This window comes from Juglans microcarpa x Juglans regia, chromosome 3S (genome assembly GCF_004785595.1).
Source record: "Juglans microcarpa x Juglans regia isolate MS1-56 chromosome 3S, Jm3101_v1.0, whole genome shotgun sequence".
Taxonomy (NCBI): Eukaryota; Viridiplantae; Streptophyta; class Magnoliopsida; order Fagales; family Juglandaceae; genus Juglans; species Juglans microcarpa x Juglans regia.
The window spans coordinates 17,455,301-17,599,479 of record NC_054599.1 but is presented as its reverse complement, the minus strand read 5'-3'; the positions used below and the strand labels follow the sequence as shown (position 1 = coordinate 17,599,479).

The window sequence follows — 144,179 nt, the reverse complement described above, 5'->3', positions numbered from 1 at the left end:
GTTGGTCGTTTAACAGCCCCAATCAAAACAAGCCACATATCAAGTTTTACACTAGACTCAATAAATCTGATCTAATCTGATAAAACAAACGGAAGTAAATTCTGAGAAGAGAAACAACGAATTTAATCTAATCTCATTCGAACTTCATCTCTTTTATTTTGGGAAGAACCAGATTGCTATCGCATTGAACCCAGACCGCCGCCGCACAAAATCAGATTAGTCGCCGCCACAGCTAGACAACGTCTTCGCACCCATCAAGTTCCGTCGCCCCCATGAAGCTATTTCTCCCCAGTTTGTTCCATTGCCCATCCATAACTTTTTTCAGACGAGATTACATTTTAAATCCTAAAATTTTAGACAAAAACTTCAATAGATCAATATGGAATATAATATAAGAATTACGTAGATCGGTCTGGCCCAATTCGCTGAATGACCAATATTAAGAAGTGAAAGTTAGCAATGCACAAATTAAGGATCTATTTTATAGCAGATTTTCTTCCTTCTTCCCTTCGGAGAGATCACAGTATTCTCTCAAAAAATTAATCGTAGTCTTTTGCTATCAGATTGTTTTTTTGGATTTCCTGGAATGAGTAAGATTTATGCTTCATGGCCCAATAGGAAACATTATTATCCTTCTACGAGTGAGAGCAATCCCAAGGAATAGGACCACTGCCATGAATCACAACACTCTCCATTTTTCTGCCATTTCAAGCTTTGATATCTTGCATGCGCTAGCTAGCTATGTTATTGATTTATAACTTCACTCCACAAACATTACCACAAAGCTAATGTTTGTAGCGATTCGTCAGTTCCAAATGACCAACTCATTTTCCCTCCTCATAACTGGTCGAGGAATTATAGCTGAGAGAGGGGAAGGGGATTTTTTCATGGGAGAGTAGAGCAAAGAAAAACAATGGAGCTTTTTTCACAACATTATCAACTGTAGGCAGGCATATGAGATGTAAAATAGAAGAGCTACGTGGCAAATACTCATTGGAGGGCTGCTATTAGAGGAATAGCAGACCGACCGGTTTGAAGATATTCTCTTTTGACAATTTGAACTAATCAAAACTAATCACCCGACAACTAAAAAGCGAAGGGGATATCAAACGAAGTTAGGCACAGGGACAATAATTGAGAATAACGATGTCCGTAAATAGTGTTGATCGAGAATCTTGGAGGAAAAAGCACCTACAACCACTCAAAAAAATTGCGGAAAAAATGAGCTAGTGATCAAGTGTAAAAATTAAGCTTGCGTTGGGATATTGGGATAATATATGTGAATAGTAGTATTTTATAAATTTTATTGAAATATATTTAAATATAAATAGGTTGAAATATATCTTTGAATGTATGAAATAAGTTAAAATAAATTTAACTTTTTTATATGAAGTTGAAAAAATAATTAGTTTCATCAATAATTAGTTTGTGACGAATTGAACCAACTCCAACAATCAAAGACAACCTATTTTGTAGTGCGTTCATTTTTGCACATGAATCACCACTATTATGGAATCTTGTAGGACCTAGATTTTAAAATTGTAAAAGAATATATTTTATTGCACACACATGTGTAATATATACAGAGCCATCAACTAAATTAGTGAAAATAATACAAAGAAACTGAGTATAAAAGGAAACACAGTAGATGTTGGTAGACAGCTAGCTTCTGGAAATGATACACAGCTTGATACAAGATTGGATTGTAGACTATTCATATGCACTTGATTCTTTTAGTGAGTTGTCATCAACTGTGGAGAGATTCTTGACTTTTGTCTTGGTAGATTTATCGGGTCCCTTAGCTGGAGCCTGAAGCACTGATAGATTTGAACATATATCTCTTCAAAATTCATTATAGAGTTTGAAAAAAGAACTATAAGAAATTATTAAAATTAATACACTATATAAAAAAAAATAGAACAATGCTAAATAGAATATTAGAATATGCAAGCATTTAACAAGTGTATTATTATGCCAATAATAATAATAATAATAATAATAATAATAATGTGAACGAATGATCGATTACATTTTTATAAGAGCTTTACATTTGCAGGAGATATATATTTACATAAGTAATGTTACAATGGAATAATATTAGAAAGAAACCGAGCCGACCCTAGTTTTTTAGAAAGAGACTCCTCATTCTCTCTAGAAACCACCTAGATCAGAAACGGTGCACCTCTCTCCTCCCTCCCTCATCTCTCCTTCCTCTCATCTCTAGTTTTATCCTTTTCTTTTTCATTTTTGGGTGTTTTTCAGGGCTAAGTATGGAGGAAGGCCGATCTGCTACTCTTCGGCGTCCGGCGTCCGGCGACCACCATGCGCCCTACTGCAGGCTTCCCAAGGCGCCGATCCTTCAAACGGGCGAAAATTTTTGCCAAACGGAGCGACGCGTGAGCCACACGCATAGCCCAAAAGGAGTGCATGTAGTCCACGCGCTACCACTCAAGGTTCCCTTCTGCCACCATGCACTGCTTCTCAAGGTTCAGGACCATCGGCTACTTCAAACTTGACCGTCCGCCATACCACTAGGTTGGCACTTGGCTTTCACGCGCCATCACAACCGTTGTTTGTGTTATTTTTTTCCTCCAATATTGAAGATGCGGATCTATATATTTCTAAAATGTAATTTGTTATTTTCCCATGTATTTTTAATTTATGTAATGTCTTTGATTTTTAGAAATATAAATAAAAAAACACATAGTCTCTAGGACTTTCGTCTGTAGAGCGTGTCCTCAACTCCATCTTAGATGAAGTGTGGGGTTTGGTTAACCTTACTCCGTCTTAGATGGAGTATGGGGTTTGGTCAACTCTGTCTTGGACATAGTAGTGCTGTTTCTCAGACTTTAGGTTTGTAGATGTTTGTAGCTTGGACTAGACCATGCGGGATCGCGACCTACATACTTGCCCTTTTCTTTTCTTTCATTTCTTTTTCTAGTAACATGCGATCAACATAAATATGACACATGTGTACTCTAAATTTCTAATTTAATAAATGAGACACCTGATAGACATTCTATTTGAACATTCATCCATAAAAGACTCTCAGAGTCCATGCGTTCATAAAAACATAACCTATCATCCATAAACATAACTGTTCTAGTTAGGGAAGATCCTAAGCTTCTGCCTCTTCCTCTGCAGTAATGCGTTGCTCCCCAACCTTTTCATCATTACCTGGACATTTAAAACATTTAAAACAAAAGTGAGTCAAATACTCAGTAAGTAGTACACCATGCAATGAACATACTAGGCATCTATTCTTTTCTTTTGAAAACATGCATACATAACATTTAGCTAATTCTTGACAATACTTTCATGCATAACAGTTTAAGGGATAAGCCGTACTTTCATGCATAAACATTTAAGAAATAGCTATGCTTTCATATAAGAAATAACCATAATTTCATGTTTTACTTTCTTTTGCCGCTACACACTATTACGCCCCGTGTGTTGGGGTTAGCAGTCTTCCTTTAGACCTGGATTCCACCCGTGGCCACAGGTTGGAAATTCCTTTCAGTCAGGGGGCAGCACTGGGTGCACTACCAGTATTACTTACCTAGCATTGCAATCTGCCCATTCCTTTGTTACCCTTTTCATTCATATGGCCGTTACGTAATTTCATACAATAAGACATTCATTCATTCAGTCATTTCTTTCATTCATTTCAGTCATTTTCATTTAATAGTTTATTCATAGAAAACGTCATTTTAAAGCATGAACTTAAACATAATCTTTTCATTTAACAGTGCATTCATGAAAAAACATCATTTTAAAAGCATGAGCTTAAACATAATTTTTCATGGCATCCATAAAGCGTCAGTTCATAGGGACAATTTAATATCAGTTCATAGGGATATCTTAAAACGTTTTTTTCGCATTATTTAAAGCATCAATTCATAGGGACATTTTAAAACACTTTCTTCGCGTCATTGAAAGAATCACTTAAAACATAAGGCATGAGACGTTCATTTCCTTTCCTTTGCAATCAAAACATTTTCATCATCTATCTTACTTCGATGCACATGCATCTTTATGAACAAGATATATTTTCATGCTATATTACACATAGGAATAATCAATAAGTTTATTGAGAGAGCATGTATGGAAATCTCATGACTTAGAACCTACGTACATGCATTACCTTATACTCATACACATAATTATAATCGATAGGGTGCTTAACAGGGGCTATCAAGAAAGGGCTTATACATACTATATACATTTACTCTTTTCTTTAGAAGAACATTTGTAATGAGAGAGAGAGAGGGACATTCTTTCATAAAGAGAACTTGGTGTAAAAAGCATGGTCATAGCTACTTACCTACGAGCTTTACTAGTGAGTTCCTTTGAACTTGAAAATAAACTCCTATTCAATGAAATGGAATAAACACATTAATATCCATCTTACTTTAAGCTTCACTAACCAACACCCTTACACGCTCACTTTAATTCCAATTTAGAATTAAAGTGTTTTCCTTAACCCATTCTCACCTAATGAGAATTATCTACAAGGTACAACCTTCCATTTAGCTACCCACCATACATGGCACTTAGGCCAAAACATTAAAATCCTCATTCCAAACATTTTAAAGAAACTTATGAAAGTAAATAACATGCTTGCTATCCCTTAAAGGCCATTGTTTTCTACATGAAGGATAGATGGAAATCATAGGTTAGGTATGCATAGATGGTAGGAATTTATTTAAAATGGGAAAGGAACAAAGAATTGCTACAAGTCTGAAATTTTCATCGAAGAGGGCATTTAATAACTTTGTAATATCGTATGGAAGGTAAATCCAACAAAAGGGCCAATGCTCACAAGAGGGTTGATTTTTGTCACTTGTTCTTCAAGGGTTTTTCATACTAAGATTTATCTTTGGTTAAACAAAATGGTGAAGTTGAACAAGGGATAAAAGTGGGCTGGTTTAGGCTTAAAAACAGAACATATTTCAGAATTCTGCAATACATGGGCAGCTAGTACATTCATGGTCTTAAACATCTCTCTCTTAACCAAATCTCAACTACATAATTAAGAAATATTAGAGTTTTAGAAAACTTAAGGAAAGCCTCATATATTTTCTGAAAACATAGCAAAAATAAAAGGAGTACAACACTTGGCAACTTAAAATTCCTAAAGTAAGCTTACTAGTTTAAATTTAAAATTCTTAGTGGCTTACTTAGGCCATAAACTTGAGGAAAGTATATCTAAAATTATAAACCTTAACTTCATTAATTTAACACATAAAGACATAATGAAAACATGGCTAGGACTCAAGAAAACACAAGAAAGGACTACAAAAATCTGCCTTGCAATCACACGGTTGGAACACACAAAACAGGGCATGACCCACGGCTTCTTCATATATATATACACAACAAATCAACCAATCATCACTTGTGGCTAACTAAGTTAAACAAGAAAATATATCATTTTCGAATGATAGGAGATACACGGCAAAGCAACTTCAACATACTCGGTTTGGCCAAAAACAGAGCTTTAATGTTTATTAATACATAAACAGCAACTAAAAATTAAGATCCAAACTAAAACAACTCAATGGGTCTCCCAAAATCAACTAAAACCGAATGGGTCAAGTTAGGGTTTTTACCTTTGGTAAAATCCTTCCCTAAGCACGAAAATGGGGAAGAAGAAGGTAGGTTCGGCTTAGGGAAACAGAGGGCACGCGAATCCCTTGGCTGGAAGTCCAAACCGAAGCATTAACATTCACAAAGAGGAAAAACCCACTTGATTAAGCCATGGCTAATATTTCGAAACACACAAGGGAGAAGATTGAGGGTATTCTTACCTTGTTATTTTCCTCTTGAGGAGAAGGAAAAATGAACGCTTGGCTTGAGATTGGAAGAGAAATGGAATGGGAGAATAGTGGGTTAGTCACACGGTGAGGGTTGGAAGAATTTTCTTCCTATCCTTGCTCTAGACGTCGGTGGGTGCAAGAGGAAAAGATGATTTGTTTTCTTCTCTTGTAAGCCGACGTATAAAGGAAGAAAGAGGGAATTTAATTGGCTTATTGAGGAAGCTACGGTTTCAAGGGGAAGAAAAGTCAAAAGATTTAACCAAACTTGTCCCATAAGTTAGAGAATGAATGGTGGAGATTAAATGTGGGGAGATATTTCTTTTACCCGCCAATCTAATGGTAAAAAGAGTTTGGGCCATTTCTTAAATAAATAAAATTAAAAGGCTTAAGAGAAAATATTTTAAAATCTTAAAAATAATACCCTTGATTTATTTTAATAAATCATACTTTAAAAAAATAAAGCATATTCATCTTAAAATAAAATAATTAAAAGTAATAAAAATCTTTATCTCAAAATATTTAACTTAAAGAATTAATAAAATGACGTAAGGACCTACGTAGTAGGACTAGGGTATTACAAGCTATTCATGTTGTAGTTGGCTTGTAATGTATGTTTCAGGTCAAGTTTGTAATGTCCGTTATTAATGAATGCAATATGCTTTTATAAAAAAAAAAGAAAAAAAAAGTAATGTTAGTATCTACAAGCCTGCGCATTCATTTTGAAAAGAAGTCAACTGCTTCGTGCAAGATAAATGAGCATCAATGTCCATTTTTAAGGAGAATTTTTCAACAAACAAACATGCCCATTTTCCATCACCAGAGTCCAAATTACCTGCCTCGCCATCTGATTCTCTGTTGTCTATAGCATGTTACCACATCAAAAGAAAATCAATTACAACACGAATATGAAATTCTTCTCCAAAAGAAAAATGAACATACGGAGAAATAATAGTCACATATGAGAGTTTACAACACTAATTCATGAGGACTGCATCAAACCATTACGTACAAGGTTGAACTATTTTTATTTTATTGGCATTCTTTCATGCACATATAGAAGCCACATATAATATAATAGACCAAGCAAGTACTATTAATCAAATATATATGCTTTATTCACTAACAACGGGAATATTGAAAGCTCCGGCCTTCCCGCCCAATTGACTTCAAAAGATCGAAAGAAACATGATTATTGGTTCCACAAACTCTACGTTGGAAAGCTACATGATTCCAGCTGTTGCATACTATGGCGATGATTTTCTTCTTCGTCAGAATTCTCAACCTTGCTTCAATGAAAACAACATTTATATAGATGATAAACGCATCAGACATTATTAATGTATCAGTACTAAGGATGGTAGCTAGCTTTTCATAAAAGAATTAAAGAAACAAAGGGTATTTGCATGCATATCTTTCTACACCACAAACTTATAACAATGAGAAGCTGGATTGAAAATTCTCTCTCTCTTGATTAAGATCAATGCCATATGCATATGATCTCTATACTAATAGTAGCTGCAATTGTTTACTAAGAGTTTCATTATCACCATTAATTTTGATTTGACAAAATCTGATCTTTATCTTGCAGCTTCAGCTTGCCCTTATCTTTAATTGTGCATCGCTTTCTATATGCTTTAACTGCGTTTATGAGCAAAGTTCAGAATACTAATATACTGATTATAAGCTGTTACATGGTGTGCATGATATAGTTGTGTGGAAAATTGTGAATACCCGTGCTTACCTTTTGCCTAAATAACAATCGAGTATCATAATCTGCCTCCCAAAGCCAATGTATGGTGGTATTAAGGTAATGCACCCAATGCAAATCATCTTCATCTTCTGTCACTTGACCTTTCAGTTTTGGTGTTCTTAAGACTCCGTGACAGAAAGTCTTCATCTCAGTGCAACGCCTTATAATTACTTTCTCCAAAGATGGAAACAATATAAAGGAATAACCTCTGGAGCAAAAGTTTGCCAGGTTTGGCAAGCTATCAAGTTCCAAGTATGTTAAGTTCACTACAACACAATTGCTTTTTAGTGACGGTTAGGAAATTGTGACAGTCCCTAGACCGTCACTAAAAGGCATTTTCTGTGACAGTTTCTGGAAACCGTCACTAAAGATAGAATGAGATTTTTTTACATTCCAACGTATGGGAAATATGCGTTCGAACGTTACATATACGTTCGAACATTATGTCTGTTTACGTTTGAACGTAAAATGTTTTGGCGCAACCGTTCGAATGTTATTAATTTTACGTTCGAACGTAAAATGTTTGCACCAATGTTCGAACGTTAAGTAATAACATTCGAACGTTCATTGTAAATTTAAATTAAATGACTTTAATTTAAAAATTATGTGGTTTTTATTGTGCATAATTTGTGAACAAGTCTAAAAAATTGAATTGTATATATTTATATATACACACTTTGTAATATATAAATATATATTATTGATTTATATATATTTGAAATGCAGTGATTTAGTATTAAAGTTGAAAAATATAACATCAAAGAAGATTAAAAATTGAAATTAAAAAACGATAGAAATATTCAATAATATTTTTCGTTACAAATATTAAAAATAAAATACAAAATTTGATATTAACAGTCAGATGATAACGTTATCCGCAAAAGTCGAACTCCGTACCTCCTCAGTCAAGGTATCAACCTTGTCGTTGAGGATAGTTACACGATGGGTGAGTTCGGCAACAGACGCCGATATAGCCTCGAGCGATCGATCGATCTTATGATCGATATGCGCAGTCAGCTGTGAGATGACCGCATCAACCCAAGCAGGCCGCACATCTCTTGCAGATGTACTCGGCGTATGCTGACTACTACTCCCGACATGACCTGGCTCAGGCTGCGTCGGAGGAACTAGATCCTCTACAGGGGTGGCTGATGTCCCCTCGCCTGTCCAATGCTACGTCGATGCGTGGTCATGTCGAGGGGGCTCATCAGATCTTTGACCCGCTCCTCTGGCTGGGTCGGCACTCCCCGTGCAAGTAATAGTCGGCTGATGAGGACACCATATGGGAGATTATCCGTGGAGACGATGCTCACCTCGTAACGGATCCTCTGAAAGATGTGCAATGGCAAATCTATAGGATCTCCACGTGCCACTCGTATAAAAAATTGTGCCCGAAGCCGACTAAATGTGGTTTTATGAGCCACAGGATCGACATTTGTTGCAACAATAAGGTGCAACATGCGGAAGAAATGCAGCAGATGGTTATAGTTGAAGGCGTTCTTCCGCTCGATCTGCATGCGATCCCTCCCGGTGAGGATGTAGAAATCCTCGTCTCGGTCATCATCCCGAGCCTCGACGCCAGTATCCTCAGCCTCTGACTGGCCTGCATCTCTGGTTGATGCTGGCTCACATCCCCGACCAGTAGATGATGTAGAAGTGCCTACATCCTCACGGGGTGTCGAGTGTGCAAATGTCTCCACTCCTTGACGAATCCCAAGGTGCTCGCCGATGACATCTGCTGATACCTCAATGGAAACACCGCGTACAGTCACGGTGTGAGAGGATGCATCCTGAGGCATGTCACACATCCCCATATAGAATTCTTGAACCATTGAGGGGTATACCTTCCCCCTCAATGTGCAGATATTTCCCCAGCCTCTACTGAGGAAAACATCTCTCAGGTTCGTCTGCTGCCAACAGAGTTTATCGAACTCATTAATTAAGACCTCTCGCTCTACCATAACAGTACGAGCTCCGATACGGGCAGTGTCCGACGTGGCTCCTTCCCTCTCTCGTTTCCTAGTATGCAGTGGAAGAGCCATATCCTGAAAATAGAAAAGGAAAAAAAAAATTATTTACAATAATGCATTTTTTTGTATTAATTTTAAGATGCTTTGCCGTAAAGTTCGAACGTTTTATATTTAACGTTCGAACGTTAAAGATAAAACGTTCGGATGTTTATTTATACGTTCGCACGTAAAATAATGTCAATATATTTACATTCGAACGTAAAACAAATACGTTCGAATGTAACAATGTACGTTCGAACATAAGCAGTAAATAAATATTGGCTGACGTACGTTCGGACGTTAAAATAAATACGTTCGAACGTATTTGTTTTACGTGTGAACATAAATATGAACGTCCGAACGTCGAAGCATGAATAATGTAGAAAATCATTACGTTCGGATGTTATAATTAAACGTTCGAACGTGGAAGCCGTAACGGCTGTGTAATTTAAATGTCGTACGTTCGAACGTCTTGGTGAAACGTTCGAACGTTTCGACGCAGAATGGCTGAGTCGAAAAATTTCTCTACAAGGTTCTAAATACCGAAATGTCACCGTGGAAATGAAGTATACACTTCAAGAAACATTTCTACGGTGACTATTCGGCCAATGACTAGCCGTGGTGGCCGGAAAATGAAGTTGAAAATCCGGCAACCACTTATCCGGTTTTAAACAAAATTCAATCCAAATCTCAATAAAATACATGTTACTTGAAAAAAAGATGAATGCCTACCTTTAGTGACGGTTGTGGCGGAGTTGACGGCTGCGGTGAAGGAGGCGTGGCGGCGTGCAACGGAGTAGACGATGATACGTATTGGAAATGTCGTTTCGACGTTCGGTTTTGGCCTTATATACACAGAACGTTCGAACGTACTTATTATTACGTTCGAACGTTTTTCAATTTAATATTATATTATAAATGTTTATGTTATATATTAGGATGTTATATAATATTATTGACAATTAGATTATTGGTTTTTTTGTGAGTGCTTGTCATATTTCTAAAGTTTAGCAATATGTTTATACATGTTGTTGTGATTTTATGCTTACTCTTGAAATAATTGTGATTATTGTTTGTGAATTTTGTGAATAGTTTATGAGCTTATGGTGTTTATTGATTATTTAATAAGTAGTATATAGATATAAATAGATATATAAAATGTAGTATATATATTATATTATAAGTTAGTATATAATAAAGAATTTAATAAGTAACAATTTAATATATATTATTGATTTATATATATGGCATAATTTATATATTATATATATTTATGTTCTCATTTAAAGTATTATGCTATCATACTATACAATGTAGTATATAGTTATAGATATATAAAATGTAGTATATATATTATAGTATAAGTTAGTATATAATAAAGAATTTAATAAGTAACAATTTAATATATATTATTGATTTATATATATGGTATAATTTATATATTATATACATTTATGTTCTCATTTAAAGTATTATGCTATCATACTATACAATGTAGTATATAGTTATAGATATATAAAATATAGTATACATATTATATTATAAGTTAGTATATAATAAAGAATTTAATAAGTAACAATTTAATATATATATTATTGATTTATATATATGGTATAATTTATATATTATATACATTTATGTTCTCATTTAAAGTATTATGCTATCATACTATACAATGTAGTATATAGTTATAGATATATAAAATGTAGTATATATATTATAGTATAAGTTAGTATATAATAAAGAATTTAATAAGTAACAATTTAATATATATTATTGATTTATATATATGGTATAATTTATATATTATATACATTTATGTTCTCATTTAAAGTATTATGCTATCATACTATACAATGTAGTATATAGTTATAGATATATAAAATGTAGTATATATATTATAGTATAAGTTAGTATATAATAAAGAATTTAATAAGTAACAATTTAATATATATTATTGATTTATATATATGGTATAATTTATATATTATATACATTTATGTTCTCATTTAAAATATTATGCTATCATACTATACAATGTAGTATATAGTTATAAATAGATATATAAAATGTAGTATATATATTATAGTATAAGTTAGTATATAATAAAGAATTTAATAAGTAACAATTTAATATATATTATTGATTTATATATATGGTATAATTTATATATTATATACATTTATGTTCTCATTTAAAATATTATGCTATCATACTATACAATGTAGTATATAGTGATAAATATATATATAAAATGTAGTATATATATTATATTATAAGTTAGTATAGTAGGAATCGTACGTTCGAACGTTTCAAGTTAACATTCGAACGTTAAAATAAGAGCGGGAAATTTCCCGCTCGATTAAGGTATCTGTGTGATTATTCAGACGTTCGGACGTTTAGACTATACGTTCGAACGTTATTTGATTAAAATCACCAGAAAATTATGTACATCCGAACACCAAATATGTTAACGTTCGAACATTAGTTAAATTAGTGCGGGAAATTTAACGCTCAAATATGGTAACACTTTGATGAAATGTACGTTCGAACGTTTAAGTTAAATGTTCGAACGTTTATCTGTAAATTTACGAACGTTCGAACGAAAAATTGTGATACATTCGAACATATATGAGGAAAGTGCGGGAACTTTCCCGCTAGATTTTATGTTATAAATAAGAAGGGTACGTTCGAACGTGTACTGTAAACGTCCGAACGTTATGAGCGGGGGAAATTTTAGCATATAACGTTCGGACGTACAACTTAAACATTCGAACGTTTAAACTAATAATTTGCGGTATTAATCAGTACGCGCACGGGAGGAAGCGGATCATTTCTTCTTCTCCCGTGCGCGCAACAGACAGAGAGAGAGAGAGAGAGGGTGTTAGTGTGAGAGAGAGTTGAGTTAGAGAGTTAGAGAGTTAGAGAGAGTTGAGTTTTGGTAAGAAAAAATTTTTATTTCTTGTTTTTATTTGAATTTTATGATATTTATACAATGTGTTTTTGTTATAGAATATTTCTAATAAGTTAGTGTTGTATTTTTTTGAAGGATTGCTTGTTTTGGGAAGTTGGAAGATTTTGATTTGTAAGAGGATATTGTGAGTGCTAGGTATATTTCTAAACTGTATCAATATATTGTTGTGATTTTATACTTACTCTTGAAATATTGTGATTATTATTTGTATAGTTTGTAAATAGTTTGTGAGTTTTTGTAAATATGTTGTGATATGAATTTGAAATATTGTGTTTCTTATTAGAAATATATTTTCATTAGGCTTTGTTAATACATGTTTATTACTTACTCAACTTTAAAAATATGTTAATACATGTGGCATGTTATTTTGTGAATATATTGTGAGTTATTATGAATATGTTGTGATATGGACTTTAAATATTTAAATTATTATTTGTGAATAACGTTTGAATATATTTACATTATTACAAATAAGCAATAAGTTAGTATAGTAGGAATCGTACGTTCGAACGTTTCAAGTTAACGTTCGAACGTTAAAATAAGAGCTGGAAATTTCCCGCTCGATTAAGGTATCTGTGTGATTATTCAGACGTTCGGACGTTTAGACTATACGTTCGAACGTTATTTGATTAAAATCACCAGAAAATTATGTACATCCGAACACCAAATATGTTAACGTTCGAACGTTAGTTAAATTAGTGCGGAAAATTTCCCGCTCAAATATGGTAACACTTTGATGAAATGTACGTTCGGACGTTTAAGTTAAATGTTTGAACGTTTATCTGTAAATTTACGAACGTTCGAACGAAAAATTGTGATACATTCGAACATATATGAGGAAAGTGCGGGAACTTTCCTGCTAGATTTTATGTTATAAATAAGAAGGGTACGTTCGAACGTGTACTGTAAACGTCCGAACGCTATGAGCGGGGGAAATTTTATCATATAACGTTCGGACGTACAACTTAAACGTTCGAACGTTTAAACAAATAATTTTAGCATATAACGTTCGGACGTACAACTTAAACGTTCGAACGTTTAAACTAATAATTTTAGAACTTAATCAGTACGCGCACGGGAGGTCCATTGAACATTTTTTCTTCTCCCGTGCGCGCAACACAGAGAGAGAGAGTTGAGTTAGAGAGTTAGAGAGAGTTGAGTTTGGTAAGAAAAAATTTTTATTTCTTGTCTTTATTTGAATTTTATGATATTTATACAATGTGTTTTTGTGATATGGATTTGAAAAATTGTGATAATAATATTTCAAATTAAGTAATAACAAATAAAAGTAACTCTTTAAGAATTATAATAATTAAAATTATTGTATAACCATTGAAATTTAAGAATGATAATTAAATATTTATAATAATATTTGAAATTAAGTAATAACAAATAAAACTAACTCTTTAAGAATTATAATATTTAAAATTATATTATACTTCTTTCACAATTTAAGTATAACAATTAAAATTATATTTTAAGAATGATAATAATTAAAATTATAATATAACCTTTAAAATACTCTTCAATAAAAAAATCTTGAAACTACTAAATAAGTAGAGTTTGAATATGTAAATATACTTATTTATTATAAACTAAAGAGAAAGGAAATAAGGATCAAATAGATTCTTATATAAAAATTATATACTTATTGTCTATATAAGTAAATAACTCACTAAATTAAGTATAACAATTAAGATTATAATTGTAGAATGATAATAATTAAAATTATATAATAACCTTTAAAATTATATATAACAATTATAATCTCTAAATTTTGGTCTAATTGCTTGACTGTCATAGTCTCTTCGGCCTTGAGAGGAGAGTCGAGGTCGGACAGTTTGTGACGGTTAAGTAATTAGACCAAAATTTAAACATTTCTTCAAGATCATTCTCACTCGTTGTGTACAAGACACGAAACAGGGGGTCACATAATCTTCCATCCCTCTTTAGTTTAACAATATGGAGATATTGTTGTATGATTATACTGCTAGATGCGTGTGACATTGCATAAATACCCTTAGACCCGTTTGGGAATCAGTGTACTTTATGTGTCCACTGATTCCTGAATTGTCCAGTGTGGACAGTTTGAGATTATATTATCTGTATTGCACATTTTTGTTACTCGCTACTTTCCACGTTTAATATGAAGTTTCGGTGTCTTCTTCTATTGTTCTTCGGGTATATTGTTCGTAGGGTCACAATCCCGATATTTGAACATGTATACTTGGAGAATTATGGGGAGGTGCTGTCGAAATTTCTACTAACGTAGAAATTAGTAGAGTGACGAGATTTGTGCAATATGGAGAATATAATCTCAAATGGGATAGGACCAACTACCTTATCAAAAAAGTAATGAGAATTAGAGCATGACATGCATGTGAATTTTCAATGTACGTGTTATTAATATATAGATGTTTTTAGAAATGGACAAAAATTGGATGCGTTTGGACGATAGACTTGGAAAGGATTACGTACCCTATGCATGTGGAGTAAGAACTTTCATTGATTTTGCACGGGCTTCTGCTGATAGTCGTGGTTACATTAAGTGTCCATGTCGAGGATGTAAAAATTTGTGTGTGATAGGATTGGATGAAGTAGAGCGTCATATATTTGTGAACGGTATGGATCTGGGGTATACGCAATGGGTACTGCATGGTGAGCCGTATGAAGGGTCAGCAGATGTATTGGTTGATCATCACAATTATTTGCGGCACATGGATGATGATTATGAGCATGATGAGATGGAGGAGATGTTGGGTGACATTGGAGCTGGGATGTTTATGGATGAGGTTAACGAAAATGCCTCAACTGGTGGATCAGGGACTGATTGTGAAAATTTCCCTTCACTGTGGGAAGATGCAAAGCGCGAGCTTTACCCAGGTTGTACAAAACATTCCAAAATGTCGTTTATTGTGCGGTTGCTTCACATTAAATCATTGTGTGGGATGTCGACGAAAGCAATAAACATGGTATTGGACTTATTTAACGAGGTGCTTCCCGAAGGGTCTGCATTGCCTAAGAACTTTTATGAAGCGAAGCAGTTGAGAAAGGGATTAGGATTTGAGTACAAGTCCATACATGCATGCAAGAATGATTGTGTATTGTTCTGGAAGGAGAACGAGGAGAAACAAGCATGTCCTGTATGTGGAGAGTCGAGGTGGAAAGGTAAGAAAAACGTCCCGGTTAAGGTGTTGCGGTATTTTCCCTTGAAACCTAGGTTACAAAGACTATATATGTGTAAGAAAACAGCTCATGATATGAGGTGGCACGAGGAGAAAAGAGTTAAGAATGACGGGTATATGAGGCATCCAGCTGATTCACTTGCGTGGCAGTCTTTCGATAATCAGTATCCAGAGTTCGGGTTAGAAGCTCGGAACGTGCGCCTGGGACTCACAACCGATGGATTCAACCCTTTTGGGAATATGAGTACAAGTTATAGCACTTGGCCCGTGGTATTGATTCCGTACAATCTTCCACCATGGAGGTGCATGAAGGCGCCAAACTTTTTGTTAACTTTACGCATCCCTGGCCCTAGATCACCTGGGAATGATATTGACGTATTCATGCAGTCGTTGATTGAAGAGCTGAAAGAGTTATGGGAAACAGGGGTTAGAACTTATGATGCATCTAAGTCGACATCTTTTCAGATGCATGCTGCGGTAATGTGGACCATAAATGATTTTCCGGCGTATGGGAATCTTTCCGGCTGGAGTACGAAAGGGAAGTTAGCGTGTCCGACGTGTAATAAAGAAACTGCTAGTGAGTGGCTAAAATTTTCTCAGAAGTTGTGTTTCATGGGTCATCGACGTTATTTACCAGCAAATCATGCATGGAGAAGAGAATGTGCCAAGTTTGATGGGAGAGTAGAGGATAGGATTGCACCAAAAGAGTTATCTGGAGAAGAGATAGTGGAACAACTGGAACATGTTAGAGCGAACAATTTTGGCAAAGGTCGGGGAAAGAACAAGAGAAAACGAGCCGTACCAGAATTGAATTGGACAAAGCGTAGTATTTTTTTTGACTTGCCGTATTGGTCGTCATGCAAGTTGCGACATAGTTTGGATGTAATGCACATAGAGAAGAATATTTGTGATAATATACTGGGTACATTGATGAGTATTAACAAAAAGACGAAAGACACGATCAAGACGAGGAAAGATCTTGAGAGAATGAGAATTAAACATAATCTGCATTTACGGGTGGAAGGCAACAGGGTGGTCATGCCGCATGCATGTTTTACGATGACGAGGGAGGAGAGGATGGATTTCTGCAAATGGTTGCAAGGTGTGAAGTTGCCAGATGGTTATGCTTCAAATATTGGTAGATGCGTGAGTCCTGATGATTGGAAAATCAATGGATTGAAAAGTCATGATTGGCACGTATTTTTGCAGAAGTTATTACCTGTGGGAATTCGTGGGAAGCTTACATCTAATGTACGTGTGGCCATATCTGAACTATGTATGTTTTTCAAGGATTTGTGCGCTCGGGTAGTAAATCGAGATGTGTTGTCGAAATTGGAAGAAGACATTGCTACTATACTATGTAAATTCGAGCAGATCTTTCCACCATCATTTTTTGATGTCATGGTCCATTTAGCAATACATTTACCACGAGAGGTACTTCTGGGTGGACCGGTGCAGTTCCGTTGGATGTATCCAGTTGAAAGATATTTGGGTCGATTAAAGCGCACTGTTGGGAATAAAGCCAAAGCTGAGGGTTCAATAGCAGATGCCTATATACATGATGAATGGTTAACATTTTGCTCTCTATATCTTCGTGGTGTTGAGACACGATTTAATCGTCAAGAGCGAAATGCTGATCTTGCTACTCCGCCTCCTCGTGAGCTATCAGTGTTTTCCCAGAATGTACGACCCTTGGGTGCACAAACAGGTTACGATTTAATTGATGGAGAGTTGGGTAAAGTTCGGTGGTATGTGCTAAATAACTGCCGAGAGATTGATGATTATCTTAGGTATGTCATTTCATTTCTTTGAATAATTATAGTTTTCTTTAAATTAATTAGAATTGTTGTGCTCAAAATATACTTCTTTTGCAACATGTTATAACAGTGACCACATGGACAAACTTAGGACGGAAGGCGTAGAAAATATAGAGGCAAGACACGAGGAAGAATTTCCCGGATGGTTTGAAGAACGTGTATGAACTAAAATTATATATATGTTATATTGTGAAATTTTTAACTCTGGATAATGAAATAATAAATATATACTATTTCAATTTATAGATTTTGGAACAACGTGCTCGTGATCCCGGATCAATTTCTTCTGAATTGTATGCATTGGCCCGTGGTCCCTCAAATAGAGCACTTCGATATACTGCATGCACGGTTCGAGGTTATAGATTCCATACTTTGGACCGTGAACGTAATAGAAAGACTCAAAATTGTGGTGTGTTGGTCGAGGGGAGTCATGGAACAGATGATATTGACTATTATGGTGTCATACGTGATATTATCGGATTGAAATATCTGGGTGGGTCTGTAACATATGTCTTTAAATGTGATTGGTGGGATCTAGGCGGTGGTCGGGTTTTGATACATAGGGATAATCACTTTACGAGTGTCAATACTGCATCTAAATGGTACGAAGATGATCCATTCGTATTGGCTTGTCAAGCTACCCAAGTCTATTACTTGATTGATCCAATGAAAAGTGCTGATGAAGATAGTGAGGAGATAACTTGGCGAGTCGTACAAAAATTTGTTCCTCGAAATATATATGAAGCAGGAACGGGTGCAGATTACGAGAATAGTAGAGATGAAGATGACACTCCGATTGTTGAGGCATACCAGGAAGATGGAGATGGTATTAACTTGTTTGTTGACCTCGGTGCACTCGAGTTGCTCCCCTTGTGTAGAGATGATGTCCCACCCGTACATCTCGACCCGTCTGTATTAAATGATCATTCAATTCAAGTCAGTGAGGAGGAAGAAGAAGAAGACGAGTCAGAAGATGAAGACGAATCAGAATCCGGGCAGGAGGTGGATAAAGATGATGAAGAAGAGGTGCATGATGATGATGAAGATGTTATTGATGGAGATTCTGAAACAAGCATGGAAAATTCATCTGAAGAATAAAAGTACTAAATATTTTATTCATATAGGTGACTATAAAATATCTTGAATTTTCATAATTTATTCTAATTAATTTTCTTTGATATAATTAATTATTTTCAAGAATGCCGCCAAAACGACAACGAAGAAATGTGCCTCCGCCAAGTCCAAGTCCTAAACCCATTGAGGACTTCCCACTCGAGGAATCCATTCCTGAAGATCAAGCTAACACAGAAGAGAACAACAGCCAGTCGACACCTACCAGTAAGGAAATATTGTCGTTGATAATTATATATATAGTTAATACTTTTTTCTCAATAACTATATAATTATAATTATAGTATATCTATTATCATGTAGTTGATGCATCTGCACGTCGCGGTCGTGGCTATACACGTGAAATCTCTCTTGAAAAAAATAGAAGGCATGGTAAACTGAAGATCACAATTCCTGATAATTCCACTGGAGGTGTGGATGATAGTGCAGCAGCGCTTTCCTCCTATATTGGCACAGTAGTTCGAGCTTATGCTCCATTTTATGTGCGCTCATGGCGAGATGTTCCGAATGAGATTAAGGAGCACATTCGAAGTCGTGTGCTGGTGAGTTTACTTTTCAGTACATTTTTTTCACCTAGATTAATATATTATATTTTTTACCTGATTCCCTTATTAGGATGAATTCGACCTCGACTTTGGCCGTAGCGAGGATTTGAGAACCGTGAATGAGTTGATGGCTACACTATTCCGACTTCACAAAGGACGATGTCATGACCACTTCAAGAAGTTTGAGATGTTGGAAGAGGCTACGCAGTCTCCTTTTCAGCAGATGAAGTTAGATGATTGGAGAAAGTATTGTGATCTTTTTGCATCTCCAGATTATCAGGTATTTTACATTTATATCTTTTAATTATTTACATTCATATTCGTTTTATATATTATATGTATACATATTACAATTAACATTTTTAATATATTTTGTAGCACTTGAGTTCTACAAATGCACAGAATAGATCCGTTCTGACTGTCCACCATCGTGCCGGTTCAAGGTCATTCCACCGTCTTGCTGAAAAAATGGTAATTAAAAAATTATAGAATTCATTTATTTTCCTGATATTATTTCTGATAAGTACTAATATTATCTTTTTAAAATTGCTAATATTCTCGCTTTGTTAGAAACGTGACGATCCTGAAAACTTTTCCCTCATTCATGTCTATGCTGCTGCTCACACTAATGAGCATAGTGAGTGGATGGATCCTGTCGCTGCAGATAATTATGTAAGCAGTGTTAATTTTGTTAAATAAATTATTTATATAATATTTTAATAGTTTATTTCTTATTTCTATTTCTTTTAATACGTTACTAATTATTTACGATCATTACCTTTTAAATTGCAGAGCAAAATGTTGGAGATGCAGTCAGCTTCTGAGGAATCATCTCCTAGTGACATAGACATATTCACGCAAGTGCTCGGGCCGCAGTCTAGTATGGCAAGAGGTTTGGGACGATCTATCAAGCATAAATGTTCATCCTCCTCAACCTCATCGGCTTCACAAATTAATAATCTTACGGCAGATTTAGAAGCTGCACGGCGTGAGAATGAGTATATGAGGTCGAGACAACAAGAGTTAGAGTCTCTCTTAGAACGACAGTCTCATTTAGAGACGCGTTTGCAGGACCAACAGAGAGACCAGGAGGAAAGAATACGCAATGAAGTGCAAGAGCAAGTGCAACGGGAGATGATGGTGCAAATGGAACGTGTTATGTCGTTGCAACAGAATCCCCGTGGGCGAGGGAAAAATAAGAAATAAATTTTATCAATATTTCTGACTAGTTTTAATATCTAATTTTGTACTTTTATAAGACATTGTTACTTGTTAATTGGGTATGTAAATGATACAATTAGTATTATGTTTTTAAATTTTATGAAATTAGTATTTCTGATCTGTACGTTCGAATGTAAATAAAAATCGTTCGAACGTTGGTTCACACTGTAACTAACGTTCGAACGTAAATACAATTGAATCGTTCGAACGTTAAACTATACGTTCGAACGTACTCACGCTAAAACGAACAAACCGTTCGAACGGTAAAGTGACTAACGTTCGAACAAAGAACTTGCATTCGGACGCTCCTTCGTTTACATTCGAACTAACGTACGAACATTAAACGCGCTACGTTTGAACATTTACGTTTACGTTCGAACAAATATTCGAACGTTTAATGTAATTAACGTTTGGGCGCATTAACATTCGAACGTAAATTTTCTACGTTCGAACACGATATCCAACGAACGTCAACTTCTCTCATTCGAACGCCAATTGGTCGGGTATAACGTCCGAACGTTTGATTTTACGTCCGAACGTGATTTTCTGTGACAGTTCATAACCGTCACAAAAAAAGGAACGTTCGAACGTTGTACCGAATGGAACACTTCCAACCGTCACTAAAAATATTTTTTGTGACGGTTGAACAGTAAACCGTCACCAAATGTTTTCTGTGACGCACTTTAGGTGACGGTCATGATGACGGTTTCAAACCGTCACCCAATATGTTTAGTGACGGTTTGCCATTTTTTTGTGACAGTTTTCTCTGTCACAAAACACACATTCTATTGTAGTGGTTGTTGATCAATCTGTGACAATTCGATATTTTCAGATTTGTCAGATTTTGAAGAGATACCGAATGTGGCATTAAACTTTTCAATTTGGAGCATTGTGACACTTTTCAATTCAATATTTCTTCCCATCCACTATAAGATACTTGAAGTTCCAACAGATTTTGTAATCTTGCAAGAAATGATGGTGCAAAACCTGAAAACTTTCTAGGCCATACGATACTTCGTTTGAAGTTCAATATCAAAACCTCCAAGTCTGGGAGTGTAACCTATAAAAGAATCAAAACATTAATAAACAAATTAAAGAGAAGATGAATAGTTAGTATTCCTAGGATTTATTGTTAAAATATGTATAAATAATTAAATATATATCTTTTTTATTAGCTTGAATTTTTTAGACAAGTCGTGGTTTCATATGCTATAAAAACTAAGGTCCTAAGTTCGAACGTCAACCACGTGTTGACATCATCTTTTCCTCACCATAACGGCATGAATAACATAGCCACTGTCCAACTGGTCGAACAATGTACTCTACGATTGTCGCTGCAATTGCACCAATGACCTCCATTCTCGTTTCATTTTTTATTTTTTTTGAAAAAGAGAAAAAAAACTTCAAAGAATTTTGCACGAGTAGACAAATTCAAAAACCAAGGAAGATAAAAGTTGACACTAGGATGACATGAATGCACATGGAAATACAAGGAAATAAATTCTTGCAGAAAGGAACATATACACTACAAGAGATTGGGTTTTTTGAAACAAATCATTTTGTCTAAAAAAACTCAATTTTTGTCCCTAATTGTTTTTGAAGATGAAAAAATTTTGTCTCTATTTTATTTTAAAAAGCATGTCTCAAAAGGATTATGGAGACTCAAAAAATGATTTTTAGGGATGAAATTGGGCGGAACCAATCGAACGGGTATTTTTTTTAAGATGAAAACTTTTCAGATCAAAAATTCATTCGAATAGAAAAATATCAAATCAAACTGACACGTACTGTTCGAACGTAAAAAATATTCATTCGAACAAATGACCATATTTGATTCTGTTCGAATGGACGGAGTGTTCAAACTGATTTTATGCATTCGAACCAATAAATTTATCAAATGACTTGTGTTCGAAGATAAATTATGTCCGTTTGAACATACTGTTTATTTTTTAAATTCTTTCCATTCGAACGGGGTTTTGGAAATTAATGTTGTTCAAACAAAAACGGGGTTTTGGAAATTAATATTGTTTGAACAAATATTTTATTGTTCGAATGGACGTGTAGATTGTATTTCACGGTTGTTGTTCGAATGCGTTATTTTGTGTTCGTATGGGTCTGTTTATGTTCGAATGGATTTATAAAAGATAATTGATCATTCGAACATGTTATTTATAGTTCGTGATCCAAGAACTTGAGAAATGATCTGAGCATTGTTGACAGATGATTCATCAGATGGATTCGCAGCAGTTTCCTTAAGAGATATCATCTTATCCTACAAAAACAAAAAATATTAAAATTAGTATAATTAACAAAAATATTTTTAGATAATGGAATTAAAGAAATTTAAACTTACATAATTTACCTCTACTTCGGGACTGGTCCAAACACCATCATGATTTTTATGTGTTTTAGCATACAATTGGGTCAGATCATAGTCAGCAAGACTTTCTTCTTTCTTCAAAAAGAAAATCTATATTAGAACTTAAATCAGAAAAGTGTATTATACGTTAATATTTAACGGGAACAATAATAACTTTCCATTTTTTTAGACAAATGATGAAAAGATCGAGAACCCGCATGATGGTGTATCGTTAAATTTGATCTATTTACTTTGTTCACACTACTCCGTTGCTAAAAAAAATATTATGTTTATATGTTTAATAAATCTATCATATACTATTAAAAAATGATAGCAGCGAATTATCTAATAAGCAGGATCTTCAAATATATCACAAACCTTCTCCCATTCGTTTGGTAGCATTGCTTGTAATGGATTTTGGCGCGCTTCTGTTGTAGTACTAAACTTCTAATAATGTGCATGACATCGACCTTTGTACCTCCGGAATGCATTCGACATAAGTTCCTTAACTTTTTTTCGATCCTCTCGTTGGCCAAAATTAAGTTCAAACTCGTCATTTTAAAAATTATAAACAATTAGTATAAATATACAATAACTTTGAATTAACATGTTATACTTAGTTTCTTGGGTTGTAGCTTAGTACTAGTCAAAGATTTTTGATGTGGTCTTTCACATCTTGAAGAACTTTAGCCCAAGAGGATTTAGTCATCGGTGCATATGTGCAAGTAAGCGTACCAATATAAGAAGCAGGCCACGCTGCAGAATCTCCGGAGCCACCGGTGTAATTATCAGGAATATCAAGTTTAATTTTACACACTCTACTTAGTTTCTCTATGTAGCCACCCCTCCTAGTGCCTCAACCTTGGCGTTGGCTTACAACAATTATATTTACAGTAATTAAATCATATATTTTTATTAAATTATTTTTAAGTTATAGATATATATTATTTAAATCGAGCATTAAATGAGGTATTTAATTTGAGAAAATACCTTGTTCTGGTTCTGGTGATATTTGCCCACTATTGATGACAGGGGAACCATATGGAGAGTTAGTAATAAATGGGGATGGCGCACGTGTTGCTTTGTGTTTGAGAGGCATATTTGTTTGAAATTGTAATAAATTATTATTCAAACAAACGTTATGGATATTTATAAGAATGATACTTACACAAATATCTATTTGAAATTCATTCACTGTCAGTTTTGCTAGACTAGTCGCCCTCATCCTCACTAGACACTTTAGTTGATTCATGTTCTTCCGACATTTCACCCTCAATTACTTCGGGTTGAACATCTTCTCTACCCAATGGGACCATGTCCTATTGGCTTAGATCAACAAATAGATTGATGCCTGATTCGTTTTCTTGATAGGCTTCTTCATTTGCTGGACTATCAACTTCTTCATGTGGTTCATCTGCATCTAGAAAGTAATCATATACATTTCTTGATGCAAACTTCTCTATTACCAACCATGGGTTCCCGTACTCCGAATAATCTAAATAAAAGACTTGATTCTCTTGGCAAGAGAGAACGAAAGGATCGTCCTCATACAATGCGTGAGATGTATTGACACTCACAAAATATTCATCATTACGCACTCCCAACCTAGGATTTGAGACATCCCATCCTATTACATTTAAACAACCAGACCATATATCCTCTCACGTACTTTAACGCTATGATATCTTCCACATTTCCGTAGAAGTCAATGTTATCATCCCCATGGCTTCTTATATCGTTCTCTGTTAGCTATGGTAAGAGGTGGTTGAGCAGCCAGGCTCTATTGGTGAAGGAGGAATAATTGCTTTTGTTGAGAGTTATAGGGGGAGCTCTATGGAGAGTTTACAGGTGTTATGGGGAAATCTAAAACTCAATGAAGAGGAGGAATCGGCAATATCTCTGGAAAATGGTGCAACTCTTAAAGTTCAACATAAAGGGGAAAGTATTCTAGTTGGAAAAATATGGACTGACAGATCCATAGGAAAATTTTTTGTTGAAGCAACAATGGCGAAGGTTTGGAGATTAACTAAGCCAGCCAAGTTCAGAGAGGTGGGAACCAATGTGTTTACTATTTCTTTTGCCACCCATGCTGATAAAGATCGAGTCTTAGAAGGAAGACCGTGGCTTTTTGATAATCATCTTTTTGTGATTAACTAGTTTGATGGTTTTACCCAACTAAATATGGTGAAGTTCGATAAGGCTTCACTATGGTTACAGTTTCATAATTTGTTATTGGTGGGGGATGACTCGGGAGTGTGGTGAAATGTTGGGGTGGTCATTAGGGGATGTTGAAAATGTAGCAGTTGAGGAAGGATGTGGGATGGGGTAACTTTTTGAGAGTAAGAGTACTCCTTGATCTTCGCATACCACTTGCCAGAGGAAGAAATATTACACTTAATAGCATGAAGCATTGGATCTCGATTACATATGAAAAGCTTCCACGTTTTTGCTTTACGTGTGGTAGAATTTTGCATGAGGCAGAAGCCTGTTCTGTGGCTAATCTAAGTAAGGATGAACCTCCTCAATTCGGTTCTTGGATGTGAGCAGTTATGGATGGCAGGCGGCACCGTGCCCAGGCAAGAGAAAGATCAAGTAAGTTGGAACAACAGGATGTAGAGGTGGCTAGGGATGGCAATGTGCCGAAAGATGGTGGCTCTCTGATGAGGGAGCCTCATTCTCAAGATGGCAGGGGTAAAGAGGTTGGCGAAAATTGTGGGGGGAATCAAGGTGAGGATTATGAAATGGAGACTGTTTTTTAAGGAAAGAAGCGGTTTGAGGATGGGGGGAAACCAACAATGAGGAGCAGGAATTAAGGGATATGGAGGACTTACAAGATAGAGGTGGAAAGGCTATTACGGAGGTCTTAGCTAGTGCTGAAATTTTAAATATGGAAATGGCTCCAAGCATGGAAGTATGGGGAAGGCTGTGAACCACAATGAGCTTTCTAATGGGCTTGACATTAGTGGCCCAGGCCCACCAATTAACTCCACGGCCCATCAACTTTCAATGAATGTGCAGATGCAACAGAAAACAAGATCTTGGAAGGGACGTGCATGTAATTCAAGTACTACATTGGAACCTATGGTTGATATAAGTTGTAAGAAAAGAACTCTAGGTGGCAAGGGTGATGGAAATATTTTCGAAAAATAGAAGAAAAGAGACAAAGAACATGAGGTACTGGGTGATAACAAAACTGAGGAACAACACTTACAAAAATTGGGATCGGTAGTGGCTATTAAGCAGCCCTGCCAGGATCAATGATTCTCCTTAGTTGGAATTCCCAGGGGCTTGGGAACTCACGTGGAATTCGTGTCCTTCGTGACTTGATCAAAAGGGAAGTTCCCAAAGTTTTGTTTCTTCAAGAAACAAGATTTATTGCTAGAATGATAGAGAGATTAAAGTTGAAATTGGGTTTTGAGAATTGTTTGGCTGTGAGTTGTGTAGGCAAGAGTGGAGGTATTGCATTACTTTGGCAAAAGGAAGTTGATCTCAGAATACTGAATTTCTCTATATCACAATGTCACATATCCATGCTCAAATCAAGGTTGATAATCCTGCTATTAGCCCATGGTTCCTTACTGGAGTCTATGGTCAGCTTGATGCTTCTAAAAGGCATGAGACATGGGCTCTTGTAAGGTCCCTCAAAGTGGTTCATGATCAAGCTTGGCTATTAATGGAGGATTTTAATGAGATTCTGAGAACTAATGAAAAAAGTGGGGGAAAGCAAAGACTAAAAGACAGATGTAGGCCTTTCGTGATGTGTTGGATGATTGTGAGCTTAAGGATCTTGGTTATTCTAGACATCAATTTACTTGGTGCAATAACAGGGAGCTAGATCATTGTATAAGTGAGAGACTTGACAGATTTCTTGCAAATTTGACGTGGTGTGCAAATTACCCAATGGCTCAAGTACAGCATGGGACAACAACATATTCAACTCATGTGCCTATAATTTTAAAGCAACAAGTTGATCATTACCAAAGGCAAAGAAATAAGTTATTCAGATTTGAGACTATGTGGGTGGAATCATCTGATTGTAAACAAGTTATTGAAAATGCATGGCAGGTGGAACCAGGTGCTAATGGTATGGACTCTATGATGAGGAAAATAGAGAGATGTGGAGAAATGTTGACAGTCCGGAATAAGGACAAATTTGGACATGTTAAACAAGGTATTGAAAAGGCTAGATCTAAACTAAAACTCCTTCAAAGCAGTGATCCACAAGGCAAAACAAGGGCTGAGCATAGAGCAACTAGAACTTAAATGCAGTAGTGGCTTGAGAGGGAGGAAATTTTGTGGAGGCAAAGGTCCAAAGCACTATGGTTGAAAGAAGGGGATACTAATGCTCCTTTTTTTCACAATAAAGCTTCACAAAGAAAAAAAAAAGAATTTTATCAAGGAGCTGAAGGATGAAAATGGTTTATGGAGACAGAATGAAAAGAGGGATAACTTGATACTCGAGTACTATGAATGAGAACCTATCAAGAGAGTTTGATACAGCTAAAGTATTTTCAGCCTTGAACCAGATGAATAAGGCAGTAGGGCCTGATGGGATGGCACCACTTTTTAATTAGAAGTATTGGAGTGTTGTTGGGAAAGAGGTGACAGATGTTGTTCTTAAGGCCCATAGTCAAGGTCAGTTTCCATAAGGGATAAATCACACCTTCATCACATTGATCCAAAAGAAGAAGCAGTCTGAGATGATTTCTGACTTTATTCCTATCAACTTATGCAATTTTATCTATAAGCTGGTATCAAAAGTCTTAGCAAATAGGCTTAAGGATGTGCTGCCAACCATTATTTCAAACTCACAGAGTGTTTTTGTAACTGGAAGGCTCATAACAGATAACATACTTGTGGCATATGAGCTAGTGGGTTTCCTCAGATAGAAAAAGGTTAGGCAGAAAAGTTTTATGTCTCTAAAGTTAGATATGAGTAAAGCATATGATAGGGTGGAATGAGGGTTTTTAGAAGTTGTTATGCAGAAAATGGGATTTGGTGACAAATGGACCAAGTTGATAATGCTTTGTGTGAAATCTGTCTCTTTTTCCATTTTGGTGAATGGGGTGCCTAAAGGTACTGTATTTCCATCTCGAGGCTTGAGGCAAGCGGATCCCATTTCCCCTTACCTATTTCTTTTGTGCACTGAGGGACTTATTTCTTTATTACAATAGGCTGAGAGATCAAAACAGATTGAAGGTATACATATTTGCACAGGTGCTCCTAAGCTTAATCATCTCTTGTTTGCAGATGATAGTGTGTTGTTTTGCAGGGCCACTTTGCAAACTTGTTTAAATATTCAGCACCTCCTTGATATCTATGAATTAGCATCGGGTCAAAGGGTGAATAAAGAGAAGACCTCAATGGTGTTCAGTAAAAATGTCCATAGCAATCGACAAGAGGATATTATGGCTTTCTGGGGGGTCCAACACTACCAACAGTATGAAAAATATATTGGGCTTCCTCCTATGGTGGGGAGAGGTAAGAGGCAAGCTTTTTCAGATTTGAAGTAGAAAGTTTGGCACAAGTTGAATGGTAGGAAGAAGAAGTTATTATCACAAGGAGGGAAAGAAATATTGATTAAGGCAGTAGCATTGGCAGTTCCAACTTACCCAATGAGCTGCTTTAGAATACCAAGTACCCTTTGCTGTGAATTAGACAACATGAGGGCAAATTTCTGGTGGGGTCAGAAGAAGGAAGAAAGAAAAACTAGATGGGTTAGTTGGAAGAAAATGTGTGAGCCTAAAACATAAGGAGGTATGGGCTTCAAAGATTTATAGATTTTCAATCAATCCCTTCTTGCAAAACAGGCTTGGAGGATTATGACTGAGGAGACAACTTTGCTGCGCAAGCTTTTTAAGGCCAAGTATTTTCCTGCTTCAAGTTTTAGTGATTCAAATTTGGGGTTTGCCCCTTCATATGTTTGGAGAGGAATATGGGAATCAAAGAAACTATTGCTAAAAGGGTGCAGATGGAGGGTTGGGGATGGTAAGTCTATTAATGTTTGGACTGATTATTGGCTGCTTGGGCATAAACTGATACAGAGCACTCCTCATGGAAATGATCATGAATCTCTAGTAGTAGCTGATCTCATTGATGAAGAAACAAAGTGGTGGAATGTGTAAAAAGTTAGAAGATTACTACCCCCTCGAGATGCAGAAGATATCTTCAAAGTGTTGATTCGTACAGAGAGTAGGCTTGATTGTATCATTTGGTAACATGAAAAGGCTGGAACTTTCAGTATAAAGAGTCAATATGATCTTTTTCAAAAGTATTTTAAGCAAGATGGTGAATGTTCAAATGCAGCAGATCAGAGGAAGCTTTGGAGGAAACTTTGGCAGATGAGGTGCGTAGTAGGATCAGAATTTTTGCATGGAGAGCTTGTAAAAATGGACTTCCAACTCGAAGGAATCTAAAGCTAGGCTCATATTGCAGTAAGCTCTTTGTGAATGGCGTACATATGAGGAGGAAGATGTGGGACATGCATTATGCTACTATCCCTTTGTAAGGCAGTTGTTGAAGCACTACTTTCCTGACTTAATAACAGATGATGTTAAGTTGGATATTATGCAGAATGCTTTGAAGGTGTTGAGTCAAGGTAAACATGAAGATCTTCATAAGTTCTTTCTTATTGCTTGGAGCATGTGGCATAGAAGAAACCAGAAGATTTTTGAAAATAAAATCTTAACAACAGATCAAGTAATTGAGCACGCTTTGATGTTGGCTAAGGATTACAAAGAAGCTAGAGTTCAAAATCAAACAAGAAAGTTTTCAAGTTGTTGTTGGCAAGCTCTTCTTCAAAATGCATTGAAGTTAAATGTAGATGGGGCTGTTTTTGAAACTCTAAATAGAGCAAGTGTGGGTGTTATTGTAAGAAATACTTCCTATGAAGTGATCATGGTTGCAAGTATGAAGGAAAATGGCGTGAATGACCCCATGGAAATTGAGCTTCTTGCTATATTGAAAGGGCTACAAATCTGTATTCCCATGGGTATTTATGAACTTATTATTAAAAGTGATTCACTACTTATAGTAAATGAATTGACTGAAGCAGGTGCATGAAGATCATTATGGGGTAATCTTATTTATGAGGTGAAGAATATGATGAAGATGTTCCCGAAATGTTGTATTCAACATAAGAGACGGATGGCTAATGAAGCAGCTCACACTTTGGCAAAGTATGCCATACATCTTGATGACTTAGTAATTTGGTGGGGTTCATTCCCAGAGTGTATTTCACAGATTATTTGGTCTGAAAGTTTGATGTGATTGTGGTTGTTCTTGAATAAAAGTTTTATCTTCCTATAAAAAAAATAATTATCTTTTAAGTATTAATAATTTTTTTGTTTATTATTTTTAAGTAATTATAAAGCTTATTTGTTAATTATACATTATAGTTTTTTTAATTAATTATGCTTTAAGTTTTATTTATAACTTAAGTATCAAAACTCAGGAGTATAACCGTTCGAACACTTAGATGTCTGTTCGAACAGGATAATTCGTTCGAACGGAACATTATAGTGTTCGGACCGTTTTAACCCAGAATCCAAACACGAGTCAGAGACAAACACAATCTCAGAAAATATCACAAACTCATATTCAAAAAACACTACAAACATACAACATATATACTTCGAATAGCAACTATATATACAAAACATGACAAACATACAACATATGTATTTCGAATAGTAAATCCAATAAACACCTACACAATATATATATATATATATATAAATATATAAAACTATAAAATTAATAAACACCTATATTTCGAATAGTAACTCCAACAAATACCTACACAATATATATATATATATATATATATATATATATAAACTATAAAATCAATAAACACCTATATTAACAGTAATAACTCCAATAAACACCTACACAATATATATATAAATAAAATCAATAATTTATTTGGAAATGAGTTAATGTACAAGGTAGATTAATAAAAACCATGCCTTTAATCAATACAAGTGTGCAAGCCTCTTTGTAAGATAATAGAATGAAGGATTGTGTGAATAAAATGGAGGATTTTGGAGAGAAAACGAAGAAGAGAGGAAAATGAGGACTGACGGCGGGCTAAAATGTTTTAACTTTTCATTTACAGGTCAAATGGAAATAATTGGCGGTCGAACATGAAAACATTTCAGCGGACAAGTTTTTCTGTTGCAAAATTTTTCGTTGAAGCGTTCGAACGGTAATAAAATACATTCGAACGTTAGTCCACAAGTCATTAATTGGCGGGATACTTTCCAACCACTTTTTGAGTGGCGCCAAAAACCCAATAAACAGTTCGAATGTTTTTTTCATACGTTTGAACGAAAATTTAGCCTTCGAACAGTGTGTGTACACAGTTCGAACAAATGTTCCTTAATGTTTAAATTTATTTATTTTTTACATTATACATATTAAATAATAGTTTACTATAAAGTATCATATATATTATACTATAGTAAAGTATAAAGGAAAATGTAAGATCATATATATTAGTAATCTATACTCTCATATATATATATATATATATATTCTAGTATAGTAAAGTAGGAAAGTAGGAATTTTCGGGGTCATGCTAGATGTTGCCAAGCATGCATGGGAGCCGATGGAATTGATCAACAGCACCACCCTGTCACGGAGTACGGGACACTCAAGACTTCGTTTTCGTGAACTTGTTCCTGACCGGGTTGAGATTCAGAGAGATGCACAGCCGGGAAATCCTGGAGTATCGGCTGGTGAGGCATCTGCACAGGCCGAGGCATCAAGCACATCTACTCGCGAGGAGATGGCCGACATACTGTGTGCTAAGATCGGCATACACACATCAGCGGTGATCGATGCAGTGCATACTGCCATATCTGAGTTGCGTACAGAGATTACTGCTAGCATCTCTGAGTTACATACAAAGATTAATGCTAGCATCTCTGAGTTACGTACAGAGATTCAAGCCAGTAATGCAACTCAAGTCACGCTCAGTACTTGACTGACACAGGTAGAGAGACGATTAGTTGTAGTCAAAGATGTATGCAGAGAGCTCGCATCATAGTAGTTTCTATCTTTTATTTATATTTTTTTTTTTTGTTTTTGTTATGGACAGTATCTGGTGTTTTGATAATTTGCTTTAGTTATGAATTAAAACTTTTTTGTCTTTTTTGGATTAATTATTGATTTATATTATGTAGTGTATGGATGATAATATTTATTTAACTAAAAATCTTATTTAACATAAAAGAAGTTACTAAAATATTTTTAAATTAATTACATAAAATTAATTTATGAATTCGTAAATATTTTAATTTACAGTAAATCATAATATATAATATATATACATTTTTTATATTTTGAACAAGGTACTCACCGTTCGCACATTTATGTTCCGTTCGAACAGGTTTAAAAACATTCCTGCCAATTTTAATTTAATTTCCCACCAAACTATACATTCGAATGCATAAATATGGTGTTCGAATTTGTTCAAACTAAATATGTGCCGTTCGAATGGTCTAGAAACCTTCCTGTCAGATTTTGACACCAAATCTATCCCATTCGAACAACACAATTGCGGTTCGAACGGTTTTGAACTTTCCCCAGCAAAATATATTACTTCCCTGCCAAGATTTGTCTGTTCAAACATATTTTTGTCTGTTCGAATAGTTTTAACTTTTTGAGACGATCTAATTTGTCACAGAAGATCTTGTTCGAACGGATATTTAGATGTTTGAATGGGTTTGTAAAGTCAACCATGTTTTGATTAAATTCATCTCCAATAATTACTTAGTTCGTCCCTAAAACTAAAATTTGTTGTAATGATATCAGAAATGATGATGTGGTCAACCATGGGTTACTCAATCGATCATTCAGTACTCAATACATAGCTTTCAATCTTCATCATTTTGTCACGCCTTGTGCTGAACATTCAAATGTTTAAACATGAGGTGGCAAGATAATATTGAGAAAGCAACATTCTTGTAATGCAATCGAACATGGTCTAAAGAGTTCACGTTGCTGATCTTAATGCTTAAGCCATAAGCTAATTCTGTCGATGCCTAGCCATGATTGAGACTTGATGAGATATTCAAACATGATGCTCTAAAATGTGAAGCTAGCCCCTTAAAGCTAATGATCTGGGTGCCTCTTCTTGAGATCGAACGAACATGGTCTAAAAAGTGCAGCCTCTTCTTGGGTAGTGATACAATTACTCTCTATATATGTTTATTTTTGTGAAAACAATTGCTATAAAGTAAATAAACAACGTTAGTACTCTTTATCGTAACTTTCTTATACTTAGTCATATATAATTTTAACTTTCCACTTTATAAAATGAAGTTGTAAAAAATTTATAAACGTGTTAAATCCATGAAAATGCACAATAGGCTAAAAATATATTTTCTCAAATTTTTAATTCATATTCTATAGATAAATTATTTTTAGTATGGATTATGTCTCGATGATAAGCGTTCTCATAATGCTTAATAAGAGTTCTCAAGTATTCAGTCCGAACTTATTCAAGAATTGAAAATGATATTTAAAGTATGCAAATTTCATATAATCATTTTTATAAAAGGTAGGACACATCCAGCCAATTAATCTAAATACAATCTTATGTACGGTGTGCAAACCCCACGTGGGACAGGTAAGTCACATATATGCTACTTATTTTTCAAATAGTCTGCACGAGACTTATATACTCTATAAATATATATAGCATTGCTCTTCAAATGATTAACTAGGCTTAATAAATAAGATCTAATTTGCCTCAAATTGCCTGTAGGCTCAAGCAGTGGCAGCACCCAAATCACATTTCCAAATCATTTTTTATTTTCATTAGTTTAAGGCCACTTTGTTAGTAGAGTTAGGGAAAACAAACTCACCTAAACTCAATGAAACCCATGGAACAAGTCAAAATTCAAAAAGCAAGTGCACGTACATATTCCAGGACTGACTAGGTGATCATATTGTAACGAATGGTTGAACTTCCCAAGCATATGAAAAAGCTTCATTCTAACAACATGCAATGAAACACAAGGCCTGTTAGGTTACCTCCAATTCGAGATTAGAAAAAGGGGGAATAAATAATATGTCCATCTTCGAAACAGAGGCAAAATAATTGTACAAAAGAATATTACAAAATAAATTGATACAGAATATTACAATAATATTTTTACTGTGGCAAGTTTTCGGAGGATTATGGATTAGAAATCGATTAATTAGGACTGGAAAAATGAAATGTGTTGAATAATAACACATGACTTGCCAATCTCCGAATAAACTGATGGCTATCAAAGTAGTTTCTCCTCCCAAAGCAAATGTATGGTGGTGTTCTGGCCATGCTTCCAATGGGCATGTGATTTATCTCTTCTTGTTGCTTGTACACTTTCTAGCTTTGGTGTGCTTAGGACTCATGACATAAAGTTTTCATCTCACAATTTTTCCTCCAAATATGGGAACATAATAAAATAACTTCCTGAGCAAAAGCATGTGAAGTTTGGTAAGAAATTAAATTTTAAGCAGGTCAATTTGTTGAATGCCATCACCACTTCAGCTTCATCATCCCCTTGCGACAACTTATGTTATTCCTTCGCAGGAGCTAACACTCATGCCATCACTACACTTATTTTACAGAAAAATTTAGAATTTAAAGTATTAGCTCGAGAAATGAAGTGGGTATCGATTAAATTGGGAAGTGATGATATTTTTGAATTACGAGAATTCTAGATTTTTTTAAGAAAAATTAGTTATTTTAGGCTTAAATATAAAAATACGTGTGCAATTGGAAACTTACAGAAGTTGTGTGACTATTTATAGGTGATGATTGATACTCACTTGGCACTGTTGTGAGAGAATTCAAAGAAATTAAAAAGTCCAGGTAAGCAAAGTTTCTATACTAGACTTTGCATAAAAAGAAAATGAACTGACATTGATTTGTGAAGAATGTGCATGATATGTTTTAAAAAGAAATGTGAAAACAACCTCAGTTATGTATTCCGCATTACTCATGAAATTTGTATAAAAGAGAAAATGATTTATGGCATAACTGGTGCAGACATGAGCAGTATTTTGACATGTTGTTTCTTAAATGTGTAAAAGAGCAAATATGAAATCTAGGAATTTTGTACATGTTATATGAAAATGTTCTGAATTCTTTTTTTATTATGTGAAAATGATATGAATATGTTCATCACTCTGTTTTGATATGATATGCATTTGAGAAACATTTGGCATGACTTTCTGATTCTGTTCTGATTTTAAGAGTATAAGTTGGGTGTGCATCGATTTGGGAGACATAAGTCTAATTGTTATCAAAGTGCACAACGGAAGCTTGGCTTTTATCTTTATTTTTATAATATGACGGTTTGAGAGTAGCTTAGTGAGGATTGGGAAATTAGTTGTGACTTGAGATCACTTAAGACTTAAATCTCATGACTATGGATTTAAATTTTGAGGATTATTAGGAACTGAGAGAGAATTTTTGTTGGGATTCGAGGTAAAAGATAATGGACAATAGAGGTGTTATAAATATGAGATTGATGAAGAAGAGGTGAATTTGTTAGAGTGCGCAAATGAAGCTTGGCATGATGGGTTGAAAGTAAACTTTGTCATGAAGGGTTGAAAATTTGTTAAGAAGAGATCATTTAGAAATTAAATCTAGTGGCCATGGATTTTAGATTTTTAAGGATTATGAGGAGCGATAAACTCTTAGGGACCATGAGTTGGATACCTTCATGAATAAAGTATGGGATCTGGAGCTCGGAGTTTGGAGAGTTTTATTTTGCTATTCGTATGAGGTTATATTGGTATGTGGAGAATTCTATTTGCTATTCTATATGAAGTTAAGCGAAGAATTTTGGATGAACTATTATTAGACTTCTAATCAATCCATCATTGAGGTTTACAACATGACTTGACCTGAAGAGTATGACGACCCGTCAACCAATACTATATGCACAAATGTGAATATCTAGGAGATTAAGAGGTATGTGAGGCATCGGGTGAAAATATTTGAAAGTTGGAAAGTTAGAATACTAGGTTAGATATAATGATTGAGGATTAAAATACGAATGGAATGAATGAGATGGATAAATATTTTTTTTTAGACTTTGCTTTAGATGGAACAAATTTTGAGGAAGAAATTTTTTTAATGGGAGGAATGTAACACCCAAGCTCGAGCCCGTGGAGAAGCCCATCTCACTCGAAGAAACCACGTCTATTTGAGGTAAAAACTTAAGCTTTCTTTTTCCTTCCCTCTCTATCTCTCCCTACAATCCCACTCACAACAGGCTTTTCTTTCACAAGCCACTCTGAACCAAGTCAACAACCAGCTGCATCCCACGTTCACATGCCAAGGCCAGGTCCCACGTCGGCCAACCCCTAGCCCCGGACGTCTCCATGTCCAACAACCACCCAACAAACATGGCAACACTCCACAACCCTACCCAGACCCATAGAAAACCCACTCAGTTGCTCAATTTTTCTTTCCCACGGCAGAACAACCTCCTCCAACAACCTCACCTTAGTCACCTCAAAATAGATGGAGCACCTCCTCTCTCGGAATACCGTGAACCAACCATCTCCCATATGAAGCCAGCAACCACGTCTCTTTCGACAACCACCACGTTGCTGTCGTTCCCTTCCCAAACTAACAGTCTCCTTTCGGTTCCAGGAGCATGAAGGCCACACAACAACCGTAAACCCCTCTTCCTATTACCAATCATCGTACACGTCTACCCACATGGCCGAAACCAACCGCTGCGTCCTCTTCCATAGCCGACAACACAACTCGCAAAAAACCAATCAAAGAAACCTCATTGTTGTTTTACTTATCAAAAAACAAAAAAGAAACCTCATTGTTGCCACCCTGCAAAACCCAGCCTCTGTTTTCATACACCCGAAATAGAGCACCCCAAGCCGTGCACAACCCTTCCACACAGACACTTCAGCCACTGCCACACGATGGAAGCCCTCTGGAAACATCCAAGAAACACTAAAGGGCGTCGAAAATCTAGGGTAGTCACAGAGCCTGCCGGCAGGTCATCCTTCCATCGAGCCCAGATCCATTCCGTCGTCCCCTAACCGAGCGGTGTGTTTCTGTTCCATCATGGTCTTCCAGTGGGTTCCAGCCGTAACGGGGTTTCTCTGCCCCTCTCGAGCTCATCCTGCATTGACCTTAACTCAGTTGGTCGCCATTGATCTTAGCCGAGCTTGGAAGCCCACATAAATTCAACCTCCGTCTCTGCTATTTTGTTGCTTTTTGTGAGATTCACGTAGTATAGATGTGTACCAATAGTTAGTGTTATTTCAAAAGTGGCACTATATGTGTCGTGTAGTTCACTAAAATCTAAAAACAGATGCAACATGTGTTTTAAATTTGGGCTCGGAAATTGCGCATGGAGCTTGTAGTTGAATCGGTTAAGCCTATTATATGTTGGGCTACACTTATATTGAGTCTATCTTATTATGGGTTTGGTTTTTAAATAAACATGTGTATGAGTTGGGATTATGTTAGGTGGGTATTAAGTTAGAGATGTATTTTACATGGGATTATGTCAGGTGGGTATGAGTTGGGATTATGGTAGGTGGGTATTAAGTAAATATGGTATCCCTACACTTATTTTACTGGAATGATTTAGAATTTAAAGTATTAGCTTGAGAAATTAAGTGGATATAGATTAAATTAGAAAGTGATGATATTTTTTGGGTTACGAGAATTCTAGATTTTTTTAGACAAAATAAGTTATTTTAACATTTTAGGCTTAAATATCAAAATACATGTGCAATTGGAAATTTACGGAAGTTGCGTTACTATTTTATAGGTGATGATTGATACTCCCTTAGCACTGTTGTGAGAAAAATCAGAGAAATGAAAAGGTCCATGTAAGCAGATTTCTTATGCTAGACTTTACGTAAAAAGAAAATAAACTGAGGTTGATTTGTGAAAAATGTGCATGATATGTTTTAAAAAGAAATGTGAAAACAACCTCAGTTATGTATTCTGCATTGCTCATGAAGTCTATATGAAAAAGAAAATACTTTCTAGCATGACTGGTATAGACATGAATAATATTTTGACACGTTGTTTCTGAAATGTGCAAAAGAGCGAATATGAAATCTTGTAATTTTGTACATGTTATATGAAAATGCTCTGAATCCGTTTTTGATTATGTGAAAATGATATGAATATGTCCAGCAGCCTTTTTGATATGATATGCATCTGAAAAACCTTTGGCATGACTTTCTGATTCTGTTCTGATTTTGATTCTAGTTCTAATATGATGATTCTAACACTACCTAGTTTGGCCACTGAGGATAGCACAACCCTACCTCGGGAGTTAAACATGGTATATGATATGATATGATGATATGATATGATACGATACGATATGATATAAAATGATATGATAAGGTGAAGAAGTTCAATCATGTTATGCTAAAGAGTCTTTGAATATGAATAGTTTGAAATGTCGCTCTGCTTTTCTGGTAACACAATTTTAGATTTGCATACTGAAAATGAAATGTTTTGTCTTTGCATTCTGAACTATTTGAAAAGGCTCATGTTTACATACTATTATATGTTTTTTACTTATTGAGTTGTTGATAATTCACCCCTTATCTCCACAATATTTTTAGATGTTTTGGATGTTTCAGTTGAGGATCAAGAGTAGAAAGCTTGTAGAAGGCTATGTGATCATAGTGGATTAAGTACAATTTTTGTAGCTATTCTTGAACCTTTTCTTGTTGCAAATAAATGTAGGCGGTGGGCAAGGTGGATGAACTTGCCAAATTTCTATAATAACGCGGAGGTTGGAGGTAAGATTTGGTTGTTTTGGGAGGAGGGTTTGTTGTTTAATTTGGTGTCTACTTCGATCAGGCATTAATTGGATGGTTTTTATCGGGACAACGCACAAGTTTTAGCTTCATTTGTAATGATATGAATGGGTGGGCCAAACATCCTCAAACTCTATTATTCTAGACTAATTCCTATAACTAATAAAATAAACCCTTTTAATAAATTAAACAAGGTCCAAACAATAACTCTACCTCATGTCTTCCATAACTTGTATCAAGTGGATCAAAACTAGAACTCCTTCTCTAAAGCCCATCTTGAGTGTTGGAGTATTGCTAGTTTCATCCCAAGTGGATTGCACCAATCATTGCATTGCCTCCTTGATCTTCTTGGCTCTTGACTTTGCAATTGGCCCATTTGGAACTTGCAAATGATCTTTAAGATTAGGTCCATATTGGTGCCCATCAGTTTGTGTATGCTAGCTGTTTCCAAAGAAATTGGGTTGAACTTTGGTCTTATTTGAGTGATCTAGATGCAAGAAGTTGGCCCTGGTTTTTTGGGGGCAATTCTAACATTATTTGGAGTGATGATGCGAAAGTGGGTGGCATTTTCAGGGCATCTCATGGTAAAGCAGATTTTAATTCGGCTATTCAAGAATGTGGTTTGATTGATTTGCCATGGGCTGGACAGTGGTTGTCATGATGTAATGGCAAGCTAGGAAGTCGTAGGATTTGGGGTAGGCTGAACAGAGTCTTGGTGAATGCATAGTTCATGAATTTATTTAAAGGTTGCCATGTTGAATAGCATCCGAGGACTACTTCAGATCATAGCCCGATGCTTGTATCATTGCTACATGAGAGGAGATATGGTGTTAGGCCTTTTCATTTTCAACGGATGTGGGGTTCACATGAGTCTTTTCTGCTGGTGCTGAAGGAATGTTGGAGCCAATCGGTTGAGGGTTGTCCTATGGTGCAGGTGAGTAAAAAGCTTAAGTTATTAAAAAAAGCTTAACAGAAATGGAATGTACAGGTTTTTGGTAGAGTTGAAGTGAGGATTAAGGAGTTCAGAAGCGTTTATTGGAACTTGAACAGGAGGTGAGTATAGATTACCCAGAGGAAAGGGAGGCATATATTTTGTTATGCAAGCAAGACCATTTGCAGGGGCTTCAAAGAGAGGAAATTATGGGTTGTCAAAAGTCGCGTATCAAGTGGCTTTCAAAGGCGACTCTAACATCGCTTTTTTCCGCACCACTTTGTGAGTTAAGAAGAAGAATAAGGTCGTTGATCGAATCAATATTCCCAATGGGCGAGCTTTGGAGCCAGCGTGTAATACCCGAGTCCTAATACGTAGGTCTTTACGTCATTTTATTAATTCTTTAAATTAAATATTTTGAGATAAATATTTTTATTATTTTTAATTATTTTATTTAAGATGAGTATGCTTTATTTTAAAATATGATTTATTAAAATAAATCAAGGGTATGATTTTTAAGACTTTGAAATATTTTCCCTTAAGCCCTCTAATTTTTATCTATTCAAGAAATGGCCCAAACTCTCTCCACCATAGGATGAGTAGGTGAGGAAAATTTCTCCCCACATTCAATCTCCACCGTTCATCTCCCTAACTTATGTGACAAGTTTTAACTAAAGCAATTGAGCCCTTTCTCCCTTGGACCCATAGACTTCCTAAGCAAGCTATTGAATTCATTTTTCCTCCCCTTGCACCCGTAGGCTTCTAAGGCAAGTCATTAAGTTCTTTTTCCTTGCACCCATAGGCTTCCTAAGCAAGCTATTGAGTTCATTTTCCTTCCCTTGCACCCGTCGATTCTAAGGCAAGCCAAGAGAGAAAATTTCTCAAGCCCTAAGTGAAGCCCTTTCATTCACACGAAAGACCCTCTCGGTTTCCTCTAGCCCACACAATTTCTCTCTTTTGTTCAAATCGATTTCTTCCCTTTCCTAAGCTTAAGATCTGACCGAAGTTTCTTCAAGGAAAATATTTTTTTGCCGCCGTGAATCTTCATATTTCCTCTTCCTCTCCTCGTTTGACGCTTGTTTCCGTAACTTGAGGTAGCCAAGTCAGGTGATGCTCTTATCCTTAAGATTTCTTGCAGATTGAAATCGTGCTAACCAAACTCGTGCCATGTGTATGGAGTATTTGGATTTTTGTGCTGGTTGAGTGTTGTGGTAGTTTCTAGACTGATTTCTCATTTGTTTCCTCTAATATTTGTTCTAATTGGGTGGTAACCGAGTAGAGGAATGATAGCTTCTATGTGTTATGCTTTGTTCTGTTTCCAGCCGTGTGTTTTGCAAGGCATTTTGTTGAAGTCCGTCTTTGTATTTTCTTGAGTTTAAGCCATGTTTTAATTATGTTAAGTCTTGTCTTTATGTGTTAAATTAATGAAGTTGAGGTTTATAATTTTAGACATGATTTCCTCAAGGTTTATGGCCTAAGAAAGCCATTAAGAATTTAATTAAACTAGTAAGCTTACTTTGGGAATTCTGAGTTGCCGAGTGTTGTATCCATTATTTATGCTATGTTTTCAGAAAAATGTGATGCTTTTCTCAAGTTTTCTATAACTCTAGTATTGTTTAATTATGTAGTTGAGATTTATTGGTGATTTGTTTTTAGAATGCTAAGAGGTTCAGTTCAAGGTTTTGCTTGGTTCTATAATTTTATATTTTTGCTTTTAAAGGATATTAAGTGGATAAAGCATGAACTTGAGTGTTTAAAAGTTTGCTTATGAGTAATTTTGCTATACTTTATACTACTCTAATTTTAATGGGATATGTCATCTAAACTAATTAAAATATTGCTTATGTGAATATGTTATAGCTTAGTTAGTTTAGATATAAGAGATTATTTGGGCATGATGTATTATGATATGTAAAGCTGTCCAATTATTCCTAAGTCCATGTCATGCCATGTCTTGATGTAAAAATAGTCCATTTATGTTGTCCGTCGTTTAGTTAAATTCTACCTAACCCAAGAGTCTAAAATATTGATAAGTTAACATTTTTATGATGAGGGACTACAAGTTGATTTAAAGGACATGGTTCCTAAGCTTGTTTAGCCTACTTGAGATGCCTAAATCTATTTTAAGGCCTATTGCTGAGAATTTCCAGATTTTATCTCCTAATGTCCATAACCCAAAGTGAGCTTGAACCAAAGAGGCCTTGCTTGAAGCCTATAAATTCTTAACTACTTTTCATGTAAGCTTTTACAATAGCATTTCTATGGACAACTAGCATATCTTAATATTTAAGTTATTTCTCTTGTAAGTTGAGGTGAGGAGTAGTCATTGGGATTAATGCTAAGCATAGAAGGGACGTTAGATTATAATATTATGGCTTTCTCTTTTATAGGGAGGGCTAAAGAGTATTGAATGAGTATTAACACGCTTATGCTATTTATTAGAATAAGACCTATTATGAAGTTGAAAATATCGAGGAGCATAGAGGTAAATAGCTATGACCATGCTTCTTACACTAAGTTCTCTTAATGAAAGAATGTCTCTCTCTCTTTCCAAATGTTCTTCTAAATAAAGAGTAAATGTATACATTATGTACAAGCCTTTCTTGATAGCCCCTGTTAAGCACCCTATCGATTATAATTGTGTGTATGTGTATAAAGTAATGCATGCACGAAGGTACTAAATCATGAGATTTTCATACATGCTCTCTCAAGAAACTTATTGATTATTTCTATATGTAGTATAGCATGAAAATATATCTTATTCATAAAAATACATGTGCATCGGATTAAAAAAGATGATGAAAATGTTTTAATTGCAAAGGAAATGAAAGGAACGTCTCATGCCCTATGCTTTAAGCGATGCTTTAAATGCTGTGAAGAAAGCGTTTTAAAATGTCCCTATGAACTCATGCTTTAAATGACGCGAAGAAAGTATTTTAAATTGTCCCTATGAACTGATGCTTTATGGATGCCATGAAAAATGATGTTTAAGCTCATGCTTTTAAATGTTGTTTTTTTCATGAAAGCACTGTTAAATGAAACGGACTGAAAAGAAAGGATCGAAAGGACTGAAATGAATGAATGAAAGAAAGGACTGAATGAATGATTGTCTTATTGTATGAAAATACGTAACGGCCATATAAATGAAAAGGGTACCAAAGGAATGTGCAGATTGTAATACTGGGTAAGTAGTACTGGTAGTGCACCCAGTGCTTTCCATCACCATTACACTGTCGTAAGCTTTTGTATCTTCCTCCCTTGTTCTCTCTTTCTCTCACCCTCTGTCTCTCTCACAATACTCTTGGGCTTCAAAGACAGGCAAGAAATATCTGAGAATCCAAGAATTGTGAAGTCCTAGATATGGTATAGCCGTTGCCTCTACCAACCCTGTCAAAACAAAACTGCCTGGGAGACAAAATTAATTTCATTCCTTGTCGAAAACCAAAGAAATGTCTCAAACAATACGCATATAGATAGTTTGTTTCACAATCTTTCAACACGCACACAAAGGGGAAAAATGAAACCTTAATCCGCAAGCAAGCAAAGTCAAGGAAATGGTTTGCCATTCCCAGGGCACATCCCATCACTTTAAAATGGGCCAGTCCAACCCAGTTTCTTTAACACAATTACCATAGGGTATTTGTAACTTGCTCTATTTTTTGTGCAGGAAACAGGGGCATTCCATGAGGTTGAGGGTGCTGTTTTCAGACGTGTAGGGTGCTGCACGGTGGGCTCGTCCGTTCCGGTTGAAGTCGACGGCAGCCTCGTAGTCTATGTAAGGAAGTGCATCCTTAATTGATGAGGATGATCGAACATCGGGGATTGACTCTGTTTCTGCAAACTTGTAAAAAATTTGTCTTTCAACTGGATTTTTGTTAGAAACAGCCTCGAATAATACACAGGAAAAAAAAACTTGCCTTGGTCCGTCTATGTACCAAAAATTTATGATTATGAAAGAAAGAAACGGCAGGCATAGCAAACCTTAACCTGAGATGACACGCAGACTTCTTATAAATAGCAAAAAAAACTTGCCTCAGTCAGTCTATGTACCAAACATTTATGATGATGAAAGAAATAAATGGCAGGCATAGTAAACCTAGTGATTCTTGGCCACTTCGCACCGTTGGTGGAGGAGACGTTTGGTCTTCCAACATGATGCAAATCATCGGTGAAGTCAAAGGGTTAATATATTTATGGTATATTCAACAGGCGTTCCAGTCTAGGCAACTCTTCGTACGTATAATAGAGGCATTCCATGTCTCACTTTGTTTGGTCAATATTTAATGGATAATCGACAAATACGGGATGAAAGACAACTCAGACATATTGAACACGACTTTTATATATTTAAAGAGATTATTTTCTAGTAAGCAATATGATATTAACTAGTAGCCTCTTTATAAATTGATTTGATTCCTCTACTGCACTCTTATAATGAGTCTGATTATCAAGATTTTCATTCCAGATGATTGGAATGATAACTCCTAATCATTTCCAAAACTAGCTACTATATGCAGCATAATATTTAATGGTTACTTGAAAGTGTTTGTGTGCTCCTGTAGGGTGATAGAAACTGGAATATTCAAGCATAATCTATGCAAACTGCCTATCTTTTTGGGTTTAAAAAAAAACATATACATATATGTATGTGTATACCTGATATTAATAGGTTGTTTTAGATTTAACTTTTTTACTTTTTCAACCAACGATGATTACCTGCAATGGTTGGTGATCACTTCATGAACATATAAATGCATCTCCCTTCACTTGACATGTGAAGAATGATCTTAATTCAGCATCGCGATCTAAATTGATGAATATTAATGATTGACTATGATGACTAATTCCAATGTGTAGATATGATTAGTCCCTTAATTGCATTATTGATTGAGTGACACTTCCCCTTAATTAGCTTCAAGATGCCTAAGTAGAGATATATGGATAAACCACTGTCTCAACTTCTTGGGTCTTCAGGTTTCCTTAATATTGGTTAATCGCTTAGAGCTTTGATTCCAAAAATATTCTTGGTGCACGCAGAGTATTAGGCAGCAGCAATATACTATATAGACAATGTTTTTAATTTTTTTTATAAATTACTATATAGACAATTAGAGACTAAATAACTAGAGTCATCATCGATTATATAGACATTATAACGAAAAATTATATTATAGCAATTTTTTACTAAAAACACTCACATAATGTCATAAACAAGGATCATTGATTTTTTACTTTTCAATTGCCTGATGCTCTTCATCTGGTTGATTTATGTCTACTCATCAAGTGTCCTCGAACCGAAGCATGACCCAATACCAGCTAGATACTTATTGAGGGCCGAACATAAATGCTATGCAATACAATAACTTTTATATACCGTTCTCAACTACAATTCTCTGAGGGAGTTACGTGTCCAACTGATCATGATTCATTTAATCACTCAATCAAGCGATTACCATCGAATTTGAGGTATCTTCATACTCTATGTCTACCGTACATCAATCCAACATCACTCATTCTACTAACTCAGAGTGGAATCTGTCAACTGCTTGTAACATACCCGCCAATGTTGTATGACCTGAACTTTCATATATACTTGCTAGTTCTATAAGTATGCTCCATGTACTTTATAGCAACAAATAACGTGTTGAGACCATTCATATAATCACATGAAACAAAATATTTATAGCCTTCATTTTTGCTCCACCATTCAATTACTTCGACCATATACGCTTATTCCTTTCACCTGTGTACTTTTGAATTGTGACTTGATCAACGTTCTGGAAATTGATTGTCTATGGTTATCTAATAAGTTTTCACGGCGTGTCTTTTTTTAGACGGATAAAAGCTGGATAAACGAGCCTGATGGACTTTTATCACCTGCATACGCCGAATGCGTTAACTATTTCCTCACACAAGCACAAAACCATGCACGTGGACGGTATCGCATTCGATGTCCATGCCGTATATGCTGTAATAATCTGTTCCTGCCAATATTTGAGGTGGAAACTCATTTGTTCATTAAAGGTTTCAATCCAAATTACACCTAGTGGATATTTCATGGAGAGGTGGAGACATTTAATGTCAGTGATGACAACGATATTGTGACGAGGTTATACTAGAATAAGAATACTTCGATGACATGCAGCATATGTTGGATGACATCAGAGCAGACACCTTTGTTGATGTACCCCAAGGTAGCACTCCTGCGCCAACTCGGCCACCAATACCTGACATTTCACTAGCGTCATCTTTTGACTAGCTACTGGAGGATGCCCGACGCTGCTTTTCGACGGGTGTACAAAATTTTCTAAACTATCATTCATTGTCAAGTTGTTACACATCAAAACAATCGGTGGTTGGTCAATTAAGTCTTTTGACATGCTCATCAAGACTGTCTTGTAGGAGCTGTTCTGCCTACCCCTCATGCCCAAGTGCATATTGTTATATCTGACTAGATATAATTTATAAAGATAGAGGAGCAGCACAGTTGACATATATAAAGATGAATGTGCAAATTTCCAGATCTGTCTACTAATATAATGTGTTCTCAATATTTAGCAGTTAATTAAGTTGTAGGTTCTTGAAACCGATTGGTCCACCCAGTGTATAGCCCATAACTACATTAATGTGAATATCAATTGAGTTTGGATGAATGAATGTCATTAATTTATTAAATTGGATGAAAATGGTGCTGGAAGATTTGAACATGGGAATCCTACATGTTCTCAGGGCATATATAATTAGGGGTGTAGTCGGTCTGGTCTGGTTTTAGACAAAATTTAGGACCGAACCAGTATGTACAAGTTTTGCATTTTCCAAAACCGATTACGCCTCGGTTACCCTCCAAAACCCGTACCTTTGGTTTTACCAGTTTTCGGTCTGGTTTTTCGATTTTTTTAAAATGTAAAAAACATATAATAAAGTGTTACTTCTTATGATAAAATGTTATTAATAATTTAATATATATATTTAATGTTTAAAGCTTATGATCAATTAAATTTTCATCTTTAAGATTAAACTTTTATTTTATAAATTATAAGAACATTATTTTATTTATAATTGTATTAATAACGTATGACAAAAAAAAATTACAAATGTTCATATTTAAGATTAACATTTTATGTTATAATTTATAAATTATAATATGAAATTATTTCATATATGATATATAATTATATACATTATATATAAAAGTTTCATATATAATTATATATTATATATAAAGCTTATATATATAATATTTTGTGTAATATATAAAATTAATTTATATATTTTTTTTTCCCAACCGGTCTGGTCCAGTCCGATCCGGTCCTGGAAACTATGAAATTGAGACCGGACCGGGTCCGACTGGTTTTCAAAATATAGGAACCAGTCCCAGACCGAACCGGTTCAAAATCATACCAACCAGTTCGGTTCGGTCTGGTCCAGTCCAGTTTTCCGATTTCTCAGTTTAAACTTACATGCCTATATATAATGAAAGTTCAATTTTTTTTCCGTTATGTTTCCTATTTCGAAGTACTTAATATCATAAGGCATGGGTACCTTTGGATAAACACTATAAGTGTTATATAGAAATGAAACAATATTATTTTACATGACAACTTTAAGTGTAGTTTATCTTATTAAAAGCAAATTTGTTTATTATTTCAGGTCATTCACTAAACAATATTACTATATACTGATGTCACATATTTACTGACTAACCTGAAATAAGATAAATTATATGTTAAATTAAGATATAATTATGTTCACATTATTCTATTAGATAAAGTGTGAAAATGAAGCCCAACCAACATCTATGGGTGAAGGAAAAAAAAAAAAAAATGAAGAACCAAACGACCTTTGTAGTGAAATTAAAACTCGCTGGAAATGATAATTAACAATATTTTGAGATAGTATTAGTGGTGATTCGTGATCGTCGAGAAAAAATTTAGTTGAATGTAGTGGTATTTGCAGCGATGTGGAAAATCAATGCAAATAACCTTATTTCGGCGATTTGTATGCGCTGCAAATATGCTTGACCTATGCAAATATCTATTCCGACAACTAAGAAAATCGTTGCTATTGATTTTTTGCAGCGGTAGGATCTCTTTTGCGGCTATTTTCTTGTCCGTTTCAAATTCCTTATATTGCGACGACATGTAAAATCGTTGGAAATGGTCACGGATATTTCCAGCAATTTGTCGTAGTGTCTATTTGCGGCTATAATTCACTGCTGGAAATAGTTAATCGCCATGATTAACGTTCGTCGCAAAAGGTCTTTATGGTTCCCATAAGCTTTTAGCATCAAAACACATTTGTTGTCACACATTATTTCCGACAAATTTTTTATTATTTGCGGCGATTATAATTCACTACAAATGAGTTTTCCCAACAATTTAATGGGCAAACCGAATGATCATTTGTGGTATTTTATTGGATATTTGTGGCGAAAAAGAATACATCGATGGAAAAAGTAAGTATTTGTGGCGATTTTTCATATTCGTTGGGTTAAAATATAAGTGAACAAAGAAATGCAATGGATGTGCAGAGATTTTTAAATTGCTGGGAATAGTCAAATGCAAAGATTTAAGCACTTATTGTGGCAAATTTGAAATTTCGGGAAAAACCGATTTCGTGTAGTGCATGTGCTATGGGTATAGGGGATGTTTTGGAAATGAATGAGAAAAAAATTTTATGAATAGTAGTAAGATAGTTTAAGTTGAGTATTTATTGGGTTTTAGGAAATGAAAGAGAAAAAGTTGAATAAAAAATATTATAAACTTAAAATATAATTTTTGTTTTGGAATTTGAAAATTTTGAATTATTTTTTATTTTTTTATTGAAAATTTAGAAAAGTTGTAATTAGTTCAGAATGCAGAACAACATATTTTCTTTCAGAATGCAGAATCAAAATAATGTTTTCAAAATGCAGCATCAGAAAATGTTATCAAAAATATCAGAGCGAAAGTTCGAAAATATTCATAATCAAAATTTCTTTGGCATAGCATAAACTGAAACATTACATTTTATCTTATCATGTCAGAACAAATACCATATTTAACCCCCGTGGTAGGGTTGTGCAAATCCTGGTAGCTAACTTAGCAGAAACAGAATGTGAATCTTTCCCTTATTCATTCTCAGAGCCCCGAGTGTGCACATAGGAAAGATCAAGTAGAAAACTACTATGTTTCCAAAGTGGGTGCACCAGAAACAGAAAAGTTGGTATCAACCCAAACAGAGGCCACAGTTTTACACCTGTGGTAAGGTCAGAACGAAACAGAAACAAAAATAGAATGTTATGCCAGAAGTTTTTTCAGAAATCACATCAAATCATATCAGAGTACAGAAAAATCTTCAGAACAAAACAAAATCATATCACAACATAATTTATGCACAAAATTTCATATTTGTTTTCTTTTTCAAAGTTTAGAAACAGGATGTAAAAAATAAGCTCATGTTTACACCAATCATGACAAAAATATTTTATTCTTAAACAAAATCTCAAGAGTAATGTAGAACAAATAACTGAGGTAATTCAATTTTATTTTCATAACCCAATATGTATATTTTACAAAAATCAACCTCAACTCATTTTATTTTAATGCAAAGTCTAGCATAGGAACTCCGCTTACCTGGACTTCTTAATTTTTTTAGAATTTTTCTCAAAATGTCGAACAATAATTAATCGTCACATATAAAATAATCACGTAATTATCATAAATTTCTAATTAATTAAGTATTTCGATATTTAATCATAAGCTTCTAAAATAACCTATTTAATTCTTCAAAACCTAAAATTACAAATCATCACTTTCTAAAATCATCAATGTTGATTTAATAACTTTGACTAAAACATTTATAAGTTTGACCTATTTATTATTGAAAACAACTGATAAAGTTTAATACGAGATAATATAATTATCCCAAAATATTTTAAAATAAACTATAACTATTTTCTTAGTAGACTAAAACATATCTAAAGTGTAAAAAAATATTACACCAATGTTGTTTACTTTTCAAATAAATTTTTACGTAATAACATGTTAAAATAATTTTTTGTAATCATAATTAAATAAGAGTTTATTAACACATAATAAAATTTTTAAAACACCTTAGCATAACCTGCAATTCAAAGGGTAAAAAAGTAATTAACAAAATTAGTGTAACATATAACTTAGAACCATGCAATACACTTACGTAAGGTTGTAAACCAAAATTCTTGGAATAACGCAGCAGCTTCGTACGCGATGGAAGTTCATCGTGAAGAGTGGAGTTGCAACGGCGTTGGGCAGAAGAGCTGGCAGTTGGGAGGATGAGTACAGAGGGGTAGAGCAACGAGAAAGGGACCCACTGATGAGAGGTAGAGAAACACGGTGCGAGCGAGAGAGAGATGGAGAGAGAGATAATGAGATCTCACCGTGAATGGAGGAGTTGTGTGAGGTGCGGAGATGAAGGTGGCTGTCCCGGTGGCGAAGCATTGAGAGAAAAAGTGACGAGTGAGAGAGAGGGGTACGAGAGCACCGAGAAGGAGGCGAAGGGCTCTTTACCGAGAGAGTTACGCGCAGCGACGACCTGGGTGGCTATAGACGGTAGCACGGCTAGGCGTGGCTGAGATGCTGGACTATGGGTTCCCTTTGCATCACGGAGTAGATGCTCGAAAGAGTTGGTAGTGCGAAACTACGGTGCTTGGAAGAGCAACCAAATGCTCTGTTTTTTAGACCCAAAACAGAGGATTTTCGGTTCACTATGCAGGTGGTTGTTCTCGGCACTTTGGTGGTGGTGTAGTGGTGTACGGCGGAGGAGCTGGAGCTGGAGCTCCAGTGATGGTCAAGTGGAGGTGACGCACGGCGTGGTGGAGTTGCTATCCGTGGAGATGTAGTGCATGCACGAGTTGAGTCTATTTTCGTATGGGGCAGTGAGAGTTTTGGGCGGTGCACGGTGGAGGCTATGGGCCCTGGGTGATGGTCGTTTACGGTGGAGGGATGGGCGTCGGACTAGGAGAGGCTGATTCGTGCGACAGGAGGCTGAGGAAAAAAAATGGTTGGCGGTAGCGAACGTAACAGAGGCAGTTTCTCTATGCATGGGCTAATATGTGTGTATATATATGTGATGCGAAAACTCTAGAGAGATGAGGGAGACGTGCGTGCGGATGGAAATAGAGTCGTGCATGTGAATGGAGTGGATAAAAATACACTAGAGACGTGTATGATCATGCATGCCGTGGACGAGAGGAAAACTTAGGGGTGAAAAATAGACGAAAAAAAAATAAAACATGCGGGGAAGTTGACGTGTGAAAAAAAATAAAAAAAATAAAAAATAAAAAATAAAAATAATTAAAAAAATAATTAAAATTTAGCTTGATTAGGTCCGGGTATTACATTAGTAGTTCAAACTTTGGTCGAGCTCAAATCAAATTCAAATACTTTTATTTGAACTTGACTTGTTTAGTATTAGTTACGGTTGAGCTTGACTTGAGCTCAAGTAAATCAAACAAACTAGTCAGACTCTATTCTAAGATATTTTCTTTTGAAATTGTTTTAATTGATGTGAAGAAATTGCAAGTGCTACAGTACATTTTATCAGTACTTTAACCATTCAAGTAGTTTTAATAAAGGTATTTCTCATGCAATACAAATTAATATTAATTTTTAAATTTAAAAAATAATATATTTACAATTATTAAAAAATTAAAACTCAAAACTCAAAGATCCATATTTTAAGCTCATCCTGTCCCCGTGGGGTTCATTTTATGACATCCAAGAATCGAGCTTCTCAATGGCATCATTGGCATGGAACTTATTATGATGCAAGTTGGGGTCTGAAAGTTTTTAGGCTACGGATCCATGGATCATCCCATACATGCTCTGATGGAATTTGAATATTGATTGTATATTGACAGAATTGATTACAATATTCGATACTTCTACAAATGAAATAAGTGCTAAATTTATACAAAGAACAGAAAGTCTATTCTAGGAAAGTTAACTAAAATCGTGGCTGTAAAGATGTAATTGTAGTGAAGCTTGATTCTTGTGATTAGTCCGACAGTCAGCTCCTTGATTCTTGGCTATTCTTGTGTGATTTGATTTGGTGCATAATTTGTGGGATCATCTCTTATACGCCCCCGCAAGATAGGGCTGCCATTAGTAAGGACAATCTTGGTCCTTAGTTGTTCCGTACGTTGCTTTGACAATGGCTTTGTAAGAAGGTCAGCAAGCTGATCTGGTGTGGTTACATGATGAACTTTTAACATTCCTTTTTGAACCATATCACGAACAAAATGCAGGTCGATCTGAATGTGCTTCATCTGAGAGTGTTGAACGGGATTAAAACTGTGTTGGGTAGCTCCTAAGTTGTCACAAAGTAATTTTGGTGGTGAGGAAATAGGGAAGCCAAGTTCCTGAAACAGTGTTAATAACCAAATGGTTTCAGATGTTGCATTTGCAAGGGCTTTATACTCGGCTTCGGTGGATGATCTTGCAATTGCCCTTTGTTTTTCGGAACTCCAAGAAATGGGATTTGAACCAAAAAAGCAGATATAGGCAGAAGTTGAGCTCCTATCATCATAGTTTCCAGCCCAATTAGCATTGGTGTAGGTGGTGATGGTTGAGCTTGAGCTTTTGTGAAGGTGAATGCCATGATAAATTGTCTGCTTCAAGTAGCGCATGAGTCTTTTTGCTGCTGTCTAGTGCGTAACAGTGGGCTTGTGCATAAATTGAGAGAGTTTGTTTACAGCAAATGAAATGTCTGGACGGGTAAGAGATAGGTACTGAAGTCCACCTATGACACGCCGAAATTCTGTACTGTCTACAAATGAAGTGCCATCAACAACTGTTAGAGCCGTTGTTGTAGACAAGGGAGTGGACACCTCTTTTGCACCAAGCATGTTTGTTTTGGAGAGGATATCATGAATATATTTGTGCTGAGACAAAAAGAGGCCAGTTGTAGTGGGAATGACTTCCATTCCGAGGAAAAAATGAAGTTGTCCCATTTCTTTTAGAGAAAAAGAGGCACCAAGTTTATGAATGATAGAGCTGACGAAATTAGTGTTGTTGCCTGTATGACTAAGTCATCTACATAGACCAGCAAGAAGCATAAAACAGAGGCAGATTTATAGATGAATAAGGAACTGTCAGCTTTTGAATTTGAAAAACCAAGTTCCAAAATTTTGTTTTTCAATGCAGAGTACCATTCCCTTGGAGCTTGTTTAAGACCATAAATGGTCTTTTGTAACCTGCAAACATGATTGGGTTTTGACAGATCTTTGAAGCCTGGAGGTTGAGTCATATACACTGTTTCATGCAATTTTCCATGCAAAAAAGCGTTATTTACGTCAAGTTGTCTCAAGGACCACCCTTGCATCACAGAAATTGCCAAAACAGTCCTAATTGTTGCTGGTTTTACAACCGGACTAAATATCTCTTTGTAATCCAACCCAGGTCGTTGATTAAAGCCTTTGGCAACAAGCCTTGCTTTGAACTTATCAACAGACCCGTCAGATTTTCTTTTGACTCTAAATACCCATTTGCAACCCACTGGTTTACAATGAAGAGGTGGGGAACCAATTCCCACGTGTTATGTCTCATTAGAGCTGTGAGCTCATCAGACATGGCACTTTTCCATTTCAGGTCATGAAGGGCGTGACTCACACAACTTGGTTCAATGGTTGGGGGATGGGGTGTTTGGTGACCAAGTGGATTTGCTTTGGCTTATAGATGTTGTTCATTGAACGGGTTGTCATGGAGTGGGTGCGAGGTGGGTCATCGGCTTGTGGACTGCCTACGGGCTGATTTAAAGAATCTGGTGGAATTGATTACAATATTCGATACTTCTACAAATGAAATGAGTGCTAAATTTATACAAAGAACAGAAAGTTAAAATCGTGGCTGTAAAGACGTAATTGTAGTGAAGCTTGATTCTTGTGATTAGTCCGACAGTCAGCTCCTTGATTCTTGGCTATTCTTGTGTTATTTGATTTGGTGCATGATTTGTGGGATCATCTCTTATAGCTCCTTCTGACCATCTCTCTTGTTATAACAGGGGCCTTTCCCAATCAGGTCACTTGATTTATTAGTACTCTAGATCTATACTGTTGTAGTAGTATTTCAGGTACTAGAGTTACTTTGGATAGACCATCTAAGCCTGGCAACATGAGCTTTATTGATGTCATTCAATTTTCTTAATCATAAGAATCCTCAAACCTCTTTGGGCAATTAGATAGTATCCAATGACTTGCGGTAAAATTCCTGCGTCTGTTAAAACCCCACTAAAAGTTTTTGAGCATTGTATGTAGAGATGAACATAGGGTTTTTGGGAATACGAAAGTAGTCGTGCTATAGAAGGGGAGTGCAGAAGCGATTGTCTTGATTTTCTCAATGATCTGTACTAAAGCTTCTCTCTTAAGTAGATGGTGAAGATCGGGAATCCAAGATATTGTTAGGACCCCTCCCAATTGATGAACAATCTGTGTGTTGCAATCGGGTAAAAGGCAAGGCAAACACACAATAGAAATGGAAATGCAGGAATGGTACAGAAGATGTTCGATAGAAATTCTGATAGAAACGTGAGTCACGCTGGCAAGTTCGAGGAAGCCCTTCCTTCAAATGAAAATCCAGAATTCAGTACAATGTTCAATGAAATTCCCTTGCTACATTTTTCCCCTTATACGCAACGCACTCCCTTCAGTAACAGATTGAACAAACTCTAACTTTTCTAAACTTACCAACACAGACTCTATAGTAAATAACAGCAATAAAACATACCGTTTAGAGTATTTCACCAAAACGCTGCGTATGACCAACTAGGACACAACGGTAATAGTCATTTAGGAGTGCCAATTGTTACTGGTAGGTTGATTAGTAGTCATTTTGAAGATATTATTAATAAGATAAGAAATCGTATAGATGGGTGGAAAGCCCAATTACTGTTGAATGGTGCTCGACTTCCGTTATTAAAACATGTGATTCAGAGCCTTCCTATTCACTATCTTTCGGTGATAAATTCTCCTAATTCTGTGTTTGAAAAAATTCAAAAAATTATGAGCACCTTCTTTTGGGGCATAAAGGATGAGAAACCAAAAAAGAAATGGAAGGCATGGAGTAGTATGTGTAGACCGATTTCTGAGGGAGGTTTGGGTCTCTGAAATCTACAAGAAGTGCATAGTTCTCTCTAGATGAAAATGGCCTGGAATCTGCTTCAAAAGTCATCGTTATGGGTGATGTTTTTTCGGCACATATATGTTTGGACAAAACACATCTCTTTGGTTTCTACGAATAAAGGGTCGAATTTTTGGAAAATGATTATGTTTTCTCTGTCAAAGGTTTTGGAAAATTCAAGATGGAAGGTGCAGGATGGAAATCTTTCTTTTTGGTGGGATAACTGGTCTGAAAATGGGCCAATCTATGCACAATATGAGATGAGTGAACTTCCGAAGTTATTATTGAAGGATTGTAAAACTGAGAGTGGATGGAATGTAGAGATGTTTTCACGCCTAGTGGGGATGGAAAAAGTAGAGGAATTGGTGGAACAACTGAGCTGTTTAAAATTCAGAAAGGATAAGTTGACATGGTTGACATGGTTGAAGAATCCAAATGGGGATTTCTCTACTGGCAACGCTTGGCAATGTATTCGGGCTATATCTCTAGAAATGCCTTGGGCGAAATGGGTATGGCATGGGGCGATTCCTAAGAAGATTTCAATCATTATGGGAAGGCTAACTATGAATGCTTGCCTGTTGATGATAGGATCCGCAAAGTGGGAATTCAAGTAGCTTCAAGATGCGATTGTTGTATTTATGGTGCTTATGAGGATATGAACCATGTTCTTGCAACATGGGAATTTGCAGAGATGATTTGGAGTTTGTGCTCTAATCGACTGGGCAGGAGAAATATGGCTGGGATAAATTGGAGAGGAAGAGTCGATTGTTGGCATAGGCATGCTAGAGGGTCAACACAAAGGGGCCAATTAATTGGTATTATTCCATCGATCATTACTTGGAGATTATGGTGGCGATGGCGAGGATGGAAGGGATTTTCAAAGCTGTAACATCAGTGTGGTGTTCTATATTGCATTGGGTCTCCTGGATTGCATTGAGGCTCAAGGTGTCCAAAGCTCTAACCAGGCGTGATGAAGAAATATTAAAGGACTTGCAGTTGCCAATTAAAACTTCAATGCCGATGGTTATGAAGCAGGTACGTTGGTCAAGGCCAAAAAATGGTTGGTTTAAATTAAATGTGGGTGGTAGTTCGTTTGGTAATCCCCTTCAGGTGTGGGTGGTGTAATTCGAAATGATCAAGGTGAGTTTGTGTGTGGTTTTGCAAGCTTTACAGGCCATAATTCTAATAATGCGGCGGAAGTGTTGGGTTTATTATATGGTCTACGTAATGTTCGTGATTTGGATATTCAGGAGGTGGAAATTCAAATGGATTCTATGTTAGTAATTAACTGGATGCAGGCAAAAAGATGTGGGTTGTGGTATTTGGAGGATTATTGGGACGAAATATTGCAACTACTTGACGGGATTAATTTTTCTATGAATCATTCTTATAAAGAGACCAATGCGGCGGCGAATGGATTGGCTCGTAATGGCGCAAAGGGTTGTAATGAAGTATGGTTTTCATTTTCAAATTTACCTTTGACTATTAAATGTATTATTAGATTGGAGAAGATAGGATGTCCTTATATGATGATTGTTCGTTCAAAAGTATAGTTTTTTCTCTTTCGATTGTTATTATTTTTTATTTTTAGGCTTGGGTTCGGAATGTTTATTTATTTGATTCACCAGGTGTAAAGTTGTTTCCACGGTATTCCTCCGCCATAAGTGAGGAGGGTCTTTCTTAATAAAATTGGGATAGGGACACTTGTGGACATATGGTCTTGTCTCTTATTGAAAAAAAAAGAAGACACAAAAGTAATAAAAATGACAATGTTTATTAAATGACACATCTGCAAGCTTTAATGAAATGCCTCATTTCACCTCAGTTCATAACAGATACTTTGCCTTGTTGGGCATCATCTTCTTATTAAGCATCGAGGATATAGCCTCAGATGCCCGCTGAGGCAAGTTCTTGCTAAAGTGAACACTAGATTTTGTGATATTGAAGATGTTCTTGCTAAATGAACACTGGATTTTGTGGGATTGATGTTCTGCTAAATCCAAGGCTAATTTGTTTGTAAGAATACACAAAAGAAGAGAAAAAAAGGTGCTAAGTTGCAGAGAGCATGATGCATGAAGGTTTGAAAAGTTTGTACTGTATTCACTCGATGGAATTGCACGATACAAGAAAAGTCATCATATACACACTCTACCCTAACAAACTAACAAAATCTTATACCAAAAATAGAAGCCAGCTAATTAAAGGAATATTTACTAAGAATGAAAAGAATAAAGTAAGATACGAGTAAAACTGAATAGATGAAATATCATCCTTTTCCAGAATGACTTGTAGTTGCGGTATATGGGAGACGACTTATAGCTTGTTCATGCTCAGTGTGTAATAGTCCCCCGCAAGATGGAGAATATAGATTCACTATTCCCATCTTAGATAAATGTGACTGAAGAAGAGAAGAATTATGCTTTTGTGAAAATATCTGCTGGTTCATGGTCTAAGATGGATCTGGTTCCTCCTATTTTGAGGGGCTTGATTTGGACAGATAAACTTGGCTTCCCTTATTTTAGAAATGCTTTATAATTGGCTGAGTTTTTTTACTTGGTATAGTTTTGTTTTTCCTGGTTGTTTGTTTTTCCTGTTAAAGTTGGGTTGTAGCTGGTTGCTCACATTGTATACCATGGTTTCTCAGCCATATGTGAGCTTCAATAAAACAGGAGGTGCAGTTCTCCAAGTTAAAAAATAAAAAATAAAAAATAATAAAAGAAAATAAAAAATTATGATGCACAAGCACATAACTTTCTTGTTGTTTGTGGTATTAGTGCGATCTGCTGTTTCAATTGGAGCTGATTTTGCATTAGTTTTACATTTTACGTCCATTTGTAGGTGTTTTATGTACATTATTTCATAATATTCCATTAAGGAATTCTTAAAATTGATTTTGCCTTTAGAGAGAGAGAGAGAGAGAGAGCTCATGAAGACATATTGAGTACTTGAGGTGTTGTCTTGTAGTTTGAATTTACTCGTCGAGCTTTATTCTTTGGCATCGAAGTCTCTTGACTTTAAACACTGATAAGCATACTCCGAATGCGATTTTGTGTAATATTTCATCAATATCAGTGAATAGCAGCAAATTTTACTTTTGTGTTTAATATCTACTTTTCTTAGTTTATTGTAAATTCTGAGTGCAAGTAGCGGTAATTAGGAGATGAACTTTTTATAATCTATTATTCTGATTAGTTATATTGCAAGAATGGGTGAGGACGATCCTATTCAGTGTCACCCTGAAAATCATAAAGATTGATTGTCTTGCTCAAAGTTATAACTGTTCGAAAAGAGAAGGCTTTTCTCAAAATTGCACAAGTATAAGGAATTGTACCGACGAGATAAAGTAACAAACTCCCATCTTCCATTGCTCAAAATCCCATCTTCCCTCAAATCTTAAAAATAACAAACTGGGTTTTCAATTGCAAGCCCAGGTGTGTGAAGGCTCCCTCTACAAAGAGGGCAAGTTGAATTAGGCGGTAATCATGAGTCTATACAATCAATATGAAAAGCATTACTACACATGGGAAGCAACCTCAACTTATCTTGTTATGAAAATTCACAAAGGCAAACTGCACAATCAAAATGGCTCTTTCAGACCCATTATCTCTTGAGTTTTGCTATGTACAAGCAAGTTTGCTTACCAATCTACGTACTAATGTTGTTGCATTCATATTCTAAATTCAAATTAGCACTGTTTTCAATAAAATCTATTTTCTGATCAATCATATTGAATGGGTGCGTGTATTAGTGCGCAGAATCTCTTACAATTAGATTTTTCCTTATCTCTTTATAAAGGAAGATAGGGAAGGCATCTATGAAAGCTTGATCTAGGCCAGAATCATGAAGATGAAAGAGTTGCTGCAACTGTATTTGAAAGGCATCAGACCCAGACATATCTGGGTATCTGTTGGATTCAATAATTGATGATGAAGATCTATGCTTTGTGAGAAATCTAACAAGCAAGTGAAGGAGACCAGATACGAAAAAGATAACGGCTACGATAACTATGATAAAAAGAATTCCTGGGCTTATTTTACTTCCAGATGATGGAGTTAATTGTTTCTGGTAATAGTTATTATGGGGCAAAGGAGGAGAAGAAACTAGCAGATGATAGAGAGGGCTAGTGAGAAAACCATCTCTTAGACTGACTTTAGACTGAATCCAAGACATCTTAGGATACATACATACTAAAGACCACCGGTTTCCTCAACTACCTTGGATCAAACACATTGTTCCCTATAGAAAACCTCAAGACAAAGTTTTGCTCGCTTCCTTCAAGATCAAACCCACTCATATATTGCGGTAAACTAGCAAAAGTCATATTATTTCTTGCACACAAGAAGCCCAATACAGTTTAGTCAATAATATGCACAAAAAGATATACACATTGGACTCGGATTTGCAGGGTGGGTAGAAGACACCGACGGTCCAAGCGGCACCGCCGGCATGGAGTTCACGGCAGCTCGCCGTGCACGTTGGTGGCTGGGGACCACATTTCACAAACCCTATGCGTGGTCGACCGCGCGCCGCTAGGTGGCTAGGGTGGTGGGATCTAAACACTTTCGAAATCTCAAGGTTGCAACTTGCCTACCTCAGCTCCTAGAAAATCAACCATTAATGCATCCATTTTTCATGCACTTGAGGAGTCTTGTCTTGGACAGGTTTTGTTGCAGTGTGAAACAAAAAACTGGAAAAAATAGGTCATATAACAACACAAAATCGGTAGCCATATTCCGAAGGAAAATACAATGTGTCATTTCCACTTAATTTTGTAGAATTGATGAAATCTGAGCAAGGGAAGTCAACATCTAAGACTATTAGTGGCCTAGCTAAAGTTGGGCCAAATTTTTACTAGAAAATTCACTTTTATAAATTTATCTAACCATTTTTCAACAACACCAAGTAACAAACTTTTCAAATCTATCACTATTCTATTAAAATATTTATTTTAGCATTTACATTTGTTTTAATTCTAATTCTAATTAGAATATTTATTCATTATTTCATTTTACATATAAAGACTTCTATATTATCACCAGCAACTGGAAACCAAAATATAGTACTATCTTGCTGAACCAAAATGACAAAAATCTAGAACTTGAAGTATTGGACCCAAAATCGACAAAGAATGGGAAAAGAAATAGAAGGTATTCTACAAAACTTGTAGTGGACCCAAAATCGACAAACAAATGGAAAAGAACTTGAAGTACTACAACCAAACAACAAAATGGAAAAGAAAAAAAAGAGTAATGTAGAGAAATCTGGGTCTTGATGCAAACGAATCGACAAAGACAAAAAAAAAAAAAAAATCTCGGCGACGATGGGCCTTACCAAAAGGCATTCGGCGGCAACGGTGGCAGAAGAAAGGATCCTGCTTGACTTCATGGAAAGTTGGTTTTGTGTTCAGTCTGTGACCTTGGGCGATGGTGTAGTGTTTTCATAGAGTAAGAAACCAATTTTGTGGAGGCTTCTTCATGCGGGACTAGGTGAATTCTAGCGGGAATAATATTTTATGGCCAAAAAATAATTTGGCCAGGGATTTGGGCTGGGTAGATTCGGCCAGCCAAAACCATGATGGCCAAAATTGCTGTACACTTGCCTAGTTTGATGTAGATGTTTTTTAAGTAAATTAGTTAAAATTTGGCCAAAATTTAACTATGCCTAGTTCACTTCTAGTGCTCTAAAGGTCTCAAATTACATCTTTAAAAGTAAGAAGAGCACTTGGATTTACACCTTCTAACCAACTTTATTTATTGTATGTGGAGACCAAAATTCACATTTCAAAAGACATAACTTTGTAAAAGAAATAGACTTGAAGAAACTAAATATCTTGTACAAACAAAAAAGGTGAAAACACAATATTATTATAAAACTCATAATCAAAAGGAGATCAAGTGGTCAAATTATAATCAAAACATTATAATTCAAGTTTATTTGTTGGCACCATCGTAGTCGCGGACTACAGTACATCATGAGGAGTGTATCAAATCAATACAATGTCAAACCTTTTTTTTTTTTTTTTTTGGCATTCTCTCATACATAGAGAGAGATCAAGAAAAAAAAGAAGACATGATAAAACAAGCAACCATAAATAAACCATGTTTTATTTCACTAACATTAATGGGAATGAAGGATCCCCTGCCCAACTGACTTCCAAAGATAGAAACTTCATCATCGGATTCACAAATTCTGCTTGAAAAACGACATTCTAGCTGCTGCTGCATGCATATTAAGGATGATCTTCATCTTCTTTAGAATTTTCAACCTTCCAGCTTGACAGAAAACAACATATTTATAAAGATAAAAGCTTTAAACTATTTAGAGTGTTAATTTGGAGAGTATATTGGTTACTTGCAGTAACGGATTATTGCATTCAAAGATAAAAATTCATGGTTTTAACTTTTGTAAGTTGAGAATAAACTTACCATTTCTCTAAGTAACCATTGAGTTACTGAGTATCATCGTCATTTGACTCCCAAAGCCGAAGTGTGGTGGTATTAAGGTCATGCTCCCAATGCGAATCATCGTCATCTTCTGTTGCCTGTACTCCTTTTAGCTTTGGTGTACTTAAGATTCCCTGACAGAAGGTCTTCATCTCGGGACAACATCTCACAATTACTTTCTCTAAAGATGGGAACCCAAAGGAATAAGCTCCAGAGCAAAAGTTTGTGAGGTTTGGTAAGCCATCAAGTTCTAAGTATGTTAATTTGTTGAAAGTAATCGCCACATTTGCTTCACCATCCTCCATTGCTACAATTTTTGTAATCTTCTTGCATTTGCTTATAGTCATTTTGTTGAGTTGCAGCAGAGTTCTGGCAGTTGAAGATGTTACTAGATTGATCAATCCATGACAGTTTGATACACTTAAATCTGTCAAATTTCGAAAAGATACCGTGGATGGCACTAAAATTCTCAATTTGTTGCATTTCAACACCTCAAGAATTTCCAAATTATAAAAAAGTGGGCATGGCTGGGTGTCTTCTTTCCACAAATGTGCAAGCATAGTTAGACTACAGAGCCATAGTCGTCTTAATCGTGGGACTGTCATAACTTGTACTTCAGGATCAAGAAGTTCATAAGGGAATATTTCCTCCCAGCCACTACCACATACATAAAATTCCAACAGATTAGGCATTCTTGTAAGAAAAGATGGAGGAAAATCTGGAAATTTGCCAGGCCATATGGTTGGAATTAAGTCCAATGACAAAGCCTCCAAGTTGGGGAACGGACACTGTAAAGGAAAAACATTGAACAAAAGAGATGATAAGAGTTAGTATTCAATTTATAGAATTTATTGTAAGGGCAACAAGATTGAGTGAAAGTTTGTTGCAAGGGATGAATTCTCGATACATGAATCTTAAATGTTGGGCTCGAAGAGTAGTTGATATATAGAGAAACTAATTAAAGAGCACATCTCCGAATAATAATATGGGAAAAGCTCCCAGCCGGGTTGGGTGTAAATTTAATTTTAACACCAGCCAATGCAAATCTGCCACGTAGGTCGTGTACCAACGTAAAAATAAAATGAATTAAATTGAAGCCGTTGGGTGGGAGGTAGGGTGTGCAAAATTCTGAAAATTCTGACTCCGTCAGACTTCCGCTCCGACTCTGACTCCGACTTCGTCGGAGTCATCGGAATTCGAAGTCGGAATTTGGAGTAGCTCCGAATATCTATTCGAAGTCGGAGTCGGAGTCGGAGCTCCAAGAAGCTCCGATTCTGACTCCGAAATTTTTTTTACTGTACACTTGCGCTCGAGCGAGGTGTCGAGCGCAAGTCGAGCACATGTTATATTGAACATTAGCTCGAGCGACATGTCGAGCGGAAGTCGAGCAAACCTCTCTGAAAGAGTTCCGCTCGAGCGCCACGTCAAGCGCACGTCGAGCTCCGATCTTATGTCAGAGCTCCTATAGGAGGTCGGAGCTCCGACCTCCGATCGGAGTCGGACTCCGACTCCAATTCGAAGTCGGAGTTGGAGCTCCAATTTGGCTCCGACTCTTGTCGGAGTCGGAGGTCAGAAACGAGCACTCCGACTCCGTCGGAGTCGGAGCCCAGCCCTAGTGGGAGGGAGGGAGGGAGGGAGGGGAAGAGATGAAAAATAAAATGAAAACATATGTATGTGGGTGTAAATTTTAGTGTGGTATGCATTCTACGTGGCATATTTGTATTGGCTGGTATTAAAGTTAGATTTCCACCCGATCGGCTGGGAACTTTTCCCTAATAATATATATATATATATATATATATATATATATAATATGTAGAGAGAAGAGTAGTTGATAGGATTGTTAACCTCCTTAACCACGACAATGGGTTGTTGAGTGCAACTGTTGGAAAAATTTGAAACCAAAATCCTGTTCATGAGTACTTGTTCACATTTCCACAGTACCAATTGTTCCAATGAAGGCCAGTTCAAAGTCTGCTCCCCTTCCAAAATCCACTTGAGTTTTGGCAATCCACTAAGTAAAAGTCGAGTAAGTGTTGGTAACAGTACAAAATGTCTGGCTGCTCCTCCGTCTTCAGTCGTCCCTGACTTTAGGGCTATTAAAGCTAGTTGTGATTCTTTACCATTTTGTCCCTCCTCCAACTTTTCAAATATACATTCTAACGAACTGCAGTCTTGTATATTTAGAGTATGTAGACGTTGCATGAATGTTGTTGTAAGTAGATTAGATTGAAAGACGTCGAGCAACTTTCGACAAGCCCAAATCAACAAAATTTGAATATTGGAAAAGGAACTGGCGGAGACTTGATCCTGCCATATAATTTCCAACATATCCATTCTCTCAATGGCCAGTTTCTCCAGGCTCGGGAATGAGAGCTGTAAAATTCATCGGAGCAGAGGTTAATACATACCCTGGCCCCCATATATGTTTGTTACATGAGTAGTGCTACATGTAATTATAATTTTATTTATAATTTGAGTATTCTTTAATAATAATTAATATTGTAATTAAATTTGTATTTAAAAAAGACTCATTAATTAAATTTATCAACTTAAAATAATTTTAAAATATTGGGATGTAAAATTCATTCCATTCATCTTCTAGTAGAAATCTCAAGACTGCTAATTAATTTAAAGTCTATTTACCTCATCCACCAAGAAAAGGGGTATTTTAAAGGACATCCCAGACTGCCACGCTTCAATTGTCTCTTGAAAGTACACAACTCCGGAAGCAATTATCTTAACTGTCTTGCATCCTAAGATCCACATCGTTTTCAGCATCGGCCATTTTGAAACATGCACTCCTTTGTAAAACCACTTGAGTCTATGTAAATTGTGAAGACACAATGTAGTTACTCGAGGGAACACCAACCTTGCTACTGCTTGATCTCTTCCTCCTTCATCTGCAACAATTTCCTCGATCCCACAATCTTCAATACGGAGTATTTTCAATTGTTCCAGATTGCTAATGACTGAGGTTGGAAAGAAACTTTTCAGACTCCATACGTGCTTTATCTTGGGTAGACTCATCATCATTAGTTTTTTCAAGCTAGGGAAGGCAACCTGTAGGATTATGTTCGTTGTATCAACTAAAGACGCCAAATATTTCTATATTTCGACGTTAAAAATATGAAATTATAAATTGGGGAAAGAGTATAAACTAGCACAAATTTGGAAACAATGCTCCCTTCAAAAATCAATGTAGTCCATCTGTCCATGCTATTAACACTCAACAAAAATATGCCAAACTCCATATTTATGGAGTGATCTTTTTTCCTTTTTATTTCAAAGCCAGCGTAGAAAAATCCCATCTTATTTTTTCAAATCTAACTTTTATGAACTAAGACTAAGGTGTGTCTTCAGCCACAACCTCATTAGAGGAATGCAATTATAATTTTGGGGCAAGCAATGCCAATTGGCCCACAGGCCACTGGCGTTGGGAATTTTTATGATTGATAGGGTATATATGCTTTGACACATTTATATAGACTCGTGTCCATGTGTTGAATGTTTTCTAGATAAAAACTGTTCGTCTGATGTACCTGATGATGTAGAAGTGGCATGTGAATATCTTGGTTGCCCTCCATAATGATTTCTCCGCAATCAGTCATGAATGAAGTTTTTGTGCTTAAGAAGCTCACGAGCTTTGGAAGATCCTTCAGATCCAAGGTATGCAGTTTATGGAATAATATCGTATCTCCATCTTCTTCTTCTTTCGCGACTATTGCACCCATGTTGTTGCAACTTCTTACCTCCAATTCTTCAAGTAATGGAAGGCCCTTGGCAATGGATGATGAGAAGACATATCTTAATTTATCACAGTTTATCACCTTTAAAACTATCAAGTTTTTAAAGGATGTCAGGCAAAGTTTGCCGTGACATATTTCTTCCAAACTAATCATATTTTCCAGAACGAACGTCTCCAAGGTAGGAAACGCAATAACTGGTGTCCTCAAGTTAAGGATATGCTTTATCTCACCATTATTTTGGATCTGGAGATGCATAAGTTGTTTAAAACCTTCTTCATCTATTTCAGGTATAACACTCTTAACACCATCCAACTCATCTAAATGAAGCCTTCTCGTTCTCTTTAATAGCATTTTGATCCAAAATTTCGATTGAAAGTTTGAATTAAGCTTGAGTTTTAGTGTTCTTGAGGACTGATCAGCACTATCAATCCACTGCCAGACGTCTCCTATGCATATTGTGTATCTCTCCAACTTTTCGAACATTATATCTTCCGGTAGATTGTTGGCATCTGGAATTTGTATCTCTAAAGACGTCAACTTTGACAAATGCTTGAGCTCAGCAAGGCTGGCATTTTTTCTTTCATCATTGGGACCTTCAGCCTCCCAGTGATCAAAACTGTTTCCCATATACAACTCTTCTAATTTGACCAACCTTGATATGACATTTGGGGGAATCATTTCGAGTTTGGAACAATTCCTCAAATCTAACAACCGCAAATGAACCAACGACCCTATTTCTCTTGGCAGTTTTGAAATGTCAGAATGAAGAAGACTAAGAATTAATAAGTTCTTGAGTTCTCCAATCCCAGATATGTCTCCCAACACACATTGATCCAAACATAATGTTTGTAGGTTTCTAAGATGAAGAAGAGACGAAGGAAGTGATGGAAGTTGCGTTTCCGCCAAATCTAAAACTTGGAGCCTTACCATTCTTTGGAAAAAAGTGTCCGGTATTTGTAAAGAACGATCTTCTAAATGGACATAAAAGAGTCTTAATTCGGGACATTCCATTTCATTGGGAAGTTGATCGATATCTCCACCAAGAATAGAGAACGCTTGACATGTTTTGAGTGAATCTACATCCGGCCATGCTTTTAGCCCACCACTGTCTCTCATGGCTAACATATTACGATCCTTTGATCCAATTACTGTAGCGACATAACGAACAACATCATGCATGTAAAATGCCCCAGAGGTATTCGAACTTTCAAGTAGCAAACAAGAGTCTTGTAGATTACTAACTAAACTATCTAGTCTGTGTCTTGCTTCTTTCAATGTAACAATGCCTTGGAATAAACCCCAACCGAAACCGTATCTCAACAAGTCCTGATAGTAGATGTAGAACTGGCCTAGTAGAGCGCAAAGCAAAAAGAGGGATTTGAGCTCTTTATCAGCAAGATGATTATAACTCAGCTCTATGCAAGAATATATGGGTGACACTATTTCTGGGACGTCTACAGGAGGGGGTCTCTTTAGTCGCAACTCTGCATCCTGCCATATACTCAAACTCTTACCTTTTAATGCCTTAGAAACTGTTGGAAGTGCAACCGGAAGACCAGCACACTCTTTAGCTACCTTAATAGCTACTTCTCGCACATCAGGATCCTTGAAGGAATCATCCGCCATCTTTTCAAATAAGTTCCACGCTTCTTCTTCTCCTAAACTCTTGAGTTTAAAATTCTTTTGGGTGTCCATCTCACGAACTAATACATCTCGATTTCTCGATGTCAATACTACTTTGCATTCTTTAGAAGGAATTCCTATGTCCTCCAATTCAATTGGCTTCCATATATCATCCAGGATAACGAGTAACTTCGCGTCTTTTGTTGAACTCTCTTGTTGTAGATTTGCTCTTCCGATTTCAGTTTGTTGACGATGACGCGCTTGATTTAGCTTGACCACAATTTCTCCTCGAATTCGACTCAGGTCTGGGATCTCTGTGACAGCTTCCAGAACAACGTCATGGAATAACATTTCTTCCTTGGCTCGCCTCTTAATTTCTTTCATCAGTGTACTCTTTCCAACTCCGGGCATCCCCCACACGCCAATCTTGTTGATATTAGCATCTCCCAATGCCTCCATAATTCCGTTCACAACTGATGTTCTCGACTCCAAGGTCACATAATTCTCGACTCCTGTAGTCCCCATATGATCTTGTGCAGCAGGAGGAAAGGAAACTGTGTTGAAGTTTCCATTTTCAAGATGTTTAACAATATTTCTCGCTATCTTATTTGCTTCTCGGCTTAATCGATGTCGTTGCTTCAAGTTCAGGCATGTCGCATGAGAGCTCCTCCCCTCTGCTTTTTCTTCACCTTCAAGAAGCATTCTAGTGGCCGATTCTGTAATTGCATAAACCTCTGTCAACCACTTGTTAACATCAGAATGAATTTTCTCCCCTTTTCTTAAAGCAGCATCAACGGACAGTTGGCACCTCTCTTTAGCATGTTGTAGCCTCTCTACCTGAGTCTTCAGATTCTCCTTGTTTTTGCTGTAATGACATGAATAGCATAGCCATTGTCCAACTGGTGCAACAATGTACTCTGCTATTTTCGCTGCAATTGAAATAGGGATACTTTCCATTCTTGTTCTAATGGATTTTTGCCTCTCTTTTTTTCGATTATTTTTCCAAGTAGACAAAACTAGAAACCAACAAAAAGAGAAGCAGAAACAGAAGGAGATCAAAGGATTTCCTTGGGAAGTGAATATACAGACACAGAGTTGGAGTCCACCAAGGAAACATAAAGAAAAGCAAAGATGGAGACAAGAGGAATGCAGCACTCTATACTTTCAGACTTTTGCAGTGAGAGTACCTCAGAGAGAGGCAAAATGACTCTCCATCAGGCCATCAGCCCAAGCAGGACGTGGCTTTCATTCCACAAGATCAGTGAAGTACCAAACTACCAATACCCCTCCTGGAAGAAAAGAGAACAAAGGAGAATGACTGACCAAGTTGACTTCGAGTCAGCAGTGGTTGGTCAAATCCTCTCCGATTAACCCTTTTTTTTTTTTTTTTTGAAAACGAGTCGAGTTTAAACTTTCCATTCAACTGCATTTTTTGTCCAGCTTGAATTTAAACTTGTTTCATTTTGTTAAAATACACTATTTATGTTATATTTTTTTGATTAATTCAAAAATCTGAACAAAAAAACTTTGGTTTTTGTTAAGAATAGTATTAAATGTATCCGTAATTTTAAATATAAGACTTATTTTATTAGTTTTTTTTTTTTAAATTTAAAATTTGAAATTTAAATTTTATAATTTTTAATATATAAATAGTTGACATGTAAGAAAGTAAGTATTTGTAAATTCTTTTTAAATATAATTAATATTTTTCTTACTAATATCTTTATAAAGTTTGTATATACATATATTAATGACTTAATTAATATGTATAGTATTAGAAACATACGTTCTTTTAATCTATATAAATATATAAATTATTCTTATTAAAAATATAGAGATAATACAACTAAGGTCGAATTTTATGTAGTTTAATAAACTAATTTAGCTTAATTCAAATTTAACTCAGCCGTCTAGAAAAAGGCAAAACACCAACGAAAAAAAGAAGCATGTACGACACACAAAACAAGTGGAACCAGCTGTCGACAATAAATAAAGAAAAAATAGATCTGAATATTTTGTAATTAATTTACAAATTTGAACAAACAAACTTTGGTTTTTGTTAAGAATAATGTTATACGTACTTACAAGTTTATTTACAATTTAAAGTACAAGACACATTTTATCAGTTTTTATTTTAATTTCAAGTTTTGAATTTTAGATTTTATAATTTTTAACATATCAATATATGTGAAAAAATAAATATTTTATAAATTTTTCTTAACTATAATTAGAACTTTTTTTTGCTCATATCTTTATAAAATTTGTATATACATATATTAATGATTTAATTAATATGTTTAGCATTAGAAACATAACTTCTTTAAATCAATAAAAATATATAAATTGTTTTTATTATAAATATAGAGATAATATTGTATTAATAATAAATATAAAATTATTATAATTTATAAGAGTGAAGTCCAATTTTATTCAGTTGTATGTTTTAATAAACTAATTTAGCTTAAAGATAAAACACTGCCAAAAAAAAAAAAAGCATATACGACAAAGAAGAAATGCTACGACGCACAAAACAAGTGGAGCCAGTTGTGCGACAATAGATAATGAGTTCAATATATTTAGGCGTGGTTTACTTTTACAAAATTTTTTTATCTCTTTTTCTATAATTTTAAAGAATCTGCACTTGTATCAACTTGTTTATTAAAGGTGTAAAAACGGTTATACATGTATCACAATTTTAAGAGTGACATCATTTCCGTTGTACGTATTTAATAAGGTTTGAAGAATATAGGAGTTAATGACGTGTGAGTAAGTATTAAATTAGTTTTGGAGTACATATATACATACTACTTTTAATATCTTACCACAAAGATGCGATTATAACATTAAAAAAAAAATATATATTATAGACATAAAGGGATCTTACAAAGAAATCTTACACACTGATGTCATAGTGTGCCACGTGTTTCTCTATTTTTTTTCCTTGTTTTTTTTTTTTTTTTTCTCTTTCCATGCAAGGCCCCTCCCCTCCTCTCCCTTTTCCCTCTCCGTCTCAGCCCGTCTCTACCGTTCGCATCGTCGCTATGGTGGTCGGGGACCACCTAAGGGCCAGCGGATTGGGCTCGCGCGCTGCGGTGAGTGGGAGACGCTGCCGCTTGGACAATCGGTGGCTTCTGCCGGCCCTGAGGTGGTCCCCGACCACCATGGCGGCGACGCGAACGATGGAGACAGGTCGAGACAGAGAGGGAAAGGGGATGGAGGGGAGGGGCTCGCGCGCTGCCGTGAGTGGGAGACGCTGCCGCTTGGACCGCCGGAGGCTTTTGCCAGCCCTGAGGTGGTCACCGATCACTATGGCAGCGACGCGAATAGTGGAGGCGGGCGGAGGGAGGAGGGGAGGGGAGATGCGGAAGGGAGGAAAAAAGAAAAAAAAATAGGGAGACGTGGCACATTGTGAGTATGCCACGTCAGTGTGTGGGATCCCTTTATATCAGTAGCAGCCCTCTTAAAAAAAATGTAATTTTATTTTAAGAGGTTTCAATATAACGTCATGTGATATAGAAAAAACGAGTAATAATATACACACAACACATTACATAACACAATGCACATAATATTATAAAATGAAGGTATTTTTATAAAATGATGTTACTTCTATAAAATTTTTCTCATTTAAAACATAGTTATATAAAGTATTATAAAAAATATTATGTGTAAATCATTTTTCTAAAAAAATATCACTTTATCGTCAATGTTTATGGACTTTTTTTTATTAAGTAATGAATGTTTAGAGATGAGGTATATTATATATATATATATATATATATATATATATATATATTTTAATTTCAATCTCGCCACACTGCCCATGTGACTTACTCATGAAATTATAAATCATTAGATTAATTATTATTTTTTAAAACAATAAACTCAATCAATCAATACAGTAGCGTATAAGTGAGAAAATAATACAGTATATAGTATTAATTTTTATTTAAAGATGATTTTAATAATTAGTAATGTTTTTGACAAAGAATTTCAACTAATCAATACACATTTCTACATGTCGTTTAGAATGTAAACTCTATAAATAAAGTGGACCGTAACATGGTGTTTATAGGTGTTCGAACTAGTTTATCTTTATGATCTATTAAATTGACAGTTATTTATACCAACCGATGCGATTGAAGGGGATGAAAATCTAAGAGGAAAAATAAGATTACTTAAAAAATTTGGGCAATGGAGCATCCGAAAAAGAAGAAGCATATACGACAGAGGAGCCAGCTATGCGACAATAAATAATGAGTTAAAAGGTACTGTTATGGGTAATGAGAAAATAGATTTGCATATATAATTAATAAGATTGGGTACGCATGCATTAGGTAGGTGGTCCTGAGAAAAAAAAACTAATCAACCGACAACTAAAAAGCGTAATATTACGTACCGGAACAGTAATTGACAATAACGATGTCAGTAAAGAGTGCGTTCATTTTCGCACATGGATCATCACGATTATGGAATCTTGTAAGATCTAGATTTTAAAAAGTAATATTATATATATTCGTAGAGTATATAAATATTGTGCAATTACTTTAAAAAAATAGTAAAATTTATTATTAAGAAAATATTTTTATTTTGTGTAAGTCTCATATATATTTATTTTTTTCAAAATGATTGCGTGACGCTTGCACACTCTGCAACTATTATTTTTCAATTTTAAAATTGTAAAAGAATATATTTTATTGCACACACATGTGATATATATCCTTTAATATATTCAGAATCATCAACTAAATTAGTGGAAATAATACAAGAAAATTGAATATAAAAAAAACATAGTAGACGTTGGTAGAAAATTAACTTCTGGAATTGATTCCCATCTTGATACAAGGCTGGATTGCAGGCTATTCATATGCATTGATTCTTTTAGTGAGCTGTCACCAACTGTGAAGAGATTCTTAACTTTTGTCTTGACAGGTTTGTCGGTCTCTTAGCGGGAGCACTGATAAATTTGAACAAATATCTCTTCAACATTCATTAGAATCTTGAATATGCAAATAATGTTGGAATTTACAAGCTTGGGCATTCATTTTGAAAAGAAGTCAATTGCATTATGCAAGATAAATGACCATCAATTTCTATTTTTAAGAAGAGTTTTTCAACCAACAAACATGCCCGTTTTCCATCACTAAGAGTCCAATTTACCTGCCTAGCTATCTGATTCTCTGTTGTCTATAGCATGTTACCACATCAAAAGAAAATCAATTACAAGAAGTTACCAATATACGAAATTCTAGTCCAAAAGCGAAATGAACATACGGAGAAATAATAATCATGCACATATGAGAGTTTACAACATTAATTGATGAGGACTGCATCAAACCATTACTTACAATGTTGAACTGTTTTTATTTTATTGGCATTCTTTCATGTGCATATAGAGAAGCCATATATATATATATATATATATATATATATATATATATGTTTTATTTCACTAACAACGAGAATATTGACTTCAAAGGGTCGAAAGAAACGTGATTATTGGTTCCACAAACTCTACGTTGGAAAGCGACATGATTCCAGCTGCTGCATACTATGGCCGATGATTTTCTTCTTCGTCAGAATTCTCAACCTTGTTTCAGAGAAAACAACATTTTATATAGATGATAAAAGCATCAGATATTATTAATGTATCAGTACTAAGAATGGTAGCTAGCTTTTTATAAAAGAATTAAAGAAACAAAGGGTATTTGCATGCATATCTTTCTACACTACAAACTTATAACAACGAGAAGCTGGATTGAAAATTCTTTTTCTCTCTTGATTAAGATCAAAGCCATATGCATATGATCTGTATACTAAGAGTAGCTGCAATTGTTTACTATAGATACAATAATAGTTTCATTATCACTATTAATTTTGATTTGGCAAAATCTTATCTTTATCTTGCAAATTCAGCTTGCCCTTATCTTTAATTTATCTGGGTGTGCATCGCTTTCTATGTACTTTAACAGTGTACTAGCAAAGTTCATAATACTAATATATAGATATAAGTTGTACATGGTGTGCATATCGTTTTACGTGTGGGAATTGTGATTATGCGCGCTTAGCTTTTGCCTAAATAACAATCAAGCGTTATAATAAACGTCTCCTACTTGCCTCATGACAAAAAGTGAGACAACTCCTAAGCTACGTGGTGACTCATCCCCTTGAAGGAGACCAAAGATGAGGTTTTAGCCTAAGGCACCCTAGTCTCTCTCCCTACGGAGTCTGGGCCCAATCCCTCTCCACCACTCAGCATTAATTCCCGAGGAGTCCCACCCCCAAGCCGACGACAAAAGATTGATATTGTATGATTGCGATAAAAGAATAAATTATGCTTACGATTGTTCATAATACAAGTGACATCGCCCCTACGCCCCTCACTCGATGCACTCCCCAAAGCACACGAATGTAAAACTAATAGCGAAGAAGAAAAAGAAGAACCCAAGATGAAAGAGAAATATGTATGAAGAATTCCATTAGTATTATTGCATAGTACAAACACAAACAAAGGTAAATGAAAATACATAGATACAAGAGGAAACTATTCAGTTGGTGGGGTTGTCGCTGACGGGATTGTCTGAGAGTGAGCTTAGGATCAGCTTCTTCCCTATCCAGGCACCTCACTTCAACGTCGTCGGGTCTGGAGAGAGGTCTTGCACTTTCAATGCCTCAAATTGCTCTGGGATTCAAGAGTACATGGTCCATCATTCTCTCCAAACCCTCTAAGTAGCCATAAGTCCAGGCTTCATCGCAGACCAAACGGATCTGTGACAACTCCTCGCGCAACCAGAGGACAATGGCTTCAGCATTATCAAGGGGAGAGTGTAGGTCCTAGATAGTGGCCTCGTGGGCGGCTAACACACGTTCTCCAAGCCTGCAGCCCGACTCTTCTCATTGGACTCCCCAGCACGAGCCAATGCATTCTCAACCTCCAAGTCCTTCACTCTTCAGGATTTGGCCTTTGGAGAGTCCCTCTTTTCCTGAAGAGACTTGGAGAGCTCGTCGAACTTCCCTTCCAACCATTTGTACAACCAAACATCAGAATCATGTTGTTTCCCGAACGTCGATATCTCAAATCACAGCTAGTCTAGCTCCTCTTGCTAACAATCAAAGGAGTCCTGAAGATTGTCTCTCACCTCCTTGTTGAGTGTCACTCTAAGGCGGCGAGAACTGGCTTCCTCTTTTGACCGCTAAGGTGGACTTGAGTTGGGCCTTGCATTGATGAAGCTGGAGTATCCTCTTCTTTCTTTGTTGTCGGTTGAACTTTAACTTGACAAGGGTTCTTGTAACTCCTCTTTTCTCTCCCTCTCTTTCTTGGCATGGTGCAAGGTTAATCATAACAAAGATCGGAGCATTTGGATCTCGCCTTCCAGCCCCTCCCAGTTATCCACAATGAAGGCCACCAACCGCTCTACACCATGCCATGAAAGTTTCAAATTAGTTTGATAGGAAAATGCACCAAGAAAACTTAAAAGAAAATGTAACAAGTTGATAGCTGACCTCAGAAAAGAACTCTCTAAGCCTTCTAGCCATTTCCTGGACAGAGTCAAGACTGGCCTCACCTACCGCCGGCCTTGGAGCAGCATCCCCTCTCTCTTCTGAAGGGTTCTCGATCATGATGCCATCACCTCCTAATGGCTCAGCACCCACCGTGAACTTTGCCGGGGATGCTCCTCCTTGGCCTTTGTCCTCACCTTTACCTCATGCAGCACGTTCAGGAATCTCTCTAATCCTTGGGCCCATGAAAACTATTGGAACCTCACCATCCACTGACGCATTTGTACCAAAACCAAGGAGGGCTCCCTCAGTCTCCCTCACAGCTTTCGTCATCACCTCGGCACCGGCCCCAGTCGACACCATGGACAAGATGGTATCAATGGAGGACAAAAAAGCACCAACATCCACCAAAGTGGCCGGGACCTCACCACCCTTGCCAACTCCAACCCCAGCTCCAGCTTTCGTCGAGGCCAAGGCCAGGATGGTGTTGGTGAAGAGCAATGGAGCCCTGGCGCCAGCAGCAGCAGCCAAAGCTTTGTTGACCTCCACTAACACCACCGTAACCTCAGTCTCAGATGCATCCGTCAAAACCCCCTCAGTCCATGACACGACCCTCACTATTTCCCTCTCGGACACAACATCATCACCTCTATCGCCCTACAAACTAGGCTTGGTCAAGACAATCTCGACTTCTGGAGAACAAGTGATGGGAGCCTAGGGATAGACACCCAGTCAAGAAAATCATCGCCCCCGGTAGGAGGCTCCTTAGATAAGGGCGAGGAAACCCTCTCGAGATCAATGTCAAGGACGGGGGCACTATCTGGAACTCCTGAATAGGACGGTCCAAAAGGACCCTGTAAAATCGCAAGGAGAGCAACTCTTCTCAAGGCGAGAGTTCCACAATCCCCATCTATGTAAGACTGAGCCCTTAGGAGAGTCCTCCCCTCCCCCCTGGCTGTGTGAGACTGGTCATCGGAGGATTGGCCCGAACTTGTTGAAGGGAATTGACACTGCCAGCCTCTCGTGGGGAAGGCGAAGATGGCACCTTATTAGGAGAAGATACGGTCTCATCTCCCTTCTGCAATGATGAATTTGGCTATTGAACGAGTATCGTAACAAAAGATTGCTCTGGAAGGGAGATAGGCGCAAAGTTAGAGCCGCTTTTGGCAAGAGGCTCCCTCATGGGCTTCTTCCCTTTGCCCTCCTCTAGAGGGCTAGGGGAACACCTATGGACCTGAGGAACGGTCGCCTGCATTGGCACGATCTCGTCAACAAAACGCATGTTGGTTGGAGGAAGCAAGTATTGTTGAAGGCTGCCCTTGTCCAACAGGAGCTCGAAAAAAAGAGTGTTCGGATGGGCTTTCACCCAAATAGGAACGATATAGATCCCAGCTCACTTCCTTAGGAGTCGCCGAGGATCTGAAATTGTTGTCATTGCCAACAACCCCACAGATGGCACGAATGGGGTAGTCGCGCTAGTTGATCTGCCCGACCGGAAACTCCCACCTTTTGGCAGACAAGAAGAAGAAGCGCTGACTCCACCCTTTTACCTTGTTATGTTGTGGCTCTAAATGAGCCAAATCCTAAATGAACTGAAAACTGCATGTGTTGCCACTCTACTTCAGAAGATTATGGGTAAGGAGGAAGTCGCGATCGGTGAGATCAGAGTACTCAGAACCCGCCTCCTCCAGCGCTTGTCGCCAGATGACGTAACATGACACTAGGATCCTCCATGCATTTGGGTGGAGTTAGGCAGGTATCACATGTAGGTAGTCTGGCACATTGCGAATTGGACGACAGAAAGGTAGCCTAAGACTACTGGAAAACATGCTAGGGTACACGGCCACCTTCGACGCTTACCCTTTGGAATCTACGGCACCTTCGTTGGGGACAACACCTCAAACTCAACGATGACAGGCACCTAGAAGTTCGACTTCAGTGACTCCAACTCACCAGGAGTCACCACCGACCGACGCGAGAATCTGTTGAATCTTTGTGACTCAGTACGGACCTTAGGAGGAATTAGGCTCCTAGGAGTCTGCAAGGAACCAGAAGGCTTGGCAAGCTTAGGGCTTTTAGGAGTAGGATGTGAAGGGTTATTTGGGGCTATGTGAATGCAAAGATGGAAGAAGGGAAGGCAAATACATGCAGAGAGAAATTTGAAGAGAAATGAAGGAAGCACGATGAACTCTGAGGAATGAGGAGGAACAAAGTGGGCTCCAACAACGATGGGGGATTTAAATAGACCCCAACGATGGTTAGCATCCCAAAGTCGTGGGAACGCATGTGCCCCTTGAAGCTAGCAAGACTTGCATGAATCCCGTGGCGTGTACTGTACAATGCGACATGGGGAGAAGGAGCCGCCTGACACCATCAATGCTAAAGGAATTAGAAGGACGCAATCAAGTGCAAAATCTAACCATCAGAAAATGTGCCAATAAAGTCAGCAGAGGAACCGTTGCCTGACATCGTTAAATAACCAAAAAAACCATACGGGCATAACCTAGAGCCCAGAACTTGACACGTAGCAGAGCCGAGGAGAGTAATAACCGTCCATTTGTAGGGAAGAGGATCTCAACGGTTGCGACTGCGGGAAAATAATAGCACGAAAATAAAGACAAAAATGAATTCTCGTTAAACTAGTCCGATAAGAATTGACGGGATAACTGTAAGGAAATTTTTCCCTCCTATTGGCCCGTATAGCAAGCCCATGAGGAATCTTTTGAAGAGTAAGTCAGAGAGTCCGAAGTCCAATGACCCTTCTCTAAAAGGAGTTAGTCGGCCTCTACAGAATACTCAGCCCATGAGCAAAATCCGCCGATGAAATAACCCATGTGTGGGAAAAGCAGACGATTAGGGCGGATGTGACTCGCCGCCTTGACACCTAACTCCCAGAGGCCAGGTATTGGTTGTCCTCACCTAGAAACCTAGTATAAAAGTCGACCCCAAAGAATAAAGAACTCTCTCTAATTCCTTTAAACTCACGTACAAACTATTAAAGAGATATATTAACTTAAACATCGGAGACTCTTCGTCCTCCACCAATGCCTCTTACTCTCTGTATTTTCTTAAGTGTGCAGATGAAAAGCCCAAGACCCGAATTGTTGGAATCTGGATCATAGGTGTTCGAAATATGACGGTAACAAATAATAAATATAAAATTATTCTAATTTATAAGAATTTATACTAGTGAAGTCGAATTTTATGCAGATGTATCGTTTAATATACTAATTTAGCTTTATTCAAAATTGACTATGCCGTCGAGAAAAAGATAAAACACCAGCCAAAAAAAAAAAAAATGCATATACGATAGAGGTGAAATAATATGACCGGCAAAATTAGTGGAGCCAGCTGTGCGACAATAAATAACGAGTTAAAAGGTACTTTTATGGGTAATGAGAAAATAGATTTGAATATAAATCCAAATAGTGAAGTTCAATGTATTTAGTATTGCCAAGTAGTTATATAATTAATAAGATTCGATACGCATGCATTTTGACAACTTGAACTAATCAAAACTAATCAACCGACAACCAAAAAGCCAAGGGGATTCGAGGTTTACGATAAAATTGTCGGTGGAAAAAATTATTAAACAAACGAAGTTAGGCAGAGGAACAGTAATTGACAATAACGGTGTCCGTAAATGGTGTGGATCGAGAATCTCGAAGGGAAAAGCACTTACGGCCACTCAAAAAAGTTGCGGAAAAAATGAGCTATTGATGAAGTGTATAAATTAACAATGCATTTGGATATTGAGATAATATTTGTGCGTAGTAATATTTTATATATTTTATTAAAATATATTTAAATATAAATAGATTAAGATATAATAAGTTAAAATGAATTTAATTTTTTAATATAAAGTTAAAAAAATAATTGATTTCATCGTTTGCGAGGAATTGAATCTATTCCAACAATCAAAGACAGTCTATTCCGTAGTGCTTTCAATTTTGCAATCTCCACTATTATGGAATCTTGTAGGACCTAGATTTTAAAATTGTAAAAGAATATATTTTATTGCACACACGTCATATATACATTTACTATAATATATACAAAATCATAAGTTAAATTAGTGGAAATAACACAAGGAAACTGATTATAAAAAGAAATACAGTAGATGTTGGTAGACAACTAGCTTCTAGAAATGATACACAGTTTGATACAAGATTGGATTGTAGGCTATTTATATGCACTTGATTCTTTTAGTGAGATGTCACCAACTGTGGAGAGATTCTTGACTTTTGTCTTAGCTGGAGCATTGATAGGTTTGAACATATATCTCTTCAAAATTCATTATAGAGTTTGAAAAAAGAACTATAAGAAATTACTAAAATTAATACACTATATAAAAATTTAGAACAATGCTAAATAGAATATTAGAATATGCAAGCCTTTAACAAGTGTATTATTGTGCCAATAATAATAATAATAATAATAATAATAATGATATGAACGAATGACCGATTACATTCTTATAAGAGCTTTACATTTGTGGGAGATATATATTTACAAAAGTAATGTTACGATGGAATAATACGAGAAAGAAACCGACTCGGCCCTAGTTTTTTAGATAGAGACTTCATTCTTTCTATAAACCACCCAGATCAGAAATTGTGTAGGGGGACTCCCTCCTTCCTCCCTTATCTCTCATCTCTAGTTTTCTCATTTTCTTTTTCATTTTTGGGTGTTTTTCAAGGCTAAGTATGGGGCAAGGCCGATCTGCTGTTCTTCGATGTCCGGCGACCACCAAGTGCCCTACCGTAGGCTTTCCAAGGTGCCGATCCTTCAAATGGGCAAAAAATTTCTCCAAATGGAGCGCATGTACTCCACGCGCCACTACTCTTTTGCCACCATGTGCGGCTTCTCAAGGTCCAAGACAGCTGGCTACTTTACACCTGACCGTCCGCCATTCCATCAGGGTGGTGTGTGGCTCTCATGTGCCATCACAACCACTGTCTGTGTTATTGTTTTCCTCAAAGGTTGAAAATGCGGGTCTATATCTTTCCAAGATGTAATCCGTTATTTTTTAATGTATTTTTAATTTTTGTAATGTCTTTTATTTTTAGAAAAATAAAAGAAAAAAAATACAGTCTCTAGGACTTTCGTTCGTAGAGGGTGTCCTCAACTCCGTCATAGACAGAGTGTAGGGTTTGGTTAACCACACTCTGTCTTAGACGGAGTAAAGGGTTTGGTTAATTCTGTCTTGGACATAGAGGTGTTGTCTCTCAGACTTTAGGTCTGTAGAGGTTTGCAGCTTGGACTAAACTATGTCAGTTACGAGTGGGTATTGGGGAGCTATAATGTTGTAGTTGGCTTGAAAGGTATGTTTGAGGTCAGGTTTGTAATGTGCGTTATCAATGACTGCAATATGCTTTTATTAAGAAAAAAAAGAAGCAATGTTAGTATGTACAAGCCTGTGCATTCATTTTGAAAAGAAGTCAACTACATCGTGCAAGAAAAATGAGCATGAATTTCAATTTTTAAGGAGAATTTTTCAACCAACAAACATGCCCATTTTCCATCACTAGAGTCCAAATTACCTGCGTCGCTATCTGATTCTCTGTTGTCTATAGCATGTTACCACATCAAAAGAAAATCAATTACAACAAGAATATGAAATTCTTGTCCAAAAGCGAAATGAACATACGGAGAAATAATAGTCACATATGAGAGTTTACAACACTAATTCATAAGGGCTGCATCAAACCATTACGACGTACAATGTTGAACTATTTTTGTTTTATTGGCATTCTTTCATGCGTATGTAGAAGCCACAAATAATATAATAGATCAAGCAATTACCATTAATCAAATATATATGTTTTATTTCACTAATAACGGGAATATTGAAAGCTCCAGCCTGCCCGCTCAATTGACTTCAAAGGATTGAAAGAAACGTGATTATTGGTTCAATTGTTGCATACTAATGCCGATGACTTTATCGTTAAGTTGTTAAGTTGTTGAAAGTAATCGATCGTCACATTTGCTTCACCATCCTCCATTGCTACTATTTATGTGATCCTTTTGCATTCGCTTATAGTCATTTCCATGAGTTGCACCAGAGTTTTGGCTGTTGAGGATGTTACTAAAATTGATCAATCCATGACAATTCGATATTTTCAGATTTTTCAAATTTTGAAGAGATACTGAATGTGGCATTAAACTTTTCAATTTGGCGCATTGTGACACTTTAGAATTTCTAGAGTACGAAAGATTGGGCATGGCTCATGGCCTCTCCTTTCCACAAATGTGTTAACATAGGTAGACAATGGAGCTCGAGTTTTCTTAGTCGTGGGACTAATTTCTCTCGATCATCTTCCCATCCACTATAATATACTTGCAGTTCCAACAGATTTTGTAATCTTGCAAGAAAGGATGGTGCAAAACCTGAAAACTTTCTAGGCCATACGGTACTAAGTCGAAGTTCAATATCAAAACGACCTCCGATTCTGGGAACGTAACCTATAAAAGAATCAGAACATTAATAAACAAATTAAAGAGAAGATGAGTAGTTAGTATTCCTAGGATTTATTGCTATAAATACTGAGGTCCTAAGTTGTCAACCACGTGTTGACATGATCATCTTCAATTTCCTCACCATTTCTTATTGCAGCATAAATGGAGTGTTGCACCTTATTTTTAGCATCTTGCAAACTCTACCTGATTCTTCAGATCAGATCCTCTATGTTGTTGTCATAGCGGCTTGAATAACATAGCCACTGTCCAACTAGTCCAACAGTGTACTCTACGATTGTTGCTACAATTGCACCAACGACCTCCATTCTTGTTTTAGTTCTTTTTTTTAAAAAAAAAAAAAAAAAGAAAAAAAAAAAACTTCAAAGAATTTTGCGTGAGTAGACAAACTCAAAAACCAAGGAAGATAGAAGTTGACACAAGGATGACAAGAAATTAAGCACATGGAAATACAAGGAAATAAATTTTTGCAGAAAGGAACATATCAGAAATGATGATGTGATCAATCACCAAGACAACAAATATTGGTTTTTTCCCGGACTGACAGTCGTGGGAAAAAGTATATCCTTGCTGTAAAAAATTTTTTGCCACCAATTTATTCCATGGGAGACTTGTGGCATATAATTGGTAAAGAAAGAGTATTTTTCTACCAAACCACAAATTCATGAGAAAAACCTTTTTTTTTTTTTTCAACATCCATGGCAGTTAAAACCTTTTATTTTTTTTTGTGATAAATAAGGTCTCATCTAGTATGATGCTTGCACAGAGGGTTACTCTATCGATCATTCAGTACTCAATACATAGCTTTCGATCTTCATCAGGCCCTCCAGTTACGCCCTGTGCTGAACATTCAAATGTGTAAACATGAGGTGGTAAGATAATTACTAGACTATGTTGTGAAAACCACATTGGAGATGGACACAAGAAGCGAGCGGCTACGTACCTCTATTTCAGCGACATCATGATCATGAGCTTTTCTGCAGTGAAACATTAATAGAGTGCGACGGAGATGGCAATATGACTGACTTTATGTGGTGTGAGTTAGAGTGAATGATGGAGGGAATTAAAAGTTAGAGCAATCAATTACAATGGAAAAAAAAAAAAAAAAAAAAAAAAAAGAGAGAGAAGCATATAGAGAAAGCTACATTCTTGTAATGCAATCGAGCATGATCTAAAAAGTTCAAGTTGCTGATCTTAATGCTTAAGCCATAAGATAATTCTGGATGCCTCTTCTTGAGATCGAACGAACAATATGGTCTAAAAGGTGCAACCTCTTCATGCTTAAGCTAGCACTAACCTAATTCTGCATGATGCATGACGTTACACTCGCAGTTGGAGTACATTTCCAACCCATTTTTTTTTTATTTTCATTAGTTTAAGGCCACTTTGTTACTAGTGTTAGGGAAGACAATCTCACCTAAACTCAATGAAACCCATCGAACAAGTCAAAATTCAAAAAACAAGTGAACTTCCCAATTGCATATGAAAAAGCTTCATTCTAACAACATGCAATGAAATACAAGGCCTAGTTGGGTTACCTCCAATTTGAGATTAAAAAAATGGGGAATAAATAATATGTCCATATTTGAAACAGAGGCAAAATAATTGCACAAAAGAATATTACAAAATAAATTGGTACAGAATATTACAATAATATTTTTACTAGGCAAGTTTTCGGAGGATTATGGATTAGAAATCGATTAATTAGTACTGAAAAAATGATATGTGTTGAATAATAATACATGACTTGCCTTTCTCCCAATAAGTTGTTGGCTATCAAACTAATTTGTCCTCCCAAAGCAAATGTATGGTGATATTCAGGTCATGCTTCCAATGGGCATGTGATTTATCTCCTCTTGTTGTTTGTACACTTTCTAGCTTTGGTGTGCTTGGGACTCATGACAGAAAGTTTTCATCTCACAATTCTTCCTCCAAATATGGGAACATAATAGAATAACTTTCCGAGCAAAAGCTTGTGAAGTTTGGTAAGCAATCAAATTTTAAGCCGGTCAATTTGTTGAATGCCATCACTACTTTCGCTTCATAATCCCCTTTGCGACAATTTCTGTTATTCCTTTGCATGAGCTTACACTGATTCTTTTTGAGTTGCACTAGACTTTTGGTTGTTGGGTATGTTATTAAATTGATCAATCTTAGACAATTCAATATCTCAAGTGTTAACGTAAAAATGATATGTTGGTATGTTCTTATGACAAAACTTAGTCCAATTGAGTTATAAATATGTTGAGTAGGGTCTAGATTGCAATTGGAACAAAAAGTACAAAGATTACAAATTTGCAAGATCAAATAAGATTGACTAGGCCGGAGTAAATCAGTCATAACTTTTAATTCCCATTTTAGATTGATGTGATATTTATGTATTTGAAAAGCTAACTCATTATCTACAAATTCATTTTTGCAAGGATCTTTCAAATTCCAACATTTATGGGGTCAAAAAATTGAACAGAATCATCTCTCGACAATTTGCTTGAGCGAAAATTCTGAGGCAAGTGATGGCGAAGGAATGCTATGTGCAAGAATTACGAGGCAAGGAGTGTCACGAGCCTAAGCTAGAGTAGCGAAGGGATGGAAAGAAAAGACTTACCCTTCTTGCCTAAAGCCATCCAAAGCTCAGCCAGAAAAAAAACCCGATGAACTAGTAGGCTAGGACGCTCTGGAACAGATGGAGGTTCCCCTTTCATTTTGTGTTCAATGAACAACCAGTGATGAGATTAGTAAGAACTAAAGCTTGCTTTTATGTGTATGTGTATATACAATTGAGTGATGAAACAATTCTCCTAGCCAACTAGTGCAATTGATTTTAGATATCGTAGAGTTCTTCAAGTTGATGTCTCGCACTAGCACCTCAGTGACCAATCTCCACCCAGTGCAGTTGATTTCAGATGATGATTGATTCTTTGGATCGGTGCTCCACACTCGAACCTCAATAGTCAAATGGGGGAACGCCTCTCCTAATTGTCCTATTCCCTCCTTGCCACCCGGCATGGTCAATTGCTGAACCTACTTCGTTCTTTAGGTCGATGCTCAGAGCTTGCACCTCAGCAACCAATCACCACCCAGTGTAGTTGATTACAAATCCCTTCTGGTTCTTTAGGTCGATGCTCCTCACTCAAACCTTGGTGTCAAAAAAGGGAACACCTTTTCCAAGTGTCCCAATTCCTCCTTGCTACCTGGCGTAATAGATTCCAAATCATGCCTAGTTCTTTATGTCACCTAGTGCGGTTGATTATGGATCCCACTTAGTTCTTTGGGTCGATGCTCTACGCTCACACCTCAGAGAGCAATCACCACCCAGTGCGTTCGATTTCAAATCTTGCTTGGTTTTTTAGGTTGACGTTTTACACTTGAACCTCGGCAATCAAAAGAGGAATACCTCTTCTACATTTCCCAATCCCTCCTCACCACCCAACGCAATCAATTCCATATCTTGTCTGGTTCTTTAGGTTGATGCTCAATGCTTACACCTCGGCAACCAATCGTAACCCAATACGGTTTATTTCAGATCTCGCCTTGTTCCTTAGGTCAATGTTCTGTGCTCGCACCTCAACAGCCAACTATCACCTAGCGTGGTCGATTCCAAATCCCGCCTGATTCTCTAGGTATGTGCTTCCCGCTCAAACCTTGGCATTCAAACGCCACCCAGTGGGGTCAAGTTCTGCCCCCACCTGGTTCCTTAGGCTAGTGTTTCGTAAGGCATGCGCACACAAGATGGATATGCAATTTCTCTTTTGATGATTTTCAAGTTAAGTAACTAAGCTGTGAGACCTTACTTGAGCATCAAAACAAAAGCATTCCCCTAGTATCTAGTCAATTTGCTTTGTTCACTAAAAAACAAGGCCTAACCAGTTTCAATGCTCTAACCAATAAACCTCCTTGTCAAATATGTGGAAGATCTAACTACCAAGCCTTAGATTGCAAACATCGGATGGACTTCACATATCAAGGTATGCATCCCCTTGCCCAACTTGCTGTAATTATGGCTCATACTCAACCTCTACAAGGTGATCAACCATGGCAGATATTGGAGCAAACAATCATATGATTTCTGACCTTGCATATCTCACTCTTTAGCAACCATTCTAGGACACTGAGATCAGGGCTGTTGGGAACTAAGCTGGCCTTCCTATCGTCAACACTGGTTCTACTCTTGTGCATGCACAATCATCCTTCCTTCACTTAAACAATATCTTACATTGTCCATCTACCTCTGCTAACTTACTTTCAATTCTACAATTTTACCAAGATAATGATTGCTATTTTCTTCTAAACCCTTCTTCTTACTGTGTGAAGGACAATCAAATGGGGAGGAGTCTCTTGCAAGGCCCCAATGAAGGGGGTTTATATCCTATCTACTTCAATATGGCATCCAATAAGAGGTGTCGCAATCTTACAACTTTCTTAGGAGTATGTTTCTCTCTCTCAACTTGGCATAGAAGATTGAGGCACCCCTCTCATTCAATATTTTAGCAGCTACTTAAGACGTCTAACCTTCTGGTCTCAACTCCTCTTGCCTCACCATGCTTGTGCAAACCATGCCAACTTGCCGAAAGCAAGCAATTACCTTTTTTACCTTCTATCAAAATTTTCAGTTCTCTGTTTGACTTGGTTCACTCAGATGTCTGGCAATCTCCTGTGTTATCGTTAGGTGGCTATCAATTTTTTGTCTGTTTGTTGATGACTTTTCTAGATTTACGTGTTTATTTCCATTAAAACAGAAATATGATTTATTTTTTTGTTTTCTAAAATTCAAATGTTTAGTTGAGAACTTGTTCTCTTGTAAAACAAAATAGTTCCAAATCGATGGAGGTGGAGAATTTTTATCTACTGCTTTTATACAATTTTTGGATTCCAATGGGATTTTTCATTGTCTTACATGTCCATACACGTCTACTGCAGTATACCTGATTAATAGACTTCCAACCCTTATGCTGCATAACTTGTCTCCCTTTGAGAAATTATTTAATCATCAACCTGATTATTCTAACTTACGGGTCTTTGGTTGCTTCTTACTTAGGCCATACAGCCCATATAAGTTCACCTTCCATAGCAAACGTTGTATATTCCTGGAATACAACTCAAATAAGAAAGGTATCGCTACCTTGATTCTCTTCTTAATCGAGTGTACATTTCCTTCCAAGCATGTTGTTTTTTATGAAACCATATTTCTAGTAAAGGATATAGACTAGCTTCACATGGCACATGCTCGACTGGCTCCTCAAATGTATCTTCCATAGGTATTCTTCTATCTTGCCGGAGTCTTTCCAGCTTGATCATAACTCTTTTCTTGAACCTACCCTTTCCCATACACCATCTCTAACTCAATGTCTTCTTTTGGTTTCTACCATACCAACTGAGTCAACACCACCACTGCACCCTCAGCCTCCTCCTTTTTGAATGGTTACTCGTTCTCAACCAGGAATCCACAAACCAAAACAGTTTCCTAGCTTCAGGTTTTTCTACAACACCAATCATCCTATTAAAGCCATTCATACCACTTCTTTACCCTTTGAACCAACTTGCTTCTCCCAAGCCTTGACCAATCCCAATTGGCGTGCTGTAATGGGTGAGGAGTTTGATGCTTTTATAGCTAATGACACCTATTTCCTATCTCCACGATCTTCTGCTCAGCATGTGGTTTGCAACAAGTGGGTATTTAAACTAAAACAAAGACCTGATGAAACGATAGATTGCTACAAGGCTAGATTAGTGGCAAAAGGGTTTGATCAACTCGATGGAATCGATATACTAAGGCTTTCAGCTTGTTATCAAGCCTAGTACCATTCCGCTAGTCCTCTCTTTAGCTATTACATTTAACTGGTCTCTTCATCACCTGGATGTGTCTAATGCATTCCTACATGGGCACTTTGAGGAAGAAGTTTTCATGGAACAATCGCAGGATTTTGTTGATCCCAGCAAACTGAATCATGTATGTCGCCTACACAAAGCCATTTACGGTCTCAAGCAAGCACCATTGGCTTGGTTTAAAAGGCTCTTTCAATCACTGTTAAAGCTAGGATTTACTGGCTCTAATGTTGACTAATCTTTATTTGTGCTCCATCAAAATAATATACATATGTTTGTACTAATATATGTTGATGACATTGTCGTTCCAAGCAATCAGTCCACTGCCATCTTTGAACTCATCAACAAGTTCAAGCTGCAGTTTGCAATGAAGGACTAGGTTTTCTCTCTTATAGTTTGGGCATTCATGCATTTCATAACGAGAACGGATTTCACCTCCAGCAATCTAAATATCTTAGACCTTCTTCATCATTCAAATATGGTTGGTGCCAAGCCCTACAACTCACCATTCGTCGCTGGCAATAAAATGTCCAAATTTGATGGGGTACCTTTCTAGACTTTACACCATATCGGCACATTTTTTGTGCTCTTCAATATTGCACCATCACGAAGGCATGACATTGCTTATAAGGTCAAACAACTTTGTCAATTTCTTCACTCACCAACATCAGTTTACTTCACTACTACCAAACGTGTATTCCACTATTTATAAGCCACAATTGATTATGGACTCTCATTTACCAAGGGTCAGCTACAATTAAATGGATATTGTAACTCTGACTGGGCTAGTTGCCTAGATGATCAGAGGTCTACAACTAGTTATGGTATTTTTATTGTCTTGAATCATCTCTTGGGCTGCTAAGAAACAATCCATTGTCTCCAAGTCAAGCATTGAGGCCGAGTATAGATCCATTACAGCAGCAACTATAGAGATTTATTGGTTACGGATGCTTTTCAAGGACTTACAAGTTCCACTTGCTTCCCCTCCAGTGTTATGGGTTGACAACATTAGTGCTTTGGCACTTGCCTCCAATCCAGTTTTCCATGCCAGATCCAAGCATATAGAGATAGACTACCATTTTGATCGTGAAAAGGTGGTCAACAAAGATCTCATTATCATGCAGATCTCCACTAAAGACTAGCTGGCTGATATGTTCCCTAAAGGCCTCTCCTTTACTAGATTCCAGCTTCTTCAGTCCAAGCTTAGAGTTCTTCCATCCCCCATGAGCTTGTAGGATGTATTACACAATATCCCAACAATCTAGAGGTTTCAGCTGACACAAGTTTTCAACAACATTTAAAATATTCAAACACTAACATATGACACTATCTGCAGTTCAAGTTTTATCATAATTTATTCAAATACATATTATGTTAGTCCTTATCTCTTAGATTTAAACATTAGTAATTCAAATTCCACGATATGTGGACTACTCCGTAAATGCACTATATATAGAACTCAATACACAAATTGGTTTGACATTCAAAACCATATTATTTTTCTCAATTGCAATCTTATTTATTACAAACACAAGTCTCACTTTTGCTTCTTTCTTGATCTCAACAATGACTTCAACCCTGCAATTAATTATCTCAAGAGATTCCAATCCCATGAGTCCTAGACTGAAGGGAAAAAATTGAAAAATTATGAATGCTAATATTTCAAAAGAAACAATGAACCCAAACTATCGGAGAAACAAGTGAATCTTACTTGCTTAACAGTGAGTTCTGTTTTGAATTTGTGTTTTTCATTATAATTTTCCTTGATTGCCCTTCTTAAAAACACCCTCAGGTAGTGGAAGACAATCTTTCTCAATAGTGAACCACACCTGACAATTGATAACTCATAAGTATCCAAAAGTCAAGCTCTAAGAAAATCTGACTTGAATAGGGAGGGAATGCCCCCACCGAGAGCTCTTGGCTCAAGTTTCATGCCACCAGAAGAAGCCGCCTTATAAATCCCATAAAAGAAGCTTCATATCAAAATCATAGAGAACAAGTTTAATCTCGGGTTTGATACCCATCACGACATCTTTTTTTACTTGCTGTAACACCCATTACACGATAGTGAAAACAATTTGGCTTGGTCTTTGCATTGCACATGAATATCAAACCACCAACTTTTTCTTTATTCTTCTCTTCACGTTGACTCTTCTTAGTGCCCAAGCCTTCCTTTGTTTCTCTCTTTTGGTTGTGCTTTCCAAGCTGCATGATCTTTTTTTGGTTATTCAGGAACTATTTTACTATTATTCTTTAATGCTCCATACCCGGATGGGCTGAAAAGTTACTTCCTGTCACTTAAACTCACATTCCAATAGTATATTTATAGAGTCCAAATTCTCAATGACATAACATTTTTGTTTCAAATTAACTACCTCAATATAATTCATCTAAGATACTACAAAATCTCAAAATAAACGTCAACCTCCAAAAATACCAAGTCATTAGAATACAACAAATTTCCTAAATAAATTCTCCAATAATCATAGCATCCTTTTGTACTTAACCCATTATTCTTAAATAATTTCGCACATGCTCCCTAATTTTGATCTACAGTTGAAATATTCAAATTATTTGAAAATATTGTGGAGATAAGGGATGAGTTATCAACAACTTAAAAAGCAAATTATATATACTAGTATGTAAATATGAGTATTTGCAGGGTTCAGAATGCAGAACAAAATATTTTTAATTTTAGAATGCAAAACCAAAACATGTTATCAAAATATCATAGCGACAGTTCAAAACATTCATATTGAAAAGCCCTTTAGCATAGTATAAATGAGCATCATCATCATATCATATCAGAACAAAAACTATGTTTAATACCCTTAGTAAGGTTGTTCATGTCTGCAGTTACCCAAGCAAAACTTCTCACTATGCATCACCAGGGGATGCACTCAGAATAGAGACTATTATTATATCCCGCAGTGGAACCAGAGGTCACTATTGTTATGTTCAGTGGCTGGGCCAGAAATTAGGGCAAAATAGAAATGTTGCTACCAACACAATAACGAAATCAGAATTATCGAATCAAAACCATAAATAAAATAGACACAGAATCCGAATGTCATGCCAAAGGTTTTTCAAATGCCACATTATATCATAGTAGAGTACTGAACAAATTCAGATAATTTTCACATATTCAAAATAGATTCAAAACATTTTCACATAACATGCACAAATTTTTAGATTTTATATTCGTTCTTTTTGCACAGTTAAGAAACAGAATACTAAAACTTTGCTCTTGCCTACAACAATCATGACAAAAATAGTTTTTTTCTTTTATACAAGTTTCATAAGAAATGTAAAATAAATAACTGAGCTTGTTTCAATTTTTTTTTTTAAAACAAAACATGCATATTTTTCATAAATCCTCAATCCATTTCTTTTTATGTAAAGTCTAGCATAGAAAGTTTGTTTACCTGGACTTTTTAACTTTTTTGAATTTTTCAAACCAACAAATCTCAATCTTCACATATAAAATAGACACATAACTTACTTAAATCTCTAATTAAATATGTATTTTGATATTTAAGCTAGAAATGTTAAAATAACCTATTTTTTCCTAAAAATCTAAAATTTCTGTAATCCTAAAATATTATTAATTTCCAAATTAATTGATATTCACTTACTATAATCCCAACTCAAACACAGATCTATTTAAAATCAAGCCCAACCCAACACTAGATATTATAGTGGTGTTTTGTAACAAATAAAACTAGAACCAACATCCGACCACGACCCATGCGAAATCAAATAAAACAATCCGCCATGACTTATAGATAAAGGGCAGAAATATAATTAACGTGAAAAAAAGTTTAAAGTGTGGATAGTGAGTTAAAATGAGATAAATTAAGATGAATTAAAAAAGTTAAATAAAATATTATTAGAATATTATTTTTTTAATATTATTATTATTTTAAAATTTTAAAAAAATAAATTATTTATTATATTTTATATAAAAATTTAAAAATATCATAACGACAAGATAAGATGCGATTAAAACACTTTATCAAAATCAACCATGGAATATTTTATTGGAAGCTACACGGCAAAAAGGCTGAATGGCAATTTTGTAAATATCCAAGTGTAAGAACACGTTTGACCGAAAGAGTTAAGGCAAGGAGTATTCTGGAGAAACATGGAAATATTGACCCAGTTTCCAGCTTTACAATAAGGGCACTAACTTAATTTACACACGTTTAAACACAAAAAGAGCATCTATGTAACTGGTTCCCACACAGGCAGGGTATTATTTTTCAGACCGTGAACCAGAAGGCTTACTGAGAGAGAGGGCACCGTGCGACAGCAAGTACAACGGAAAAGATGGCCAGAGTAACAACGATGGCAGAGAAAGCTTCGACGACGACTACGTGCGACGGTTAGGGCTGTGATCGATCAAGCCGAGTCAAGCTTTTAGATTAACATGTCGAGCTGGACTCAAATAACTCGAGTTCGAGTTCGAGTTGAGAGCTCTCCGAGCCGAGTCGAGTTCAAGCTAATCAAACACGAACTCGAGTCGAGTCGAGTTATTTATTAATTTTTGTTTGTATCGTTAATGTGTTTGAACCGAATCGAGCCGAGTCGAGTTATTACTCGAGTTTTGTTTGTACTCTTATATATATATATATTTTTAATGAAATTTAATAATTAAAAATAATGAATTACAAAAAAAATAAATAAATATTAAATCTACTGAAAAACTTTACAAATAATATATACTATAAAATTATAACATTTTTATGAATACATTTCTTATATGGCTATACATTGTAATATATAATGAAACTACCAAGTCTTATATACTAACTATTACACATTATAAAATATATACTATAACTAATCACTTAAGCACTTAATTAACTGACATATAATTATGAACTATATTCAATATATAGGTATAAATGACTAGGCATAAGTAATTGAGTTACATACTACATATTTAATTATAAAGGTAACTATGCTTATGTTATTAAATTTAATATGTATAGAAGCATATATATGTATGTTTATAACAATACTAATATATAGAAATAAATTATATATATTCAATGATGTATTTACGAGCTCTAATCGAGTCAAGCTAATAAACCAAGTTGGGCATGAACGAGTGAGCCTTAACGAGCCTTAACCGATTCAAGTCGAGTTTAATCGAGCATGTGTCATTTACCAATTGAGCAGTTTCTGCTTTCACGATTGACCTTTTTTTTTCACAAGTCGAGCTTGGTTCGAGTTTAGTCAAGCGAGTATCAGGCGAGCAATCGCACGGACTGTTTCATTTACATCTCTAGCGATGGTGAAAAGGTTGGCTGAGACTGCGTCGATTGATAGTGGATCGGTGATGGTGTGATCTCTACACGGTGGTGTTGCTCCAGTCTTGCATGAGTGAGGGCTCAGATCTGGACAGTGAGAGGGAGTGTGGTGGATTTGGGGTGGTTGATCCGAAAATCAATGGCTAGTGCTGGTGGTTATCGTTGTTATGATTACTTTGGTTGTTTTCGTCGATTTTGTGGTGATTTCTCGGTTGATTTGGTGGTTTCTTATGTGAAACAATGGCTTGGAAAGGCTGGTGGCTTGCTCGACGTGTGGTGGTGGTGAGGCTCATAGTGGCATTGTCGATATAAAGAAGTTGGCTCACGGAGGTTTCTATAAGTGACGCCTAGTACTCTGTTTTCATTAGTGCAAAATAGGGATTGTGAATGTTGCAATTGGGGGTGGTTCCTATGGTGTTTGGCATCAAGTGATGGCTGGGCTACAGTGGCGTAGGACGGAGGCTTGAGGTAATGGGCCTAGTAGCTTCCATCATGCTGGAACAGCTCAACAACGTTGGGCGGCGTTTTCTGTGGAGTTTGGATGGCTGAGGAGGCTCTATATTGAGTATTGAGATGAGATGAGAACTCAGCGAATGGTAGTGAAATTGTTTGAGTTTAGATACTTTATTGGGTTTTGGAAAAATTAGATACTTATTGGGTTTTGGAAAAAGAAAGAAAAAACTGAATAAAAATATTATAAATTAAAATATTTTATAATGAGTAATGATACAAATCTCAAATAGACAAGTCTCGTGTAGACCTTTCATAAAAAAGTGGGTCCCATTAAAAAAGAATTTTTTTAAAAATTTTTCAAGTTGAGCTCTACTTTTGTGCAAAGGCTTGTACGAGACTTGTCTATTTGAAGCTTGTACAAAAAATTTCTCTTTTAGAATATAATTTTATAATATTGTTTACATTTTGAAATTTGAAAAAGTATTGTTTTCGTTATTTTTATTTGTAAGTTTGGAAAAGTTATAATGATTAGGTAATGATTAGACGAAAATGTTAAGTATTTGAAATTGAAAAATGTTTTGTATTTAAGTGATATTTAGAAAGAAATTTGTGTTTGCTAAGTATCCAAACCAGCCAATCTATCTAAGTCAAGATCAAAACTCATTTTTTTATCCTTATTGTTCAACAAATCATGTCCAAAACTACTAATGCAAATATCCGATTCTAGGTTCTTTTGAAAAGTTATCTTACAAAGATTTAGATTTATTCGTAAAGAATACTACAAAATGCAACTATTTTATAATTATTTTACACAACCAATCAAATAAATACAGAATTAAAAAGGGTCTGGTTGGAGGGCCTTTTCTTTCTCCGAAGGGTGAGGTAGTTTTTTCTTAGCCTTAGCAAAGGTTTGTCTCTTGGGTGCAAGTCTGAAGAGTTTTAGTATGGATGAAGAGTTAGCAAAACTATGGGAAGGTTTCATCTCACCGATCAAGAGAAATTGGAATTAGTCCTACCAACCTCTACACTGAGTGAGTCCATATCAAAAGGGAAGTTTGTCTTCTTGCACTGAATGCTGTTGATAAAGTAGTGAATAAGGAAGCTTTCCGCACAACCACGGCAAAAGTCTGGAGACCAAATGGATGGATACAATTCAAAGAAGTTGGTGAAAATAGATTTATGTTCGAATTTCAAAATAGGCATGATAAAGAGAAGGTTATGCAGGGGAGGCCGTGGTCTTTCAACAGATTGATTGTCTGCCTCCAAGAATTTGAAGTTAACAACCCTACAAAACATATTTCCTTTTCCAAAGAGTATTTCTGGATGCAACTTCACAATATGCCACTGGCATGTATGACAAAGGAGATTGGACTTCAACTAGGATCTGTTCTTGGGAAAGTTTTGAGGGTGGAAGTTGATGGGAAAGGCTTTGAAAAGGGGAAATTCTTAAGAGTTAGAGTGGAGATTGACATCACAAAACCTTTGCTTCGAGGTAGATTTCTGAAGATTGATGACAAGCAAATGTGGATGCCTTTTACGTATGAACAACTCCAAATTTTCTATTTTCATTATGAAGTTATCAAACACATGAGGAAGAATTGTCCGAAGATTAATCAAGGTATGCACATGTCTGTTGGGGCACAAAGCCAGTATGGATCGTGGTTACGAGAATCTCTTACATAATACAATGTTAGTGATTCAAGAAAATTTGGTGGAAAGCCAACATCACAACCTAAGAAAGATCAAGAACACAGAACTTCCAGCGAAAATCTCAAGCAAGACAATGAAAAAGGCAATACTAGATCTTGGGCACAAACTCAGGTATTTCTGAAGAAGATCCCTGAAAAGTAGGAGAAGATTGCTCAAGCATAAAATTCAGGGATATTGGAGAGTATTTTAAATTAGAGGAGTAAGCGAGAAATGGCACTGAAAAGGCAAGTCCTCCCTTACTGACTACCAGTACCATAAAAAAGGAGGAATATATGGAAGGTGTGGAGGTTACGGGCATAAAGGTTGCATAGAAACCAACTTCAATCCAGCAATGAGTTGACTCCTTGGCTAATAAGTAAGCTCTCTAGCTCAGTTTATTTCTTACCAGACTCAAGTGTAAGCTTGAACAAAAAAACATGCCAATTGGAAGAGAGAAGAGCTAGGGATAAATTCTTCAATGATCAATCCTCTTCCCAAGATAATAAGTAGGCAGGAAGAAGGGTTCCAAGAAAAGGAATGGTGTTAGTTGTGAGGAGATGGACTCGAAAAACATGTTAATTAAAAAGGCCAAGCTCATGCTCTTCCCTGATGGGAGCTTAAACTAGAAAGAATTGGTGGAGGCTGTTAAGCAACCCCACCAACAGCTATGAGTTGCTTAAGTTGGATCTGTCGGGAGTTTGGGAACCTTCAGATAATTAGAGACTTTCATCAAATGGTGAAGACTAAAGACCTCAACCTTTATTTTTCTTATTGAAACTAATTGTAGCAGGAATAAAGTGGAGAAGGTGAGGAATGATATTGGTTTTTAGCACAATTTTGTTGTTGAAAGTAAGGGTCTGAGTGGAGGTTTTGCTTTTCTATGGAAAGATCATATAAATGTTGCTCTAGACTTTTATACTCAAAGTCATATATATTTAAGAGTCACCGATCTAGGGAGTGCAAAGAAATGACGTTTAACTAGTTTTTATGGGAATCATTTCACCACTAAAAGGATTTTCAGCTGGAAACTGATTCGAGCACTAAAACTAGATATGAGAGTGGCATGATTATGTGTGAGAGACTTCGATGGGATACTTCATCATTCTGAGAAATATGGGGTAGCAGTAAGACCATACAGACAATTGGAGGCATTTAAAGAAGTTGTTGAAGAAAGTGGACTCAGTGACTTGGCTTACATAGGCAATAAATACACATGGAGTAATAATAGAGAGGACAATAATTTTACCAAAGAAAGACTTGTCAGAGCTTTTGGCAACTCAGCTTGGCATGATATGTACTCAGCAACATCTATAAGAACCTTTATAGCACAAAGCTTAGATCATTGTCCCTTACTGATTACTATGCAAAATAGTTGATTTGGTGCTAGAAAAGAGAAAAAAATAATGCTTCGTTATGAAACTAGCTGGGCCCAAAGAGAGGAATGCCATTTAATTCTAAGGAAATGTGGAAAAAACCTGCAATTGTTAACAATAAACTGATGGCTACTACTGCTAGCTTACAAAGGGGTAAAGACAAGCTGACTATTTGGAGTAAAAAGACTTTTTCCAACCAAAGGGGCATCACTTCCTCCAAACTCAACCAAATTCAACATCTTCAAAAATTAAATCAAGATGACGTGACTAGCATTATCAAACAATTGCAGAAGGAAGTGAACTTATTGTTGGCAAAGGATAATCTCAAGTAAAAGCAAAGGTCTAAAGAGAAATGGTTAAAGGAAAGTGATAGAAACATTAAATTCTATCACTTGTGTGCAAATCAGAGAATGAAAACCAACACTATTTGCAAAATTACTGATGGGGCAGGTAATTTGGTTACAACACCTGGAAAGATCGGTTCCCAATTTCAAATGGATTTTGAGGAGCTTTTTCAATCTTCCCAGCCTAGAGGGATTGAAGAATGCCTGCAATTCATGGCTGCAAAAGTGAATGCTAAAATGAATGTCTCTCTCTAAAATATTACACTATCTAGGATATTAAGGAGGCAATATTCCAAATGAATGCTATTGGTTCTCTTGGCCTTGATGGCGTTCCAGTAGCATTTTACCAAAACCACTAGAGTACTGTTAGCAAAGAGGATTGTGATGCTGTTTTACATGTGCTTAATGCTAATGGGTGGATTGATTCTATTAATGAGACTTATATTTCTCTTATTCCTAAACTCAAGTCTCCTACAAAAGTCTCTAATTTTAGGCCTATCAACCTATGTAATGTTATTTATAAAATTGTTTCTAAGGTTGTGACTAATAGGTTGAAACTTGTCCTAAATGATATTATCTCTTCCACTCAATCTGCATTTGTGCTTGGAAGGTTGATATTAGATAATATAATTGTGGCATATGAGGCCATGCATACAATAAATAGCAGGTTGGCTGGGAAATAGGGATATATGACTTTAAAGCTGGACATGAGTAAAACTTGTGATCGAATAGAATGTTCCTTTCTAATAGTAGTTTTAAAAAAATTGGGTTTTGATCAGAGATGGATTTATTTTGTGATGAAGTGCATTGAATCTATTTCATATTCTATTCTTATTAATGGTATTCCTCAAGATTGTTTCGAACCAACCAGGAATCAGACACGTTGATCATTTATCACCTTACCTATTCATATTGTGTGTCGAAGCTTTAAGCAATCTTCTAAGCCATGATGAAATATCTGGTGTTCTCTCAGGCATCCTCTTAGCTTGAGGAAAGCTTCACATTAACCACTTTTTTTTTTTTTTTTGTGTGTGTGTGCAGACGATAGCTTCCTATTCTGCAAAGCTAATTCATTAGAGTGGAGCAGGCTTATCTACATTCCAGAATCCTATGAGAAGGCATTTGGCCAAAGACTGAATAAACAAAAAACTTCCATTCATTTTAGCAGGAACACACCCTGAGATACTCAAGACATCATACTTAGCATAGTAGGCATAAGATCTACCATGTCAGATGAAAATTATCTAGGACTGCTAGCACTCAGTAGAAGATCTCAAGCCAATTCTTTTAGAAGCATCCTAGATAGATTGAGACAAAGGATCAACAATTACAAAATGAAGTTTTTATCACAGGCAGATAAAGAAGTCCTTCTCAAATCAGTGGTTCAAGCACTCCCCACATATAGTATCAGAGTTTTCAAACTTCCTAACTCACTTCTCAGAAATATCAATCGATTTATGCAACAATACTGGTGGGGACAACAAGATAAGAAAAGAAAGATACAATGGGTTTCTTGGAATAGGATGGGAAAGGCTAAATCTGCTAGTGGGCTAGGATTTAGAGACTTGGAAAGCTTTAACCTTTTCATGCTTGCAAAGCAAACTAGAGGCCTTCCTAGAGCCCTAACTCTCTAGCTTCACAAGTTTTGAAGTTCAAATATTTTGCTGATGTCTATTTCTTTCAAGCTAAAGTTGGCAGTAAACCATTGTTTATTCGGAGAAGTATCCTAGCAGCAAGACATCTATTAAAAGGTATGAGAATTGGTAATGGTGAACATGTTCAAATATGGAAAGACCACTGGTTATCTCATCATATTTCATCCAGGGCCCAGAGTGCTATAAAGACCCTGAGTAAGATACAAAAGTGCAAGCATTAATAGACCCAAATACTAATCAATGAAGACATCCTTTGATTACAGGTATATTCTCAAGAGAAGAAGTTGAAACCAATGGGGTGGGCAGCGGGGCTCAAAATTCCCTACAAACTTGAATCTATTCAAAATGAAAGTTGTGGAAAACCCAAAATGCCCTATCTGTATAGAGGAGGAAGAGTCAGTGCATCATGCCTTGTGGGGATGCATTGCAGCTAGAGATGTCAGGAGTCAATGCACAAATCAAATACAAAAAAGCTGTTTTTCTAAGTTTTATTGAGTTAATGGAAAACATCTGTGAAACCTTTGAGAATGAACATATTGAGGAAATTGTTGTAGTTGTTAGAAGAATATGGTTGAGAATGAATGCTTTTATTTTTAATATAGTTTTAACCCATCCTAAGTGTTGTTTTCTAAACAAATTCTACAGGAGATGAAGACAATTCAGGTAGAGATGACAAGCACATTAGAAGCTATTAGAAATCAACCTCAAGACACCTCCTCCACAGAATTCCATTAAGCTCAATTGGGATACTGCAATTGACAAAGCTCTATGCAAGAATGAGAATTGGAGTTATAGCTAGAGATTGGCAAGGAAGAGTTATAGCCACTATGAGAATGAATATGAGTTTATTTCCTGAACAATTACTTGCAGAAACTTTCAGTGCTCTCTAAGCAAACTATTTTTGAATCTAAGTTGGGGCTAACAAACATCATACTCGAGAGTGATTCTCTTCAAGTCATCCAAGCCATTTCAAAAGATAGGGAGTCTTGGACTAGTAATAGGATACTTGTTTGTGACATTAGAAGTAAACTCCAAAGCTTTACATATTGGTCAGTCCATCACGTTAAAAGAGAAGCAAATGTTATAGCACATGTCCTGGCCAAAAATGCTTTGCATATTTTTTATGTAATTGTATATACAGAGATCAATCCTCCGTGTATCCAGTCTTTGTTGCAGTGATGTTGATTAATAAAACAATCTTGATTTAAATATAATAATAAAAAGAAAAAAAAAAGAAAAAGAAAAAGAAAGAACGGTCTGGTTGTATTACATAAAGATTTGAAAGCTTCACATATTTTGAAGATCCAAGTGATCCTATCTGGACCATATTTGGCTAGTGGGGCATTAATGTTATCTAAAGGATTTTGGAAAATCCAGAGTTGCGTTGGCATTTGGTTACAAGAGATGCCCACTCTTGTGGATTGAAGCGCTAACAAACACTCTCGTTAAAGCTCCCGAACAAGTTTTTGGTCATTTGTTTTTAAAACTCTTCTTTTAACTCATTTTATCTCATATCTCATCTAATTATTATAATTTTTTTAAAATTTACATATAAATTAAAATAAATAATTTAATTTTTTCAAATTTTAAAATAAAAATAATAGTAAAAAAATATATTTTAATAATATTAGTTCAACTTTTAATTTTAATTTAAATTCATCTCATCTCATTTACAAAAACAAATGAGGCTGAAGCGAGCAAAGAGGGATTTATCAAAATCCCATACTGTACGAGGGAATAAAGGATGAAGCTCCCTTTATCAAAATGGGTTCTTCCATCTTGAGACAGAAATTTAGCCTTTTAGAAGTCGATATTTGTTACTTTAATTTAAATACATGGAAATAGGAGGTTTAAATTAGAAATTTAAATTATTTTTGATATTTTTTCTATGGAATCTAGAATAAGAGAAAGATGCCGAGCATTATTGGGATTTAATACTTTCCAAAAAAAATTAATTGAATAAATACAAATATTTGTGTGACTCATTTCATATATTTATTTTTCTTCATTTTAGAAAATCTTGAATTAATATCCCCATTTTTCATATGAGAAATGGTGCCTTTTAAGCGTGAGACTTTGGCATCCATTTTTAAAAAAACCATATTTTTGGGAAAAAAATTTCAACTCCAATCTAAACATCATTTACACAATCAAATTATTTTTTTATCTTTTAAAAATATTTTCCATATAATCATTTGTAGTGTCTTTCATAACTTAAAAATATATAAAAATCTGAAGAACTTTTATAAAAGTAAAAAGAATCTCGAATTAAAGATAATTTCAATCGACCCCATGCTTTTTCAAATTTTAATAAAAATCTAACAAACTTTTCTCAGTCGAATACATTTGCTATGACCAACAAAGACTTATTTTTAAAAATCCTCTATAATTAATTATTAAGAATAATTTAAATTAAAAAATGCAATAAAATAAAATTTATAAATCATATAATACATTAGATATAAATCATATAAAAATTTATAAATAAAATATTATTAATTTTCAAAAAATGTGTAATTCAGTTGTGCAACTCTTTTTTCGATAGAACGTAACTATTTGGAAAATCCGACCACAACCAGTATGGTCTAAAACCTCTCCGCATCCCTCTTGGTAACGGAAGGAGCAGACTAACGGACTCGCATTGGCTTTATGCCATGCGCATGCGCTAGACTCATCAGGTGTGCCCTCTCGTAACGGGTCCGCCGCTCTTCCTCCTCCTTCTCAGCCGCATTTCCCGCGTAAATTCTCTGTCCTCCGCCATTTCTCTTCCACGCCTTCGCCACTTGCTTCTATGGCCGCCAATCGCCCCAAAGACGAAGCGTACCTTAGTAAAGTCATCCCTAAACGCATCCAGCTCTTCGAGTCCATCGAAGCCCAGCAACTCACTCACCGTCAGTCCTTCCCCGCCGATCCCGTCAAGTAAGAAATATATGACCCAAACCCGTCTATCCTTCACTAACAATTCATTCGTTGATTTCGTTGTTTTTTTTCTTTTTCAAGGATTACGTTGCCGGATGGGACAGTGAAGGAAGGAAAGAAGTGGGTGACGTCGCCGTTGGATGTGGCGAGAGAGATTTCGAAGAGCTTGGCTTCGAACGCGTTGATTTCGCAGGTGAATGGGATTCTCTGGGACATGGCGAGGCCCTTGGAGGGCGACTGTGAGCTCAAGCTGTTCACTATCGATAGCGACGAAGGCCGTGACACCTTCTGGCATTCCAGTGCGCACATTCTCGGCCAGGTACTGGCATTTCCACATTTTCTCGTGCATTTAAGTTACTTCTATCTTATTTGGAAACGACATTAAGTTTTTAATGTTTGACTCAATTGGGATGGTAAATTTGTTGTTATGGTGGCGCAGGCGCTCGAGCAGGAGTATGGTTGCAAGTTGTGCATTGGACCCTGTACAACGAGGGGAGAGGTAAATTTCCATGTGTGATGTAACTTAACATGATTTCTTTGGCAATTTGGTCATTGGTAATTGCTAGCATAGTTCTAACATAAGTTCTTTTATCACCCAAATTGTTGTTTGTTGTTATATAGTTTTTATTATATTGCTAAATTTGAGATCTTAGTGTCTAAAACAGTTGTAACGATTTTTTCGATGTAACTATCTTACAAATATAGAGTGCGGATTACGCCTTTTCCTTATGAAATGATGCAAATGATATTACAGGGTTTCTATTATGATGCATTTTATGGTGATTTGGGCTTTGAATGATGAATACTTCAAGCAAATTGAATCAGGGGCAATGAAGGCTGTTACGGTATTTTTTAACTTCTCATCCAAAATATGATTTCACTTCAATGTTTCTGGTTCTGTTTTCGATGTTAATAGAAACTGTTGCTCCTAGGGTTGTAAATAAACGAAGACTATTAGTCTATTAGACAACTCGCTCGGGATCAGCTCAACCAAAATCGAACATTGTCTGGTTCATTTATTAAATCAACCGTTTGCAGACACAAATTATGATAAATTATTAAACGATATAACTTGTATAAACATGGTTTTGACTCGTATAAGCTCATATACCTTTGTATTTATTACTTCTCATAGTAAAAATAAGTTTACAATGAGATTATCAAAATTATGTAAAAAGATAATATGAAGTTATGTTTCGAATACGATAGATGTTTAACTTCTTATGTATATAATTATTGACATAAAAATACATATTTAAACCATATAGAGATATTTATTAAAACTCAAAGTTGGTTTGTCAAAATTTTGATAAGAAATTTATTTTATTAAAACTAAATAACTTGCAAACTAGCTCGAACTTGTTCAGTAAATAGATGAACATGTTCATGAATGTAAAATATAATTTGGTAATAAGCTCGTACTTGGCTTGTGTTTAAATAAAAATTGAATGAATAGAGCTTGACCACTGAAAACTCGTTTGAACTTGACTCGCTGTTGCTCTCGATGGACAAAATTACTTTTTACTATCCTGTTCCTGATGTACCTACCTGTAGAACTGAAGAAAGTCCGTAACATTGAAGGGAAGAAAATTATCACATAGTGGACAGGAGGCAAGGGATTGATTTTGAGTGGCCAAAAAATCGACACATTTACCTTCCTGCATATGAATAGCTGAGAGTTTTGGTCTACCGATGTCAATGCTTTTAATATGTGTTCATATTGAGTTTTTAGTACGTGTTTTTGTTACCTACAGAAAAAAATAACTATGTTTGAAATGCTTGAAAAATCTCAAAGGCCATCATCAGATTGTGTTTTGTTTAATTAAATTAAGGCAACCTATCTACATTACTTTAGGTGGGTTGCCTCTAGGGCTGTTCATACTTTTTCCATCTCTGATAAGTAGTAGAAATGTCACCTGTCACCAGTACCCTTTCAGAAATTCTAGGACCTTTTTCTCTCTCTCTCTCTGTGTCCCTCTCCCCCCTCCACATTAAGATGGATGCTCATTGATGATGGTAAAGCATATTGTCTTTTAAACTTTTCAGGATAAACAACCTTTCGAGCGCATTGAAGTATCAAAGGATTAGGCACTTCAGATGTTTTCTGATAATAATTTCAAGGTGAATAATTCTTTCTAATTTTCCTCATAAAAACCATATAATTCTTCTATTTTCATTTTGTAGTTATTCATTTCTGACATGTAATGCTTTTCAAACTATTTTAATCAGATCGAAATCATTAATGATTTGCCTGTAGACAAGACAATCACGGTGTACAGATGTGGTCCCTTAGTTGATTTGTGTCGTGGACCCCACATACCAAACACATCCTTTGTCAAAGCATTTGCTTGTTTGAAGGTGATGTTTCATGATGTGTCAGTGCCTTGCCTAATGATATATGCTTGCATTATTTTTCAAACATATATGTTTTTAATTCCAGGCTTCATCAGCTTACTGGAGGGGGAATAAGGATCGTGAAAGTTTACAAAGAGTTTATGGAATATTGTACCCTGATAAAAAACGTCTTCAGGTGCATTTTTATCTTCAGCCCCTCAATAAATATTTTTTACTTATAAAAGAATTGTTGTTTACTTTTTTCACATTTGCTTGTGATTCATAAAAGCTGCTTAACCACTTTGGGTTGGCTCAAGTACTAAGGGCCTTGGTTTGGTCTTGGTGGTATGGTCCCTCTAGGTTTAGGGTTCAAACCCTTGGGTGCAAACAATTTATAGGGGCCATCAAATTGGAGGAATTCTCCCTTGAATTAGCTAAGGTGCACTTGCGGAAACTCCTTGCTGAGAGCTGTGCACCCCTGGGATTAGTTAGGACTTTCCTCCTAGATGCCTGTTGCCAATCAGAAAAATATAAGCTGCTTAGACTAGGCCTTTGAGTCTGATTTTATATTTTCCCTTTTGTTCAATTGGAAATTGTACAGTATTTTTTTTTATTGGTTTACACATCTAAGACGTCACAACTGGTGGCCCCCATAGTGTATTCAGATAAGCAGATATACCTTGTATGAATGCTCTATCTGTATGTCGTTTTGTGTGATAGTATCGTCATCACAACTGGTGGCCCACCCGTTGTTTATTCAGATATGCTAATGGTCTAAAACTGCCGTGTAGACATGGCTTTGTTAGCTCATTAAATCCTTCAAATTGTTGACATGTTTGAAAATTTAGTTGATCAATTATTGTGATTAGATAGGAATGTATTTGTTACACCATGTTTTATATAAGAAAAGTGAAATACTTTAATTTAAATTGTCAAGGATTTACATGCTTGGGGAAAAACCTGTTTCTTTGAACTGAGATGCTGAATCTTTTATGCCAACACTAATTCTTTTGTCCATATTTTTCACCATTATTGGTTTATGTGGCTCAATATATCAACTGAAAAGATACTTATAAAAAATATCTTAATTGAAAGTGTCTTCTTTGCAAGTCTCCTCTCCCCTGAAAAGGTACTCAATTTCTTAAAGAGAAAAACAAAATACGTTCTTTTTTGAAAAGCCATAGCAGTATTTATCTCTTGAAAATTTGAACTAGATGAATTGTTAGCAAGCTTGTCAGAAGTTCATGGGATGTATAATTGAGCTCTGTGGATTGAGACCTGATGTAACTAAACAAATTCCAATGGCGTCGGTCAATACACCTGCTTGGCATAGCATGGTGTAAAAAATTATTGTGAAGCATGGAAATTCCCATATCTTTCATAAAATAGTAGCTATCCCATTTTTAAATTAAATGTATTTTCGATGCTGTTGTTATGGAGAATAACTCAGAAGCTTTAGTTGGGGAGTTAGCATATGGAGGAAATTTTTGTGTTTCAAGATGTGAGAAGTGGCATTAATGCGATATGGATGTGCTCATTGTGCTGAATGATGTAACTCTCTTTTCTCAGCATTAGTCTTTTGCGCAGGAATATATCAAACAACTGGAAGAAGCAAAGAAATATGACCATAGATTAGTGGGTACAAAACAAGAGCTTTTCTTTTGTCATCCACTCAGGTAGAGTATGGCTTAATATGTTTGATTTTGATTATTATAGTCATGGTTGCTCATGATAATGTTTTTGTGAATATCAGCCCAGGAAGTTGGTTCTTCCTTCCTCATGGGGCTCGGGTATACAACAAATTAATGGAGTTCATACGTGGTCAATATAGGGAAAGAGGATACCAAGAGGTTGGTTGTCAATGATTAAAGTGTTGTACTGCAGTAATTTTTAGGAACTGTAAACATGCACCTAACTTCTTGGTTTTGGCAGGTCCTGTCACCAAATATGTACAATATGCAACTTTGGGAAACATCTGGTCATGCTGCAAATTACAAGGATAATATGTTTGTATTTGAGGTGTGGCTTATATTTATTGCAGAGCATTGATTTCTGATAGTTAACAACCCTTCATATCTCTGTTCATTATGGAGGAAACTAAGCATCAAGAATAGGGAAGCAAAATTAATGGGTAAACAAGAAAAAATGATTATTTAGGGCTTCTATTATATTTTCATTCTTGTGTGTACGTTTGTTCATGGGGCATTGGTCAATAGCAGTTTTTAATTATAAACGTAGATGTTCGCCAAAAAGTAGTCTGTCAACCTAAAGTTATCTTAACCAGACAGTTTTTGAGAAGTATTTGGCTATAGCCATTTACATATGTTCTGTTAGGCAGTATTATTTTTGGAAGTCAGTTTATCTGACCACAGTGGAAGGGTGTACTCTTAAAGTGACAATGAAAATATAACACAATATCTGAAATCTTAGAGAAAGACTGGATTTATTGTCTCATGTTTTCTTTTTGTGAAAAAAATCCAATCGAAAGGGAGGAGATTGTGTTCTGTAGGACACAGAAAGTATCCCCAAAATTTTTTCATTTTCTGCACATGCTAATATGTTTCTTTGTAGATAAAAGATATTATTACATTCTCTGGTTCTTTGGTATGATGATATTTTGTTCTTTCACGGATAGAAAAACAAGAGTTTGGACTGAAACCAATAAATTGCCCCGGGCACTGTTTAATGTTTCAACATAGAGTTCGCTCATACAGAGGTAAGTTCATTTGCACTAATATTACTCTCTAGCGTAGGGGACAGATATTATTATCTAGAACAGCATCTTATATTTTGTGTTCACTTGGACACTTTGTCTGAGAACAATGTTATCATCTCTCTATTTATTTATAATGTGAGACTTTTGATGTGCTTCATGATTGAAACAGTCATGGGTTATGATAGTTTATTTAGTCATTTTGAGTTGTAGAAAGATTAAGACTACATCACTAAGTGGATATCATTGATCACTTTCATATTGTACATATGACACATTCTACAAGAACATTCCCATGGAAGAACATATGGAAGACTAAAGCCCCCTAAAAGCTTCTTTCTTTGTATGGACAGCTTCACTAGGGAAGATTCTTACCTTAGATAATCTAAGAAAATGCCGATTGATGGTACTGGATTGGTGCTATATGTGTAAGAAAAGTGGGGAGTCTATGGATCACCTATTATTGCATTGTGATGTAGCCATGAGCTTATGGAATGATATCTTTGCTAGAGCGGGACTTGTTTGGGTAATGCCAAGAAGGGTTGTTGACTTTTTGGCCAGCTGGCAAGGCATTCGAGGTAATTCTCAAATCGCAGCGATGTGGAAGATGATACTAATTTGCCTATGGTGGTGCATATGGATGGAGAGGAATGATTGGAGTTTTGAGGATCGTGACAGGACAATGGACGAGATTAGAACTTCTTTCCTTCATACATTATTCCATTGGTCGATTGTAATTAGGGGTGCAAATGGTCCGGTCTGGCGATGGACTGAATATTTTTGGTCCATCATTTTTCCAGACTAGACCGGACCAAACACCCATAGGTCCCGATATCGGTCCGGTCCGGTCCGGCTTGGCTTAATTTTTTTTCTTTTTTTAAATAATTAATAAAAAAATTTTATTTAAAATACTAAATTAAATTAAGTGACTTATTAATGTGGATTATGTAACAAACTCAATAAAAAAATATTTTATATGGTCAATGATAATAAATTAGATGAAAATTATATAATTAATTTATATAATTACTATATAATTAATTAATTGAAATTATATATTAGTTAATTCATAAAATATTAACAAGTGTTAATAACATATTTAAAATTTTATATTGTTAATAGTGATAGGTTAGATGAAGATATATATAAAATATTATAAATTACAGAATATTAACAAGTATTAATAACATATTTAAAATTTTATATTGTTAATTGTACAATTATTATATAAATAATATATATAAAAAATATATATTTTTTTCATTCGGTCCGGTCCGGTCCGGAAAAACCCTACGTGGATCGGACCAAAACTTTTCGGTCCTCTAAAATGTGGACCGAGACCGACCGGTCTTAGTCTCGGTCCGGTCCGGTCCGGACCAAAACAGTCGGTCCGTTCAACCGGACCGTTTATCACCTCAAATTGTAATAGATTTTAATGGCATGAACATACATGATTTTCTTGTATATGTCCCATATACTTGGCTTCGCCTATATTTAATAAAATTCCTATTTACTGATAAAAAAAAAGTTTTAAATGATATTCTAAGCGTCCATGATTCTCTTGTAAACTTCCTGTGTACATGGCTATGCCTATCATCCTCATCAATAAAATAAAGATTTAAATGAAAAAATTTTGTTATAGGAAGGTTTTTTATGCATGACGAGTTTAGTTATGAAGGGCCCATTTAGACCCAGGTTGTCTTAAAGTAACCCTTAATGCTACTAGAAGTATGAACCCATCTCTCATGTTTTTGTGACATGATACCATGTGTAAGTGGGAGTTTGGTAGTGTATCTGTTTGGTACATTCTAAAGTTGCTGGTATATGGTTGGATTATATAGGTTGATTGGTAACAAGATTTGTGAACCATGACTGCTGAGTCATGAAATTAGTCTTTAATAAAATCATTGTTCAACTTCAACTCTTTGACAATATAAATTAAAAAACCAAGGCGTTTCAATTGTAATGTTGACTAGTCCTTTTAGAATATGGGCTCAGATGTGGCTTAGAGTCTTCCATGAGTTGTTGTAACTGCAGAGACAATACTGTAGGGGAGGTCGGTTTAGTTCATGCTTATTGTGTTACAGCTGCCCCATGCCCCTTCCATTTCTTATTTTTATAGGTACATTTCATATAACACGTTGTAGTTATAAGGGTTCCCCGCATGAGGCAGAAGCAGTACAATTTATAGGACTTCTTTTTATTGTTGTTTACCTTATACATAGCCTTCACCAGAAAGCTTATGTACATTGTTTTGCAGAACTTCCTCTTCGACTGGCTGATTTTGGGGTTTTGCACCGCAATGAGGCCAGTGGCGCACTAACTGGACTAACTCGTGTCAGGAGATTTCAGCAGGTGCCATTTTAAATGTGGCTCTTAATGAACATTATAGTTTTTTGGTGATAAAATGCATCAGGCCTAGGCAGGTTTTTTCTAATTTATTTTATTTTATTTTTATTTTTAAAATTAGGGTCTCACTCTAATCATAGAATTTGAGTTTTTTTATTTCAATGGGCTTGAAGGTCCATTGAAGCAGACGCAGTCAATCATTGTGGTGGACCCCGTTTTATATTAGTAGCTTTGAAAAAAAAATTTGTTGCCTGAGGTGACTGGGAATAGTTACCTGACTAATTTTAGTTCAAATCTTGGTACAGGATGATGCTCACATCTTCTGCCGGGAGTACCAGGTGAGTTGAATTTAATTGACTTCTGATGTAACTTTTTTTTTTTTTTTGGCTTCCTATGCCCATTGTTCTAAACATGCTCCATCTAACAGATAAAAGATGAAGTTCGTGGTGTCTTAGACTTCATCAAACATGTCTATGATATATTTGGATTCACTTTTGACTTGAAGCTCTCCACGGTATGCTATTTGCTCCTTATTTGTGCTAAACATATTGTACCTGTTGATTGGATGTTTCTAAATTGAGTTTAATATGCTGCTTATAATTTCTCCTTCTTGAGTATTACTGCCATTTGAATTACAGTACGGACATTCTATACCGTAACCTTTTGAAGTCACAAGATTTCATGGTAATTTTTCAAAGGTTTCAATACACAAGTTGGAGTTGCTTGTTAATGAATATTTTGTCAATAACTATGTGCCTAGTGGGCACAATGGCAGAAATGACAATATTAACAATGTTTTTCTCAATTCTAAAGGCAACAATTTAAGCCAAAAACAACAATTTCATAATCAAAACTACTTTACGACAATAACAATATTTGGTTATTGTTATGAATAAAACTTCTTGATTACCTATCATTAAAAAAAACAATATTTGGTGTGTGATGGTGCAAGGGAAATATTAATATTGATTTAGAAGGGCTTGGGGGAAATTTGTAAGATTCATCAAATGTGATGGGTGTTGGATCAAGCGATCTGGTGCTATTTTTGGTGTGGGCGGCTCTGAGGATTTATTTTTTAAAACCGTTTATGACCGGATGTGTGATCATTTTAGTTTTTCGTTTTCATGCTTCAGGACTTTTCTTTACTTTGTTATCTTTTTCTACGGTGGCGTTTCTCAATTCTCATGTTACGCCCTGTATGCTTTTTTTTTTTATCGGTAAAGATAAACATAACCAAGCGTATACGCCCTGTATACTTGGACAATGACTTTTGATCATTAATATAGTTTAAGGTATTAATAATATAAAATGCAAATCCTTTATTTCCAAGTTGAATATGCACATGTCATTGTGTGTGGAATGCACCCTTTGTTTTTAGATTGGTATGATGCCTTATCTGTTAGGTGTGGGCAGCCATCTTTTTACAGATATGTTGTCTCCTTCAACACTCTTTTCCTTTCAGTGTGCATGTGTTTAATGGAAATGACATTTTACTATATGTTACCGAATATCTCTATTGGTATGAATATTTTAGAGGCCTGAGAAGTACTTAGGAGACTTGGCTACATGGGAGAGAGCCGAGGCTGCTCTTACAGAAGCATTGGATGAGTTTGAGAAGCCCTGGCAGGTAAAATTCTCCTTCTTACACTTCAACTGTAGATGAGCACCTACCCAGTCCTTATCAATACTTTCAATATGCTACATGACTATGTTGCAATGACAAATATATACTATCATCATTATGCTTGATCTAGAATTCATCTTCTTGTTCAATGTACATTGAGCTTGGCTGAAACTGGATTTGAAACTTTGATCATGCTAAAGTCACCTTTAAGTCAAACAAAATGTAGCTTGAGAATACCAATCCATTTTATGTTTCTTAGCATACATTCCAGCAATTTGAACGAAATCAATGATATGATACTGTAGTTATCAGAAATATAATGACTAAATGGTGATTTTAGAGGGTTTTCTATCAATTGGATGGCTTGAACCTATAGATTTGATCCATTTGAGGGAAAGGGGCTAAATGCTTATGGTTAATTTATTTTCCAGTTACACATTTCCTTTCCTCTGCTTTAAGTACAGTGTAGCAGAGCTTCTATGATTTGTAGAAAAATAATTTGCTGATGGATGGATGTTGATTATTATATGCTGATGTTTGTTTTGAGCAGTATTCTATATAGTCTCCCCATTCTCTCAATGCTTATGTTTGCAGACAAATGAAGGGGATGGTGCATTTTATGGACCAAAGATAGATATCAGCGTATCTGATGCATTGAATAGGAAATTCCAATGTGCAACGTTACAGGTTCATGGTGTTCACTTTATTTGTATTATGTCTTTCAATGAGATTTGGTATTGCGGAACTACCACTTTAAAGATCAATGCCTGTGGTTGCAGCTGGATTTCCAGCTCCCTGCTCGTTTTGAATTGTATTACTCAGCAGAAGATGAAGCCAAGAGGGAGAGTCCTGTTATGATACACAGAGCTGTTCTAGGATCTGTTGAGCGTATGTTTGCTATACTGTTGGAGCACTACAAAGGGAAATGGCCCTTCTGGCTTAGTCCACGCCAAGCAATTGTTTGCCCAGTGTCAGAGAAATCTCAGCCATATGCACTAAAGGTAGTTTTTGAATGCACTTTTCAGCAGTCATTATATTGGTTAATTTTTCATGTTTTTTGTAAATATATGATTGCACGAAGTTGTTCTCAGTAGTTGGTAGCTTGAGCTCAAGTTTCAATCTTAGACTTATTTTGTGGATCTTAATGAGTTTATCTCATGCCAAACTCGAGGTACTCAAAACTTTAAGGTAAAAGGTCTGGTTGAGTCAAGCGATATGTTGGTTGAGATTAGCTCCTGTATGATATAAACAAGCATTAGGCTGCCAGAGTAAACCCAGTGACAATCTCTTGAGCTGTTTTTCCCAATTTTTTAATGATTAAGCCTTTGTTACGAGTTTCTCAAGTCTTTTCGCAGTAGCTATAATGATATAATTATCTATTGCTTACTAGCATATTGAGAGGCATCTGTATATTGAAGGGATTCATAACTGTTAGAAGCACTTGTTACTTCAATAGCATTGATAATTTATAGTCATGAAATGTTTGCATGCTTGCGTAAGATATGCTCTTATGTATAAGTTCTTTGAGGTTTATTTGAAGTTCTTTTCTATACTCTTAATGCTTTCTTGTAGGTGCAAGATCAGATATTTAAGGCTGGTTATTATGTTGATGTTGATACTACTGATAGAAAGATCCAGAAAAAGGTGCATTTATAATTCCTACCTTGCATGTTTTGTTTGTCTATTACACAACCAAGAACTCCCTTTCTTGTGAATTGTAGAGAGAAGTACGATATGCCCCTAGAAAACTCAATATTCTGCCTCGTAGTGTTATGGAAAAGAGAGATACATTATTCACTCCGTCTCTCTCTTTCCCTTATATACTTCTCTAATGTGGTATAAGTAAGAGATTCTTTTCATTTACTGATAGCTTTAGGTTCCTGCAGGTTAGGGAAGCTCAGTTGGCACAGTACAACTTTATATTGGTTGTTGGGGAGGAGGAAGCCAACACTGGACAGGTTCTACCCCTATACATTACTAGTTTAGAATTCTTATTTGCTGGAATGTCCCCTATAGACAGTTTAATATAGAAGGTTTTGCCATTAAATTTAGGTCCATGAACGAATGCATTTGCTGCTCTCTTATATGAATTGTGGGTGAACTGTTTTGTTCTCTGCTTGGGTTTTAAGATTCATTAACCATGGATTTAGGTCCATGTACCAATGCAATTGCTCTCTCTCTCTCTCTCTCTCTCTCCCCCCCCCCCCCCCCCCCCCCCCCCCCCCCATCTGTGCGTGTAAATAAAAACATTAGGCTTAGCATCGATTTCGGGCAGAAATTTACCGTTCTTATTGTTACAGGTGAGTGTACGAGTCAGAGACAAGGCAGATCATTCGGTAATGAGCATTGAGAACCTACTGAAACACTTCGGGGAAGAAATTGCAGCATTCCATTAAATTTTTGTTCCATATGATATTAACATATGCATTTCACTTCATTCAAACCAGAATATTAAAATGCCCTTTTACTTGGGGTTTAAATCTTGCTGATTAGTATCAATTCTTGTTTTGGGCTTGTATCTTCTGTGTGGGAATGAATTTTTGTTTAGTTTATTTTCCCTCTATTTTTGTTGCTTGAAAGAAACAGGAAAAGAAAAGGCGTATTTGCACTTTCTTGTCACTGGCTCTTATAATTCTCCTCAAGATAGTTTGATAACAGCTATCAAAAGTACCAGAACCTTTATATATCTTCTAATTTGAGGCATTATAAACCTCCCACATCGACATGGGCATTAGCAATCACGTTGTCCACGCCGATTTCTTCTGTTACGTTTTTCTTCCAGACATTAACTGTAATATAACCGCAGTTCTTGTGGGGCAAGGCCGCGCCACCACGACAAGCTAAACCTGTCTGTCTTGAAAGCTCTAGCCTCGTACGGACCATATCTAACGCTACGAGCACAAGGGAATGAGTAAACACAGGGTATAGTTTGCAAATATGAATCTATTTTTTCGTTATTTTAAAGAAATCACTCTAAATTCACAGGAAGAAAAGAACAATCTCTCAATAGAGGTTTGAGATTGAATAAGTCCATAAAACAATAACCAGTTTGTCAAAAGCAAATCCTAAGTTATTAAGTATAATAAGAATCAAACAGGAAGTCTAAACTACTAAAATTGTACTTTTGGATAAATCAAATGGGAGTGGAGACGTTCCCGCTTCAAGCAGACTCAAATAGTAACTCCCGTTGGACCAAGTGAATTCTTTGTCTGATTCTTCTCCGATTGAACTTTTAGCATGTGTTTCCTTTCTTATTGTTCTTCCTCCCCAAACCCTTTCTTGGCACTTTTAAGTTGTTAAAGGCTTGACTGTTGGTCTAAAAGTTTCAAAACTACTAGACTTTAATTTGATTAAGGCTTTAACTTTTAAAGTCATAACATTCCACCATGCTTTTGAATTTAATGTCCACGACATTCTATTCTATCGAAACTAACCTAATAGTGGTCATTTATCTTTTGGCAAATGGCCTCTACTCATCTATTAGTATTCAATGGTTTGACTTTGACACCGTGCTTATATATAGTATCAAGACTTTATAATCTTGCCTTAGGCTGCTTTTCTGTGACTCGAATTTGTGACATGGTTCCATACTTTGAGACTAATTGTTAGGCTTTTACTGATATTGTGCATGAATATGATCAATGATAACCCACGTAGAACTCTTTAGAAGCTCCACGCCACTTAGTTAAAAGCTCAATTAATATATAGTTTTGGAATTGAATCATTTGGTGTTGAAGTACGTGTTTAGGTTCATTACAAAAGGCCCCATGAGGATCAATAGAAGACAGAGACTGTGGGTGTAACTGAATGACCCAAATGCTTCTTTTAAGGCACGACACATGTAAAACCGAGTGGACATAGGAAACTGTTAGGAATTTGAGTCAATATTCTGCAAAACCTTGATGGGACCATAGTATCTAGCTAGGTGAAAGTAGGTTGTCTAAGTGATCTCAATTCAACTTATTTCAACATATTATTCACAATTCAACTCAACTCATTTCAACATTAATGTAGCTTAAACACATATCTCAACATATTTACATTCAAACACATTTCAATGGAACCTACAAAATATCATTATTCATAGATAAACTCATATCATCTGAGATCATCTCAACATCTAAATGCAGTCTAAAACTTTGATAGTTTAGCTACACTCTTATCTACTTTTGCAACTTGAGATATACCAAATCACCTACCTCAAATTCTGTTTTGGTATCAGACTCTGATGCTTCATGGCTGATTGTGCAAACAAAAGTTTCAACTTTAGGCTCCATTTGGATACAAGAAGTGTTTCATTTCATCTAATCATTACAATTTTTTCAAATTCCTACACAGTATAATAAACAACTCAACTTTTTTAAATCTCAAAATAACAATAATATTAAAAAATAATATTCTAGTAATATTTTATTTAATTTTTAATTTTTATATCAATTCATCTAATCTCAACTCACTGTATAAACCACGCCTTAATGAACAAAATTTCGTCTCAAGACCTTAATTCTAAATTGTTCATGAAACATATGCACAAGATTGTAGTTGATGACGTAATGTTTGTTCTGTTAATTTAGGCTTGTTGGGACTGAAGCTTGCCAGGTCTTAAAAAACTAGTGTTGGGCCTACACGAGGTCCAATAAGTCTTAAAAATTGAACCGGACCGAGTATAAAATTTAGGATGCAAAGAAACCATTCTTATTTGTTGGCATCCGAAGAGACCAATGTAAATACGAACAAAGTGCAGGTTTAATCCTAAAGTAGGGTAGACATTTATTGTCTCAATATCCACGTGTAACATGTGTATGGGCGTACAATTACGGGGCCAACCACTAGATGCAGTAGAAAGGGCCACTTGGAATTAAAGATCTTTAAGATCCACAGAAAGATACAAAGTTCACCTCGAGAAAAGAGGATCTCAAGAACATGGTTTTTTTTTTAACTTTACAGATAAAAAGATATGAGTTAAAATTTAAATTAAAAATTAAATAAAATATTATTAAAATATATTTTTTAATATTATTTTTATTTTAAAATTTAAAAAAATTAAATTTTTTATTTTATTTTATGTAAAATTTTAAAAACATGTGTAATAATGAGATGAGTTGAAAAATAACGACAAATATTAACATATTAAGGTATCTCATTTGAATATAGAAATAATTTTATCTAATTTAATCTCATTATTAAAATTTTCTCAAATTTTTATAAAATATAATAAAAAATTTAACTTTTTAAATTTTAAAATAATAATAATATTTTATTCAACTCATTTAAAATATCTCATTTCATTTTATGTCATCTCACTATTAAAACAAATCCTAAATATATTATTGATGTAGCAGTTTATCACATCAATTTATATATAAAAAAAATATTAACACTTTTTAACTCTTTTGATAAATATAATAGCTCCTATAATAAATAGTTCATCACACATCTGATTTTGGAATAGAAAAACATAACTCTTGAGACGGTTTTTAAACTCAAACAGGAAATCACCCGCCAGACAACATCACTCGGAGCAACAACATCTAGGATAAAACCTGAAAACATCTAAAATCAAATTGGTTCATAATTAACAAGTATTTTACAAATTATTCAAATAAAAGAAACTAAGGAAAAGTACTGCATGGGGTATAATTATGTATATAATTAAGACTACAATCCCACTTATTTTATCTTGCTTTAGCTTTTTGCCAAATCTTTGCATTTTTTTTAGAATTGGTATAAAGAGATTATACAAAATAAATTTATAAATTGATGTGATTTCATAAAATCCGTTAGATCTATTTTATAATAAAAATAATTTTTACAGTCTGACGTATTATATCAAATCACATCAGTTTATGAATTTATTTTTGTGTAATCCCTTTGTGACTAAAGTAATTTTTTTTTTTTAATTGGTGCCATCCGCTTTTATGAATTTATCTTAGTTTACCCTTTTTAACCATTTTCTATTTTAGGTAAATTCACTTTCATGGGTAAAATGTTTTTTTTTTTTTTTTTGCAAATACTTTTGAGTAACTTTTTATTTATTTATTTATCAAATTGTAATGATCAGTCCAATACCAAGACTGATCAAATAAAGAATTTATTGGGCCTTAATATTTTTAATTTGGAAATTTCTTGGTTTCTCCAATAAGAGGCCCTTCATTTTTAAGTTTTTAATTTTAATTTATTTAACTTTTATTTTTGCTTGAGGGCTGCAAGCCTGCATCGATACGGGGCCTAGCTTGGATTGAAGCCTTTTCTGCAAATCCCTTTAATTCGTTCCCTTCTGCCTCTCTCCCGCACACAGACGCACGCGAATGCATGCATGCGCGCGCGCGCGCTCTCACAAACATATTATTGTTAATTAATAATACTCGTTCACGAAAACTGGGAAGATTCAAACTTGCGTAAAGCTAAAGCTTAACCCAGTAGATAAGGAACCCCCAATGTTAGACATGCATCAAGCGCTCAATTCTCATACAATCTAATAAAAACCCAGTTGCCGTACCGATAGTTAGTCCTAAAATCCATTATTGTTGTTGGGTCCGGCACCGTTTTTCACATTCTAATCTTGGCTCTGATGGAAATGCTTTTGACGACGTTTGGCGGCCATGGAACTGCTGCTCTCACCCACTTCGAGTTCAGGCCTATATATCTCTTCATCAATCTCCTTCTTCGCTACTTTTTCCATTTCAATAAATTCTAATGTCTTCTGAGATGATGATATAAACTCATGTGACTGTGGCGCTGTGGTTGGCGGCACAACTGAGGGAAGCTTGGAGAGAAGGGCTTCAAGGCTGCTCATGGAAGGTGTTATTTTCAAAGGCTGGTTGTATTGGTGATCATAGAATTCAGTTGGGGATGCAAGAGCAGTGGCTTGGAACTGCCATGCTTCTGGGGTGCCGTATCCATCCACGTTGAAGGGGAATGCGAAGGAGGATGGATGGGGTAAAAGCACGCCTGGGATGCTTTCAATGTAGCTGAATTTCTTTCTTAGTGAAACAACGTAGCTCAGGTCTTCAATTACCTTGAATATTATACCAAGAACATAAAAAAAGAAAAAAAAAAAACAACAGAAGGAAGGAGTTTGAAGGACATTGTTGGATTGACTTGTTAAAAACTGAAAACCAAGTGTGTGTGTGTGTGTGTGTGAGAGAGAGAGAGAGAGAGAGAGAGAGAGAGAGAGACCTTGTGAATGGCTCCTAACTGAACAACACCTTCTCTAACTGCAATCAGAGCTATGGTCTGAAAGATATTAATTAATTGATCAATTAAACCAAGATTAAAAGTAGGTCTAGCTAAAAATTTTGGAGGTTATCAGTTTTAAATGGAATACCTTTATACCAGACTTGAACTGTGCTTCCCATGTCCGAGGTTTCTGCAAAACAAAAACATTGAGTTAGAAAAAAATACATTTTACTTGAAGAAACATGGCACTGAAACACAGGCTCATTCATTTAAGTTGACAATTTTTTTCTGCAAGCAAGTACTATAAATTACTTGTTTAAGCACAAACATGAAGAAATCAGAAACTTGTCTAAGCACTGATCATCTGGATAAATGATGCTTACTGACTCCGCCGAGTTGTGCCATGCTGTCAAGAAATTGATTTCTTGGTCATTTGGTTCTTTGTATATCCACTTATGACCATGATCTGCAGCCACTTTTCCTATCAAACTGCTCCATTTGGAAGCAAAGCACATCATGTTGCTTTCTTTCTAAGTGATGTATGTATAGGGCTAAAGATATACTAGTTGAGATCAGTATATGGATTTATATATAAAATCTATAACTGTCACTTACCCTTCTCCGTAGTTGTAGATCTCATGAGACATCTTGAAAAAGAGCTCTGGTTGCAGCCCTTGGTAGTTTTGAAACTCACAATTACCATAAGTTGATGAGCCAGGACAATCCCCCGAATTTATTTCACCTACTGATGAGGCAGCAAAATTGCAGAAACCATCTTCCCAGACTAATATCCTGACATAAATGTAAATATATATAATGATATCAAAGACCCAATTTATATGCATTAATGCTAATTATACACCAGATTTACTTGGAAACTAAAGGAAATACCAGTTTCTCCTGTTTCCTTTTGACCTATCGTATGCTCCTTGACCATCCCATCTGTAGTAAAAACAACATAGCATGAAATTTAAACACATATGGTGAATCTGTAATTTGGGAATAAAGATGCATCATTAGTCTATGCGTGTGGTGGATTAACATGGGAGTATGAATGCTTGTAAATATCTTGTTTTTCTTGTTGAAATATCATCTGTTTCTTCTCACTTGGGTGGGGGGTAATTTCTGGGTAGGATTCTCCAGAAGACTGCATAAACCCACTGGGAATTTTGATGAATGCACAGACTTCGTAGGGTGTGTTGAAGGAGATGAGTCACAGCTAATGAACTGAGATGTTCTTCCATATCGACTCCTCACACTATACTCACTTTCCCCTATTCCTCTCCTTTGCATATCTATCTTCAAGAAAAGAGAGACGCAAACATTCTACCCTCTTTTTATAAGCGGCCTCTACCAACTATTATGATTTCTTTTCCTGGGCAAACTATATCGATCTAGGAAATTACTCAGACATTATCTCTCTCTCTCTCTAATCCAGCAAATATTTCATTAAAGGAAATCAATACACATGAGCAGTGGCAGAATTACCAACAAACGCCCCGTTACAACAAACGAAGTGCAAAAGTAAAAAATAGATTGCCCCATTGAAATGCATCCAATGGCGCGCTACACTTGTCGTATCAATAATTTCACCACCCCAAGATCTTTTAGATCTAAGTCACCCCCATCTCACCATCATTGGCGTATAGACTCCAATCGATATGGTCATTCCACTGTGTTTATGTTTTCCCTGATCGAAGATGGCAGGAGATATCGTTCTCTTCTGTGAACATCTCAAGATAATAAATTACAGTGCACTACCAATAATTTCCATCGCTTTCAACCATAGCATTAACACAGTTTGCACAGCTCATTTTATCATCTCATCTAATCATTACAACTTAATTTTAAGTTTATTGTAGTTAATTGCAATATATATGGACTTTAATTTTTTCCCTTCCCGATTCCCGAGTATAGTCTCTTTTTCAACCTCCATTGAAGCATACCCTCCCACGTCACAACCTTTTTCTCGCCAACTCTCACCCCAATTATGAATTATCAGAGGAGGACCGAACCTTATTATTCTCAGACTACATCATGAACATTGAGCAGTTCCATTTATGTGAAGATCCGTCTCCCTCAGACACAGTATTTTTTTTTTTTTTTGTTTTGCCATTTCTTTATAAGTAGGTACGTAATATTAAAGCTGGGCTAATATGTAATTTTAAACTAACTAGAATTTCACTTATTGTAAAGTTGTTCGAGCATGTGGACCAGGCATGTCCCACTTCTATCGATCGCATGCATTCTCACTCAAGCAAGCGTACGTTGGCAAAGCAGGATTAATCAAGCTAATTCTCTACATCACGTTGACTCGAGCTGTCGATCGAGCGAATTTTCTTTTGTCGTAATTTGACATAATTTATATAAATTTGACTCACCTGGCCCACACTTAACAACACTTAAATAGTTAAATTAATTACTACACAAATATTGATTCATGGCTTGATTAATACTAGGATTTGTCAACACAAATGTTTACATTAACAATATTAATTTTTGTTGATGCCGGTTGAGTGAGATTAATTAACTTGTTTATTCAGAAGACTATTAGCTAGATCTGGTCATAATTTGCCTTAGAGCACCTATTCTTCAATAGAGGTGACAAATCGTGTTCGCGAGTCATGTCTGCATATTAAAAATGGTACGTGAGAGCGTTTTTGCCAGGGTCCATGGCCATTTTTTTAGTCTTAATTTTCTCTTTCTTCCGGGGGTTCATCATGTGTCCAAAAACTATCGAGATGTATTATGTTTACGCACAAATCTTACACGAGATAATTAATTATACATTGATGTGATTTACTATAATATGTCATATCTATTTTATAATAAAATTAATTTTACAATAATGTAATGAATCATATTATATCACACCGATATGTAAACCTTATTGTACGTATTATGTATTGATCAAATATGTCTCGAACTATCATGTTCCAATAAGTCCAATTATATTAATTTAGTTAATTAGTCATTCAGCAAAAGTTAATATATACTTGATTAAGATCAGGTGGCTTAATTATGGGGTGGCGTAGAGACGTACGTAATTACATATCTGGGAATCAAGAGACTTTCAATTTATCATATAAATTTGAAAAGTCTTAAATGAGAAAATAGATATATGATCAAGATTTATATATAGTACTCATGCATGATTTATAATTTGTTATTTATTTAATGCTACCCGAAATATTTATACGGTCAACATTAATTTATATGGATCTTACTTTTTAAGTAGTGTCTTATATGTTTTTCTCGCTTAAGACCCCACAATTATGAACAAGAATTAATTCAGACCATCTTTTTCACGTTTCACGCCCAGCTTTGACGCTTCTAGATCACTACGTACCCATCATGTGGTACTGTGGCTGATCTCTGCACAGTTTTATTTTATATTTAAAAAAAGCTGTTCGAAGCTTTTATTAAATTCAAAGTTCAAAAGTATGTGCATGCACAGTGTAAAGGCCAAAAGGGCAAAAAAAAAAAAAAAAAAGAAAGTAAAAATCTGTTTTAATACAAAAGTCAAAAGAGTACTTTCTCTGGATACCTTTCTCCAAGTGTAAATCCAACTGTAATGCATTTTGCTCTAAAGTAGTAGAGCTTATAAATGTTATGGGCAGAGGATGATCTGGTGCACTATCACATATACCATATCATGATCACTGACTATATTTTGTATATTATCAAAATGCATGCCAACTAGCATTTGCCTGGACTTCTTCTCTCATGCATGCATGCGTGGAATTCATTTCTTTTCCACTAGATGTATGTTGATCAGTCTCCATTCTGCAGTTCTATTAAAAAAGAATTACTTTGTGATCTATACAGACGAGAGTTAGCATCAGTATCAGTACTCTTATGATCAGCAGGGAGCCAAGGACCCCACCATTAATTAGGCCAGAGAGAGCTAAAGCACAAGAATCACGTATACATACATGATTCTTTAACAGTTCTGATATGAAAAGATCAGCATATTAATCTCAAGTCATGTCATAAGAAGGTAGAGTACTTAATAATTAAGCTGTATCATCACAGCACTGTTTTAACGATAAACTTTATTAATTATTATATATATATATATATATAATACATACACACACACACAACATGAAGCTTTTGGGTTATATTTTAACGTTTTAAGGCTCTCTATGTGCTTGAGTAGTTCAATGATGACGAAATGGAAATTTTAGTGCTTTTCATTTCCCCACCCTGACATCAACAAGTTCTGAGTACAGAATATCATTACTACTCTCTCTCTGTTTGGCCGTCTGGTAAGAAAAAGACTGTCCTTTGAATATAGATCATATCAAATGCATATAATAAATGAATTAACCTTTATTAATGTACATGAGTACTACGTACTGGCATTTGCCATGCACCTTTAATATTATTTGATATTGTCAGGAATTGCCATTCATTATTTTCTTTTTGGCTTCTAATAATTCCGGCCTTGACTTGAGGTCTAGCTATCAAATAAAGGATATCATAAATGGATGGTTTCTGTTAATTAATTACATTTAAATGTTAACTATGGAGCATTAAGCAAGTGGCCGAGTACTAAACTGTGAAATTATAAAAAAAGTTGTTAAGGGGACAGATTCTGATGGTGGTAGTGATGTAAGCAGAATGAGAGGTGTTTGGATCAGCTACGAAGGGATGAGGTTTGGATTTTATTGATGGAGGTAATGGCAGCAGTAGTGGAATTATAATGTTTTGGTTTTTTGTTCCTTTTTAATAACTCTTGCAGGGTTTTCTTTTTATATTTGTGCTTGAAAAGGGAGAGGATGGATGGTATGGGAGGAAAGGAATGGCACAAGAGTCTTTGTCAAGATAACAGGTGTTGACTGATGCCCCATCCTTTTTCTGCACTAGGGAACTGGAATGGCTGATCTCTGTGCCAGTTTCCCATTGATATTCTAAATTATCCAGCCCAACAAAGAACCCACTTTAAGAATTGGCTCGGAAAGTATGTGATTTGTAAGAGATATATAATATATATATATATTATATATATCTATATCTGTGTGCGCGCGCGCGCCTTTGAACTTAAGATAGAATAATCATGCAATAATAAAACACAGCATGTATGATCATCATGTATTGGAGGTAGGGCAAGTCTGCGCGCGTCTCATCAACTCCAGAAATTTAAAAGAATATTTTATGAAAATGGCTGTCATGGGGGAGCAAAGAATTCATGTATAGCTCAACTCTAGTTTATTTCATATTTTTTGGGGATTCATGTTTGGAATTGTATGTACTATATTCACATGAGATTATTGAGAGGTAGGGTTAGGTTGCCATTTTTGTCTCAAAGAAAAATTGAAGGAAACTAAAGCTCAGTTGCTTGTTTGTTATATATTTATATAAGTGGTCGTTGTTGATTAGTTATGTATGGATGCATGGTGGTGTTATATATATATATATATATATATATATATATATATATGCAAATGAAAAAATCTTCTCATCAACTACTATTCACTATCCCACATCCCATACCCCACATCATATAAAAAACACTCTCGATCCATATTCTATGAAAAAAATTTAAATATAGGGTATGAGAATAAAGAGTGATCGATGCAGAGTATTCCTCGTATGGGAAGATCTAAATAAATGCAATGTTTCTTGGGGGGATGAAATATCAAACCCACCTATAATCAATAAACTTTATTTGTTTGAACATTGATGCATGGGAGCCACATGATTTCCCAAATGGAGACATATGCTCTTATATTTACGATAGGAAGTTGAGAGTCGTAGAAAAAAGGTACTGTGCCAAATTTCTGAAAACAGTACTGATTGGAATTCTATTTGGACAAACAAAAACTACAGAACATCAAATAAAGGAATTGCTGGTCACAATCTTTGGCCCAAAAGAGTTTGTGGACCCATCCAGAAACCCGGCCGAAGTAAAGCTGAAAATGTAGGGACTAGCTGCACGTAAAATTGGAAAAGTAAGAAGTCGAAAATATTTTAGAGAAAATAAATGATTTTTATTAATATTTCTATTTTTGAAAAATTATATATAGTTACAAAAAGATTATAAAAAAATAAATTTACAAATTGATATGACTTAATATGATACGTTAAATTTATTTTATGATAAAAATAGTTTTATAATATAACATATCACATCAAGTAACGTCAGTTTATAGATTTATTTTGGTAGAATATTTTTGTGGATAAAACATTTATTTTTTCATTATAACAGTGTAGAGACTAAAAAAATGTTTCGAAAATACTTAATTTGTGACAATCGATTGATATGGAAATTAATAATATTACATATAGACGACCATGCCACCACCCAAAAGAATTTTGCCACCCATTTTCTATTATATATGCAACGTCCACCACAAATTTGTTGGAAGCCTGCATCCCAATTCTGCAATTCTGACGGCCAATACCAAATCTCCGTGGAGGTAGAAATGTTTTTTTTTTTTTTTAATGAGATTTCAATTGACTGAATTATTGGAAATGAATCGAGACTGAGTGAGTTGGACGTCCCCTGATGATGCATTTGGGGTCATAGAAGTGGAAAGGGAAAGAGGAGGAAGATCAATTAGAGTCGGAGTCAAATCCCATATCAACTTGATCATTTGATGATCACAAGTGATAATTATATATATATTATTTGATAATTAGGACTCAAGTGAGATAAGCTGCAGCACTTAATTGGTTTAGCCAACAGAACATTGAAAGGGACTCAAAATCATAGAGAGATGGAGGGAAAATCATGATAGAGAGAATCTTTTTAGAACCCTTTTTATAACTAGGTTTCAAATGAAAGATGTTTAATTTGTAAAATTATTTAGAAGTTATTATAACAAATTCCCTCATCAGTATAAAACAGAGTTATAAAAAAAGTTTCTGTCTTTCAGTCCTCCACATATAATAGGCATTTATTAATGATATGTGCTTGATGGCATTAGCATAAGTATTAGAATATGCACGATATTATAAAAAGTAATGTTATTCATCATTTTTTTTTTATCATCCTCTCATTATTTCATGATATGACATCGGATGATTTGAAACTATTTATTATATTTCACTTGTGAACTTATCATTTAATATTACATTATGAGATGATGAGAAAAATAATGATGAATAAATTTGTTCTATTACAAATGAAAAGAACAGCTCGAGTTCACTAATTCGTATATATTCGGTTCATTGAGTAAATGAGATATTTGTAAATAATATATTCAAAGAGTAGTGCTAGGTTGTCTCCCAGCATTGACTGCTAGACATACTATTTAGCACAAATTTATCTTTTTATTTTTTAAAATTTTTTATTTATATTATTTATTATTTTCAAATATTTTTAAAAAATATAAAAAAAATCAATATATTAATAATTATTTACTTAATTATTAAGTAAAATAATTTTTAAAAAATAAAATATAAAAGATACCAAAATGAAATGTCAAAATAGCATTTTTGATATCCAAAATGAAGTAAAAGACGCACGTCAAATGATTTTTGTTTACTAGAAAATATTGTGAACTGGAGAAATGTTGAAGGGAAAGTAGGACCATCCAGTATTGGAGGTGACGCGTATGTACTGGTCCATAGACGTTGAAGATTGGGGTGGCTAGCATATACAAGTGATGGTGATTTGACAATGTAGATGATGGATTTGGGATGCGTGTTGCCGAATGAGGGTTGAGATGACGGAGATCAATGTTAATTCACAGAATTAGAATCAGTAGATCAGGAAAATGGAGTAAAAACCCTAGAGAAATACGAAACTTATTATAAGCCGAGCATGGTAAACGGAAAGAGCACTCTTATAGATAAAAAGAGACTGCAAAAAAAATAAATATATAAATTGATGTAATTTTATAAGATTTATTAAATTTATTTTATAATAAAAATAATTTGACAATTTAATTTATTTTATCAATTCACGTCAGTTTATATATTTATTTTTATATAATTTTCTTATAACAAAAATATTTCTTAAACGTAGAAATTTTGTAATATATAAAGATGATGGACATCTTCGAACAAAGGAGAAGAGGCGCCCGGAAGGCCTCCTCTCCCTACCTTTTGGAAGAAGGTTGCTGCTACCCAATTTCATGAGTTTGCTTCCTCAAATTTACACTAATGTAAATTATATTTTTTATTCTTTTCATTTTAAACATTTTATAAAAATAAAAAAATATATAATTTCATTAATAATCATTTTCTTAATTATTAAAAAATAAAATAATAAAATAAAATATCCAAAGAATAACTTAATTTAAAGGAGCAAACTCATGAGACTAAATATCATTTTCCTTTTAAATTAAAAGTGATATTGAGGACTCTTAGAGTGAATAGTGTTTGGGTAAATGAAGTACCATTAATACTTGGAGTAAGCTGTAGAAACTTTACGTTAATGTATTAGTCATAGATAGATTGTAGGATATATAGGTTATAAAATGAAATACTGGCATAATGATTACGTGGAGCAGTTATAAAATAATTGTAAGATAGTTATATAAATATAATTATTTAAAAAATAAAAAGAAATTATTAGACGCGCACGGAAGCAGGGTAAAGATCAAAGGAAAAAGCTTTTACAGCATCGTATATATCATATATAATCCTTATAATCATCATTGATCACTACAAGAAAAACGGATTTTTATGATTAATTTATTGTAACTAAAAGATTATTCGCAATTAATTTTAATTATAAATAGTCATTTCGTTAGAATTAACTGGTCATAAAAATTCATTTTTCTTGTAATGGATGGATTATTGCACAAGTAATATTTATAATGTTTTGCTTAAGGTGGTTTAGACCTATGAGTCTTTTATCATATCCTCTCCATTAATGATGGATTGAACGCAAATTTTCGATACAAAGTATAATGGAGAAAAATATGATTTCACAAAAGAAGGGTCGAATTTTTTAAATTCAATAATTTACACACACATGCATGCATGAGTACTCTTGAGGAAAATCTTCAAAATTATAGCTCGAGTATTTTAATTTTTTTAGTTAAAAAAATGACTATTAGTGAAGCGGTATATTTTTAAAAAATATTTAAAAATATTTTAAAAATGTTTGAAAAAATATATATAATTACACTAATAATAAATTTGATGGGATAAAATTATTGAACTGCCATAACTGAATAGTAGCACCTTTTCAAGAGGGAAAAATTCTATTTATCATTCCCATACACTATATTTTTTTTTTTCAAATGCGTGATATATGATGATGAGTAGAAGAATTCAATTAGTTTAAAAAGAATAAAACTAGCATTTAATAAAATAAAAAAAAATGTGGTATGTGATGTATGAAAATGATGAACAGTAAAACTCTTTCAAGAGGTACTTTCAAGAAAAATGATGATATTTATCTCACACCACAAACTTAACCTATTTTAAAATGAGTAATACTAGGGATCGGCCTATTGTAGCATTACACTCTCCACACACCTTATGTGATGTCTTTTTTTTTATTTTTAAACGTCAGATGCTTCTCTCTTATATCTCTCTCGTCTACGTCTCTCTCCTCAAGCACTCTCTCTCATCAAGCTTTCTCTCTCTTCGAACTCTCTCACTCCTCAAGCTCTCTCTCTCATCAACTCTTTCTCATCAATTCTCTCTCATCAAACTCCTCTCATCAGTTCTCTTCAAGTGTTCTCTCTCATATCAAACTATCGATTGTAACAAGAGAAAAAAAAATCAAACGGTAAAACCGATTGACATGTGAGGTGTATTTTAGTTGATGCCAAATAGTGACTGATGCCAGTACTTTTTTCTTTTTAAATTTCTTAAGCCTCCTATTCACAAAAGAAAGGAGAAGAGAAGAAGATAGAAAAAAAAAAAAAAAAAAAAGTTGTTAACCACCGTGTCACGGTATTCACCCACCAATCACCATCATCAGTACTATCAGGCCAGTACCAAACATCGCAGTGTTTTGGTGGGTAATAGCGTACGATTTCTCATCCAAATATCCGAACCATGCACAACTTGTTCATACGGTACTACTTTGTGATAGCAAGTTATTTTGTACGAGCAGCTTGCTTTTAATTTTCCAAATTAAACGAATATATATATATATATATATAGGTTGTTTATGCAGCATGGATGTACTATTTGAATCGAATTAATGAAAATTAGTATTAATTTGCTTATATATTTCCCGTCCTTGCGATAATGTTACTTCTTAGATAATGGCTTCTTCGTTGTGGATGTCTATCTTCAAGACTAACAAAGTGGGTTCCTCAAAGTACAACTAATATATATATATATATATATATGAAATGTGTTAATAATTTGCACAATAGGCCAGAGCGGATGAAAGAATTATCTTCAACTCACGAGGGTGAGGGTGATTCTTGCGTCGATACGGTCATGTTCTTCACGCTCATCCATGACAATAAATAATAAATAAGCGTATAAAAATAAATAGGGATAGACACATAGATTTATATGATTTGGCATAAAAGGCTACGTCCTCATGTATCTCTCAATGGAACGGAAGAATTTAGAATTTTGGAGTTCATAATTTGGGATCTCTGGCTAATTTCTTGGCTCTATCTATGAGCTAGATTCAGTTATAAGTTAGGCAAACGCCACACACTCATTGATAAAGAGCAGAATTCACTGTTAAAAAATTAATTTTTTCATGTGAATTCCATATTTGCTGATTTCTTTTTAAACGAATGTGCAACGCTTTTGCACTCTACGATTACAAATATAATTTCATTTCAATAAAATCAAGTCTTTATTTTTTTAAAAAAATTATATATATATATATGTTTATATATGTTTGTAACGCAAATTGGATGATATGATCAGTACTCAACAAGAGCATAGTACATCTGCTTTGAGAATTATTTTCATTTAATATCTTACGCATTGTACAAATCATATGCACCTAATATATAGTTATATATGCATGGTTTTCAAATGGAAAATGATAGTATGACTCTCAAATAATGTACTCACACGTATATTTTAATTTTTTTTAGTAGTTAAGAAAGTGACTACTATTAGTAAACTTGAATTTTTTTTTATTTTTTTTAATGGTAAAAGATGTTTAAAAAATATTTAAAAAAAAAGAAAAAAAATCTATTTGGACTGGTGTGCATATTTAGGGTGCATATTTAATATGCAGTACCTTAGCATTGTCCTTTTCAATTTGCATCCATCTCTTCAAGGAAAGAAATAAAAATGAAAAAAAGAACAAAGAGACGAAGGCCCCGCCACTGTTGTCATCTACTCGATCATGATATATATAGAAAGCAACCATTGTTACAATATTCTGCATCATTGCATGCCAAGAGTACATTCGGAAACGCTTTAGTTTATTATATGATCTTCTTGTGTTAATAAGAACTGTCAATTAATTAACACAAAAAAGCTAGGGTACTACTCCAAAACCAGTAGAACTACTAGATACTAGCTAGCTGACCAAATAGTAAGGCTTTTTCTACCTAGCTTCCTCTACTTTCTTTAATCTGTAATTGCATTTTTTAAATGAAATTATTGGCATTACAACATAAATAACTTTTTGCAACAATTTTTTTTTTTGCTACTAATTATAGTCTTTTTGCAACTATCAAACCAGTCTCTTTGCAAATAACTACAATTGTGACAAAATATTTTCTTTACAAAATTATCGTTACAATTAATATAGGACGATCCAAGATGAACTTAGTTACCAACGATTTTGAGTATAATAACGACAAATATATTCGTTGCAAAAAGAAAATATATTAGCAACGACGAATCATTTTTTCGTTGCAATAAATAATTCCTGCTGGCAGTGATAATTTTTCGTTGTAAATAACAAATACATGTACTTACCAACTAAAAATTTATAATGTTGGGTGCAAATATATAGTACTTTAGACAGATGACTGACGACGAGAACTGTATTATTGCCAAGGAGCCGCATGCATGATTTCTTCGTACTTAATTAATGGTACTAGCTAGCTAGCTAGCAGCCAATATTGCATGGGTTGGACTGATGAGAAGTCCTTCTCCCCGTCCTTCATGTGCTTCCAAACTTAAGAATTAGGAGCTACGGACCGGGGGTGGGGGCATGGGGAAGGGGACAAGGCTGAACAAGCCATGACGACTGTTTTCTCCTTCGATCCATATGCAGCCCCTACCATTATGGCATGCATGACTTCCATGTGTTTGATCAGAGCGATACTTACATGTGTAATGACACCGTTGATTGGGCGCGCGGGCTGCGCGAGCAGCTGCATGCATCGACAGTACTCATCTTTGTGTACGAACGTTTGGCAAATTATTGATCCTTGCATGGGCGGGGTATTACCGATTAAAAGGTTTTAAGTACTAATTACTGACTTCTTATCTATCATCTAATCCCCTTTAATTATCAGCTCTACTCATTTTGATTTGTAATCATCATAAAACGTAAATGTAAGAATTTCTCTGTCAAAGCAATATAAGATTACATTCAACACTTTTCGTATTTAATCCATGCTATTACAAGTTTGTAGGGCATTTTTCTTGTTCAAAATAAATCTGAGGGGTCAATACAGCTCAGTTTGGATAGTGAGATGAGATGAGATAAGATAAGATGATTTTAGATAAAAATTAAAAGTTGAATAAAATATTGTTAAAATATTATTTTTTAATATTATTATTATTTTAAGATTTGAAAAAGTTGAATTGTTTATTATATTTTGTGTGAAAATTTGAAAAAGTTATAATGATGAGATGAGATGAGATAAACCGTTTCTATATCCAAACGAGACCAATTATAAACTAATTTAATATTTAATTTTTGTAAGATTTATTTATAGATCCAACACTTATCGTACATATATATTACGTTAACGTAGAAGCGATAATCACCATTTTGTTGCACTAACATTTCCTTCATGTTGGTGGAAGATTAATTAACTTATATAGATATTCAATAAATATTTCTACCCAACGTATATCTGGCGAAAGTCTGGTTTCTGCAAGTTGGCTACATTCGAATAAACTTTATTGAATCTAAAAGATGTGCATCGATCCTCTTACCAAGTTTGCCATTATTTGAAACATTTTACCCTCATATTGCTTGGTTTTTTCTACTCTCACCAAGTATCCTGTCTGTTCACTTTTCCATTCTACCAGCAGACAACATCAACGACAAGGAATTAAAGTTCTGTTGGCTATCTAATTTCAGGCCAATCTCATCGAAAAGCAGCAGCACAAGCTGGACGAGCCTAATGGATGGCAGACAGAAGGACCTGGCCTGAGCTTAAGGATGTACATATTGGGGGACTGCAACCACGTCGGTTTCTACTTTTAAAGTGAAATGGGTCCATAAATCATGTGGCTCTCATGCTCTCTGAAGCAGTAACTTTGCCTGACCTCAAATAATTTTACATGAATACATTAATAATAATATTGATATCATCGATCGAATTATATTGCTGGACATACATCCAAGGAGTGCCTTCCAGAAGATGATCAAAGAGTGGAAAACAAACATATTTGTCAGGGTTCTAGCTAGCCATTTAGTTGGAGGAAGACCCAATATTTTTTTATTTTTTGTAGTTTTTATGTGGCAGCTGCAGGAGGCCGGCGAGGAAATTAGGATGGCCCAATCAATAAAGCAAACAACCAGCTCCTAATGGACAGATGAATGATCTTGTGTAATGCATCAAAATCTTGCAGAAGCACAACAGCTAGCTAGCTGCATTAACATGTTCAAAGTGCTGCAGAAACTAGCAGCCTGATTATATGTACCTTCTACTGCTATGGAATTTCGACCACTTAAATTTTATCCTATTAGGCGACAAGCTGGAAGAGAAAGAAACACTGTTTAATTCTTATAATAATTGAGAGCTCACTCTTTCCAATAGTGGAAGATATGAGACCACCATTGAAAGAGAAAGGTCTTTTCAGTCATTCAAATACTGCTTGTACCATCTCGCCAATCAAAGAAAGTATAGCTAGATAGCCGTCTTGTGCGCGCCTGAGATACATGATCATGATGAAGAGCATGCATTACAGATAAAGTCTCTCACCATTGATGCTTAAATTTAACAACACATGAATTACATCATTTTGCTTCACAAAAAGTACTAGGAGGGTCTGGGAGATGATGAATTATCATGCTTATTATAGCCCATGCAACAACTAGCTAGGATACTTGGTCCAGCTTTCATGACTTGATCCATCAAAGCAAAACAATAGTATAAACCAAGACATCTTCAATCTTGCTGCTGCCATACGATTAGATAATCAGCATTTGAGAATTTTACTATTTACAAATCACACTGATATATTATTTATTGAGAGATTCTTTATATTCATAAAAAAAAATGATAAGAAAATATCAATAATTTTTCATCGTTGTGGGACAAAGTTGAATGATATGTTGGATGCTCCCAAAATAGGCTTGTAAATAGATTTTTTTTTAATATAATTTTAATATAATTTCATTTTTTTCAGTTCAATTTTCGTAGCACTTGTACCCATCACTCGCCGCGGGTTTGCATTGTGGCCCTTCACTTTTTATCAGATTTGAGACCCAGGTGAATGTGGGCTTAATTGGTTATAGACTAGAGCTATAAAAATGAACCGAATGAAAGAAAAAGTTTGGAATATGGATTGGAATATGGATATTATAGGTGGATGGTCCATTCCTAATTGGTTGGGCTTAATTGGTTTTTCATTTGTTTTCGCAGATGAGATGAGTTGAGATAAAAATTAAAAATTAAATAAAATATTATTAAAATATTTTTTTAATATATATTTTTTTATTTTAGTATTTGAAAAAGTTGAATTTTTTATTTTATTTTATATGAAAATTTGAAAAAAAATGTAATGATTAGATTAGATTAGATGAGATGAGATGAGTTGAAAAATTTTGTAAAAACAAACGAGATTACTATTCCATAAGATTCGGCTTCCTTAATGGACGTTGCTATTATGCCGTCTAGCGTGTATCGTTGAGCGTGTCTTATAGTATATTTGTATTTTTTATTTTTTATATTTTAAATAATTTTGAAAATATTTAAAAATAAAAATAAATATATTAATTTCACTTTCACTAGAAAAAAAAGAGTATTTGAGATAGATTATTTACAGAAAATAGCTAGCAATAAATAAATAATTTTCTTGTAGTGTTTTTTATCTATTAAGTAAAAAAAAAAAAAATCAAAATAGAGGGGACAAAAGGTGATTGGAGTACGTACTATCATTTGCAGCACAAACAAAAACACAAAAAGTAAACAAAATTAAGCACAAATTCAAATTTTAGAAGCCCCGTAGGAGAATAGTGACGTGCGCCATATATATATTCTTCAAATTTTCTTGTCTTAATTACATAATGTTATATGAACGTCATGTCTTCTCAGTTCTCTCCCCGGACTTGACTTCGAAGAAAGTACTGTTTTTGGGTATTGATAATGACGTACGTACCTACCTCATGAGCTCGACAGATCATGTACATGTGATCTTCCGATTTGGTCATGGAATTAGGCCATGCTTTTTTAATTATTTCTGGACTCACATGAATCATGTGTCCTTTGTCACCAAATTAATGCGAGAAAATCTCATAAACAAGTTAAAAATGTTCCGGCCATCATGATCATGACTTTTGATTGGGTCGAGGTTATTAAATATTATTCGAATGCTTATAGAATCTTAAACTTCAATTACCTTCCTGGACGACTCCTTAAAAATAGTGACAATAGTCCTGCATATAATATAGATCAATGTTTTAAATATCGTATCGAACGCCGTATCGGTTAAGACACTGAAATAAAATATTTCGATATCGATACCGTTTCGTATACAGTTTCAAAATAGTCAATACATGAATAAATTATGTATATAAATATATATAAAAATTATATTCTAAAATACTAGTCTATATATGAATAAATTATATATAAATATATATATATAAATTATAAATAGTCAAATCTGAATTGAAGATAAAAAAATAAGTTTGTAGTTTGAAAAAATAAAAAAAAACAATTTAAAGGTCAAAATATCGATCAGTACGGGCCAAAATACAAGTCGATATAGGCCGATACGGCCGGTATGTGGGCCAGTACGAAATATATATAATACCTGTACCGGACAAGTGGTCGGTACAATATATTTCAACCATACCAGTTGATACGGTACGGTATTTAAAATATTCATATAAATTCTAGGTAAATAATAATGCATTTTGCATTATCTACACATGATGAGTCAAATACCAAAATGTTATGCGTCCTTGAATTTATATTGAGAATTTGATGTAATTGAAAAGTAGAGAAAATGAAAAGATTGGAAAATTCATGTATGTAGTGGAGCTAGCCTAAACTTCTGTACATCCATATTGTCAATTATGCTATAAACAATATAGAATATTTAATTAAATAGAATAACGTGTAGAAATAAGATTCCAACTTAGGGATACCTATAAGTCGATATTATGTAAAATCAATATCATTTGTTTTAAAAATTTAACTTGATCAAAAAAGATAGATTTAATTATTGTATTTATGAATAATAGTAAATACAATATCTTGTATTACCAATTAATCTGACTTAAGCTCACGTGTGAAATAAAAAAGACCGATGTGACAATTGCCAATAATCGAAGCCAACAAATTAGAGGCCCACAACCCATTAAACACAATCCTTAAACCACAGGGCCGAACCACCATTTTGTCTCTCTGGAGATAATGCCTTTTCGATGACTTCTGCTCGTCGAGCCCATCAACTCTTCAGATGCTATATGTAAGATGATTTGTAAATAATTGTAAAAATAATTCTATTACAGGTACCCGTCTTGGTACCCGTTGCGGAATCTTTGATTTTATTATTTAATTAATTAATCGCTGATGATATCAGCTTTATTTTATTAATTAAAAAAAATGAAAAGACGGAAACTTAGGAGCCGATTGACCTAGGTGCCAAACTGATTTCGGATTTTAGAAACTATTTTGCGTTCTCAGAAAAGAAAAACGGGGTCGTCTTCGTTGTTCTTCATCTTCTTTGTGCTGTCTTCCATGGCCATCTGAGCAACGGGTGTCAAGTGAGTGCCGTCGTGTTGGACCTTTGTTTTATGCTTTTTTTTTTTTTTTTGTATTTTTCTTGATCTTTGGTATCACCAGCTTCATCACCGTCAGGGAACCCAAGCACGAACCCAACCGCTGTAGCCTTTCATTCTACTGGTATTCCTCTTGCTCTATCTGAAGAAATGACACCCAATGATGCACAGTGGTTGCTCTTGCTCTGTCTCAAGAAACGCTATAGTCTTAATAGCAGCTGCTCTTCTTCTTTCTTCTTTTTCATATCTCCTAGAAGGGTTTGATACCAACACAGAAATCAGAATAAATCAATAGAACACCTACTTTTCCGCGTTTAAATCTTCTTCTTCTTTGTTATAATTTTTTTTGTCACATTCCTGTTGGTGGAATTCCTATTTATTGTTTTTTGTAGTAGATGTGTTTGTTTTTATGCCACGCCTATGGGCGCGTAGCCATTAACTTCTTCTTCTTTTATTTTGGAACATGACTACTGGTCCCTAGCTTGTATTGTATTGGCCGGCTTGGCCTCGATGATATTGGACTAACGACATGAATGGCGTTGAAGTTTTATGAGTTAAATCTGCCATTGGATGCTTGAAAAAGAAAAACACGAAGAACACTTGAAAAGAAAAGAAATATCCAAGAGTGGCAATTTTTTCTTTTTATAAGAATAGTGTTGTTTTTTATTTTTTTGTTTTGTGGGAGAAATATAGGATACTGAGTATAATAGGAGTGTATAAAAATAGAAATGGTTGCACAGTGGCAAATAAAGAGAGAAAGAGATCAGGAACATAGTGAATAATCAATTATGGCCATGGTGGAGGAGTTTCGGGCTTTGGATTGGTTTTTCTGACTTTTTTAATCATCTGGGGTTGTTGGATTTGGTGGGTATGTCAAATCTTTGAACTATAATGGCCACCAAGTCTCCTTTGTTGTTGTTTTTGGCACTTAATTTGTGATGGTTAATGTGGTGATTTCTTTTTCTTTTTTTTTTTGGGGGGGGGGGGGGGGGGGGGGGGGGGGGGGGGGGGGGGGGGGGCGAGAGGGGGCATGCATTTTTCAGGGCTATTGCAAAATTGTGGTTTCAGTGTTTTAAATTGGCTAAGAGCTTGAATTTTGAGTGGTTCTTAATATCATGTTGTGCTTTACTTTGGTCTAACTTTTTTTTGACTGCTTAATTTTTTGAAAATTTTATAGTGGATATGGGCTTGAGTCATAATGGGTTTAAAGCATTTAATTCAGCGCTTTATGGATTTGTATATTCTAACGAGAAGATAAAACTTTGAAGTTTTGTGGCTGAGTCTTTTTTTATAAAGTAATTGATTGTGGAATTATGCAGTTCATTTCCTCTCGGCATGGGGAAAGGGGAAGAACACTCATCTCTCCAAACACCATCTAGCTCAAATCCCCCAACCGCTGTATGTTATATTGTTTACAATGTTGCTTTATTTCTATGTTGAGTTGATATTTATTTCCAAAATACATAAATAACTTGGGGGGGGCATGCATTTTTTAGAGCTATTGCAAAATTGTGGTTTCAGTGTTTTAAATTGGCTAAGAGCTTGAATTTTGAGTGGTTCTTAATATCATGTTGTGCTTTAATTTGGTCTAACCTTTTTTTGACTGCTTAATTTTTTGAAAATTTCATAGTGGATATGGGCTTGAGTCATAATGGGTTTAAAGCATTTAATTCAGCGCTTTATAGATTTGTATATTCTAACGAGAAGATAAAACTTTGAAGTTTTGTGGCTGAGTTTTTTTTATGAAGTAATTGATGTGGAATTATGCAGTTCATCTCCTCTTAGCATGGGAAAAGGGGAAGAACACTCATCTCCCCAAACACTATCTAACTCGAATCCCCCAACCGCTGTATGTTATATTTTTTACAATGTTGTTTTATTTCTGTGTTGAGTTGATATTTATTTCCAAAATACATAAATAACTTGTGTAACAAGATGTTAGGATATACCATCAAGTAACCGGTACTTTGTAAATTACACCAGTGCCGATTACTATGAACCACTTCCTACGTGACCAATGCCTTTTCCGCCATATCTAGATGGCGGCAAATATCCAAGAAACATTCAAGTGGTGATGCAATTGTGTTCTTTTTTTTTTTTTTTTGTTTGTATAAGTTGGCCTTTTTTTTTTTAGTTTAATGTCATTGATATTTTTTTTTTTTTTTTTTGCAGAATGCTGGTGACCCAACTCCTCTCATGACTACAAGCTTTGCTACTAGTGGAAGAGTTGATATAGAGGAACCACCTGAATGTAGAGAAACTGATATTTCATGTACCTCTGAAAGAGTTGAAGAAAGCAAAGAAGATAGACCAAATTCACAAGAAACTGAGGATGGCATTGTCGGGACACCGCAGTTAGAGGATGAAGTTGGTGGTGATACGATTGAAGAACCAAAGTCAGGAATGAAGTTTAATTCTTTTGAAGAATTAATGGTTTATTATAAGCAGTATGGTAAGAAAAGCGGGTTTGGGGTAATGATAAGAATGACTGATAAAGGGGATGATGGGACTGTCTGATATGTCACCCTTGGTTGTGCTCGTGGTGGGAAGGCCCAGAATAGGACATTGAATGTCGCCAGACCACGTCCAACAGGAAAGACAGAATGTAAGACAAAGATTAATGCCTTAAAAGTTGATGGAAAGTTCTAGTTGACAACAATGAATAATATCCATAACCATGGCCTTAGTCCAAATAAATCTTGTTTCTTTCGATGTAATAGAGAAGTGAGTGACTCTGTAAAAAGAGTCATAGATATAAACGATATGGCTGGCATCCAAATGAATAAGAGCTTCGGATCTCTTGTCGTTGGTGCTGGTGGATTCGAGAACCTCCCATTTTTAGAAAATAATTGTCATAATTATATCGATAAGGCAAGACATCTAAGGCTTGGTAAAGGTGGTGCTAGAGCACTTTGAGAGTATTTTTGTAGGATGCAGTACAAAAATCCCAGTTTCTTTGTATTGATGGATTTGGATGATGACGAGTAGTTAAGGAATGTCTTTTGGGCAGACCCCATAGTAGGGCAGCCTACCAAAACCTGATGAATAGATATGGGATGCCCTTTGCACCATTTGTTGGTGTAAACCACCATGGGCAGTCAATTCTGTTGGGAGTAGGATTGATTTCCAGTGAGGATATAGAGACCTTTGTCTGGTTATTCCAGACGTGGTTGCAGTGTATGGATGGTATCGCTCCGAAAGCTATTATCACCGATCAGGATAGAGCGATGAAAAATATAATTGCTATTGTCTTTCCAGAAAGCTGACATTGACTTTGTTTGTGGCATATACTGAAAAGAGTCCTCGAGAAGCTATCCTCCTATGCTTCCTACAAAAGTGGGATGAAGAATGTATTGATGAAATGTGTGTATGACACGCAAATTGTTAAAGAGTTTGAGAAATTTTGGGATCAGTTAATCACCACTTACAACTTACATGAGAATGTCTGGCTGAAAAGTTTATACACTAAGCGTGAGTATTGGGTGCCGGCATTCTTGAAGGATTGTTTTTGGGCTAAGATGAGTATAACGCAGTGCAGCGAGAGCATGAATTCTTTTTTCGATGGTTATGTTCATGCTAAAATAAACTTGAAAGACTTTGTTGATCAATTTGATAGTGCGTTGAAAAACAAAATTGAGAGTGAAAATAATGCGGACTTCCACTCATTTAGCATTACCATTTCTTGCATATCTAAATCTCCTATCGAAAAGAGATTTCAAGAGTTGTACACAAATACTAAATTTAGGGAAGTTCAGATGCAACTTACCGACATTATCGATTTGGATCCAGAGTTACTTAAGAGGGATGGTGCAGTAAAGACCTATCTAGTAGAGAACGAAGTTCGTGTGGAAAAGTTCACTAAGTTGGTTACGTTTTCTGTGGACTTTAGTGAGGAAGATGTAGATGCTAAGTGTTCATGTGGTTTATTTCAGTTGAGGGGTATATTGTGTAGGCACATTTTCGCTGTATTTAAATATAACGGGATAAAATCCCTGCTAGAGAAGTACATTTTAGATCGATAGATGAAGGATATTAAATTGAGATACACGTTAATCGATAGCAGCTATGACCTAGGGGATCAACGGCCTGATGTTTGCAGATATTCTAGTCTATTAAAATCTGTTATCAAATAATTACTCATGCAACGGGTTCAAAAAAATATACAGAGGATGCCACACATAAGTTAATGCAATGATTGAATTATATAGTGAGAATCAAGAACCCCTATTAATGACCCTCACTAGTTCCAATGTTGGTTGTACTCAAAATGACACAACCAATGTGGGTAGTTCGAAACAAGTACTCAGTCCATTAGTTGTCAAAGGAAAGGTAGACCCCTATATTTGAGGAGAGTATCCAGGATGGAGAAAGACATACGGAAACTTAAAGGAAAGACAAAGAAAGCACCAGTAAACCGAAAACGTAAACAGGTGCACATTATTTCAGCTTTAAATATACATTTTTAGGCGGGTATTTTATTAATGCAAAAACTTACTTCTTGCCAATTCTACTTGTTTATTAGAGACATGGAGGAGATACACCAGTGTCGGACATGCGCAAGAATTATTTGGCCCATCAGAGATAGATATTTCTAATGTTGGTTACGTGCAATTATATTATTTTCGTTATATTTATGTATTGATTTTTTTTTATCACTATCTTGTTCAAGACAAATCAGCTACTGTCATTGGTAGAACCCAGCTCGGAGAAACAGTGGTTTGGAGTCAAGAAAGTGTAATATTTCTGCACTTTTCAGATGTTAATAGTAATATTGACATTACTCTAATTTTTGCTTATTAATCCTTACAGATGTAATTTGGGTTGGATGAATTACAACCAGAGCAAATTGAGTTGGATGAATCACAATTGGTTCAACCGTGGTTGGAAGGCCCAGGGAACTAATTTACGTAATATTTGCATATATAGTTTCCACCAGTAAGATATTTTAACATTTTTGTGTAATTTCTAATGTTGGATATAGGGCTTGTATGGTTTGGTTTCAATGGCTGATTTTGTGGTCTTGTATGGGGCTGGTATTGGCTGATTTTGTGGTCTGCTATGGTCTGGTATGATCTGGTTTCAATGGCTGATTTTGTGGTCTGGTATGGGGCTGGTATGGTCTATCGGAGTGACAAAGGTGACCTCATGTTTCTAATTATTGAAGTTTCTAATATTTCCTGATTTTTGGAGTAGTCATTGTTTCTGTCGGTGTAGGAATTTTTTTTTTTCTTGGAGTTTTTATATTTGATATGAGGAATTGTATCATCTCCCACCACTGATTTTTGGTTTAGTCATTGCTACTTGGCTAATTGAACATGCAGGATGTACATTAAATTTGCATGTAATGTTTCATATTTAACAAACTTCTATTACAATTATATTAATTCCTTTTTTTTGTTCTTACTTCACATGCAGGAAACTAAGGGGTTTATTCCCAATGTAATATATGAGTTTTCAAGACGTGAAAGAGTGAACGTGAAGGATTTTCAAGAGTTGATACAATCTGATGGATTAGTCATTTTTTGTAAGTTTATCATGTTATACTCAGTGGTAGGATGGCATGTAAGATCTTATTAAAGTTGTTTTTTTGTAAGTTGTAAATGTCACTTTTTTGGATAGATTGATAGAAGATACAAGATTGTTGGTAATGGTTTTTGTGTAGTTGGAACAAATCATAACATTATTTTGGATATTATGATAGTTTTTCTTCCAAGAATGAGCATGAAGATATTATTTCCTGGATTGATTTTTTTGGCAATTTCCTAGATGAAAGTAGTATTTTTTTCCCTTCTTTGTAGAATGCTTAGTTTATTTATCAGTGACATTGATTATGTTAGTACCTACTGGTATGCCATAGTCAAGGAAGATTTTGATGTGCAAACAGATCGGTAATTCAAGACCAATTTTAATGAATGGTTGTGACATATTATTGTGAGTTGACATATTCTTGTGACAAGAGTTTTTTCCACTCAGTCCATTAGTTGAGTTAGTTACCTAGATTAAAGTAGGTGATTTTTTATCTTTTTTTGTAGAATGCTTATTACTGCCGTGCACAGATAAAATACTTCCTGAATTAATGCACATATACAATGGGGTTGAAATAAGATACTTCCTGAATTAATAATGCCTTACATAGATACAAGCAGCTACTTCCACAAGTCATTAACATAAAATACAATTAGACTATACAATTAGACTAAGTTCTAACATCACCAACCAACATATAAACAACTTAGATATACATAGCAACTAACTTCTAACACTAATCCTAAGTCACTTATTTGCAAGACAAGTAATATGCTACAACAAATGCAGCAGCCCAATACATCCCGAGTAGTGTGCGTGAACGTCTTATTTCAGCTTCGCGTACAAGAAGCGCCAACTCCTTGTTCACAACCCCCTCATTTCTATTGGATAGCATCATCTCTCTCATCTCGATCTCATCTGCTCTCTTACGGAGATCAATCTTGCTCTTTTCGATATCGTCGAGTATCTTCTCCAGCTCTTTCTTAGCTCTTAACAGTTCATTGTGAGTTTATCTTAGATCGGACTTTCTGTATTGATCCTCCTCTACCCACTTGAAATACTTACAATATAGTAATCCTTAATCATTTTAAACATATTTTGGAAACATGTTAGATGCACATAATATTAAATTTTTTATTAAACATGAATGTAGTTACCTTTGTGTTGTAGTTAGGACACCCTAGGAAGGGTCGTCCTGAATTTCTTGTAGTAGATGAGTATCTTAGTTAGGCTTCAATTTCACAGAAGCATAATGGTTGACCCAGACTTCGTTTACCAAAAAATGAAGAAGAGTTCGTGGTGGATGATGAGATATTCTTAAACTGAAGGCGAAGAAGAAACAAAAGGAAAACGGACAATCAAGAACAAAAATAAACTTTCAGCATCTTTTTTCAAAGACTATCAACTATCAAGAAAAATTTAAAGTCTCCACACATTTAATAAGATATTCTACGTGTTGGACCTTACAAATAATTAAAGTCTTCCTCTTCCCATAATAAGCTAGATTCCTTAACCACCAAAACTATCTTTAATTTGGTACCATTTGCTCCTATATGTGAGACGAGAAAAACATAGGCATGTTCCAAATTTGAGACATGATGCTTATGAATATCAATCAAATAATGCAGTTGTGTGTAGGAGACATGATTTGAACGTAGATCCTACATGAAAGATCATTCTTGTAAAGTTTGAAAAACAGCACACAAAACCATCCTAGTATGTCTTGCAAAAGAAATGATTAGTCAAGATAAAACACACAACTAAGAACAGATGAAGGAATTAAATTCTTGCTTGATACTCCTCAATCTAAGTCTAAAAAGCTGATACATAATTGAAAACCATATTAAATATATGACATAACATCAATTACTTATCATCCAAAAAGAAATAATGATCAAATTCAAAAATTTTAATCAACGAGTAACACCTCCTTCAATGAGTAACACCATCCACTATTATCAGAAAGAGTAACACCATCCTTCCAACTCCTCTTTTTTCAATCAAGCCAATGCTTTTAATGTTTTTGGGATCCAGAACATTTTTTGCCTTTTTGATTTTTCTACCAAAATAAAGATCATACCTAAGTGAAATGCTTTCATTTTTTTTTTTATTTATTTATTTTGAGATCAATCATGGCTACTGCTACTCAAACTGAAGGAGACGAGGAAACAACCACGGCAAACGAACAATCAAGAATTGATAAAAAAAAAAAAAAACAGAGTATATATCAATTAGGGCAAGGGTTTCGAATCTACAAGTATTTCGAAATCAGTTGCAATTTCGAATCTAAATCAAGTGCTATTTCGAATCTACAAGAATTTTGAAATCTCCCATTAGGGTTAGGGTTACGGTTTTCAATTATTCAAGATGGATGTGTATATACCGATTCGGTGATTTTGGAAACATCGAAATCGTGAGTTGAAGAAACAAACCTAATGGGAGATTTGGTTGTGGGCATGCGAACAAGAAGATAAGATCAAGAAGAGAGTACCTCCCTTTGTGTTTCGTCTTCCTGCACGTCGGTGGGGCAGTCGTGTGTTTGAGCGGAAGAAGATGACCACCCTGCGTGAATCGTCTTCATTGCTTGCTTGGGAAGGTTCCCATGTTCCGTGCAGGGTTCCATGGTCTTGATCCTTGCTAAGGTGAAACTAAGGTAAGGGGAAACTGAGGTGAGCTGAAAACGACCCGATTCCAAATTCAAAATGGCCACTTCGAGTTTCTGGGAGCCAAACAAAAGGGATTATTAAAACGCCGAAAGCTCACCGTTTTAATAATCCCATGTGGACTCCCGGGTACACGGGGGGTACTCCTCCTGTGTACAAGTAGAATTTTTGTTGTAAAAAAGTAATGAGTAGTTGTGAACTATTTGTGATAAGTCTCAGCCTAACTTTACCCTCTTATACTTTAAGTCCTCAATTGCTCTATGATCATTGAAATTAATCGAGTAATTATTAGATATTTTCGTGATACGAACTCATAATACTCTTATCTTATTTCTAAAGGAAGGGAATCAAAGAGAATTACATGTCAGAAAAGTGCTATAGCCACAAAGAGATTTTATAAAAGTAAATCTACAAATTGACATGACTTCGTATGATATGTTATATCTACTTTACAATAAAAATAATTTTACAATATAATGTACGTAATCAAATCACGTCAATTTTTAAATTTATTTGTATGGAATCTTTTTATAGCTAAAACATTTCTCTACCTATATGAACTATTACCCATGGTGTTGAACAGCTTGTAGGTGACATTTTTATTTTTTTATTTTATTTTTATTTTTATTTATTTTTTCATATAAGAGATGAGCTAGATCACTGGGAACTAAATATTTACATAAAAGAATTTTCTGACCAAACAAGGTAATATAGTGGCAATTAACGATTTACATGTAGACCCAATAGCAAGCATTTAAATTCCAGGCAGTCACCTATCTAGCTGCTCCATCCCTGCAGAAGAATTAATGCAACACATGATAACATATAGTGTCTATATATATATATATATATATATATATATATATATGTGGTAGCCATTACAACAGTGATGGGCCACTGTTTGCAGTACTGCACTGCACTGCACTCCACAATTGGGTTCAATAATCGTCCTAATATGGAGTAATGGTCTTTTCATAAACCTCTTCTTTCTGTTCCATATATTAATCAGCCTCGGATGTAGGTTTATTACTTGACTGATTGACAAAAGATAAAAATAGGACTATGTGCTCTATTTAAATTACTCTTTTCAACTACATAAGTTTTATTATTTTTTCCTTTTCGTCATCCGAATATTATTTTTATCTCATGTAATGATGTAAAAAACATCGAGCTTCTCTTAGAGCTGATAAAGAACTTAGAACTTGTTGGTGATCATGCAGGAATCATATCATCAAATGCATTTCAAGTTTAAGCCTTATTTATTGCTAATAGCAGCATAATCTCTTTAAATAACAGCATCCAGACCATGCAAGTATTTCAGTCAACATGAAAGAGTAACTACGTAGGAAGATGAATGCAGTACTGCCTGTCCCTTATTTATTGATTTTTAGACCAAAATGGGACCTATGCCTTGAGAGCAAGCTCATCCATCTCCTTGAAGTTTTTGGCCACGAAATCCTTAATGACATGTGGGTCTGGAACCTCGTCGGTAGCCTTCTGAAACTCACAGAGCCATTTCGCCGTGCTCCCATCTCCCTTGGGTGTTACAGTAATGTGGCATCTGAAATGCTTGTAGAATTTCAGGATATCACCCTCCACCACTGTATATGCCATCGTCTTGTTTGCTTCATCAAAAGCATCGATCTTCTCCTTGGATATCTTGACAATAGGTGAACCTAGAAATGAAAACAAAATAAACCAAAGCAATTTAACATGGTATAATAAGTCAGATTTTGAGTTCAAATCCCGAGTAATTGAGTGAAAAAAAATCGATATAGGCATAAATGTCAACACAGATACAATTTACAAATCGAATCTAGCATGATTACTACCGATGAACAAATTATATAGCAAGCATGCAAGAACAAAAGGGTACTAGCAAATCATATGCACACTTGCAAAGTGATAAGAAAATAATCCTCACCTAGTACTAAATCTAAACCTTTTAGGACCCTGAAAGGATGAATTAAGTATTTTCATGTCTGGGTTTGGTTTTATTTGATGATAATGTATCCCTAGGTATATTGCTATAACCACAATTTTCCTCTACCAAAAGTGATGCTATCAATAAAATTGGGCCGGTACCGTCCTCTTTCAAGGAAAAAAAAAAAAAGGGACCTGAAAAGAGGAGAGACCTTGATAAATTGCAAGGGCATTCTTGCAATGTTCTACCCCAATTATTACTAGTTTTAGTAAAGAATTACCCCAATATTACCTTCTCCATAAGTTACAAGACGAACAGATCCAACAGACTTTCCATCGCCCTCAAGAACTTCAATGCTCTTGTAATCAACAGGGAAAGCCTTAGGAAGGACAGTGACAGACTCCCTTATGAGTCCCCAGAACTTATCTGCATGAGACTTCACCTCAACTTCCACATCAAGCTTATCAATGGCAGCCATTTTTTTCCCCTTTTGATAGTGGAAATGAGAGACAACTTGATCTTGTAGTGATGCAGTTTCGATTGCAGGCATAGGCATGTATATATAGCAAAATGTAGTGGCACAGGGGTGGGGCTTCTCCTTAAATTCACTAGGAACAAGTTCAACTGCCAATTCGTAGGGATCTCTATGAAAATTATCATGGGAATTACAACGATCACCGACCTCCCAAGAAGAATGGACCCCATCATTTAAGTGGTTCTGTCAGCTAGCCAGAAATGCAAGGTTGGACCAAGAGGACATCTA

The 144,179-nt window shown here is 35.4% G+C and overlaps 6 protein-coding genes and 1 pseudogene across 7 annotated transcripts; 2 read left to right on the top strand and 5 right to left on the bottom strand.

Annotated features, from left to right (window-relative positions):
• Positions 1 to 57,946: 57,946 nt before the first annotated feature.
• LOC121258740 lies at positions 57,947 to 59,576 on the bottom strand (annotated as a pseudogene).
• A 1,022-nt stretch (positions 59,577 to 60,598) lies between these two features.
• On the bottom strand, positions 60,599 to 63,216 carry LOC121257261. Of its 2 annotated transcripts, none has more exons than XM_041158206.1 (3): positions 62,995 to 63,216; positions 61,129 to 61,934; positions 60,599 to 60,975 (listed from the first exon to the last, which is right to left on the bottom strand). In XM_041158206.1, the coding sequence occupies exons 1-2, from the start codon at positions 63,061 to 63,063 to the stop codon at positions 61,152 to 61,154; spliced, it is 852 nt and encodes a 283-aa protein (XP_041014140.1). In that variant the 5' UTR covers positions 63,064 to 63,216; the 3' UTR covers positions 60,599 to 60,975; positions 61,129 to 61,151. The 2 variants fall into 2 exon arrangements, with proteins under 2 accessions (XP_041014140.1, XP_041014141.1); XM_041158207.1 differs by having other exon boundaries at positions 60,599 to 60,968.
• On the bottom strand, positions 63,074 to 67,823 carry LOC121258739 (probable disease resistance protein At4g27220). Its single transcript, XM_041160282.1, has 4 exons — positions 64,689 to 67,823; positions 63,793 to 64,209; positions 63,270 to 63,522; positions 63,074 to 63,141 (listed from the first exon to the last, which is right to left on the bottom strand). The coding sequence occupies exons 1-4, from the start codon at positions 67,473 to 67,475 to the stop codon at positions 63,074 to 63,076; spliced, it is 3,525 nt and encodes a 1,174-aa protein (XP_041016216.1). The 5' UTR covers positions 67,476 to 67,823.
• A 31,931-nt stretch (positions 67,824 to 99,754) lies between these two features.
• On the top strand, positions 99,755 to 111,698 carry LOC121258434 (threonine--tRNA ligase, mitochondrial 1-like). Its single transcript, XM_041159945.1, is given in 21 exon segments — positions 99,755 to 100,066; positions 100,148 to 100,385; positions 100,506 to 100,565; positions 100,821 to 100,856; positions 100,858 to 100,911; positions 102,113 to 102,187; positions 102,296 to 102,424; positions 102,507 to 102,596; positions 103,988 to 104,076; positions 104,154 to 104,250; positions 104,333 to 104,419; positions 105,032 to 105,116; positions 107,374 to 107,468; positions 107,768 to 107,800; positions 107,890 to 107,976; positions 108,997 to 109,089; positions 109,681 to 109,773; positions 109,866 to 110,087; positions 110,659 to 110,730; positions 110,973 to 111,044; positions 111,387 to 111,698. Coding segments are annotated over 21 exon segments (2,031 nt in total). The 5' UTR covers positions 99,755 to 99,938; the 3' UTR covers positions 111,483 to 111,698.
• A 3,782-nt stretch (positions 111,699 to 115,480) lies between these two features.
• Positions 115,481 to 117,734, bottom strand: LOC121258860 (protein RICE SALT SENSITIVE 3-like). Its single transcript, XM_041160388.1, has 7 exons — positions 117,373 to 117,734; positions 117,157 to 117,207; positions 116,881 to 117,057; positions 116,649 to 116,754; positions 116,414 to 116,455; positions 116,266 to 116,322; positions 115,481 to 116,104 (listed from the first exon to the last, which is right to left on the bottom strand). The coding sequence occupies exons 1-7, from the start codon at positions 117,507 to 117,509 to the stop codon at positions 115,643 to 115,645; spliced, it is 1,032 nt and encodes a 343-aa protein (XP_041016322.1). The 5' UTR covers positions 117,510 to 117,734; the 3' UTR covers positions 115,481 to 115,642.
• An 18,910-nt stretch (positions 117,735 to 136,644) lies between these two features.
• Positions 136,645 to 137,325, top strand: LOC121258738 (protein FAR1-RELATED SEQUENCE 5-like). The gene has a single exon (XM_041160281.1). The coding sequence runs from the start codon at positions 136,645 to 136,647 to the stop codon at positions 137,323 to 137,325; it is 681 nt and encodes a 226-aa protein (XP_041016215.1).
• Positions 137,326 to 142,732: 5,407 nt separating this feature from the next.
• LOC121258865 (MLP-like protein 423) lies at positions 142,733 to 144,033 on the bottom strand. The gene is made up of 2 exons (XM_041160395.1): positions 143,708 to 144,033; positions 142,733 to 143,168 (listed from the first exon to the last, which is right to left on the bottom strand). Exons 1-2 carry the CDS (start codon positions 143,970 to 143,972, stop codon positions 142,897 to 142,899), a joined length of 537 nt encoding a protein of 178 aa, XP_041016329.1. The 5' UTR covers positions 143,973 to 144,033; the 3' UTR covers positions 142,733 to 142,896.
• Between the last annotated feature and the right edge of the window lie 146 nt (positions 144,034 to 144,179).

Coding starts and splice junctions, on each gene's coding strand:
- LOC121257261 (XM_041158206.1), bottom strand. CDS start 63,063: ATGAACAGGATTTTGGTTTCAAATTTTTCCAACAGTTGCACTCAACAA. Junction 61,935..62,994: donor CCATTGTCGTGGTTAAGGAG/GTTAACAATCCT, acceptor TTTCCTTTACAG/TGTCCGTTCCCCAACTTGGA.
- LOC121258739 (XM_041160282.1), bottom strand. CDS start 67,475: ATGGAAAGTATCCCTATTTCAATTGCAGCGAAAATAGCAGAGTACATT. Junction 64,210..64,688: donor TGCCACTTCTACATCATCAG/GTACATCAGACG, acceptor ATAATCCTACAG/GTTGCCTTCCCTAGCTTGAA. Junction 63,142..63,269: donor GTTGGAGGAGGGACAAAATG/GTAAAGAATCAC, acceptor CCAAAACTCAAG/TGGATTTTGGAAGGGGAGCA.
- LOC121258860 (XM_041160388.1), bottom strand. CDS start 117,509: ATGGAAGAACATCTCAGTTCATTAGCTGTGACTCATCTCCTTCAACAC. Junction 117,058..117,156: donor AAAGGAAACAGGAGAAACTG/GTATTTCCTTTA, acceptor CATTTATGTCAG/GATATTAGTCTGGGAAGATG. Junction 116,323..116,413: donor AGTTCAAGTCTGGTATAAAG/GTATTCCATTTA, acceptor AATATCTTTCAG/ACCATAGCTCTGATTGCAGT.
- LOC121258738 (XM_041160281.1), top strand. CDS start 136,645: ATGAAGAATGTATTGATGAAATGTGTGTATGACACGCAAATTGTTAAA.
- LOC121258865 (XM_041160395.1), bottom strand. CDS start 143,972: ATGCCTATGCCTGCAATCGAAACTGCATCACTACAAGATCAAGTTGTC. Junction 143,169..143,707: donor TCTTGTAACTTATGGAGAAG/GTAATATTGGGG, acceptor TTTCATTTCTAG/GTTCACCTATTGTCAAGATA.